The sequence below is a fragment of the Dipteris shenzhenensis genome, chromosome 19 (assembly GCF_047967505.1).
Source record: "Dipteris shenzhenensis isolate YYH24624 ecotype China chromosome 19, Dip_SZ_1.0, whole genome shotgun sequence".
Lineage (NCBI taxonomy): Eukaryota > Viridiplantae > Streptophyta > Polypodiopsida > Gleicheniales > Dipteridaceae > Dipteris > Dipteris shenzhenensis.
The window spans coordinates 30,312,813-30,452,636 of record NC_141614.1 but is presented as its reverse complement, the minus strand read 5'-3'; the positions used below and the strand labels follow the sequence as shown (position 1 = coordinate 30,452,636).

Here is a 139,824-nt window from a genome sequence, read left to right as displayed (position 1 = left end):
ACTGGAGATCAAAGGTAAGCCAGGCAAAGTGCCATCAATGCGATTAAATAAGAAATCATAGTAATTGATTTGCCAGTGACCAAAGGTAGAAATACTGATATGTGTAATTAGAGATCTAATCATAAGAGCCCCAGGTTGATCACTTGGAGGAAATGCAGCAACATTTTTTCCCTATAAGCAAGGATGTGCACCTAGATATTCATGATGTTCAAACCACCATGCATCTTAGGAGAACAAAGTTGATGCATTGAAAGCACTCTGATACTTTTTATGCCATGTTTGGAACGCCAAAATATTATGGCAGACATGAAAGAAGCAAGATCTGTTGTAGTGAACATGATCAAAGGCAAGTAAAATTGAATATATGCCACAAGAATGGACTGTACTATTCGAAGCCGAATATGCAAAGGCTAGGTTGCCAATTTTCAATATTCTAGCTTTTTTCGAAGCTTGACCATCACCCAATTAGTTCGTCGATGACGAGTGAGACCCCACCCCAAAGGGTAACCAAGATGACGAACAATCTGAGTGGGTGGAATGATTTTCCCGGGCTATGCCAGTCTTTATAATGCAATGGGAGCAGCTTGGACTTTTGAAAATTTACATGAAGACCAACTGCCAAACCATAAACAGATAGAGCCTGCATCAAAGCATAAAGATTATTCTTTGGGGTAAAGAAAGAATCATCAGCAAAGGCTTGAGCAACCATGCTACGATTTGCATCCAATTACAAACCATGAAAGGAGCCTGTAGCCATGAGATGATCAATATATTGTAGCACGGGAAGGTAGCAACGGCATATAATAAAGCACTAAGGGGACATCCTTGACGGACCGAACAACGAAGAGTCGACTCATCAGAGAGATCTCTAAAAAGAATGCAAGCTGCATTGTTGTCCCCGTAAAGCCAGTAAATAATCTGTTGCATTTTTGTTCCAAACCCCAAAGCTCGCATTGTTTGCGATATGAATTCCCTACACACACACACACTTTTTTTTTTGTGGAATCACACACACACACATTCATTTACTTTGGTTTAGCGAAGTGGACATCTGTGAATCACTTTTCTAGAGCAAAGAGAACATTTGAGAAGGATTAATATTTCTCAGTTGGAAGATCTTGTTTTAAAAGATAAATTTATTGCTTAAAAAATATACATCGGTGGACGACATTAATGCAAGCCTCTGGACTTCATACGTCCGACAATATCCAAGTTGGAAGCCCTCAAAATTAGAAAATGGAGCCCATACAGTCCAAGTTGAATCGTTGCAATACTACATCATAGAGGAGCAAAGCATATCAAAGGCATCTATAAGTCACATAGGGAGGCGCTATGATACCATGAGGACAAGCAAGAGCATTATCTAAAGATGGCAATGTCCCTTTGGATGAGTCAAGGAATTTAAGGTCATCAAAGAGTGGAGCAGTGGAGCAACAGCTCTGAAGATGACATGGAACAGCCAGCAATGGGAGTTGGGTGAGGATGCAGCCAATGAGAGAAGTCATGTGTCAATGTTAGTGGATGTGACCAGGAACGCGATGAAGAAGAGAGTCGGAGATGAGTGCACATTGACATTCGTATGGGAGAGAAAATAGGGAGACGGTGAGGCTAGAGCTACAAGCTCACCTGATGAGTAAACAATGGATTTGGGAAAGTAACATTTGTAACATGAGGGAAATTCTACATTGTTGTCCGTATTTTGCTTCCATTCGACAATCTATTGTGTGTGCATCGTCTTGTGTACATGTTGAGTTGTGCGATGCAACCGTGTGTTTTGTCCTCTTTTCATAGCTCACATCTGTTGATCTTTTATAGTCAGGAAGATTTTGATTATCTGTGGTCAGCTCCAATAAATGCAATGATTTTTTAGGACATTGAATAGTAGCATTCTTTGCCACCCTTATCTCCCTTCCTTTTAATGATTGCTTTTAAGGTGTCTCAACTTTTACTTGCCAAGTATATCTAGAACTAGCCAAGCGAAGATGCATCTTTTGTGGCTACAAACATGTTGATTTACTCAAATTTCTTAAACAATTTCCACACCTTGTTCCCCCTTCTTTCCTTCCTTCTTCCCCTTCCCCTACCTCCCCTCCGATGTTATTATGTACAAAAATAGCTAGGTATTGAGGGAGTCCCTAGCATTAAATGCTTTTTGGAAATAATTCCCTCCCTTGTTTAATCTATATAAAGAAAGGTAAGGAATTCGAGGGGGCTTTGTAGGCTCCAAAAGGGAATTTCTAATCAAGAGCTATTCCTCTTTTTCTTTACCTAGTATGTTCTACCTTCATCCTATCTTTGTTTCTAAAAAGTTGCTACTTTATATTGAGTTGTTTTTGTGCTTTGGTTTGAGTTTTGACAGGTTTTGTGAGCTTCTCTTGTTTTTTCCATGATGCGAGAATGTGGATTTTGTAAGGGATGTTACTTTCAATTTCTTCAATGGTGTAGCTCTCCAATCATTTCCCATTTTCTCCTTTCATAGGTTGTCATTCCCTAGTATATAGTGGAAAGATGGAATAGACGGAGATGGAGAAAGAGGGATGGAAGGAAAAGGAGGTGGAGAAAGAAGGTTTCTTGCCTCTTTGCTTGCTTGCTTTGCTCTCCATGTGCTTTCGGATTGCTTGCTTTGCTTCTCCTATGTTGTCAGCCAGGAGTAGTATAAGCTCTGCATGGGTCTGACTAGGGTTCCATTATGAGTCTCAATGTCTCACAAAACATATAAGAGATTTGCCACCAACATTCTCAGCTCCTCTCCATGGGATGTACTCACGGGCAACTTGAAGTAGCCTAGCATCAAGTTGTCGCAATATAGTCCCTCGGATGGGTTGGGTGCTTGCGAGAGCCACCAGCAATGATAACCTACGTTTGCCTATAGTACAAGAGCCATAATCCCTAACGCGGTAAAGGTACATGACAACTTGGAATGCTACGTTAAGATGTAGTGGGGATGCCCCGAACTTAGACAAGACTTGTTTGATGTGGGATTGAAGAATTATTGTGGATCATTTGTGAGAGCAAAGAACCCTAAGCCTCTCCACTTGAGTCCAATCTTCCTCTAGTAGGTATGGCCCCCAACAGGGGCTGTGATACATACCCACTAGGTGGACCAAAGAGTCAAAGAGAAGAGACTTGAGCCTCAGATCCTGGAGGTGAGAATGAAAGCATTTCTGCTCAAGTCTAGCAAGCGCGGCATATCCCTTACTCAGTCGGGTTTGCATCACTAGTCCCATCGTGAGAATCAGGCTAAAGAAAAGAACCCAATTGGGCCAAAGAAAAGAACCCCTAAGTATGTGTAGGACGCAACAACTCCACCAATAATCCATCTGTGAAGTGCTCTCTGCTCGGGATGTATTGAAGATGATGACCTTGGTTTTACCTCGTGTTTCACAAAAGGTATGAACTGCATCCAAGTGTCGTTGGAGGCCCTCTACTAAGGATGGGAGTAAGACCACATCATCCATGTATAGGAGGATCTGGATCAAGAATGTGGCAAGAGAGTAGCCACTCCCCCTAGAGTCTTAATGAAAGTCTTGAGCTCGTCTATATAGAGGCCAAACAAGGTTGGTGATAATGGATAATCTTGGTCATAATCTCCTCTATCCATCTTGCACCTAAGCGAACCGTACCGAAGACTCTCTCATAAAGTGCCATGATTACCTAGACGACCTCCTGATCCTACAAGGTCTAATAAGACAAGCTCTTGACATTGCATCAAAAGCTTTGCGGAAATCCACAAAGCAACAATAAACCCTTTATCTCCATGCTTTGGCCACACCTTTGAGTGTGAATATGTACGTGATCTAGAGTCTCATGATCTTGGTCTGGGAATTCCACTTGTCCCTGAACTATGAGTCGGAAAGCTCTACAAACCGACCAACCTTCATCTTGAAAGGGTAAGACTTAAAAACAGGCTCACCAGTTGCTTCACTCAAAAATCGTCTTTGCACACCACTTGCATCTGTGACACGGTTGGTCTAAAAGGGAGTAAATTTAACATCTCTTTAGGAAATAAAATTGCATGCATTATGCTCCATACTTCATTTCCTTTATCTTTATAACATCAATGGAGGTGTTGACTTCACAACAAATAGGGTGGATACAACAAATGTATAGAGCTATGGCATAACTTACTTTTTAGATACTCTAAAAAAGTCATAAACTCACTGCAAAAGAGCTCATCGTAAAGTAAACCCCAAAAAGCTTGACACTGTTTGGTATCTCAAAGAAGATCAAGTAAATATTAATTTCTTACAATTGCTCTTCCAATATACAAGAATCGACATAATTAAGGGAGCTACGTTCCTTGTTGATCTAGCTACAAAGGAAGTAGGTTGAACTCACTTGGACAATTAAGATACTAAGGGCTCTAGTACTAGGTATGATAGTGGATGATGGTGATGTAGATGGGACATGGCTAACCTACTTTATCACCTACACTCACAATGATGGAAGTGGACAAGCAAGGGAATAGAACCCTAAAACACAAGAGAAAGCCAAATAATACATGTAAAATCTTCTTTTTATATTTTTTCTATTCTCGCTATGAGAAAGGTACACATATAGGAATGTTGATGAGGTAGTCGGGCACTTGGCGACCCATTCACACACCTTCCCGCCATAATTAAATGTTATAAATCCCTTTAATCAAGTCCATAATAGGTACATGTTATGTTGATACCTAACAAATCACTTGATTCACTCACAATCACTCACTCTTTTATAAATCAATATCTCGCCCCTTTCTAATAAGGGTGGCTTGCATCATAACAACCATAGCCTTTGGATTGCATAGCCATATAAAAGGCCAATCCCATGTTGGTGTGCCATCAAACTTTATTCGATTCGCATCATTCCTCCCTCCTTAAGTTTAATGCTTCCCATAGCATCAATAAAGACAATTTGGAGATAATCATTGATAGTCAATGTTGCCTTGGGTTCTTCGTGATACACCTTCTTGTGATCATGTGTGCAGAAAGGCATGCTCAATTCTTGTTGTTAGCCATTGTGTGGTATCTTGAAGGTTGTCATCACCGTCAACCACTATTATGTGTATTATTTATGCATGCACAAATTCAGCTTCCTCTCACAACAATAACCATTGCCACTTCAAGCATTCCTCACTCTTTGGGAGAACTTTACTCTCACCTTGGTAGTTGGCACCAGGCTCGATTGTTGTATTGCTATTGGATGATCACACTTGCAAAGTTCTTGAGCATTGTTTGTTTTGGACGCTCTTAGTTATCACACATTGTGCTATTTGGTAGCCATTGCAAGGATTCAATTGTGAATTATGTTCTTCCTCCTTAGGTCTGGTAGTTGAGGTTGCCCTTGCCTAAATTATTTTAGCATTCCTTTTTCATTCAAGGGTAAAGCACATGTGGCAATTCATCTACATGACTCATAAGTAGCAAAAAGCAACAATCTACTTTTGGAAATATGGAACTCCTTCATGCCTTCACTTAAGGACACCTCCAACAAGTTCTATGTTTTAGGCATTCTATTATAGTGTGTGACATAGAGTGCATTTGTTCTTTTGGTTCCATAAGTGAGCATAGTATGCTCTACACCACTCAAGTTGGTACATGAATACCAACATTTGCACCTTGTTATCTCGACACCAACACTAGTGTTATTTTGTGCAAGATGTAAGCACATATATCATGCTACCAAGATCGTAGTAAGATTTAGTTATTAGAGCATGTGTCTTGGTGAGGGATCCACACTCATGTAAGACCTATTTGGCATTGAGAAAGCAGGTGTAATGGGACAAGATACATGCATTTGTAGAGGATACAAGCAAAACAACTTTGCAATTACTGATGTAAACTTATCACATATCCCAAAAATAGATGGGCCTCTTCCACTGAGATGAATAGATCTTTGTCTTCTTTTCTCATTGAGGCCAACATTCCTAGACTCCCCATTTCATTGTTGCCAACTACCAAATTTGAAGAGAATGTAGAGGTGTTAAAGTAGCAATTATTGATGTGCTCAACCACAGAGCTTGAATCTACTCAAGGTGCCACCAAAATAGAAATTCAAGAACAACCATCGATTAATAAGGGATGATGGTATCTTCACATAGTAGGAGCATGACAAGAGAATCGACTAATGGATACTCGAAACTCCATCTTACAGACCGACTGGGCAGGTTCTTTAAAAGGGAAGTGCCATGGTAGTGCCATAGATGATCAAATTGGAAACAAAAATGGATTGTTGCTCCCTGGCAAAACATTTGCCGATGTGTGCCATGAACATTGTAGATAAGAGAATATATTTTGGAGCATTTTCTTGGTCAAAACATGCAAAGATACAGAGCTTCAAATGGAGAGATGTCATGGCTTCCTTTGCCATCAAGCCACCAGACAGAAGAAGAAGATTGTGCCAAGGATGAAACAAGCCTCCACGTTTTTGAAATCAGTACAACGTTTCAAAAACCAATGTACCAACCACCTAGTGCTTTCATTATTAGAGTAGCAATAGGAGCATTCTGGAGCACAAAGGGGTGCACATGGAATTGAAGCTTTGGAACACTATTGAGAGCTTTAATTTCTCTTTCTAGCTTTTGAGCAATTTTCTAAGTCATTGTTTGACTATTATTTTTTTCTAATGGTAATATAGAATGAGGGTGTCACTACTATTAAGTAATATATAAGATATCAAGTGCAGCCAAGCTTTTTATATTTTTATGGAGTTCCATAAAATATGCATACATAAGGGGCTTTAAAATCCAAAAATTGAAAGTTATCATACATATGGGGTACTTTAATCAACTCAAATTCACAAAACTAGCGCATATAGGTTATAATTAAGGGATTTTTTAATAACCCTTGATCACACGTGCTAAAATAGCTACCTCGCCCGCAAAGATTCTTGTGTGTTAGCATCAAGTTGAAGAGGTTTCCCTCAAAGATGTTGTGGAAGATAATGAGACCGGTGTTCACTGGGAACTTGCAAACCATCTACAATGAACATCTAGCATTTTCATTTTCACTTGTAAAAAATGTTTTCTCAATTTTGTAAAATCTACAAAATTTTAAGTAATTTAGTTATATTTAAGCTTTAAAATCTACAAATTCTCAAGAAAAGCCTGTCAAATTTTTGAAACTCAATGTTTTCTGTGTGAAGACTATGTTTTGGAAGCAGAATTTGCTAAAAGTAATTTTCTCTTTTGAGATCAAAGAACTATAGAACAAGAATGCGAGGAAGTAGTGGCTAAGGAGCACAACTCTGATACCCCTCTGATGCAGACTGGAAGACCAACCTACAGATAGACATTGGAAAGGAGGTCACCAACTCAAGATATGCACGAAATTATTGTAAGATGACCAAGGTGATATGGTTTATGCCTACACTGGTAACATGGGATGAAGCTTATGGGATACCCTCTTTACACAAAGGCCATAGGGGGTGCTTGTCTAGAGGACTCATGTGGGCCAATTTGAGGTGTCGTGAGGAGTTTAAATGGTAGCCACTTGTATTCCATCCAAAGGTTTAAGACTCAAATCGACTCATGTTAGGAGAGAGGATGCACATCACATGGGCACAATGGGATAGAGTATGAAACATCAAATGGGAAGAATGGGGTAGAGGATGCAACATCAAATTAGCATAATTGGATAGTGGCTCTTTCAATTTTGTCAAGACTTGAAGCCACCTTCCATCGAAGGTAGAGGCATGAGGTCAAGCACCCTCTCATCTGAGGAGGGCATTCATCTAGATGGTGCAGATCAATGCTATGATCCTAGAGTTTTTGTGGGAGGTTATGTACAATGCCTCAGACCCCCTTACTCGAATAGACAATTTTCTAGGTCTCAGGTGCCCCTTTAGATGCAATTTTTCCAACATTCCCTTGGATCCTGTGAATGCAGAATGTACAAAGTGGGGCTTGGAGGCCCTTCTTTAGCTTGAGATATGGGAGACCTAGGATAATGAGGTGTTGGACTTCCTTGAGTGGTAGAGGATTAGGATAATGGGTTGGTTGGGGCAAGGAAGAGGCCATTGAACTAGTTTGAGTCTTGACAGTGTAGGAGGGGGCATGGTGGCACCTTTCATTAAGGGAGGGCTAGCCTCTTTGGGAGATTTAGTGGGACTCAAGCGAGGGGTTTTGGGCTGTATGAGTAGGGCACTTGGATAGAGTAGAGGAGGTTCCCTTTGTACATGACATATGTCAACATCTTCAATTGGGGGTGCTAGAGCTTGAACTCCCTCAAGAGAGAATCACTAAGTGGAGCCGTATAGGGGGTTCCCTAAGAGGTTATCTATTATGTCTTTGGAGCAAATACAATAAGCCATGAAATATGCCATACTTCTTCTAGATGATGGCACTTGGATTCTTGCCCTTTGCCCATGGCTAGAGCAAATGCATGTAGATGGTAGATGCCACCACTATACAGACATAGATATGGCACAACGATCTCGCATTGTCTATGGGTTTGCCTTGTAGCTTAGAGGATTTGGATGGGTGCCCTCTAGATTGTTATCTGTATGCAGAGGTTACAACAAGACTTCAATTAGTGGATAGCATGGTTGATGGAGGGGGGTCATGCCTTCTCCATTGATCACAGCCTCTCCAACCCGAGGCATAAGATGGAATGCCGCCATCTTGCCCAATCCCTTTGCATTCACCGAAGGATGTACATCTAGGTTGCTTGCTACAATTTTGGGATGGAAGAATGCAAATTTTTGTGACCATTAGACACATGGAGTTATGATATAAGTGCAGCAATGCACAAGGCCCTTGTAAGAAAATAGTACGCAGCAGAAGATAACAACAAAACGCAAGTGCACGATGGAAAGCTGGAGAGAATACAAAAAATTCTGATATACCAAACTGCTGATACAACTGATGGTTGGCTATCCACCAGTGCGCTCTACAGACAGAGCTTCGATGGTGATCTAGACAGATGCTGGACGGAGGAATATGAGCGTGAAGAACTGGTGATCTGATGATAGGGGGTGGCCACTATTATATAGTGTAAGTCGGTTGACGGTCGGCCTTGTAATAGGCAGTCGGCCTAATAGACACAGTCGGCCTGGAAGACTAGTGTACCCTTCAGAAAACATGCCGGCGGGCAGATGAAGGATCACGCATAGGTCATACCGTCGGGCTTGGAAGACCAGCCGACCCTTCAGAAAACATGCCGCTGGGGGCTTTGCCCCCAGACCCCCACCGGGGGCCCGCGCCCCCCGGACCCCCTACTATCGAGGGGGCTATCGCCCCCCCGAACCCCCCCTTTTTGCAGACGGGTATCTACTCTTGGCTCCTAAGCCGTCTCATAACCATCTAGTCTACTCTAAGACCCCTTCCAGTGTCTAAATTGGGGATCCCTCCCAATATCTGATACCCATCATGGCTTCTCCTCATATGGGGGCCTTACAACATTGGGTACACAGAATATTGGTGGGTTACATGAGAGGTGGACATTTGAGCTAACTCTAACACCCCCCCTCAATGTTCACCCGAAGATGAACTACGTGTTCGGCCCAATGCCGAGTCGATGTAGATGCCGCAACAATAAATCACTCCCAAGAGCCTTCGTGAAGATGTTTGCGCAATTGTCCTCTGTGGGACAATACTCCAGCTCTATGACTCCATCCTCGATGAGCTCTCGTACGTAGTGATACTGGATCTCTATGTGCTTTGTACGAGCATGGAACACAGGATTCTTTGCGATGGCCATGCAACTCTGATTGTCGCATTTTAGAACCGTCGCATCTTCGATTGGAACTCCTATGTCTTGCAGGATCCTCCTTAGCCAAACTGCTTCACAAGCAGCAATGCATGCTGCCTTGTACTCAGCTTCCGTCGAAGATAGTGCCACTGTTGGTTGCTTCTTGCTAATCCAAGAGAACACTCCTGAACCAAGTGAGAAACTATATCCAGAAATTGACTTTCTAGAATCACAATCTCCCGCCCAATCTGAGTCACAGTAACCCGCCAAGGTCTTCCCTGCTCTGTAGGTAATGCCATACTCTAGTGTACCTTTCACGTACTTTAGCACACGCATCCCTGCTTTCCAATGGTTCTCTCGAGGTTGATTTGAGAACCTACTAAGTACACCAACTGCAAAGCTGATATCAGGTCTAGTGTTGCACAGAAAAATGAGACTCCCCACAAGTTTCCTATACTCCTTGATGTTGACAAGTGGTGATGCATCCTCCACTGAGAGCTTACCATTCACCTCCATGGGAGAGACCACGTCCTTACACTCGGTCATATCGAATGCCTTCAAGATCTCGCGAGCATATCTCTGCTGAGAGATGAAAATCCTACCAGGTTTTTGCCAAACCTCAATGCCGAGGCAAAAGTGCATGAGCCCCAAATCTGTCATCTCAAACTCGGAACTCAACGACTCCCTCAACTGTTGCAGCATCTTCTCATGATCTCCTGTGATGATCAAGTCATCCACGTAAAGGACTATTACCACATACTTGCCATCCTGCTTACAAACATACAGGTTAGCATCAGAAGCACTTTTTGAGAAACCAATAGATATGAGAAAGCTATCAATCCGTTGGTACCATGCCCTTGGGGCTTGTTTCAGCCCGTACAATGCCTTCTTTAGTTTGCAAACCTTGTTCTCTGAATTGGGCACCTCAAATCCTGGTGGCTGGAACACATATACCTCCTCCTTGAGATGTCCATTCAAGAACGCGGATTTCACGTCCATTTGAAACACCGGCCACTGCTTATGAGCAACCAAGGCAAGTACCACCCGAATAGTTGTCATCCTTGCTGTAGGAGCAAAGGAATCCTCAAAATCAAAGCCTTCAACTTGAGAGTATCCTTGTGCAACAAGCCTAGCCTTGTACTTTTCCAAAGATCCATCAGATTTGTACTTGGCCTTCCATACCCATTTGGTACCAACGATCTTCCTTTTTACTGGACGATCAACCAAGTCCCAAGTCTGATTCTTCATGATGCTGTCATACTCCTCTTGCATGGCAGCTTTCCAATTTGGATCGGCCATTGCCTCATCCAAATTCGTAGGCTCTTGAACTTTCATAATCTCAGCCATCAAGGCCATATTGACTATGTGTTCAGAAGCCCTTTTCTACTCCTCTATCCTCTTTGATCGTCGAAGTCCATCTGTAGATGACTCCGCCAAGTCTGGAACTGGATTCTTCTCATCAAAGAGCTGCCTTGCCCACTTTGGAAGTGGCTTACCTTGTGGAGCCAAGGCATGTTGTGGTGTTGGTGGAGTCTATTCCTCGAAGTACTCCTCCTCATTCTGCAACTCTGCTTTAGATACGGGCACAAGGTGAGTTACTTTTACGGCTGATGATAAAGTGGAAGGGCATACCTCCTCCTCCACTGTATGTGGCTGTTCCCAAAACACCACATCACGACTGACCACGATCTTCTTTGCCTCTGGATCATATAGCCGGTATGCCTTTGACTCCTGGCTATAGCCCATGAAGATACACTTTCTGCTCTTTGGATCTAATTTCTTTCTGGTGCTATCTGGAACATGAACAAAGCACTCACATCCAAATGTTCTGAAATGAGAAGCGGAAGGCTTTTTACCTGAGTAAGCCTCCAAAGGTGTTTTGCCCGTCAAGGCCTTTGTGAAGCTTCGATTGAGGATGTAGACTGCTGTATTGACTGCCTTAGCCCAAAAAGACTTAGGCAGTCCTTTACCTAGTGCCATGCATCGTGCCATCTCCATGACAGTACGATTGCGACGCTCTACAACACCATTTTGTTGCAGAGTATGTGCAGTCGTGAGTTGGCGCTTAATGCCATTCTCGTGCAAGTATGTGTCGAACTCTTTTGACAGGAACTCTCCTCCTCGATCTGTGCGAAGCTTCTTTACCTTCAGCCCGCTTTCATTTTCCACCATCTTTTGCCACCGTTTGAATTTTCCAAGAGCTTCAGCCTTATCTTGTAAAAAATACACCCACATGTATCTACTGTAGTCTTCGACGATAAGCATATAGTAGTTACATCCCCCCAAAGCTTGAGTCAGAGCTTTCCCATTGAGATCAGCATGAACCAATTGTAGAGGAGCCTTTGCCCGATAGCCGCTCTCATGTGGAAAGGCCTTCCTTTGTTGCTTGCCCATCATACAAGCTTCACAAGGTTCCTGCACCTTTGATAGTGCAGGCAAGTGTGCAACCATCCCTGTTTTCTGCATTTCCAAAAGAATAGGATAACTAAGATGACCAAATCTTTCATGCCATACCTTACTGATGCCCACTCCTGAAGAGACTGTTAGTGCCATCAGCTCGTAGAGATTGTTCTTCCTTACTGCCTTGCCGACCACCTTGCCCGCTGCATTAAGGATTTTTGCTCCGGTCCTCTTGAAACGCACCTCCAAGTTGCGATCAGTTATCGCAGTAACCGAAAGCAAGTTCTTCTTTAGCTGAGGAACTAGTAATACATCAAAAAGCTCTTTAGTTTCACCTTCTTGAATGGAAAGAGCGATAGTACCTGTACCTTCCACAGGGCATTTTGCATTATTACCGACCGTCACGTTCATGGGCTCTTGTAGAGGCTTGAAAGAGCTATACCAGTCCTTCTTTCTGGTCATGTGACGGGACGCTCCACTATCAAGGAGCCACGAATCATTCGTTGTTGAAACTTCTGTTGAGGAGCATATTTCTTCAATTGCAACCCATAGCTCCAACTCAGTTTCAACTGTGTTGGCAGATTCCTTGCCTTTCGAAGAAGACTGTGTAGTGCCGTTCTTTTCGTCCTGCTGCTTCTTTCTGCAATCCTTGATCATGTGACCGCTTTTGTTGTAGTAGTGGCACTTACCTGAAAACTTCTTCTTCTTACCATTCTTCTTCTCTCCACCCTTCCCTTTAGATGTGGCTGAGAATGCTGCATCACTTCCGCCATCGTGGGTCTTCATTCGCATCTCCTCCTCTAGAAGCATCGCACTAAACTCTTCAAAAGTGAGGGGTGGATTTCTTACCTGCGTGTTGAGTGTCGTGACCAACGCATCGTACTTTTGTGGAAGGATCCGAATGCACCTTCTGGCCAACTCTTCGCTGGTCTTTGTAATCCCAACCGCCGCCATATGATCACATAGATTCTTGATCCGTGTGATGAATGTCTCAGCTGATTCTCCATCAGAGCACCTCTCTGCGCAGCAAGCATATTCTCCAGATTTTGAATTCTGGTCTGATTCCGCGTTTCATACTGACCTTTCAGTATGTTCCAAGCCTCACTTGCCTTGTCTGTATACTGAATCAGAGTCAAAACAGAATCACTTGACAAGAGCGTAGAGTGCATCTACGTTCCTTCGTTTCCATGCCCGAAGAAGATCTGCATTCGGTGGGGTTATGACGTTGGGGTTGTTTGGATTCGGTGATCCAACCGGCGGTTCTGGATCCAACCGGTTCTGGATCCAATCCCAGAACAGTATCCAAATTCTGGTTAAGGTCATCATGTCTACCTTATGTGGGATTTGCACACGTTGGCAAGAGTCACACTGCTTGATAAACTCAATTGCATCTCCAAAGAGAGTTAGCCACTAAAGGACAGCCTGGAGCACCTTACGTGCTCTAACATCAGTGGAAAAATGCCCTCCAGTAATTCTAGAGTGGGCTTCTTTGAGCACCTTGATGTATTCATGCTCACACATGCATCTACACATGATGTCATCCTTGCCCATCATGCAGTATAGTTGGCCTGCAATTAGCTGATATGGTGCTGCATCCTTAATGAGTTTGTAGGCTATGGGCTTGGTCCAGGGGTAAGCCATTGGCCAGGTAGTGATCGATCTCGACGGCCCATTTAGGGATGATGTCAATGAGGAAGAGGGAAGCATTGGGGAGTTAATCTTTAACTCCTATCAAAGCTTCACCATTTGGGATCCTCGAGAGGTGGTCTGTTAGGATATGGCTCTTTCCTTTACGCACGATTGTGAAGTCAAACTCCAAGAGGATTAGCATCCACCTGGTGATGCGTCCCGTCATGCATGGCTTGTTAACCAAGTACATCAGTGCTTGGTGGTCTACAAAGAAGACTAACTGATTCAGTTCTTGCTAACTCACAAAGTACACCAATTAGTCTAGATTATGCTCCCTTGGTTGGGCTAACACACACTCGATAGAAAAATTGGAGGCATCTATGTGAACGTGGAATATTAGATTCCAATTCAAGGCTCTTAATACCAGTGTGGTGGCTAAGGCTAGTTAGAGGGTTTCGAAGGATTTTTGGCATTCCTCAGTCCACCCAAAGACTACTAACAATTTGTATAGTGGTCAAGCTATGTTAGCATAAAACAAAATGATCCTTCGATAGTAGCCCTTGTTGTCAGTAAATCATTGCACTCCCTTGGCATTGGTGGGGGGTGGTAAGACCAAGATGAGTTTGATTTTGTTGTGGTCCATGGAGATGCCATTCCAAGACACTATGTGGTCGAGAATTATGCCGTGTTTAACCCAGAATTGGCACTTAAGGGGGTTCAGGGATACACGGTACAATCGGCACTTTTCCAAGACTAGTCTCAAGTATTTCAGGTGATCATCCCATGTTGAGCTCACGCATATCTCATCCAAGAAGACTTCCATGAAACCCCTCAAGTACTCCTTGAAGATGGTGATCATCAACGTTGGAAGGTGGTAGGTGCATTTGTCAGCCCAAATATCATCACTCTAGCTGCATACACACCCCACTTGATTGCAAAGGCCATTTTGTGTTGATCCTACGAAGTGATGGACACTTGGTTGTATCCAGAGAATCCATCTAGGAAGCTATAGGCTTCCTTTCCATAGCTACCCTTTCCAAGACGTGTTTCGTGAATGGCAAGGGGTAGTGTTCATGCCTGGTGGTAGTGTTTGAAGTCTACGTATACTCGAATCTTTCCATTCTTCTTCAGGACTATCACGATGGGTGACACCCAGTCAGTATGTTCGATTTCATAGATGAATCCCACATCTATGAGCTTTTGGATTTCCTCCCTCACTATGAGCACATATTTGGGATTCATAGGGTAGGGATGTACTGGCTTGGCATTGTCAAGCATGGGTATCGTGTCCTGCACAACTTCAACGGGCACACCTTTCATATTTGTGTATTTCCAGGCCATACAGTCCTTGTATTCTCATAGGAGAGCTATTAGAGCATTCTCCTCATTGGGGGAGAGATCATGGCGATGAATACCAGTTGGGGGTCTTGACCTTCTAGGGCTAGGTTACCTCCTTTACTAGGGCTAGGCCGTCATATCCTTCGGAGCACCCGTATTCCCAAGATCTCTTGGCATGTTGGTATAAGATCTTGCAAACCTTGATCGTGTCGTAGTGGGTTGGTAGTTATCATAGATCCTCCTTCTCCCCATTTTGCTCTTCAATCCCTTTATGGGGAGTGGTCCTCTTGGCCTTAGCCAAGCTTTTGGATAATGGGAGTTTCGAACTTAAAGCATGCTCTTTCATGGCACTTATAGAGCCAACTAGGGAGGTTACCTTGCTTACCGTGGCTCCCCAATTGGAAGAGATCTCATGATGGGCTGTAGTGGCACCAATGTAGGCTAGCTAGTGCAGGTCTGATTTGACCCTTATAGTCCCCTTGCTCACCTCATGGGGTTTGAGCATGTTAAACATCCCAAGGGTAACCATCAGGGTCAACCCCTTGAGTTCGAGTGTAATAACTTGGAACCCTATTCTCTTCGGAACATCAATGTTGGCTAGGATGTGCATCCAGTTTTGAAAGAATCCCAGCTCGGGGAGAGGTGCATACCAAAATTCATCAGACTCTTCCCTCACACAGGATTGGAACAGCTTCAAGGATGGTCTCTAGAAGGTTGTGTCAGATTCCACGAGCAAAGAGTTATCCTGACAATGGGTGGGCCTTGTAGGTGTGCAAGTCCACCCGCATAATTTGCTATCTTGGGGGTAGGAATTGTCCATTCATCTAGTTGGTTAAGTCTCACCAAAGGATGTGATTCCCTCTCAACAAGGAGGCGATTGGCATTTTTACCTTGGTTGAGAGGAAGGGTTGAGAGAAAGGCAGCCAACCCGATGCCATCGCAGGGTTCCAATGAGGTCTCCCTTCCGACTGATAGTAGATCCTGGAAACCATAAAGGTCTCCTTCTTCCTATAGGTTTTGCAATATTGGGTCCTCTTTGATGCATCAAATATGGAGCCTTTGACTTACCGAAGCTAGAACATTCCTCTTCTTCTACTCTTTCTGGCACCCTGAGCACCTTTTCCCCTCGGTGAGTAGTCAGGTGGGCTAGGTAGATGGTATCCGACCCTCTTCTTGCCTTAAGTCTATGCTCAAACTTTTCCTGGCAATCCTATACCAAGCTCTGAGCCTCTATTACATATTGTTTTTCCAGGGCTAGGTCCAAAGAGGTATCCTTATATGAAGGTGGGGGTGTGAGGCCTTGGGCTTGCACTGGCTTGTTTACATCTGAGTATGGAGGTACACTCGGGTCACCCTGGGTGGAAGTACATCCGGAGGTAGAGGAGGTGGCGAGGGTGGCCATCTCCTCATCGGAACCATCTTGAATGAGCACCTACTCGGCCGCCTCACCTACCCATATGGCCTTCTTGGACTGGGTTTGTGGGGTTTGAGACACCTCAAGGTTTTGTGGTAGGGACCCTTTATCCTTCCTTGCATGTTTCTTCATTGCCCTACCTATGGCTTTGGCCTGCATCCTTGTGATGACCTTCAAGGGTATTGTGGCCACCTGGCCCTATTCAATACTGGAGCAAGTTAAGGTTGGTGCTCTTAGGTGGGGTGAATGAGGTTGCTAGTCTTCTCAAGGGACAATCCTTGAATAAATGCTCTATTCTACACCCCCCACACAAGGGTGTAGGACCTATCGTGGGTGGAGCACTGGGGTAAGATCCCTATAAGGGCAATCTTTTAAGAAATGCGGCCCCTAGCACTTGAAGCATGACACCGGAGGGTCTGAGGTACCCTTGTAGGGGCACTCACTAGCCTTGTGCGGGCCCTGGCATAGGTATAACATTGGATTGGGGGCCTTCGAGCAACAGAGTTCATGTCTCTTGCCCTTGCAATCAAGGGGGCAGTTTGGAACACTGGGACTTGCTAATCCTCTTGCAGGAGATAGTGACTTAGGGTGCCACTTCCTTCCTCATAAGAGTAGTAATCGAGGTGTCTGTGGTCCGCCGGATCCATTTCCTCCCAATCATTCCTCTACCAAAACTTGATTGATGGGAGTTATATGGGGTGGGGGAGGTTGGACACCCAATATGGGCGGTGGTAGGGGAGCTTGTTGCGCTCTGTATTGCCCTAAACTAGCCTAAGCCTTATGCATTTGTAGGGTTAGGCAGGGCCATCAGGGCTAATGGGGGTCTCGCTTGATACATAGGTTGGGGCAGGGACCTCAAAAATTGGCATTGGGAGGTATCATGGTTCCCCCATCTATGAGAGGGTGCACAGTAGAGGGCTGGCTTTGCCCTAAGGCAAGGACGCTCATTGGAGGGATGGTTGCTATTACATATCCCACACCACATGTTGTCTCTCTGTGGAAACAAGGGGGGGTTGCTTGGCACCTCCTTGGAGGTCCCTAACCTCCACTGTTGGCCAAGTTGATTCAACAAATTTGAGGCCAGCTCACTCATATCCAAGCCCTTGGGCTCGTTGTTCTCCTTCTTGGTCGGCTCCACATTGGAAGACCTGATCGATGGTGATAATTCTGATGGGGCCAAAGTTTTGTCCGAGGTAACCTTGTCCTCATATTATCACTTATAAGGATAGCCACCTTGCTGCATAGTTTGAAGGAGGTTGGGTTCATAACCATCAGGTGGTCATGTAGCTTCAGGTCTGCCAATCTGATGAGGAAGAGGGGCAACAATCGTTCATCGCTCATCTGCTTGTATGGTTCGCAACAACGGGAATTGAGATGCTTGATTCTATCTATGTAATCCTGAAGGGATTCCTTGTCATTCTACTTCACCTCATATAACTGATTAATCGGGTTCCATTTATGTCCACTATGGGCGAACCCTACATTGAAGGCTTTTCTCAGCATCTCCCAATTCATTTTTTCTTTTGGGGTGAGAGCCCTGTACCATTGGCCTGCCTTGCCATCCAAACTGAGACCAAATGCATTAGCCATTTCTAGATCTCTGGGAGCTCCAAAGGCTTCACATATCTACTCAAATCGCTCCACATGGGAGACCGGATCTTCTTCCTCAAGGAATTTGTTCATCAACTTAGAGATGGCTATGGGTTTGACTCCTTAAAGGATTCGTGATCCCTGCTGGAAAAAGTGGCCCCCCTTCCTAGTGCATTCACCAAGATACACATCGCTTCATCTAATAGAGGGGTGGCCTCAAGCTTACCCCTGGTGGCAGAATCCATTGAGTTTCTGGTACCGGCATTGGGGCAAACGTGCCAAGCCCTCCATTCAATGGAGCAATAGATGCGGGTGGGAACGGTTGGACTCCCAGAGGGGGTGGGTCATGGGGCATTTGCATGGAGGTTCCTTGCATTGGGCGATAGGGTGGAACTTGTGGTGCCACATAGCTGACAAAGGTCGGGGGCACTTGGAAGGTTGGAAGTTCATAAGAAGCCCCCCCTTGAGATCGTCTCACATCTCCCCAGCTAGGGTCTCATTCCACCAAGTCCCTCATCCATGGGCCTTCACCCTCCATGAGTTCCCATCGGGGTGCCTCGTGAAAGTTATGGGCTTCGGGTCCACAAAGGTAGTTTCAGTCCCTGTCTATGGTTTAGGAGTTGGTTGTTGCTGACCTTCCCTTCCCATAGACATATTGGTGAAGGGAATCTCCATGTCTATTGAATCTGTTTGGCCTAAATGTCCAAACATGTTGGTGATTGTACCTCTTAACTTGGACACTACAGAAGGAGCAGGAGAGTTGGGGGGAGCCAAACTAGTGGAGGGGGCTTCGGAGGCCCTCGAACCCATGAGGTCTTGCATCTCCTCATTCAAGCTCTCCATCTCATCGGAGGTAGATGGATCCTCCTGTCAGGGTCCTATTACAGAGTGGGAGCCAGGAATCGAGATTCCGGTTTGGACCAATCCCCAACTAGGGCGAAAGGTGGGCTGAGTGTAGCTCAAAGCACTATCCTCAAGCGCAAGTTCCTTGGACAAAATTCTTCTAGATCTCAAGTGCATGTATAGGAACTCTAAAAGGGAACACTCTGGCTGAAACTTTAATTCTGTTTTTTTTTTTTGGACTACCCTAAAGATATCCCAACAAGCATGGGATAGGACTATGGCGATAGTTGTAGGGATGGGTAGTGACACATGTCGGCGAGATAGGATGCAGGTGGTATCCCCATGATCGTGGGGTTAGAGCAAGGCTATATGTGAAGGGATGATAATGGTATGGCAAATGGGCACGGGGTTGATAGTATGACCGATCATGGGGATGAGCTTTAGGCACCGGTCGGCAGAATATCTGGATCAGCGGGATACAATATGACAATGGTCGTGGGCATGAGCTTTAGGCATCAATGGCAGGTTACGAATATGGTGACGAGTGCAGGGTAGACAGTAAGGCAACAGTCGTGGGCATGAGCTCAAGGACACAAGTCAATGATTGTTAGACTAACGGGATCCCTAATTTTGACACGAATTAATTAGGGCGACGGGTTATATGACGATCAAAAGTTAGGTCGTGGGGATAAGGGCTAAGGCCATGGGTCAACACATGTTTGACTAGCGGGATAGTGCTATGGCGACGGTCGTGGGGAGAGTGCTAAGGCGATGACGCATGGGGATAGGAATGCATAGTGTCATTGATTGGTTTCTGATGATTCTTGACAATTTTGGAGTTTTTGTTCAAGGCTTTTTGTGATGGGGGGATGCCAAACTACTAGTCTACCTACTCAATGCAAAAAATAAGAGAGAAAAAGAACATTTGAATGCAAAATGAGAGATTTCTTAAAGAGGTGACCGTCAACACTCAAAACCACTTCAATTTTCAGCATGATTCATCATTCTTGGTTGTTTTTTGTAAGTTTTGACACCATACACTCCTTAGCAATCTTAGAAACTACCTTCCTATCATTTCAAAACACTAATAGACCTCAAAAACAAGCTTCCTATACTCAAAAACGCTTTTCAATAGAAAATGACAATTTTCCTTCTCTTTTCCGTCCAACTCACATTTCTTTCCTCATTCCTCTCCTAAAACTCCACTAACAAAGCTCCAAGTTAAGCTTTAATCCATGTGCAATGGGTAGATTATGAAAGAAAGCAAATGCAATGCAAAAGCATACCTTGAACTCCCTGACAGTGGTGCAAAAAATGTGTAGTCTCAACGGTCACTCACATGTCATGGTGGGGATATTGAAGGAATGTGGATGGAGCCTCCACTCCAAGCTACTCCTTGTGAGAGCAATGCAAAGCACGAGCCATCCGCATGTGTGCAATGTGTTTCCACAAGAGAAAGAGGGAAGGGGGAGAAGGGAGAAGAGAGGGGAGAAGGGAGGAAGAAGGAGAAGGGAAGAGGAGAGTGAAGGGGGATGGAGTGGCAAACACAAAGGCACTACAAAGGAAACAAGAGAACACCCAAAGACAATCTTGGAAGAGAAAAGAGAACTTCTATTTCAAACTTGTGCATACAACAATGAAGACCAAAGTCAACCATTTGGCCTTTTATACAAGTCACCTTTTGAAGGGAGGGCCAACCCTTTTCCTTTTTGTACTCTCCCTTGCTTTACATTTATAAGGCTCTTGGGCCCGTAGCGTGGCAAGGCATCTTTACTATCCTTTCCATCTCTCCTCTATTATTCCACTCTTGTGTGTCAGAAATAGCATTGTGTTAACCATATAAGAGCACCAAATAGTGCTTGTGTTAGCCTCGTGCCTTCGAGTCCTAAGCCATTTGAGGCTCAAAACCTGTATACGAGGCTCAAAACCTGGACTGCCGAGGTTGATCTTGAGCTATTTATGCCTCAAACCCCGCGAGGCCTGTAACAGATTGGGTTATTTGTGGCTCAAACCCTGTGAAGCCTGCACTATACTCCCCCATTGGCTGCAACCGCTGAAGTAAATCATAAAGCCTAATCACCTCTAATCACTCATTACCTTGCATTCTGTGACTGTAGCCTATGGATGTTGACTGAAGGCAATGTAGCAATTCCTTATATCATGTATTGTGTCTATTACGTGAATCTCATCCATTTCCATCCATAGGATTTCCTTTCATTTCCTTCGAGAGATATAGTGATCATGAGACAGTGTGAGAGATTGATTGAGAGTTCTCGAGTGATTGTGAGCACATTTCATTCTCTTCTGCATTGAGAGAAAAATTTCTGTTTATTGTGATTGGGAGAGTTTTAGCATTGAGAGAGAGTTCAATAATGAAGTTGGATCCAATCACACACAAGGAGAGTTAGTAGGAAGAGCAATTTTTAGTGGATTTTAACTTTCACAGTCATAGATGCTATGTAGTTCAAGAAAGAATTCAAAGGATGGTCATAACAAAAAAGATGGGCATGTCTATAGTTCATCCAAATGTGATGGAGAGGCATACAAGATGTGCAAGGCAATCATCCTAACCAAAGAGGAATATCTTTAAGGTTATGGAATGTAGTCTCTATCATCAAATCATGGACACTTGTTGTGGATGTTGCTTTATTATTCCAAGGTCGTGAAGAAGCCTAAAATGACTTGACTTGAATGGGATCATGCCATCAATATGCAAGATTACATAGCTTGAAAATGTGATTGTTATGGTCAAGAGAAACCAGTGGTGCACCTGATATAAGGGGATATTTCCTTTCAGATTTTCAAAGAGTATTACATTACTACCAATTTTAATCACACTATAAGTAGTGAAAAGCCTATAGGAGGCACACGAGCAATTAAGAAAAGGTAGGAACATACTTTTAGAGGCTGTTGAGGATTCAAGAGGATCTAATCTATCAATGAACATGGAATCATTAGGTGATGAAAACATTTAAAATGTTGAATTTTGTAATTAATATCAATGACAAGAGGTGGACAATACCACTTGCTCCAAATAGTCAATCACCTCAATCATTGAGGTTTTAATCCACATCAACATGTAGGTCATGATGTGTTGTAGAAGACCAATTAAAGTGAAATTTTTGAGCTATTTTGTAGATGGATTTTGAACATGTGACAAATTTCCTTGGTTCTAAAGCACTCATATTAAGTGATGTAATGCTACCTATAGGGGAGGGTGATATACAGTCATAGCTATTAATATTTGCATTAGCAACAAATGAAATGGAGCACACAGGCCATGTGATTAGAGATTACCTGGCTCTATTTCCACTAAAATCTATACTTTGTGTTGGGCTAAGTATCTTATTAGATCACAAAATATCAAAAAAAGGTAAACTAACAAATAAAAGATAAAAAGAATAAGTGCTATACCCAAGCCTATTAATTTGTTCAAGGTGTGATCGTACTTGGGACTCATAAGTTTTTATGCAATGTTCATCAAAGACTTTGTGGAAGTAGTTCAAGAGTAGCTATTAGTGCAATTTTGGCACAACCATAAGGATATCTAGATCACCCAATCAATTATGCTAGCAAGGTGCTCACTCCATCTTGGTATAATAAAGTGAGAAGCACTTGGCATGGCTAATAATGGTAACAAATTTATGCTCACTACCTCCTTCGAAGTTTATCTGTAATTTACATGATCATGAAGATTTGTTGTACTGGGTTTAAAAAACCACATTGTATGGAAGGATTTGTTGATAAATATCACTATTCCAAGAATTCAACTGTGAAATTACACAAATTGGTAAGATGCACCAAGGAGCACATGTTTTCTCTTGAAGTTAAATTAAGTAGCCCAATGTTAAAGCATTATATGAGTTATATATCATACATTTGTTCGTTGTGGATTTGATAAAATTATAGTAGGAGAATCTAATTTTCTATTAGCCACAAGGAAGTTTGCAATGATAATTAAAAAAGGCAAATGAAGGTATCAACCTTGTGAGCCAGGAAGCTCACCCTAGTTTTAAGGTGTAAGAAAGTGATGAGATCCTCATATCGGTCTTATCCCATATGATGAGATGTTTTTATGGGTCTCATGAGAGTGCTCTCAACGGAAGCAAGAACGGAAGAAGGAGAGAGAGAGAGAAAGAGACAGAGAGCCACACAAGTTTTGGTGGGTGCAGAACCACCCTAATCTTCTTTTTCATTCATTTATATATGTGTTTGAGTATTGTACATAACCGGGGTAAAGGCACAGTGACCTTTAACCCCCACAACCTCCCACTTAAAGGACAATGTGCCCTTAAGGGAGAACAACCAGTGAGCATACTATCCAATGCCCATCAATACACGACAATACTCAAACCGCTGATTAGGTAGACTCTTTGTCAGCATATCTGCAGGGTTATCATCTGTATGAACCTTGACAAGCTCTATGCGCTTGTCCTAAAGTACCTCCCTGATGAAATGGTACTTGACCTCAATGTGTTTGGTCTTTGCATGAAAGACCGGATTCTGTGCTAGCTGATAGCACTCATGGAATCACTATGCAATGTCGGTACACCTGTATGAATCCCCAAATCTCCGACTAGCCGATCAAGCCATATAGCCTCCTTGCAATCCTCTATGGCTGCAACATACTCAGTCTCTGTGGTAGACAAAGCAACGCACTTTTGTGCACGAGACATCCACGACACTGCACCACCTGCAAAGGTGAACACATAACCAGAAGTGGATCTCCTACTATCCACATGCCCTGCATAGTCTAAATCTATGTACCCAAGTACATGCATGTCTCCTCTACCAAACCAAATGCACATCTCCTTGGTACCCTTCACGTACCTCATGATGCACTTAACTGCCTCCCAATGCCTCTTTCCTAGATTAGCCATATATCGGCTAACAACTCCCACTGCAAATGCAATGTCTGGTCTAGTAGCTATCATAGCATACATAAGACTCCCAACTCCTGATGCATAAGGAACCTTGGCCATCATGGCCCTTTCCTCATCTGATTTGGGACTATCTGTATGACTCAGTTTCACATATGGAGGCAATGGAGTACTCATTGCCTTCCCCCCCTCCATATTGAAACGTTGCAATACTTTTGTAACATACTCTTTTTGTGAAAGCCAAAGGAGTTTCCTACTTCGATCACGCATGATGCGCATACTAAGAATATGACCTACAAGTCCCAAATCCTTCATATCAAAGGCCTCATGCAACTTGGCCTTTAATGCATCTAGCTCATAAGTATTCTTGCTAGCCAATAGCATATCATCCACATATAGTGCCAAGATTATCAGGCTATTATCCTTAGCCCTTTTAGTGTAGAGGCAGTGATCAATTTCACTCCTTCTAAAACCCTGGGACCGAATGAAAGCATCAAACTTTTGATACCATTCTCTAGGCGCTTGCTTAAGACCATAGAGACTCTTCTTCAGCTTGCAAACTAAATGCTCTTTGCCCTTTTCTTCAAAGCCTTCCGGCTGCACCATGTAAATTTCCTCATGCAAATCCCCATGCAAGAAAGCTATCTTGACATCCATCTGCATAAGCTCCATATCCTCTGCTGCCACTAGTCCAAGCATGCATCTAAGTGTGGTCATCTTCACAACCGGAGAGAATATCTCATCAAAGTCCACACCCTTCTCTTGCTTAAACCCTTTAGCAACCAAACGGGCCTTGTACCTAGGCACATCATCACCTGTGACCTTCATTTTGTAGACCCATTTACATGGCAATGCTTTCTTTCCATGTGGCAAAGAAACCAAGTCCCAAGTCTTATTCTTCATAAGTGAACTCATCTCTGATTGCATAGCATACTCCCACTTGTGTTGATCCTCGTGCATCATAGCCTCTTTGTAGCAAGAAGGCTCCTCGCAATCACTAAGCATCACATAGTCTACCCCTGGAATAAACTTATCAGGCGGTCTAGACACTCTAGAAGATCTTTTCAAGGGCATTTCAGCTTGCTGTCCCACCTGCATATCAGCCACATTTGGCTCATCATTTCCACCAATAGATGATCCATCATCTACCCTTGATTGTATACCTGTGGGAGTACTTGGTGGTACCATTTCTTGCACATTTGGTGCATGGACAGCTTGCTGTCTATCAACATATGCAGGTGGATTCACATCCTGGAAAGTGATTCTCCTCGTTTCCACATCCCTCATGGGTGCCTTATGCATCTTTTTCTCATTGAAGACTACATCATGGCTGCGTATGATCTTCTTTGCTTCTGGATCCCAGAGACAATAGCCCATCTCTCCACTTTCACCATAACCCAGAAAGAAGCATTTCCTAGACTTAGGATCTAGCTTCTTTTGAAGCTCTTTTGGCACATGTGCATATGCCTCACACCCAAATATACGCAAATGAGAGTAAGAGGGCTTCTTGCCACTTCATGCCTCTTCAGGAATACCACCATCCAAACTCTTACTAGGTGATCTATTGATCACATGCACTACAGTCTTCATTGCCTCAGCCCAAAAACCACCAGAAAGACTTGCATTGGAAAGCATGCATTGCAACCTTTCTTGAATGGTACGGTTCACTTTTCTGCAACTGGATTTTGCTCTGGAGTACGAGGGGATGTGAGCTTCCTCTTAATCCCACGTGTATCACAGAAATGTTGAAAGTCATGAGAGAGATACTCTCCACCATTGTCAGTCCGTAGGCATTTAAGCGTTCTACCTGACTGATTCTCAACCAAGGCCAGCCATTTCTGAAATATTTGGAACACATCACTCTTTCGAGCTATAGCATAAGCCCACACTTTCCTAGTTGCATCATCAATGAATGTCACATAGTATTCAGCCCCGCCTAATGACCATGTAGGCATGGGACCATATATGTCTGAATGCACCAAATCAAGCTTTTCAAACTCTTTCTTTCCCCTTCTTTTATGGGCTGATTTAGTCTACTTCCCATAGAGACAGCGCTCACAAAATTCAAAATCAGAGAAACTCAAATGCGGTACATAACCCAAATGGCATAAGAGTTTCATTCCATTTTGGCTCATGTGCCCCAACCTGCAATGCCACAAAGAAGTGCTTGGCTGTTCGGTTATTGCAACAACATGATCAAATACCCCTGATACATGTAAGGGATACAAAGTCCCACACTTGGCACCCCTGGCCAAAAGCATAGAGCCCTTCTGAATTTTCCAACTCTGAAAGCCAAAAGTGGTGTGAAAACCAGCATCATCTAGCTGACCCACGGAAATAAGACTCTTGGTCAGCTTAGGCACATGTCTCACATGTTTCAAAACAAATGCAGACCCATTTGCAAAAGAAAACTTTATGTCACCTGTTCCCACTATGTCACATGCATAGTCATTTCCAAGATGCACACAACCTGTCTTTCCACTGTCATAAGTGGAGAACCATTCCCTATGGGGAGTAACATGGAATGAAGCACCAGAATCCAAAATCCAATCCTAGGAATATGCATCATCTGAAGTGGTAAGCAACTCTGCAGATAAACTAGACATGAAGAGAATGCCATTATCACTATCATGTGTGACTGCATTGATCTCCTCGATCTTCACTTTTCCTTTGTCCTCCCTTGGACTCTCTTCCTTTTTATTTGCACCCCAATTTGCATTCTTTTTCTTATCCTTTTGCTCTCTTTTCAGCTTGTAGCAATCCTTTTTCATATGGCCCTTCTTGCCACAATGGTAACACTCAATGTTCCGTGCCCTAGATTTGCTACGAGACTTCCCTCTTTCTTGGGACTTCCCCCTGAACTATGATCCGCCCCTTTGCACATTTAAGGCTGCATCCTACTTGTTGCCATCCATAGACTTTCGTCTAATCTCCTCGGCCAACAAGCTACCCACAACATCATCAAATTTCAGTACTCCACTAGGTGCAGAGTTATTGACAGCTGTACGGAAGGTATCCCATGAGGATGGCAATGAACATAAGAGAAATATTGCCTTAGTCTCCACATCCAAATTCATCTTCTGAGCCTGAAGCTGGCTGAAAATAATATTAAATTCATTCAAGTGAGAAGCAATGGAGACCCCTTCCTTCATCTGTAGCTCAAACAACCTCTTCATGAGGTAAACTTTATTAGAGGCAGTTTCCTTCTCATAAGTGGCACACAGTTTCTTCCACAAATCTTCCGTAGTCTGCTCATTTACTACTATGAAATAAACTGACTCTGCAAGATGAAGTCTAATAGTAGACTTTGCTAATGCATCCAACTCATTCCAATGATCCTCAGACATATTTGCAAGCTTAGCTTCAATCCCTGCCAAGGGTTTAATCTGCTTCTTTTGAATAAGCACATCCCTTATTTGTTCTTTTCACAAAGAAAAGTTTGTCCCATCAAACTTTTTAATGCTGAAAAACTCCTTTTCAGACATGGAAGAGGATGCCATGATGCAAATAAAACAAAATCCCAAATGCTAGTGCCTACAAGAGAGAATCAGACCAAATACCAGGTGCACTCAAATGTGTATGCCACAATAGAGTGAAATATCACCAAAACTCAAAGCTCAAAGCATCAAAAGATGCATCTGACTCATGTGCATATACTATGCATCCATATGAGCAAATCTGGCCCAAAAGAAAATGCCATTAAGTGCCAAATGACTCAAGCATAAACACCGTCCACTGGCATATGCATCAATAATATCTCATCCAAGAGAGCATAGCACTATCAGTGCATCACCTGCAATGTGTCAAAGCTGTCCCTCAGCATAAAATAGCATCCATGTGCAAAGCATCCATAAAAAATAGCATCCCACATCCCACAAGGCAATTTGGGCCTATCAGCGCATCCAATAAGGACCGTAATGCATCCAAATGGCCTATAAATCATCCATTGCAACCCAATGCACACCACGAATGAGCGCACACTGCTCAAACTGCAAGCAGAGTGATCTGCATAAGGTATGCTCAAGAAACCATAGTCCCACGCTAATGACCGCTACTGAAAAGAGATTTTGAGATGCCTCAAAACATGGGCGCCATTGCATAATCGGACTCAACAAGAAAATTTGCAAATATCTCTCTTCTGCCAGAACTCCAAAATCCCAACCGATGAGTGAGAAATGGGAGTCAACACTTATCCACTGCCATGTGGCATAAATCTAAGGTTTCAAAACCTTAGAATGAAAAATGCATAACAGAGAGACGAAATCGAATACACAGAGATCTATAACTCTAAAAATCCTCCACCAAATCATGCAAGAACTGACAGGTAAGGGTTTTTGGGCGTCCGGAACGCAATGGGACAGACGGTTTTGGAAACCGTGGTCTCAATCACTGGGTCCAACACACGGACTGAAAAACGTTTTTGGAAATAGAGCTGTTTGTAAACTCCACCGGAGTGCGAATGATGAGCAACATAGAAGTTTTAGGACCTCCTGAGTCCACCGGAACTGACAGATCTGCAAATGATTGCTCCAAACTTGAGTTCCAACACTCGGGCAAAAAACGCAGAAACTGACACAGTGAGTCAGAAATCCAATGAAATGATCCCAGATTCAAGAATGAAGGTGTTTCCAAGCTCCTGAAGTGAAGTGGACACCAAAAGCAAGCAATAGTTGCCTCTACAAGTCAATACGGAGTCTCTGTCATCGAACGGAACAAGGAAAAGCTTAAAAAACGAACTTTTTCTTTGAAACCTCTTAATAGGCTCTCAAAACCACTTCACAAAACCAAAGTGACTTTTCCAAAGGTTCCTCCAAGGTCTCTGCACACTCGGATGCAAGTAAAGTCACCCACAAAGCTTCCCACAGAGCTTCTCCTTCCTCCCACAGAGCTGCTGAGCTTCAAGCATTCACGCACGCTCAGCTAGATCACCCGGACTCTGATACCAGTTGAGAGTGCTCTCAACGGAAGCAAGAATGGAAGAAGGAGAGAGAGACAGAGAGAGACAGAGAGCCACACAAGTTTTGGTGGGTGCAGAACCACCCTAATCTTCTTTTTCATTCATTTATATATGTGTTTGAGTATTGTACATAACCGGGGTAAAGGCACAGCGACCTTTACGTCCCACATCTCACCCCATCAACCAATATCATCTTGATAAAAACACATCAAGAACTAGGCTAGATGATATTTTTTAGCTGAGCTAATAGCTGGAGGAAATTTTATAGGTAATTGAGTTTTGAGTTAAAATATACTTTGTAGCTGTATATTTGAGCTAATAACTAGGAGGGTCATATAGGCTTGACTTTTGTGGGAAACCCTTTGAGATGCTACAAGATATTGTAGGATGTGCAATGCTTGCAAAAGAATGGCTTGACCTGAGGAGAGAGTTAGCAAATGCCTTGAGCCCAATCTTGGCTTGGGAGGTTTTTCAATGATGGGGGATTAGTCCAGCATGGGAGGAAGATGGTATGGGGAGAGGGAGGGTCAAAAGGGTTAATTATCTGAGTTGGATCAAGAGGAGGCCAAGGATACAAAGAGCATATGTCAATGGGGGGCTACTTAGGATTTGTAAGCCAATCCATACACCAAAGCTCGACGAGTGAGTTCTCATATGGGTTTGTGATGCAGAAGGCATCGTCAAAATGGGTCACATAGCATTTTGCAGGTGTAACTCTTCCTGCCACTTGATCTGCAGGTCCTTGCACAGGTCTTAGATATTGCTGCGTATGGTAGCTACCTCTATGATGTGGCTACTGCTAAGGAGTTTCTCAATCTCCTTAAGTAATGCTATGTAATATATAGGAGGGTTAACATAGTGGGGGGTGCGGCAGTGCACGGATCCAAGCTACAATAAGGTGCCTCTCAACCTTATGTATAATATGCTGGTGGGATGCTTTTAAACAAATAAATCAAGATGACATGTGCGGTCATATATAAAAACCTTTGGGGTGACCGTGGCCCGAGTGTCACACTGTGGAGATGCTAAGGCAGGGGCTAGAGGGGGGCTGCAGTCTACCGAGTTGAGGTGTCACACCAAGCCTTATAGCAAATGGGAAACTGATGTAGATGGGGTACTTGGTGCAAAACTTCAGCTACCGGGGGTGGCAATAGGAATCACATCCTACCCATCTATGAGTGGCTATGCCTCCAAAACTCGCTCGAGTGAAGTCTGAGTGGTTGTGTCAAAAATTAGTGGGGCAAACACCTGTACTAAACAAATATGAAGAGAGGACAAGAGAACAATGAGGATGAGGAGAGAGGGCATAGCTAGAGAGCACACCACAAATGACTAACTATGCACCGGTATTAGTTAAAAAATGAAGAATATATACAAACCCCTTTAGAATTAGGATTAGAGTTTGCAAACCTTTCCTTTTTAGCACTCTTTTGGGTTAGTGCTCTTCACATATTGAATGTGATGTTGAGATGAATCCTAAATAGCTTCCCTCAAGATCAACATCATGATATAGGCCTTCCCTCAAGATGATGATTCTAGGGAATCGAAGAAGGACTAAACATTACATTCCATCATGCCCCTTTAATGGGAATGTCCTTCCTCTGAGTCAAACCAAGAGCTTGTCGGTGCTTCTCAAAAAGCTCTTTGCCAAGTGGTTTCGTAAAGATATCTGCAAAATTCTCTTTGTTGTCATAATGTTGTAGTGTCATGTCACCAAGTAACACTCTTTCTCTGATGACATGCTCTCTGACATCAATGTGCTTTGTCCTGAGGTAAAATCTTGGATTCTTGGCTAATGCTTGAGCCCATTGATTATCATAGTATATTATTGTTGGCTTTGTCTCATGAAAGTAATCTATTTTTTACAATAGTCTTCTGAGACATATAGCCTCACATGCACTTTTGTGAATGCCCTATATTTTGCTTCTATTGAAGACAAAGAAATAGTTGGCTGTTTATTTGACAACTATGATATAGCTAGCACCTTGACCAAGGAAAAATGCATATCCTTGTATGGACCTTCTAGTCTCATGATCTCCTGCATAGTCACTATCACAGATCTTGGATGACTTCCTCTGTATTCTATTCCAAACTATTTTGTACCTTTGATATATCTCAAGACCCTCTTGGCTGCATTCTAGTGAGTCTGTTTTGGATTTGCCATAAATTGTGCAAGTGAATAAATATCCGGCCTTGTGATAGTCAGATATATAAGAGATTCGATGAGTTGCCGATAGTACTTATCATTGACTATAGGCTTTTCTGGATCTTTTGTAAGTTTCAAACTCTGTTCCATGGGAGTGGCTGCAATCTTGGAATCTGCCATATGAAACTTCTTTAGGAGTCTATCAAAAAACTAAGCTCTCTAAGAATGATGAAATGGGACAAGTCCCATATCACAATGTTGCCATCTGAAATGGATCCTACGAACGTACTTATTCATGCTAAGGCTAGAATTCAAACCATACATAGAAAAGACTTACTACTATACTACGGTCCATCGTTGTTGCTGCCAAGCCATATTTTCATAGACATTTAAAGAGACATGTCACAATTGGAGCCTCACTCCATCTATCCCCAGGTGCTACAATCGGTAGCTCCATTGATCAAGGATTTCATCAGCTTCACCGATCGATATAGCTGAGAAAACTAGTCGTTGCCATGAGATCTCAGCCATTATTGATCAATTATCCATAGGGAACCTTGTGTGGCAGCAGTAAGTGCACGCTACATAAAACTCACCTCAATCAATAGGATTCACTCTTTCATCCGTCAAGGGTGCCAGTTGTTGCGAGAAACTTTATCACGACCGTCTTGTTCTATAATCATAATAAAGCAATCATGAAATCGACATAAAAGTTGCAAATTGACATATTGAATTTTGCAATGGCACAACCAAACACTATGACGACCGCTGGTGCCCACACTACATCATTAGGGTCAGCGCAAGGATAGTCACACGTGTGCCAATGCCACATGTCCCAAACGCATGCCAAACACCACGAAATGCCAACCAAAAAACTCCACGTGTCACCCCTGGCCCGTGCACCTCGCCACATGGCTATGCTCACTCTTGGCATAGTTGACGACCGAGAATCTATGCCGGGTGGCCGATCGAAGATCGTTGAAATCAGCTCTCCCTGTAAAGATCACCGGGTGATTCCCTACTCCATCCAAGTCCTTGATGAGTTGTGATGAGACCTGTCAACATTCTGTGGGAGGATGGGGGTGGGAGTGGGAATGTTTTAAGGTCTTTGATAGAATTCAACATTCAAACTTGTCAAAGTAGTGAAGTAGGTGCCCCCGATGACTTTTAATCGGGGAATGAAGATGAATGTTTTAAGGTCTTTGATAGAATTCAACATTCAAACTTGTCAAAGTAGTGAAGTAGGTGCCCCCGATGACTTTTAATCGGGGAATTAAGATGAATGTTTTAAGGCAAAGACCTGGAGACAGGCTCACATCTTTTGCAACCAAAATGTGGTGAGATTTACTTCATGACAATCTATACAACAATCCAACTAGAACTTAGGACAAATTGGTCATCAAAGCAATTGCGAAATGCATTGAAATTCGAGGAATTGAAGAGCCAATGTGAACAGCCCTCGTGATGCACAACACGAAAAAACAAAAACAAGTATAATAGTTTGAAGAAGCAGTAGAGAAGGAAAATGAAGATGATAGGATAGAAACTAAAACACAATGAAAGACTAAATTGAACAGACTCGGTACTTTGGGCACTAAGGACACCTCACAAGGTAGTCACAGGATTGACATCCTTCAAGCTAGTGTATGGATGTGAGGTAGTAGTACCCATGGAATTTATTGTAGAAAGTCCCAGAGTGGCAATTGACAACAAACTTTCCCCATAAGACTCCATCAATGCAAGATTGGAGCAACTATTACAATTGGATGAGAATAGATTGACAAGCTCTCACACAGTTGACATTATTCAAAGAAGAGCAGCATGGGCTTATCCTTCTATCATAGCGTTCATTTAAGGCCCTTGCACAATTTCCCATAATAAGAGAACCCACAACAAACCTATGGCTTCGCCTTTGGCATGCCAAAAAACAACAAACCTATGGCTTCGCCTTTGGCATGCCAAAAAAGCAAACATAGTCCTACAGATTGGTTAATGCTATGGGTCAAAGCTCAAGCATCTTCTGGAGTACTCAAATGCAATTTGAATGTACTGAAAACTAAGAGCAAGCTTGTAATCTCGAGGAGGTGAAAGACCTTGACATCTAGTTGGGCGACTTCATAATGCGATCAGCAGATCATGGGCGAAAATGATTGACCAGTGACTAGTTTAATCTAAAAAATAAACGAGTATCAAGCTTAAGTCCTCCATACGTTGAAACAGTAGGTGAACGATCCTCTGTCATGGAATAGTTTGCTTCACAACATAATTGATCTTACTTGCGACATGGAAAACGTGAAGGAATACGTGGAGCAATTTTGCAGCAGCCGACAAGCTATAGCAATTGTGAAATCACAACAAGGCGACTGATTTGGACCCTATTTTCGGCAAGATATGGAACCACATATCAACATGAGGTGCATGAGGAGCAGCAGATGTAGAGTGATACATCAACGATTACTTCTGCTTATGATATGTGGTGTCTCATTTCTTTTCGCGAGTGTGTAATATTACTCTATGCAAGAACTATATCCCTCGGCTGCCCACAAGACTTTGCCCTCCAGAAATCACCTTTTCTTGCAAGCAACCAAAGTTGAATGGATAGATTGATTAGTAACTTCCAATCCCACATTTGAAATTGTCAAATGGAGCTCTGGATTAAGAGAACATGCTCAAATCATGAATATTACAAACTCAAAAAGATCTATGATCGCAGTCTTCCTTCCTGCGAAGGCGCCTTATAAATCTGGAAGATAACTTTTTAAGTGCCAAATTGAGGCAGAGATTCCAAAAGTCAGGCTTACATCTTAAAAAGCATAACAACAAAAGCCCACGAAAGCAGATAATAAAGTAAAAACTTAAGACTGTTCGATCATAATACAGACCAACAATATCAACGAGACCCCATAAGTGGTCAGCACAAGGTAAATTCGAACTACGCTACATGCCGTAATGATGTGCTTTTAATTCTTTCATTAAGTTGCAACATGAATTGGGGAATACCAAACCTTAGATCTAAAGGTGGGAATTGGGTAAACTTAGAATCAATTACACGAGGACTGGCAAGGGTTACCCTTTGATGGCTAAGAAGTAATAGAAGGGGCTCAAAATATGAGCAAAGAAGCTCACGTGCATTCAAGTTTGACCAGTGCAAGTCCTCAAACTCAGTGCAAACCACTCTCACCTGGAGGGTGGCATCCAGTAAGACACAATATTATTGTTTCTACTCATCTTTCTTGCTTCCCTTTATTCTTCCATTCGCAACATACAGCAATAAGAAAACTGGAGTGTGTATGATGCTTAGGCATTCTTAAACATATCCTCCTCAGAAAAATTACCACCACCGTCTTCTTTTTGCCTTTGTACTTCACCCATGCTTTCTTTGGCTTTTTAACCTGAGAGATCTCATCTTCTCTCTCCTTTTGAACATCTCTCTGTCTTGCTCCTTCCATACAGGGATGTCAATCTCCTTTTGGCTGCAATTCTTGGTCCCAAATACAAGAGTTCTGATAGTTTCATGCCATAGCAGCTTAGTTCTCATGCCAGTGGTGTGAAAGCAATGGATGTTTTTGCCCTCTTGCCACATGAGATGAGGCCTAGAGTGACAAACTAAAATTCTTTTGGATGTTTTTTAAGAAAACAGATTAGGGTCCATACCATTCACTTACTCAATATCAACGTTTTGTTTTTTAAACATAGATAGGGTTCATACCATTCACTAATACGAGGCCTCAAGAACAACACACTATTGCCTCTCACCTGGACCCTTTTTTTCCTTTGTTATCATTGGTTGTTGAATCAAAGTCCCCCACCCTCATCTTGTGCTTCACAAAAAATTATTACCTCTTCGTATATCCAAGGGTGTACTTCTGGGTTTAGACGGATTGTATAAAGACTTTTCCTAGGGAAATTTTTTACTCCATAAGACTTTTCAAGCTGAGATTGCCAAATGGAAAGACTTAGGATAAATCCAATTTTACAAATCCTACCTTTTGACATTAAAGGAAATAATCTAAATTAAATTGCTAATTAAGTTCTAACAGCACATCAATCGCTCAACTAAGAGCATAATCAATTGCATGACATATCCACCAAAATTGGGGTCATCATAAGCATCTCGAAAGGTAGCAAGGTAACCCATTTTAATTTGTTTTTTTTTTTTAACAGAAAAGGAACTTCTATTTATGCTTGAAATAAACCACCGCCCAAATCTGCAGAACCAACAGGTGCTAACCATGGGAAATAAGAAGCAAACCCATTTTAACTCAAAACAAACGTGCACCAATTTGCATCTTACAATAGCCAAAAGATATTTGTGAAGTAAATAATGATCCATTGAACTTTACCAGGGCAAACATCAACGTGCACAACAAAACCAAACTAAGAGGTCCATGGATTTCTCTTGTGCATGCATTTCTGCTGAGCCAACAGGTGGATTAAAGATCTGACTTGGGAGACAAAAACAAGGTAGGAAGTTGGGACAAATAAATTAGGCAAACCGAAGCCACAGTTTTTCACACTGCCTGTATTGCTGAATTTACTTCTCAAACAAGCACTTTCTTAAAAGTGTTTTTTTAAACATAGACAAAAAAGACAAACAACCATTGGCTGACATCACTCTGATTGTTACTCCACTTCTAAATTTATATCACAAAAACTCATTGCCTTTCTGCTTCAAAACGAGCCTGGGTTTCTTCAAAAAAGTAATCAATTACTTGTAATATAGAAATTAACAACTGCTCCTAGCAAGTACAGTATATGCCCATCGTGTGATGCATCATGAGAATAAGGCTTCAACTATGCTGGTTGATTTCCAGCCCCATCTTCAAGAATCCTCCGCCATCCAAACTCCCGTGCACCATCCTGGTCAACAATCTTTATCAAAAAGTTCGGGGGAGAAATAACAAATCTCGTTCTTATCTCCTTGATGCACATGTCCACGAGTTGGAGTGATTCATCCAATGACATACCCTTGCGATAGTTCTTATCCATTGTTGAGAGGATGAAGTTTGAGCCTGCCATGAAAAGCTTGTCATCTCTCTCTCTCTCTCTCTCTCTCTCTCTCTCTCTCTCTCTGGGTGCATGTGTGTGCATGGAAGTGCATTGTGCACAGGTGTCTATGTTTTTGTGCAAGTGCACATGGATGCACAATGCACAAAAATATCATTTCCATTGTTTACAAACATAGGAGAGAGAAGTGGCCCAGTTAATTGATAGCAAAGCAAGGAACTAATATTTATCTTCCCGTTATGGCACTCTCAAGCTTGTCCTTTGAAAGTATATGTAAAATACTCACAATATCCTAGCGCCACTTTGTCAACCTTGTGGAGAGTGGCAATGTAGTCAATATAATACAGAGAAGGTCCAACATCCTTATCATGGCCCGCCATTATCAGGTTCACGAAGTATGGACTCTGCACCATTATATTCATCAGTTAAAGTGAGCTTAAAATCAATGTCATAACTATTTAATGATGGTAGAAAGTACACAACTACAGATATGTACAACAATATTTGCACCTTCGTACATATTTTATCCAGCACACCAGAAATTGATATTCAAGGACGACTGAGAAGAACCACCCATATGCAAGGAAAACTGATTATACATCACAGCGAATAGTGACATACCAGTTGAAATTAGGAACATGGTATCTCCTCATAATTTCCACTCAGGGTTCACAAACTTCCTTAAACTTGCTCGACTTGCAATTTGCAAAAAACTAAAGGAATGCAGCAAATCATACATACCTATCATATTTTATGTACAGATTACATACATTCACTGCATATAATGGACATATATGTTTTTATACATAGACACTATTACTCTCCTAGCTTATGGCTCCAATTCAGCGCTTATAGACTATATATCAAGAAACCAAACGCCACAAAAGCTCTCAGATTGTGCTTATATGCAGCAATATGATTAGCTTCCTGTCCCTTGGTCTTCTAGACGTTTCTCCTTTGGCCATCCAAAAGAAGTGTATAAAGATGTGCTAGACATTGTACTTGACTCTGAGATGCTCATAGCTGCTGCAGTCAACTTCACATGAGCTTCTTTCTCTACTTTTAACTATATTTTAAGAGAACTGCCAACAAACCATCCCTCAGGTAGAGGATTTAATAAGCTGAGAGTAGACACCCTATCAAGATAACAGATAGAACTAACAAACGTTCTCCTGGTTGGAAAAGTGGAAACTTTGAAAGTTAAGGAGAAACCAACCCATCCTGGAACATTTGGAAATTGTTCGAAAAATCATTATGTGCCAAAACACCCAATAGCTTCATCTTCTGGTTAATCTGTGAGGACCAGTCCACTTTCCTATTCATACTATTCTGATGCACGCCAACCATCACGGCTGATGTCACCCAGCTATTGAGCAGTATACATGCACACTACTGAGACATGAGAGAGAGAGAGAGAGAGAGAGAGCCATGACCCAAAACATGCCCTGTACTACTATGGTGACCAAACCATGACCCAAAACATGCCCATACTATCATTAAACAATTTGATAAAGAGAAAGGAAAAAAAGGCCATGTGCTAGGGAGGGGGGGGGGGGGGGGGAGAGAGAGAGAGAGAGAGAGAGACCATTTATTACCTTTCTCAGAGCTTGAGCAAGCTCAGTCCGAGTGAAATTCGCAGCTGCCCGTGTAGAAAGAGGGATGCCATTTCGAAATTGATATAGATGAACATTCTTTTGTATAAATTCTGTAAACTGGACCCTGCCAAGTGACAACTTCTGTCAGATAACACAAACATACACCACCCTTGGGTTGGTTGAATCAAACTAAAAGTGTAATAGAAGAAGCCACATAAGAAAAGCCACTCTTTTACTTTTCTCAGCATTGCTTACATGGTAATACAGCGCAAAGTTGGTGCACACAAAATAAAGGAGCCCACTTATCCCACTGGAAGTTTCGTTTTATGTAAGTCATCGCAAACATATATCTAGACTATCCACGAACATGCCCAAACTCATCCTATAAAAACACGACACACAATGCAGTTTCAATCTCATGGTAGTCACTCACAAGATAAACTCCATCATGCATAGCAAGGTCTAAAGCCTATTGGAGTGAAGCTGTCAATACAGCAGTACACATTCTCAACAGGACCAAGACGAAGGCCGTCAAGGACAAGACTCCATATGAGGCATTTTATGATAAGAAGCCCTCTATCACTCATCTTCGCATTTTTGGTTCTAAGGCATGGGTGCATTTGCACAAGGAAGACAAGACCAAGCTTGATTCCCGAAGCAAAAAATGTATCTTTGTTGGGTATAGCAAAGAATCCAAGGCCTATCGACTCTTCGACCCAGTAAAGAAGCAGATCCTTATCAGTCGGGATAACATCTTCGAGGAAAAGGAACCTGAACCCCAAGAGGAGCCTCCGATTGAAGAGGAGGAGATTGTTCAACTCCCGAACCCACCCCGCCCCAAGTTGACCATCCAAGAGGTGGCGAAATCGGAAGCTGATCTTCCACAAGGTACTGAGGAACAAATGGACGTGAAGTCCGCATTCCTTAATGGAACCCTGGAGGAGGAGGTGTACATCGAGCAGCCACAGGGCTTTCAAGATCCAAGGTCCCCATTAAAGGTCTACAGGTTGAAGAAGGCCTTATACGGGCTGAAATGGGCCCCCATAGCTTGGTACCAAAGGATAGATGTATTCTTTCAAAAGATAGGGCTAAGTCAGAGTCCTTCTGAGGCAAACCTCTACTTGTTCGTTGAGAAGGGGTTGCGATTGGTACTCATCCTCTATGTTGATGATCTTATCTTGACATGTGACCATGTCAAGAAGATTTCCCAGGTCAGGGAAATACTCATGTCTGAGTTTGAGATGACTAACCTTGGGTTATTACACTACTTCCTTGGGATAGAAGTAAAGCAAGCCAAATACAGGATCTTCATTTCACAGGAGAAATATTGCAGAGAACTTTTGAAGAGATTCCAGATGGAGGATTGCAGGACAGTAGTAACTCCCATGGAGGTCGGGCTCAAGCTAAGTGTTCACGACACATCTCAACCGGTCGATACTCCTTTGTACCGACGATTGGTAGGAAGCTTGCTTTATCTTACCAATACTCGACCTGATATTTGTTATGCAGTAAGGCTCTTATGCCAGTTCTCTGCTTCTCCAAGGAAGAGTCATTGGGACGCAGGTTTACGGGTTCAGAGGTATCTAATGGGTACTTGCACCTACGGGATCACCTGCACCAAAGGCATCGAACTGGGCGGGTGATGCTGACACCAGAAGATCAACAACAAGGTATTGCTTCTTACTTGCATCTAGTGCCATCTCTTGGCTGAGTAAGAAGCAACCCACAGTGGCCCTTTCATCTACAGAGGCAGAGTACAGAGCCGCGTGTACAGCAGCTTGTGAGACGCTGTGGTGACATGGTCGTGTGTCAGGAGGACGCAACAGTGCTAACGTGCGACAATCAGAGTTGCATAGCCATTGCCAAGAATCCAATGTACCATGCGCGGACCAAGCACATCGAAGTTCATTACCACCTTAAACAGATGGAGCACCTCATCAGACGTATGAGGATTGGCCCGCAGTTGTGACATTGAGGGGGGGTGTTAGATTCTCACTGTGACCTGTGAGCCCCCGATTTGAGGGGACGAGGGGCAGTGAGAGGTAGGAAGTCTGGGAGAGAGACTCAGGTCAGAACCAGAGGGAGGAGAGCATGGCAGATATAGGCGACCAGCACACTGGCTGGTCGCAGCCTAGGTTAAAGGGGGCTTTAGGCCTCACATGGAGGCTCCTGCAGCAGCGCAGACTGGCTGCACAGGGCACCCTTATATAGGGGCCAATGGCAGGCCAAGTCAGCCCAACCAGGGCCAACCCTGGTCAGTTTTATGGGGCCCATGAAGTCGGCCACCAGACAGGGTACCGACCCTGCTGGTCGGTCTTCTGAAGGGGCCTGGGCAGTGCCTATAAAAGGCCCACTTCTCCATTGATCCCTGCATCCAGTGCACTACAAAATCCTTCTCCAAGGCAGCGTGCAGTACTCAGATCTGGGAGAGTTTGTGAGAGAGAGTTCATCAGTTTGCTCCAGGACCCTGCTGTGATTCGTACTGCTCCCTTGGAGCCATTTTCTGCCCACCATCCGGTGAATGAATATATTCTCTCTCTCCATCTATTCTTGCTGTTATCTCTGAGTGTGTTTCTGTTGCATCTGTGGTAATCTATCTAAGCTGAGTGTGTAAGAGTTAGAGAGATCTTGGGTGGAGGATTGAGTGATTCATTCCCTCTTCATTTTTTTTAACAATCAATGAACATCTATTAGGTGAACTGTTGACAATGTGTACTCCCCCCCTCCCGGGGTGTCACAGCCTAACAAGCTATTCCGTGCCGACTTTTGCTACTCAGCCTCCGAACGAGTTCTAAAGAACAACAGCAAGGCACTCCACAACAAAGTCCTAGCAGTTTTTCCAATTAAGTACACACAAACAGTATCATGTTTGCTTCTGCTTACATTGACCAGATAACCAAACAGATCATACGCACATAGTCGACATTACTACTGTGAGTTTCCCACACACCATCACATGCCGCTTCAATACTAGCGGTTAACAAGCTAGCTGTGTAATCTGTAAAAGGCATAATGCATGTGTTTGTGCATCTAGCAAGAGGCGGCTGCTAATCACAGCTGTTCCTTGTTGAGATTGATGGTGTTTGGGACAGAGTGTCACATGCACCCCTGCACTTGGGTGCATTGTGACACACTGGCTACATCGACAAGTACATAATAGTTCCCTAATTGGAGATTTTGTCGTATGCTGTGACCCCTTTGTGAGCCCTCCAGGGACAATCAGGCACAAGCTATGTAAGTCAGTCTCTCAACCTTAGGTCAAGTCTGAAGATCACTAGTACCCACTAGAGAACAGTAGGTTAGTATTTCCATCTTAGGATTAGTGATAGGTCTAGGTCCAGCCTAGGATAGGAGCCCTTCTGGCCCCCTCAAGGCTGGAGCATATGAAGGGGAATGGGCTGGGGGAGAGCTGCTTTTATAGGCTGCCATGCACCCCACCCTAGGTGGGCTTTTATGGGGCAAAGAGCCTGCACAGCCAGCCCAAACCAGCCGACTGAAGCTCTTGCCCTCATTTCTCATTCAGTCCTCCATCCCTTCAGCATCCTACAGCTCCACACACGCCACTCTGAACAGCCTGACACTCTCCAGCAGTGGCCCTCTGACCAGTCTCAGCTCTTGGCCTCAGCTCAGCCCTCCTGGAAGGTGTTCACGCAGCGCATCAGACGGGGAGTCGGGACAGCAAACAGAGTAAGGTTTGGGGTCTGTTTCAGCAGCTCTTTCAGTTATCTTTTACAGTTTGCACAGCTCACTTCTCAGCTCTATATTTCAGTCATCTCTCAGCTCTCTTTAGGATCTATCACCCCTAGCTTTCACTCTCTCACTCACGCAGTAACCCTGCATTCCGGTGGACAGCACAAGCCCCTTCCTTGCCTTGCAGAAGTGTCCTACATCGTCAGTGTGGAGCAGCAACAAGGTCTCGGTATTGGTCAGCGTTGCCTCTCAGTTCTTTGGGTTAGCTATACAGGTGCACAATGTATTTCTTAGGTCTCCAAGTATAAAGCAAATTCTCCCATGATTGGGGAAGGGGGCCCTCAATGGGTACAGGGACCCAATCGCTCGTTCAACTCCATTCTCTCTCTACCCTCATCTCATTTCTCTCTCTATGGTGCATAACGCAAATTCCTCGCTAAAAGTTTAAAGAAGGACTTCATGTGATTACACGATCAGATTACCGTTCCATGTTACATTGGTATCATCGCGAGTGTATGGTTGAGTTGAGATCCAGAAAGGACACACAATCAAGCGCCATAGAAGGGTCAAGAAAAGGAGTCATCATTGAAGACTGTGAAGAGGAGAAGACTACCAAAAACATCGCTTTCGCCAAGTGCTCAAGACGTGATGGCGAACCTTCTGGAGCAGAATCGGGCCCTCCTACAGCAACTCCAAGAACATTCATCCCAGTTAGAAGAAAGCAGAAGATAACTGGACCAGAGTCTGGAGGAAAAAGAAGCAGAAAAGCCGATGGAAGAAAGAGGAACCACATATTTTGAAAAATTGCTCTTAGTGATGCGTGAGAAACATAGGAATAAGGAGGCACTGCGACACGCAGAGCTCGCCCAGGCAAAGAGGCAACAAAAGCTAGACCGAGAAACAATGCTTCTCCAACACAAACAGACATAGTTTTTTCCATACGTTACCATACACATACATCATACGAGTATGGAAGTATGATTGGAGTATGGTTCAACCCCTAGGGTTGAAACATACGTGACCCTAATTTTACTCAAAAACATTTAGAAAGATATACATTGTACACATCACATTGACATAGAGCTACAAACTTTCTCCAGAGAGCAGAGTCATTTGGAATCTAGATTCTGATACATAGTGTCAATGATAGATCAATACTACACCAAACATCATGATCAAAGGTAGTAGGTAGTAGATACTCGAGAGTAGGTACTACACCAAAACATCAAAGGCAAAATATCATAGAAGAAAAGGCTGCCACAGCCCGGAAATAATATACCTTTGTAAGACTAGAATAAGTCCAATCATACAGCCCGGAAATAAAGCTGAAAATTGAAATGCATCACGATTCACAACCGATGAGGCTCAAGCCTCAAGTTGCAGCTTGCATCCTCATCCTCATCCTCATCCTCATCCTCATCCTCTTGCTCATCCTCATCCTTGCATCAATGCCATCCTCCTCCTCATCCTTCTCCTCCTTGAGACAATCCTTGAGGCCAACCACAGCCAAAGTTGGCCAATAGTGTACAGAATACGGATTAGCAACGTACAGATTAGAATAGTGCTAAAAATGTGTTTTCCAAGGTTTTGGCCAGGCACAAAATTGATCCCCCCTCCCAAATAAAACAACCCCCCCCCCTCCCCACACACCAAGAAAAAAAAAACCAAAACAAAACAAAATTCATACAGAAAGCCGTACAGACGTCCATCTGTACGGTCATACGAAACGCGTACGGAACATCCATACGCATACGGATGCAACTATGTAAACAGATGTTAGCACTATGCAGGCAAGTTGGGCGCCGCAGCTATCACCACCACAACTTTGTTATCGACAAAGGTAACACCACTCACTCGTTCCACTCCAAATTTTGTTAAGTATGATGGTAAGAGTGACCATTCAGCCATTCTTCAATTCATTCATCAGTTCGTAGCTCATTTTCCATTAGTGCGGATTCAAGATGAGCAAGACAAAGTCCACCTAGCAACCGCTCATCTTACCGGTGAGACAGTTACTTGGTGGCAACGTAGTATGCGAACCCAACCACGTCTAAGACGAATTTTGTTTGGGCAACATTTGTTATCGAACTCAAAGCCCGTTTTCTCTCGCCCCAGTATATGCTTAACCTAGAGGACTCGCCTCTCCCAAAATAGTTTGCTTGTGTTGACGTACAATAATAAGTTCATCACGATGGCGTAGCAGTTGAGCATGTCTGAGAGCGACAAGGAGAAGCCCCTTGATCTTTGAACTTCCTTTTGGGTTCGTGAGGACACGACTACTTAGACCCCAAGAGGGCGATTTTGGTCAAGCCCAAGTGCGCAAGGTGGTATCTAACAATTTTGATACCCTTTGCACTTGAGGCAATAGAGTTTCTTGAATGTGTGAGTTTTGGGGAGTTTCTTGATTTTGGATTAAGAAGTCATATAAGCACAATGAGCTGCAGCCTTGGCAGCTGCAGCAACCCATGGTGACCAAGGGCGACCCAGCTGCCCCTTCGTTGGGCTGCTGGAATTCCCTCAAACGGTACTGCAATCGCTTCTGGATGCTGCAATTTCCAATTTCCAAATGGAACCAAACAAGCGAGAACAAGTACTCATGAGCACTGCCTTTAATCATGAGAGTGCATATTGTGCTATGTGAGAATATGATCATACAGGCAACGAAGAATTATAAGAAGGGAGTGTGATTAACATTCTTTGATTCTTTGATTGCTTGCTTCTGTTGGTTTAGTCATCAATGTTTGTGCCTTCCTCATTTTGATTTTTTATGAAGCATTGATATTCTATTGAGGAGGATGCCATGAGTTGATTTGGGAGAGAGAGAGAGAGAGAGAGAGAGAGAGAGGGACGAGTTGATTTGGGAAGGGGGGAGGAAACACACACACACACACACACACACACACACACACACACACACACACAGATCACCCAGAATAGAAAGCAGTATGGGTATTCGATAGTGGGAAAACGTGGCGTAAAGTAACTCCAGGGACACTTTTGAAAAAAAGTGTAAGGAGAGCACTGCCTTGTAGGGTATTCGATAGTGGGAAAACGTGGCGTAAAGTAACTCCAGGCACACTTTTGAAAAAGAGTGTAAGGAGAGCACTGCCCTGATACCAATAAAACCAGACTGACCGGTGAAGAACAGCTATGGCTTCACTTCAACGACGGAATTTTACTCTCCAAAGCTCTCCCTCACTCCCTCTCTCTGAAGATACACTAGGGCCCAGGACAAATCGTCGGGCTGGACCCCCCCGAAGGTCTTTATTCATTCAAGAAAATCTGTTACAGAAGTTCAGCTTAGAGCTGTCTCGTAAATCTCTCCCACAAAACGTGAAAAATCCCTTCTTTTACAAGAGCTTCAAGCTCCATTCAAATTGGCAACATGCCACTTGTCTAAAATCTAGACTAAATCCTATTACAAGCCACTAAGGGCCATTCTGGAGTCTTCAAAGCTCTCGGTCACACGAACCGCTTCCTAGATGCTTGTCAGGCTCCCATTTCGCTTAGGAGAAATAATCCTTCCTAGTACCTGCAACAATTAATTAAAGCGCACCACCATGGTACCCATTAATTGTTAGCGCTTTGCATGCAAATAACACACTGTGGACTAATCCTAGTCACGGTGGGCGTCCCCACTGAACACATGTGCACATCTAAACAAATATATATATACAAATAAATATATATATTTTTTCTCTGGTTGACCAGGGTCAACACTCTTGATTATAATTAAAGAGCTTTGACCAAGGGTCAAGGCGCTTTAATTATAGCCAAGTCTCTCCAACCGGAGTTGGCACATCTTGGTTAACCGGGGTTAACCCTCTTGGCGCATGCCAAGTCTTGTTGACCGAAGTCAACACTCTCTGACCGCAGTTAGGTTTACTTGACTGGAGTCAAGTATCTTTGACCGTAGTCAATCCTTTGACCATTAAAATAACTCTTTGACCGTAATTAACACATATAAAACTCTTTAATTATGATCAAATAAATGGTCAACTGTACTTTGACTTAGGATGTTTACTGCAGGCAGTGCTCTCCTTACACTCTTTTTCAAAAGTGTCCCTGGAGTTACTTTACGCCACGTTTTCCCACTATCGAATACCCATACGTAAAGTAACTCCAGGGACACTTTTGAAAAAAAGTGTAAGGAGAGCACTGCCTGCAGGGCAGTGCTAATAAACTAGAAGCTCTGTCAGTAACAACAAATCCCATAATCCTGACAAAGAATATGAACTCCAGACTCATGTAGAAACAAGAGCCAAAAACCACGCGCTCCAAACAGTACATAACTGTCAGATGGCCAAAACTTATCACAATCTAGAAACAAGGGGTCTGGAGCAAACCGCAATTTGCTCTATGCCTTGTCTTGAGGAGAAGCATCAAATCTAGGTGGGACTGGTTCCCTTGATTCAAATCACTGAAAAAGTTTCCCCTTCTAGCTGCCAGATTGACAAACCTAGGACAGATGGTTAGGACTAGTTTCCACATGATCTAGGCCTAGCACAGGTTCAGCAAACGGGATGAAGTTAGGCTTCCTGATGCCTCAAACCTAAATCATTGATGGTGAAGAGAGTGAACAGCAACCACTTCCAAACTGGAGCAAGGAAAGGGCTATGGGTTCAGTAAAAACATCTCATTGAAGGACAATGTCTGGAAGAGTTGCCAGCATCATTGTTTGGAAGATCAGGTAGCACGATGCATTTTTGTGATGGGGTGGCAGCATGTCCGGCCTGTCCAGTAAAAGGGTGCAAGGATCAGCTAGAATCTAAATCGTTGATGGTGAAGAGAGTGCATAGCTTCAAGTTCCAAATGACTGGAGCAAGGAAAGGGCTGTGGATGTTGGATTATTGAGCTCGCCTCCCTATTTCTGAGCCCCCATATGAGTAGGACATGGGGGAGGTTGACATGCAGCATGAGAAGGGATGATCCGGCTGCCAAATCGGCACCAGATAGATCTCCATCTTGGTTGAGGTTTAGGGCAGCCATATGGGCCAACCATGTCAGCAGAAAAGGCTATGCCCTTGATTAGGGCTAGATATGGGGCTGTAGATTGCCAGTGCCCATGAAGATGGCAAATTGGCTGGGGCAGCACAGCACAAATAGAGCCAGGGCTGGGACCATTTATAAGCTGTCATCCTTGGAAAGTGTCCCTCTATGACTACGATCCACCAATTAACTTTTGCAACCACCGTATTGTTAGATAAGTTATAGCAACTTGCTTGCTAACACAAAACCCACCCGCAGATCACACTTGCTTGGATCCTACTCAAACATATGCACATAAGTATTACTGGAACTCAATAGAAGTCTGAAAATAGCCAAGTAACAGGCAAAAAGGATATATATACTACTTCGAAATGTACAGATCTGAAGTAAAAAATACGCCTAAGTGTACACCAGGTGGGCAGCCAAGATGCTGCTCCACCACCACTATTAACATTGGGTCTGGATGCTGCTGTCCTGCTGCTGTTCCTCGCCCTTCGGAAGAGCATCTTCAGTGGCTTGTGTGAGAGCTATAAGATGCTCAAGCTCTTCTCTTACGGCCTCCTTTTATGGGGGAGTAGGGGCTCAGTTGTTTGCTGGTCGAGTTGGTCTGACAACTACCTTCATTGTTAAGGAGGCCATTCGTTGTACATACATGTACTCCATGTATGAGATTGACTATTGCAAGGACAAGTCTATCGCTAGTGCCATCTCTTTACTCGAGGGCGATGCCTCCTGAGTCCTGTAAGCAGAAACCACCCAGCTACCAGGCTACTTAGTGACATAATGACTCCATCTCGACCCCTTCTCGCTAGCTTCAAAATTCCCAAATTCCATCCTCCTGATTGTTTAATACTAGTCTTCCTTTGCGCGGTCCACTGGTTTCCTCCCACGCACAAAGTCTGCTGGTCCTTCTGTTTAGGCCTCGCTTTTCCTCCGTAACTTTGTTTCAAATCTGCTTAATGCTTCAGTGCCCTATTTTCATTGAATAAAGTTGCTTATCTGTGTTGGTTCTCCAATTTCCAACCAAGAACCAAGAACAGAAAGGGAAATGGAAAAGTTGGAAAACGAGATCCCCCCTACGTGCTTCTCTTTATCTTTGAAATTCTTCCAAACCCATTTTCGCCATCTGCTAAGCACACCTTTCCTGTGTCCCCCTCGTCTCGAGACTGTGCCATGAGCACGTAATATTCTCATCCCCATTCGGAACCTAAAACCTGACGGTTGCTCTAAGAAAACAGCTAAATGTGCTTACAGATCCTGGTAGGGAAGGCTTCACGTGACACATGGATCAAGTAACAGCTAAAAGAAACAAAATGCCATGAAATAAAATCGTCGATCAATGAATCGCAAGCGTAAATGTTTCCTGCCGTCGAACCGTACCTATCTCCTCCTTCGCCGGTGGTACCGAGGAGTTTATGAGAATCCAGAACCATGATCTTGTCTTCGGTAGTCTTCTGCAGGATGATGCTTTGCACAGCCGAAGTATCCTCAACGATGATAGCAAAACCATCTCCAACGAGTCCGAAGACGCTCTCCATTACAGATTGCAGCGAAAAAGGGTAGCAAACAAAAAATGGCAGTGAAAAAAAATAGGCTTCACAAAAAGCTCATATGCTCAGCTTGCCTTGCACCCTACTCTTTTACTTATACAATACAATGACTTTTAAGTGCTTGCCTTAACGATCTCATTAAGCTTACCTCATCACAGCTCTAAGGTTTTAACATCCTCATTCCTTATTGTGAAAAGCCCAAAAGTTGGAACTCATAATGTCCCCACGCTCTTGCTTTGCGGCGGCACATTGCACGTCCTTGTGTTACCATGCTCCTCGAGAATTTTAAAATGTGCACGAGCGGTCAACGCATGTGGGAGCGCAAGGCACCATATGAATTCAATGCACCATGGGCGGGCATAGTCTATACACACCTACGGACTTAGCCCACTGTTGGCACGCCCTAGGATCATGGATGGGCAAGATAAAGGTTGAATGATGTTACGAATCGCAAATAAAGGTTGAATAATGTTATTTATTACTAATGTAACATAGTCACAAGCGAAGGTCCACACCCAAAGCCCTTAGCTAGGCTCAGTGCATGGAGCTAGAGCAACTCATGAAGTTGTGTAGCTGACCGAGCACACAATATCCCACTAGATTCCTCTAAGGGGGCATGCAGCATCTACATCATCCCTGCAAGCAAAGTGTACTCCACTAGGGTCGAAAGAATTGAAGCTCCTTCATAGTTGTAAGTAATCAAGGAATAAAGTAGTGTGATCTTTAGTTAATGAATTTGGTATAGTTTCTGAGTGTGCATCATTCTGATTGTTTTGGTATTGGGTCAAGTGTAGGGCCAAAAAGAGGCTTTTCAAGATTAGAGTCTCCTCATGAGGATTCTTCCACTTCACAGATAGGGGAATGATTGAACAAGTTACCAGAGCTACAACATGGTATTAGAGCTTGGTTGTTGAAAGTTCTTGTACTCTACATTAACATTGATTAAAGGAGTTACTCCCAAATTGAGGAAGCTCAATGCATAGTTAAGCACCAAAGTTTTGTTGACTCAAAGGTTTTATCTCAAGATGGATAGTTGGTTGCCAATACCAAACTTAGGGGAGATTGAAAAGCTCAAGGGATCCAACTATCCTAAAGCATGAAGGCTCAAGGTCATCTCATTGTTAGAGAATCTAACAAATCACTATTGGAACAGAGTTGAGACTTGAAGTTGCCAAGTACAATGAGATGACTGAAGCAACTCCAATTATTGTATTGTAAATGCTATCCTTTCATACATACAGCTAGCCGAAACATCAACAAAATCATGGGGGTTGGTTGAGCTACATTGAGTTTAGGCTGTGGCTTGCATGTGCTGGAGCTTGCAGGGTCAGCCGTCGAGAAGCTACAGATCTTAGTCACACTCCCTAGAATCGAAACTTTCTCTCAATATCTCTCACAGCAGAGTAGACACCTATCAATCACACTCTCACAAGGAAATCTCTCTCTCTTCTTTTGAAGAAGAAGAATAATTGGTCTCTCTCTCTTTCAATGAAAATTATCTCACTCTCAAATGAAGAATGAAAACAAAATCCATCTCTCAAAAGAAAGCACTCAAAGGAAACCTATGAACGGAAGTTCTCTCCAAAGAATGGACAGAAATTTCTCAAACCAATGGACGGAAATTCTCTTTCATCAAAGAAATGAAAGGATGCTCACCCAATCGCTCTCAATCTCTCTCACACTAGAATCTCAATGCCTCAGCAGAAGGCAAAGGAGCTCTAATACCTTGAACAAATATGGAGAGAGGAGAGGAGAAGAGTGGAGATGAGGAGAGAGGGCACAGCTAGAGAGCACACCATAAATGACATATTGTACACTAGTATTAGTTGAAAATGATGAATATATACAAACCTCTTTAGGGTTAGCATTTCCAACCCTTTCCTTTTTAGCATCTTTTGTCTTAGTGCTATGCACAATATCGAACATGATGTTGAGATGAATTTTCAGCAAAGCATAGCTGCAGTGGAGCAAGGATCTTCTAGTAGTGTAGTGGGTCTAGGCACTCTCCTCAATGCCACCTAAACATGACATCAATCCATAGAAAGGAACACTCCCATTGGTCCACAAAGAGGAGCACTCCCATTGGTGCACCTCAAATCTCTCCATAATCCTTAAAGATTAGGAAACACTAATTTGGGGACCTTTTAAGACCCCAAATCCCCCCTCATGAATCCTTGAAACTTAGATGTACAACTTTCATATTTACAGATGACATCCTCAATTATTTTATGAGCATGTATCTTGCCCAATATTCTTCTATACTGCCAACCTCAAGAGGATTTTCCTTTGTCAAACTTCTTTGACATTTACCGAGGAGTGATACTCTATAAGACTCTAAGGCAAATACATCTTGCAAAGCTATACCACAATCATCAAGAATGAGTGTTGAATGTGTGCAAGGAGTGGCTGAATCATAAGGTATAGAGCAAGAAAACACGCTGCACGGAAATGATTGGTTGGAATCCTTGCTCATGGATGTGCATTTTTTGGTAAAGCTATTTTGTAACCAATGAAATCTATTCAGGGGAGCAAATATAAGATCCTACATGGGTTGACTTTAGATCCAATGTAAAGGATTTCTCTCGTGGATGATCCCTACCTACATAGAGTCATAATTAGCCATGAAATTGAGCATGTAACTACATGAATTTGACTATGTGCATGTAGAGCATGTGAGTACACCTCTTTAAATGCACTCAATTAAAATAGTCTTGCCCCAACATGGTACAAGAGACCTCAATCCATGCAAATCTTAATTGTTAGTGGGATGCTTTAGTACAGAAGGGAGGAAGTTGCATGAGCACATCATGGATACTTCCTCCATTTAAGTAAATCCCATACCTCCTTGTCATGTGGTCCCTCTTGCTTGATATAAACCTCTATGCATCACAATCATTGCTAACTCAACATGTTTTGGTTTAGTGGTCAATGTTGTCCTCTATAGTCTCTCCACTTTTACTATGCTTCTCCATCTACTACAACCATGGATCATTTTCACCTCATTGAATAATCATACTTTGAAATCGAGGAATATGAAATTGTAATGATTTGAGAAAAAGAGAGAGATTACTCACTAACTTTACAATATATCTTCTTTGTTGTGCTCACAATTCAAAAGAGATGCTCATTTTTTATGATGTGTATTATTTTGTTCTTTATTATGCACACAATTCAAAAGTAGATTTGAGATTTCTATATTCCATGTTGTTTAGATATGAACCATAGCAATAAAAAAAAATGATAATACATCCTAAATCATTGCATTATTCAAGCATAAATAATATGCTTTAGTGTTTACATGTGGCAGTAGGAGTACAAATCACATTGTGGGTAGTATGAAACCAACACTAAACTACATTTATAGTGGCACACTAATTTTCTCATTGCCAATCAATCCTTGGCAAAATTCTCCACAACAAAAAGAAACTATAAAACATAGGGTTTGATCAAATGTAACTAGTGCAAATCTATCAAATAATGCAACTATGAGTCACAATATTGTGGTGTGCTACATGATGTAGATTCATGGTCAAGATTCACAAAAGAAAACAAATGAATATAACTGAATGCAAGTGAACTCAAAATTCAAAGACAAGCAATTTCAAACTACCAAACTATATCTAACAACCATTGTGGCATTCCATGTCCATTAGACCCTATTTAGTTGACTAAACAAGTCTAGTTGTTCTTGCATAACAAAATCACAACACAACAAAGCAAGTAGCTAAGAGAAAGATGTAGCAACAACAACATAGCAAATTGAGTAGCTAAGAGAAAGACATAGTAATAACAGCAAAAGGCTTTGGCTTGTGATGACATACTTTGATGTTGAATAAGCCAAGAAAATCCACCTCCATTTGCAAAAGCAATGTTCAAATAGTGAGCAGCTCTGCAAGAAAGCCTCAACAGATGCAATGCTTACAAAAAGCATTTAAAATTATCATAAAATTTTCAAGAGTTAGTGCCCTTGGGACACCCTAGACAAAGTGGATTACATGGCCATTTGTGTTTGTTTTCTAGGGAATTTGTCTTGGCAAGTATTCTCTAGATGGTTGAATAGATGAGTTATAGCCTAAATAAAGGATGCAGACCTTCATGGGACCTTCACAAAGATGTGATAAGTGCCACTCAAGACAAGTCACTGGCAGGTTTACAAACAAATCCAACACATTTGTTTCCCAAATCGGCTAGAAGTAAGCCAACACTTAGCACTAAAGACAGCTATATGTAAGGTATCAAAAGTTTCAGGCACACTAGACCGATGCTCAAGTGCTAACAATAGAATCTCCAAATCTAGTTGTGACGACAATCAATAGAGTGACAAATAGCCACAAATTAGTGCAATGCCCACCACAAGAAAGAACTAGCAAAGTAAGAGCTTGCCACATCAATGTCAGTGAGTAAGATACAAGGAGAACTCTATATTTTTATATTGTGTATGAACATTAACTTATACCATATTAACTGTAGCAATGAATCAAGGCTTCTATAGCCTTTATTTCATTTGGTGATATTCCTAAATTTGTATAGTGTAAATATAGATATAAATATAAATAGATTTATACATAAATTTTACGATTTATATTTATACTTATATTCATCGTTATTTATTTATAATTACAAAAACGTCAAAATTAGTAGATACACCAAAGAAGTTCTACACATCCTAAGAAAAGATACTCAAAGTTGCTAACTTTTTGAATTTATGAAAGGTTTAACATCTCAAATTAGCTTTTTCAACTAGGAGGATTTTTTAATTAGGAAGGATATTTAGGCTCCTTCTAATGAGAGCTAGAATTCCAAAATTAATAAAATGTATGTTAAGTGGGTGGTGTTATGGATAAATTCATCTAAGGAAAAAGGCATTAATATGTGTGTGTGTGTTTGTATATGTGGCAATAGTATAATAAAATATGGTGTGCATAGGGCCCAGGGTTGAGGTGACAGGGCATGACCATGTGCCACCCTTCCATGTAAGAGAACCCATAACATGTGATGTACATAATCCATGGTAGTAATATTATAAAATGTAAGGTGGCATGCCTCCTCCATGTGCCACCCCTCCACCTAGGCTGCATTTAGTGAGATATGGCTCAAAGTCCATGGGAGAAGTAATATAAAATAGATGGAGATAGATATTATATTGGGTTATTCCCTCCATATAGGATAGGCTCATGTGGGGGAGGTATAGAAGGTCCAAGAGAGCAAGTTAAATAATGGGGAAAGTAGGATGAGGTGGCAAGATTCCTTGTGCCAACCCTCCACTTGTCCTCCTAGAGGTTTGAACATATTATAAAATTAGGGAGAGACCAAGGGAGTATCATAGGCTTGAGATATGGGGCTTGATTTATGTGGAAAAATGAGACAAAGTGTTGTTGCACACAATTGAGAGTGCATAACTGCCTAGCCCACATGGGAGACTCTTCCACATACACCATGCATGTGGGAGGATGCATTTATTGGGAGAGACCCTCTCTCTTGGCTATAAAAGGAGGGGGCTATTCCTTGATGAGACACGCTCATTCTTGTAAAGCCACCTAGCTAGTACTTTGATTTCTCCCTTCTCTTCCTTTCAAAATAAAGCGTGGTCCTCTTCCCTTGATGTCTCCATCTTTACATTCCTCCTCCCATCATGTACATGCTTCTCTTCCCCCTTTCCCTTTCCCCTTGTGTCATAGTCTCCCTCTTCATTCCCTCCCCTTCTAATTCCTTTTCCCCTCCCATGATAACACTTCGCCCTCACGTTCTCCTTTCCTCTATGGCCCTCGAGCGTCGCCATGCTTAGCCTCTAGCCTCTAGTCCTGATTTCTTTTCTGGCTAATAGAAATGGTGTGGCTGCTGGGATCAAAATCTCCATGGCTAGTGGTATAAAATATGTTACTCCTATGATTGGGTGTGGCATTGTGGCCTCTTCCGTGCACAGTTCTCTTCTTTTGTGCCTCTAAACTGTGTGCCTTCCCTATCTCTACGGCTGTAAAACCTCCTTGCTTCTGCACTTTCAGTCTGCTTGCTTTCTGCTCACGGTTCCTACATGTATTCTGGTCAGCGAATCTTCTGCTCGTACCGGTCGCATTTGCAGAACTGTACCATCTGTGCTCCTTCTGAGTTCTCACTTTGTGTGTCTACTGTGTTCACCCGTGCGATAGTTTTCTAGGCTGCTACGTCTTCTGGTCGCGGACAGTTTTTCTGAGTTTCTGCAAAACTGTAACAGCAGATCCCACGCCCCCCCTCTTCTCTTCTTCTTCTCTTTCTCTTCTCCTTCTCCTCTCCTCTCCTCTCTTTTTATTAAAGAGTAGGATTTGAACCCAAGACCTCCCCCTTCACAAAAGGGAGACTTATCATTGGGCCAACAAGCTGGAACTAATGAAAATGTAATGATTTTTGTTTATATATTGAAATCTCGGGAACTGTAACTCTCTAACCGTGGGGAGTTTACTCTTGCCATAAAAAGCAAAAGTACTTCATTTCATGTGCTCTATTCACATCTTCTACTAGATCACCAATTCGGAACTTTTCCAAGTCTACTTCATAGATGCACGCCACACGAGGAGGGTGGATATTTATGTCACTTCTTGACGATATTAAGGATTTGGTGCCTGGTCCTCTGCTCATTACGGCTACCAATTAGCGAGATCTCTTTCTTGATCTTCATGTCGACCTTCAACGGCTGATTGTCCAGTGCATTGTTCAAGGAGATGACGGGTGGGATGATACACTGTGGATGGCTCAAGGTGAAGAACTATTGATACGCTGGGAGAACTTTGATTTTAATTCTACTCATTGTGCGGTGATCGAGCTACTTGCTGCTTCGGAGGTAATTAAAAGGGTGTCCTTCATCGAAGGGTGGGATGCTCCCCAAGCTTGGGGGGAGATTTGGCGCATCTACTTGTTAATTCCTGTGGATAAGCTCGTCTTGAATGGTTTATTCTCAATCTCACCACAAAGGTTTCTAAGCCTCGACTATGGTTGGTAATGTTTCGACCAAGGAATCCATTTGTACCTAATCAATCTTTTGTGCCTCATTTCGAGCTTTAAGTTGTAATTCTTTTACCCAAAGATAAACTATCAATAAAGGATTGCAAGTTTATTTGGTGCTGAACATTTGGCTCAAGTGTTGAATTCTCCCCACCCTCTCCTTCTACCTATCTTGGACTACCGAGAAACTTGGGATGTCCGAATTTTAGTCTTGGTGTGATGACATCTTGGATCCTTCAATTTGATGGAGCTTACAAACCTTCGACCAAGGCTGCTGGCATGGGTGTGAAGCTCACTTCACCAGGTGGTGAGGAGTATTGTTATAGCAAGTCTGCACCTGCAAGTACATGCAACCAAGCTAAGTACTCGGCACTCATTTTTGGGCTACAAAAGGCACAAGAGCATCACGTCAAGCAACTTGAAGTGCAAGGAGATTCTCAACTAGTGTGTGAACAAGTTAGTGGAAGGTGGAAGGTGTGGAGCAAAGGCTTGGTTCCACGACATCAACAAGCATTGGAACTTTGCAACTGATTCAACATATCCCTTGAGCTCGAAATCTAGTTGCTGATTTCTTGGCACGTGAAGCTTGTACTTCAATCACGCATGACGCGAGTGGAAGCACCACCCCAACAAAGCTACAAGCCATGAAGGAGGGTGATCATTTGTAAGGAATGCAAAGGCTGTGGTCATCATGAAACTACGTGTTGGGCATACTTGAAACGAGTTTACCGACTTCGAAAGATCATCAGAAAGGTCCTCAAGGACATTGCTCAAAAGAAGGATGCCAGACCGCACACCCCTTGAAGAAATAGCATGGCGATTACAAGAATTGGAAGAAGCTGAAGGTGATGTGCAAGCTCTCCAACTGTTGACATCTGTCATGGCATTCTTGTTTGCTTTGATGAACAACCTTATGCAACGCCATGTCTCTAGCCCTCGCTTATAAAGATGGATGTGATATCATGACAGTTGGTCCTTTTAAGATTGTCTATGTGCTATTCTATGCTGAAGTTTCTTCCCATGTAGTATTTCACAATATACCAGTCACACCCTACCCTGCCTATGTGTGCTTTATGGATGTATCTTCACCCGATTTTCAGTTCAAGCTTCCTCTTTCTATTGTTTGTCCATAGATAAGCCTCGTCTTGCCTCTCTCTTTTCCATCTTCCAAGCATGGCTGACATTCCCGTGTTTTGTGGACGGGTGGAAGAAAATCCAAATGAGTATCTTGTGGCCTTCAAGCGCCATTGTGTTTCTCTCAAATTTCTTATTGAAGACAGATGGCTATTGGTTCTTCCCACATTTTTAGAGGGTTTGGCTCAAATGTGGTATGAGAAGCAGGTCAAAGACGTTCGCCAAAGCTGGCCAAGGTTGACAGCAGCGATGATTGAGTATTTCGGTAAAGAAGAGGAGCCAGAGAATGTGTACCTGCAGGTGGCAAACTTGAAGTAGTCAGAAGGTGAGACGACGCATCGATATGTGGATCGAGCGGCCGTGCTCCTAGACCGTTTAATTGCCACGCAGGAGGACAATACCGGATTTCGAGCTAGAATGACTCAGCATGTGTTGGGCTACCTTGTAGCAGGAGCAAGTGATGAATTCCGCCTCAAGCTTAAATGGGAGAATCTAGAAACCATGGTGCTAGCACATGATATTGCTCAAAAGTTTGATAAAGTTCAGTCTGACCCCGCTTCAAAGAAGACGATTGTCCCTCCACAACCCCCTCAATTCTTGCAACAACAACCTGGGGGGTCTAACTCAGGGGCATACCCCCACCCCTCATCAGGGATGTATCCACCGCCTCCACCTTAAATGTATGGTCCTCCCTTAGATGGTTACCCTCAACAAGGTGTATATTCTCACCCTCTGCCTCGAAGATTTCCCCAGCCTCACCCACGAGCCCCCCTCCTTTCTACTCCCTCCGCCCCTCCAGCTAAAGAGGCCCCCCCTGCAATAGAACCTGGAGTCAATGACCTAGCCAAGGTCCTGAATGATCTTCGGCTTGAGATGGTGGGCATCACAAATCAAGCCAACTGCCCTCCAAGAGACCGTGCAAAAGTTGTACGCTACGAGTGCCACCAAAAGGGTCATTATCGCACGGAATGTCCCAATATTCCAAGGGTGAATCTTCTAAGTGAATCAGGCACTAAGGATTCTGACGTAGAGATCCTTGACCTTGGGAAAAGAAGTCGTACCACCTTGGACCCCTCTCCAAACCGTGGACTGGGCCGCCCCAGGAAGAAGATGTCCTTCTCAGAGCCCTCAAATGCTGAGATGGCTGACCCACCAATAGAGAAGACTAAAAGATCCTACGGGAGTAAGTGGTCACCCTGGGATTTTCCCATCGGCTCGGGGCAAGAAGACTATTCGGTCGTTCAAGACCTTGCTCATCGTTCTTTGAGTATCACGCTCCCTCAACTAATAGCATTAAGCCCTTAGGTGAGACGTGAGCTACAGCAAGGGATCTCAACAAGGAGGAACAAGAAAAGGGGAAAGGTAAGAGAGGTATCTTCTATCTCTGAAGAAATTAATCGGCACCCACATACAGTCGATGTCATCATAGATAATTGCCATGTCAAAATTATGTGTGTTGATGGGGGAGCTGCATGTAATATCATGGTGCCCCAAATCATGAAGAAATTGAATTTGAAATGTACAAGGCGTTCCTCCACTCGAATCAAGGTAGCAGATGGTCGACGACTCACCACCTTGGGAGTCATTGAGGATTTGCCCATCACTGTCAATGGGTTGACCACCACCGTCAATTTTTATGTAGTGGACATTGAAGATACAGGCATGAGTTACCCAGCTATACTCGGGAGACCATGGTTGAGAAAGAGTGGTGCAGTCAGCCATTGGAAGATAGGACACATGTCTTTTGGTGCTTCTAAGGAGAAGATTCCAGTGCAACCCGGTGCCACGGAACCAGAAGAAGAAGAGGAGCAAGATAGTGATACTCTCTCATCCTCGGTGTCTGAATCAATAGAAGAATCAGACGGGGGGGAGGAATTCTCAGAGGAGGAAGTTTACATGATGGGGGTGTCTCCGACCCCGCGACCTATAGAAAAGGTAACACCTAGTCCTCAACAGCTTGAATCTATGCTTTCCCCAGACCTCACTCCAAGTGAGAAAGATGAGTTCCTAGAAATGTTCATAGATTTCCTTGACCTTTTCGCAACTAGCTACCACCACCTTTGTCATGTGACTGCCATAGAACACAAGATAGAGCTGAAGCCTAATGCGAAGCCTATGGCTCAGAAGTATCGAAGATTAGGGCCCCTACAAACCGATGCTTTGCACTCAGAGTTGCAAAAACTTGTAGAAGCTAGGTTTATTGTTCCGGTTCACAATACTGAATGGGTTTCACCAGTGGTAGTCACCCCAAAGAAAAACAAGTAGTGGGTCTACATCGACTATAAGAAACTCAATGCGGCCACCAAGAGGGATCATCATCCTCTGCCCTTTCAAGACCTCATTCTTGAGAAGGTAGTGGTCATGAGATGTATACTTTCTGTGATGGTTACTCCGGGTTTTATCAAATCAGATTTACCGAAGAAGATGTGCTTAAAACCACATTTGTCACACCTTGGGGGACATTTGCATTCAAAGTAATGCCATTTGGCCTTACCAATGCTCTTGCTACAGTTTAAAGATTTATGCAAATGGTGTTTGCTCCTTATTTGGGGGATTTCTTGGAGGTGTTTTTAGATGATTTTTGTATATTCTCATCACGAAAGGAGCACGTCATGAAGGTTAGGTTGGCCTTCCAAAGGGTTAATGATGCAAATGGCAGTCTCAACCCTGAGAAATGCACCATTGGAGCCACTCAAGGGAGGTTACTGGGACATATTGTCTCATCTAAGGGCATCAAGCCTAACCCCGAGAAGGTAGAATCCATCCTCAAGCTCTCCCCACCAACAACCAAACGTCAGGTATGCTCATTTGTCAATCTAGCAGGATATTATCGCCGCTTCATTGATCAATATGCTGCTTTGACACAACTAAAAGATGGGATTGATTTCTCTTGGGATGAGGATTGTGATCATGGGTTTGCATAAATCAAGAATGCTCTGGCTTCAGAACCCATTCTACACAATCTATACTGGTCAAAGACTTTCTATATCAGTCCTGGGTTTGGTGAGCACACTTTGGCAGGTATTCTTCTCCAGCAAGGGGAGGATCGGTTCATGTATCCCATTCGATTTGCTTCTCGACAATTACTCGACACTGAGCAATGCTATTCAGAGGCTGACAAGCATGCCTTGTCTTTGGTGTTCTACATTGAGAAATTTAAGCATTATGTGGCTAGAAAGTCCTTCATTATACTCACTAGCACTGGTCTTGCAAAGCAAGTTCTTCAATCACCAAATCCCATGGGCCGGTTGGCCAAATGGTTGGCAGTTCTACAAGAATATGATTTTTCTTTCAAAATTGTAAAAGGGGGTTGTTCCAACTTGAAGAATGCTTTGATTGATTTAGAGGACTACCTCGATGTAACCCTTGTAGTGGCCATAGAAGTTGGGGATCCATGGTATGGTGGCATCTACAAGTTTCTGACTGCTTTCTCCTTTCCTTCAGAAAGTACTAGCTATGAGAGAAAGAAGATCCGCAGAGATAGTAGGCGCTACACCCTCTTTGATGGGGTGTTGTACCATCAAGGCATGGATGGGGTACTAAGACAGGCCATTGATGGAGATGAAGTGCCTAAGATATTGAAGCATTATCATGATGGATTTTGTGGAGGCCACTATGCCAGTGACTATACAGCTAAGAAGATTTTACATACTAGATACTATTGGCCGACCTTGTTCAAGGATGTCACTTTATATTGCAAAACCTATGAACCATGTCAATTCTTTGGTAGGAAGGATTTGCGTCCTGGGCAACATCACCTAGTGATGTCCATCCATCCATTTCAGAAGTGGGGAATAGATTTTGTCGGGCCCTTGCCCATGACCGCCTGTAAAAAGAAGTATATTTTGGTAGCCACTCAGTATGTCACCAAGTGGGCTAAAGCTATCGCCCTCCCCACTACAAATGTTAAGGCAGTTTCAAATTTCATATTCGAACATATCTACACAAGGTTTGGGACACCCATGGAAATTGTCTCTAACCATGGGAGTCCATTCTTAAATGAAGCAGTGGAGTTACTCATGGATTGCATGAGTATTGATCATCACACTTCTAGCATCTATTATCTAGCATCCATGGGTCAAATAGAGCGGACCAATGGCCTCCTTTGTAAAACTGTGGGAAAAATGGCCACAGGAAACAGGAGCCAGTGGGATCAGAAGGTCACTGAAGCCGTGTGGGCTTACATCACTCATAAAATGTCTATAGGTCACACTCCTTTTGAGTTGGTGTATGGAATTGAGGCAGTTTTACCACTAGAGATAGAGATTCCGGTTGGCACAAGAACAGAGGATGATAGAAGATGAACATGTAGAGGCTAGATTGGTGCAACTTGAGAAGCTAGATGAAACCCGATGCCTTGCACTACACCAAAGAGAGATCCAAAAGAATCGACAAAATGCCCGCTTGGATGCTAAGATTCACAAGGGATGGGAAAGATGCTTCGCTGAGGGGGATGTTGTGCTATGCTTTGATAACAGATTGGACCACCAAATGGATAAGAAGTTTCTGCCACTGTGGACCGGTCCATACAAAGTCAAGGAATGTAGAAATGGGTCTGTACAAGTTTAGGAGCTGCATGAGCCATATGGCACGAAGGTGATCAACAAGCATTATCTCAAGCCCTTCTTTGTGCATGATGGACCCAGGCATGGAAATGCTGTGCATTCCCTGCCTGGGGGAGGAACTGTTATGGATAAATTTGTCTAAGGAAAAAGGCATTAGTGTGTTTGTATATGTGGCAATAGTATAATAAAATATGGTGTGCATAGGGCCCAGGGTTGAGGTGACAGGGCATGACCATGTGCCACCCTTCCATGTAAGAGAACCCATAACATGTGATGTACATAATCCATGGTAGTAATATTATAAAATGTAAGGTGGCATGGCTCCTCCATGTGCCACCCCTCCACCTAGGCTGCATTTAGTGAGATATGGCTCAAAGTCCATGGGAGAAGTAATATAAAATAGATGGAGATAGATATTATATTGGGTTATTCCCTCCATATAGGATAGGCTCATGTGGGGGAGGTATAGAAGGTCCAAGAGAGCAAGTTAAATAATGGGGAAAGTAGGATGAGGTGGCAAGATTCCTTGTGCCAACCCTCCACTTGTCCTCCTAGAGGTTTGAACATATTATAAAATTAGGGAGAGACCAAGGGAGTATCATAGGCTTGAGATATGGGGCTTGATTTATGTGGAAAAATGAGGCAAAGTGTTGTTGCACACAATTGAGAGTGCATAACCGCCTAGCCCACATGGGAGACTCTTCCACACACACCATGCATGTGGGAGGATGCATTTATTGGGAGAGACCCTCTCTCTTGGCTATAAAAGGAGGGGGTTATTCCTTGATGAGACACGCTCATTCTTGTAAAGCCACCTAGCTAGTACTTTGATTTCTCCCTTCTCTTCCTTTCAAAATAAAGCATGGTCCTCTTCCCTTGATGTCTCCATCTTTACATTCCTCCTCCCATCATGTACATGCTTCTCTTCCCCCTCTCCCTTTCCCCTTGTGTCATAGTCTCCCTCTTCATTCCCTCCCCTTCTAATTCCTTTTCCCCTCCAATGATAACGCTTCGCCCTCATGTTCTCCTTTCCTCTATGGCCTTCGAGTATCGCCATGCTTAGCCTCTAGCCTCTAGTCCTGATTTCTTTTCCGGCTAATAGTGGCACCCTAGCTATATTATTTTCTCTTAGGAACTTATCTTGGTAGGACATAGGATACACTAGTTTCCACCTATGTGGTTTTTTAAACTTAAAAGGCCCCTTGGACTAATCCCCCATCGTTGAAAAGCCTCCCAAGCCAAGATTTGGGCTCAAGGCATTTGCTAACTCTCTCCTCAGGTCAAGCTATTCTTTTGATGCCCCTGCCCCCTTCCTCTGCTACTCCATGTCCAAGACATGACCGCATGTGATGACCTCACAGCTTCAACCCCCATGTGTATGCCTTTGAGCAATGCCTTCATCTAGCTAGTCCAAAATTTTGAGGGCCTGATTGCACAAATTCGAGGCAAAATGTTGGCCCTTGGATCATGCCAACACAGGCAAGAGAGCTGGTGGTGCTCGCAGGTGGTGAACAAGCAAGCACATTATTGGCTAACCTCCTAAGTAAGTGAGCAACAATGGCTAAGGTAATGAATTTGAGTCTAAGGAGGAGTCATCCTAAAGACAAGGGAAGCAAACAACGGTTCATGAATCGTGAGTGTTAGTAATAGAAGTAAGTTTTGTAGTTAGTCTACTTAGTAGAAAGGTATTGTACTAACAAAGAGAAAGTTTTGGTTGTTCTTAAGTGTGTGACCTCTGTCTGGCTCGCTAGGTTAGGAGCTTCCATAGATGATTGCTTAGTTCAAGCCAAGGTAGCTTCATTGTAAATAGATTCTTCTCTTAATACAAATGTGGTTTGCTTCCATCTTGTCTATATTTTTCTTTGTATCTGTTTATTTATTATGTGCTCAATCCCTCATCATCATACGATTTCCCTTTTAATAGCAACCCCACCTTTGAGTTATTTTGTTGACATCTATTGGCATCTCACCCGAGTATGCTTGCATGCACAGCTCACCTAGGACTGCAAGAGTGAGCATCTTCCTTTAAGCACTGCACGGGTTGGGTTAAGGGTTCATGAGCACAAAACATCGAGCATCCATAAGTTGACCAAAAGGGTAGCAAGCAAATTAGACCGTCAACCCTACCATGGAAAGAAACTCCTCACCAATGCAACCTTGACTACCTTATCAAGTTCTAGGGCCAATCAATTACATATCAACCCTCGATGTCCCAAGGCACTCCTCCACATATGATACAACAAGTGGTCCTACACCAACAGCTCCAAAGGATGAGTTTGATTGTGTAGGGTGAATCTGATGACATCAAAATGGGTCAAGAGGAGTTTCTGGTGATCCTCAAAGATTTTTTCCACCTTCATTTACTAACCCCATCATTCCTTAGTGAACTCCGAATCTCCCTCTTCTTTTTATTTTTTCAAGAATCAAGACAAAATGTCATGTACAACTCTAGACATCTAAACATGGCATTTCAAAGACATAGCCTGATGAGAATCCAATAAAAGTCCTAGTCAAATCAAACATGGGACTTAAGGAGGAGCATGATAATACACTAGAGTTCCTCTGCTAACACTAACAACACTAGGATCTTGCTATTGGCACCTTCTTCCTACTATCAAGCCATTGCAATCGCTCATGCCATGTCATGCCAATAATAGCAAAATCTGGTGCTACCATCCAGAATATCCATCCTCCCAGCAATAATTCCACAACAAAGGATCCACTGAACCCCTATGAAGCAATGCAACCCAAAAGATTCCACAAGGGCACAAAAGAATGATCTTTAACAACAACCCTCCAACAACCATGACCTTTGCACGATCCATGGGACTAGATTAAGAACAGGAAGGGGGTCATGTTAATTGATTTGGTTAACAATATGCCATCACCGGTTGGTAATGTCACATCATGGATAGTGGCAAGTCCGTAGAGCTAGGATTGTGCCTTAGAGACAAATGGGCCCAAGATGATTGTAAAGAATGAGGAAAGAGAGTGGTATGAAGAGAATAGAGTTGGCCCTCCCTTCAAAAGGTGATATTTATAAAAGGCCAAGTATTTGACTTTGGTCTTCACTTGTTGGATGCCTCTCTCTTTTTCCAAGAGTGGTGTCTTGTGTTCTTGCTTCTTGCCTTTTGTGAATGCCTCTCATCCCCCTCCCCCTTCTCCTGGCTCTTGCTTCCCATCCCATCCCCTCTCCCTCTTCCTCTCCCTTCTCCCCTCCCTTCTCCCCCTTCTTCTCACAAGGATTCACACTTGCAAAATAACTCCGAGAGCCATATGGGCCGTTCATGCTTGCATAGCTCCCACAAAGAGTATCTTGGAGTAGAAGGCTCCATCAACACACCTCCAAGATCCACATGATAGCTGAGTCACCCGCTAGAGATTTTGTGAAATGCTTGGATCTTGACAATCATATGGATCTAGCTCCTTGTGAGAACTAAATGGTTGTACCACTCTTTGAGTTGTGGTCTATTGGGTTGAGTCTTGTAATAACTAAAATGGATTCATTAAACACGCCATGATCCTTGTTATAAGATTTATCTTTGCCTCTTTTCTACTTTGTCTTAGCAATTCCTAGTTTTGGATATGTGACACATGTACACACATACTTGGAGATGCACACATGAACACACGTAGATGCACATGCACACATGCACACACAAGCACACATGTACATGCACACATGCGCACGTATGCACACAGAGGCACACGTGCACATACATGCATATGTACATGTACACACACAAACAATTTGAACAAGGCAACTGTTTTAATGTTGTAAGGTGCCACATAGGGTTAGTCACAAAGGCAATTTATCATATCATTGAAGCTTTTTTGTGAGCACTCCAAATATGGAGCAACGAATAGGGAGTTGGATATGTGAACATGCAAATCTTTTTCTTCACAAAGAAGCTAACAATTTTGCCCCAAATTGGTCGGCCAGCATAAGGCAAAAGTTCCATGTTTTGTAAAGTGAGATAGTTGTTGTGTCCTAGCATTTGTGCCTGTTCTCCAACCAACTACTAGGAATTGAGAAAATGGAGAGCATCCTAAGAATGAACTTTGAAAATTTTTGATGACTAATAGATGTACCATGATTTGGATTTTGCAAAACCTCTATTGAGAAGGGCCAAGTAAGGTCAATTTTGATTGTTGTCAAGGTTTAGTAAGAGCTTCATGGATCCTTATCATCACCATTTGGATGAAGAATTTATTGGAATATTTTTTTAAATTCTTTTTTGGTGATCAAATTTTGCAGGGGAAAGGCTATGTGGGATATTCAGAGTTCTTTTGAGTGTGCCCAAGGTTGTGAGCTATTGCATGATCGCCTCTCCCCCTACTGTTGTGGGAGTGGAAATGTTTGGACACAAGAATAGTGATTTGGGAAGAATGAGAGCTCAGACTACCCCAAGGGACAAGGCTTAGAGGGTGGGAAGTGGGCTCTTTCAGCTAGGGATGATGAAACTTTGTCAAGACGATTGCATGTACAGGCAGAAAGAAGAGCTCGAGAGGTTGCCAAGAAGCCCTGGTTTGAATCGAGAAAATGCATTTGATTTCTTGTAAGATTAAGTCGGGGGTGTCAAACCCAAGCTTACAAGGTTGGCAAAGGGCGGGATATACGTCTTCTTTATGAGTATGGATCCCTGTTAGGAAATGGAGTCATGTTGAGTGAATTTTATGTATGTTTTAGTGTAGTGTGTCCTATGGATGCCGCGTGTCATATTGGGAGATATCCCATATGCACTTTGGTATTCTAGTGTCTAGTGTCTAGATTATATAAGGGTGTACTTTTGTTGTGTGTCAAATCATTGGAGTCAACATCAACCTTTCACAATGTAAGTCTTTCAGTGGTTTAGTACTTTCATTTATCTTTCACTTCTTTCTAGTTCCATTTCCATTTCCATTTTTGCAATTTTTGCTTTCCTCTTCCTACCCTACCTCTTCTCCCTACTCCTCTTTGCTCCAACATGTGGTACAGAGCCAACTCTCCTCTCTTCCTTCCTCCTTGCTTCTCCAAGTGAATAAGGTTGAGGGAGCCCAAAAGAAGCTACTCTCCCTCTTTTTTCATGGAGAGCGTACCTTAGCCTCTTCATGTTGGCATTCCCTTACCCTCCTTCTCCTTCGTCATCTTCTCCTCCTCCACTCCACAAGCCTCTTCTTCACTTTGGTTGTAAATATTGCCTCAAAGGCTGTTCGTGCTGATTCATGGAGTTGCTATGTGGAAGACTTCGTGGAGGTCTCCATTCGAGGAAATTCTTTGCAGCTTATTGAGTCAATTGCTCATGGAGAAGGCACATTGGAATTGATTCGTGACTGCCACATTGAGCTGATTCACTAGATGGAGAAACCACGCTTGAAGCTGATTTGTGGAGACCAAGCTATGTTCATGGATCAAGCTACGTGTCATTTGGAGGCCATTTCTAGCTTGCTCGTGGCATTTGGAAGCTCAGATTACTGCAAGTCATAAGCTTGATTGTTGGTCAACATTTCTTATTACAGTTGGGGCCTGTTTTCAACATGCTTGTGGCAATCATGGCATGAGGAAGCTCGAGCTATTATACTTCATGGAGTTGGTCATGAAATTGTTGTGTTGTGATTGTTTGATTCAATCTACTTACTGAGTTGTCCTCACAAAAATTAAGAGCATACATTCAGTAGTAAGGTCTGCAATATCTCTCTTCTTTCCTGCTTCATCTTTACTGAAATGGAGTCTTTCGAGTCTGGTATTGAGAAAGTTTATGGCATGAACTTTCCCGCATGGCAAACCATGTTAAGGCTTATTCTTATGAAGGAAGATGTGTGGAATGTCGTTAGTGGAAAGGACAAAAAGCCTTTAACAGATGAGAAGAAAATTCTACAATGGGAAAATCTCAATGACAAAGCTCTTGCTCTTATTGCTTTGGGTTTCTCTTATGAAGTTATTCATCAGTTAGATTTTGATTACCGTGCACAAAATTTTGGGAAAAGCTAGAATGCCTATTTGGTAACAAAATTATCAACTCCAAAGTATTTCTTAGATAGGCATTCTTTAAGCTTCAAATGAAGCATGAAGGTTCTCTCAATGCACATTTGAATCATATGGAATCTCTCATCACTCAACTTGCTGTATTGAAGGCCCCTATTAGGAAAGAAGATCAGGTTGATATCCTCCTTTCCAACATTGAGGATATTCCTAAATATTGTGATATTATTCCAACACTTCATGTGGCATCAGATATGAAATTTGATGAGATGGTTGCAATGCTCATTGATCATGATAAAAGACATAAGGATGACCATGTCCACGAGGAAAAGGCATAATATTCTAAGGGTAAAAACAAATTCAAGCCCCTCAAGTGAACGTATTGTAAGAAGCTTGGCCATACAGAGGATTGTTATTTCTAGAAGCTTGCCAAGTAACAATCTAAGTACCATGCTAACTTGGTTGCAGTTGCCACTAGTGAAGAAGAAGAAGAAGAAGACATCTTGCCACCAACTCATGCTCTCACTGCTGTAATCTAGCATCTCTCTCTTCCTCAAGAGGTGGATGAGGATGATGAGTTTGTTTTCTAAATCTGTCCATGAGTCATGGGTCCTTTTCCCTAGGTAGTCTCCCAAAAATGATTGTAATAATCTCATGAGTGTTTGTCTTCTTGAGTCAATAAAGGTTCTCTAGTCCTCCTAAAATGATGTATTACTTTATTATGTGTGGCTCCATGTCACTCATTAGTCCCATTTTGGAGCCAGGAGGGGGATGTATTGTGGAAGCCTCTTTGTATTGGTCTCTAATGGGTCTTTTTATCAGGCCTAGCCGAGTTCCAAGATGTTGGTGTCGCCCCTAGACCTATGAGCTGGTCATGTAGCCATGCTAAGACATGAGCCTTTGTGTCATGTTGAGTCTCAAGCCAGCAGGCTCAAGCCATGAGAGTGCTTGGATCAACCTCTGAACATGCTCAGACTTTAGCCTCTGAGTTACATGGGGTGCACAAATTAGTAGATCCCATCATTACCATGTTTGTTCTTGGTTCCATTCTAGTAGTCCCTCACCTTTCCTCCATGGGGGGTGTTAGGAAATGGAGTCAAGTTGAGTGAGTTTTATGTATTTTTTAGTCTCTTGTGCCACGTGTCATATTGGGAGATATCCCATATGTACTTTGGTATTCTAGTGTCTAGTGTCTAGATTATATAAGGGTGTACTTGTGTTGTGTGTCAAACCATTGGAGTCAACATCAAGCTTTCACAATGTAAGTCTTTCATTGGTTTAGTACTTTCTTTCTCTTTTAGTTCTTTCGATTTCCATTACCATTAGTTGCAATCTTTGCTTTCCTCTTCCTACCCGACCTCCTCTCCTTACTCCTCTTTGCTCCAACATTACCCCCTTGGCTGAACTGGAGGAGTTCTTATCTTTTAAGTGCCGTGTATCTCAATCCTTAGAAAGTTTAAGGTTGATATTTTTTTTCCTTTAAGAACTAAAATGCAAGGAGGATAACACATTTTGGGTTGCTATTAGGAAATTGGGGTTTGATGTCCTTAGCAATTGTCCTATTAGAGAGCAAGGGGGTTGTGCAATTTTAACTAAGTTCTGCTTTGTTAAGGAATTGTTTAGGCATCCTCAAGGCTAGTTTCTGGCTATGGTGGTGTTTGTTGATAGGTTTTAGTTTAATGTTTTGAGCACGTATGCCCCTAATGCATTTGGGGATTAATCCCTTTGTTGGTTGGCTCTCAAGTCACATTTGATCAATGGTAATTGCCTTTTGGGTGAAGATTGGAATTTCATGGAGATAGATGAGGATCATTTGCACCCCTCTAGGATTTCCTCTAGCTTCAAACTTGAAGTGTGAGAGGATCTGAGGGGGAACTCTTGTTGGAGTTTGGCATGACAGATCGCTTGGAGTTGGATGGGTATTCTTGGAACAAGGGCAATGACCTTCGAGTGGGTAGGCTGGATAGAATCAATGCTTTGGAGGATGTTCGATGTGTGTGCCCACCGTGAAGGGGAGATATTTGGCCAATATTTCAGTTTCTGATCATATTTCATTGAATGGAGATTTAGTATCCCGCTTCTTCAGGTAGGTCATTTGATATAACTTTTAAGCTCAATAAAAAATATATAGCTTCCAAAGCGTTCTCCCGGGCAAATTAAAAAAGTGTGGCTTCAAGTAGAAACCTACATGAAGACCCGTGTGATTGGTGGGATGCGGCCATCAGGGTTGTTGTGGAGGAGGTCATAGCTTGGGCCAAGAAGGACCTTGCTCTAAATGGAAGATAGAGGACTTAATCTTAGTCAAGGGCTCTTTGAGATCGGCAGTGAATCTTATGCCTAATGACATGATTGTCACTACTTTGATGTGACTGAAATTGAACAGGAGGTGTAGGCTAAAGAGCTAGAGATGCCAACCTGGCTAGGATGTATAGCCAACATATGTGGTTGTAGCTTGGGGACCACCCCTCTAAGTTCTTTTTTCAGGCAATTAAAAGAAAACACTTGTGTGAGACCATAGATAAAGTCCTTGGCTCAGCGTATTCTTGAAGTGAGCATGCAAGTAGTGAGTAGCAAAGCAAGTTTGTAGAAGCCGGGATATCTTTAATAATATTCCAAATGTGAATGCAACTTTGGATTATACCCTTCTTTAGGTCAAAAAATGCATTTTGTTTGGTTTGGATTTGGATAAAGCATTTGATCGTGTCCATTGAGACTTCATTCTTGGAATCATGGATAGACTCAGGTTTGGTGATGCCTTTATTAAGATGGTAGCTTCTCTTTTTAGTGATGCCTCTGCTACTTTGTGTGTGAACAAGGGTATTGTGGGTTGTTTTATGCTTACTTGGTCCATTCGTCAAGGTTGCCCCATTATCCTTCTCTTATTTGCAATGTGTTTAGTACCCTTAATCCACTGTCTAAATCTCAAGTGATGGCCAGTGGGTCATGAGTGAGTGTTCTTCTTTCATCCAGGAAGCAACTCCTCTCTCATATGTTTATTGGTGACCTCTTGGTGTTTAGTAAAGAGGATCAAGGTATGTGGAAACTATTAAGAGTGTGATTTCTTACTTCTACCAAGCCTCAAGATGTGCATGCAGTTGGCACAAGTCATATGCACTAAGAACCTCTTTGGATCCCTTGCCGAGATGTGCTAATACTATGTTGGTGCAGTGGACACCTTGGGGTGAGGTTATTTGGTATCTGGGTGCACTAATGGGCCTTGGGTTAACTCTGCAACAAAGGTTTAATTGGTTTGAAGACCGTATCAAAAGTAAGTTGAAGGCACGACCTATGTATCAACTGGAATGCGATAGCATTGGTCATTAAGCATCTTTTCTCTACAATCACTACTTATGTTGCGTTAGTTTGGCATTTCCGCCATTCCCATTGCCTGGAAATTGAAAGATGCTTTAGGATGTTTCTCTAGATAGTGGAAGGTGGTAGGACACCGCACACATTACATTGCAAGTGGGCTTGGTATCCCGAATGTGGCTCGAAAGAATATTTCTATGTTAGGCAAGTGGATACCTAAGTTGTTCTTTGCTAATATGCCATGGGTTGAGCTTATGCACTGGTTTGTGGATAACAAATAAAAGCCCAAGAGCTAGGAGGCCTCTCTTGGTATGAGAGACTCTTCTCTGACTTTCGTGTATAGGCTAACGGTTTTGATTTGGTGGTGGAATTAGTAAGTGCTTGGAAGGTTGGTATAAATAGCTATGCTTGGAAAGGGTCAAGTGGCCTTAGGGGTGATGCCAATTTGGGTGAGTCTATCTAGTGGAGCAAACCTGTGATGGTTGATGGGTATTCTTTGACCTTGATAATTCATCATACGCCGACAATCAAGAAAGATCTAAGGCATTGGGAACTGATCTAGGATGTTCATAAAGGTTGATAGTGGACTTTAGGTGATATCAGTTGCAGGTACTCTCTGAATGCTAGAGAGACTGCCTTCTTGCATCAAGTAATCCACAGGATCCTGGGACCAATACATGTCTGTCGAAGGGCTTAAGGCCTAAGCAATCATACAGTGGCAAGACACAACTGACTAAGAGATCCCTCTCCCTCTCCCTCTCCCTCTCCCTCTCCCTCTCCCCTCCATGCCCCCCTCCCTCCCTCTCTCTCTTTCTCTCTCTCTCTCTCTCTCTCTCCCCCCAAAAAAAAATGTTAAGGATACATGCACGCACATTACATACATCCACTTTTAATTTGAAAAAATTGGAGTGATTGTCATGACGCTTCAACATCTTCACATAGAGCCCTGAAGAGTCATTTCCTTGGGGGAGAGAAGAAACTCCAGGGGCCGGGGGGGGGGGGGGAGGATTGTCAAGGATTGCAATTGTGAGTGGGAGGGTGATAGATATGTAGACAAATCTTCAATCTGAATCATAAGATTGTTGGCCTCTATATTCACAAAACTTAACAATTTGCTTGAAACAAGCTAGTCAACTCCTAGCATTCAAATGCATATACTTGAATGGAATTGACCCAAGTATATCTCACATTCACACATGGACAAAAGAAATTCCCCCTAATGCCAGCTTTTATTAAGAAAAAGGGCGAGGATCAGGCCCAAAACAAAGACCGAGTACAAAAGGCAGCCAAGAAGGGGGCTCACCCCCTATGTCAGAAAGCATGATAACAACACCTGCAAGCAAGTAAGAGTTTAAGCTAGATAAGATGCAACTTTAGAGAGATAATTGCTGACTAGCGTATCAAACTTGCCTACCACTTGGCAAGTTCTAGCAGGCACACCTTCAATGATCTGAGAATCATTGATTTAGGGTATGCCACCAATAGACCATCTCTAACACCATCTGATCATGGATGTTTTTATCGAAGCTATGCTTATATATAAATGTAAACTCTTGGCAAAAGTTTATCAAGATCATTTTTTTAGTTTCACAATATTGATAGGATGTAGTATACTTTTATATATATTCTTTTGAATTTTGATGTTAAAAAAGTAAAATTTTGCAAAAGTTTAAATCTTTTTTGCATAAAAGTTTCAAATCTTGGCAAATCTTTGAAGCATTTATTTTTATTAGGGCATATAGACTTTCTAGACCAATATAAAAGTTTAGCTTTTTAATGAAACTAACTTGAAAAAATCATCCATGCATCTAATTCCTAATCTTCCGGATAGAGGACCACACTGCCCCACGGATATAAGGCTTACATGCCTTCAGCATTGAAGCAAGTCTCGAGACATCGCCCAGAAGCACCAGTTTCCAGTTCATCCCAACGAAAAACTAAGACATTGATTAGAGAGCACGCACAACCTTCTCAGCTTGAGACCATACCCCTCTCATAGCAGGACAATGCCACATTAAATGTTGGATATGCTCGGTCAACTTGCCACAAAAGGGACACAATGGATTTCACTTGAAGTTGTTTCGCCAATTTGGCCCTAAGGGGTAGCCACTGATCAATGATCTTCCAGAGAATAAAACTGATCTTCCCCACCCTACAACTTTGCCAGATCTCTTTAAACCTCAAACCTCCACCATCCCGAGGCCCCCATCTTTTATCCAAATGCATAAACACAGGGAATCCAAGGACTCATAAATAGATAGAGGAAGAGGGAGACCTCAAATTTATAAGCCTCTAAAAGTGCATTGAAAACGACAAATTAAAAAGTACGAGAAACTTACTCATCCATTAGGATGTTCCTCCTCCTCCCCCCCCCTCTTGCCCCCTACGTAGTCACTCCCTTGCCGCCCCTACCCCCACATGCACCCCATCGAGGGGTAGAGGACCTATGCTCTTTTAGTCGGATTCGAACAAGGGGGGAGGCTTGAGGTGCTCTTGCTCCAATGCTTATGTGGGAGCTTTTTGGCTTAACATCGAGTGCAGGCAAGCATTGCCTAGTAGGAAGGATGATAGGCGAGGGAGCGAGCTAGAGTTGTTTCTCCATTTCAATATTCAATTCTTAAGAGCGGATCTCCATCTCCATCTCCATCTCCATCTCCATCGCCATGTGAATCTCCATATTCATTCGGAGAGCAATAGTGAGGGAGATAGTAGCAAGCAAGCAAGCAAGCAAAGAAAGCAAGCACAAGCGCACACAAACATTTTGGAGAGTTGCACACACACAAAACCCACCTCAATTTCCTTAGTCTCCCCCCCCTTCTCTAGACCCCTTATGGCTCCTTGGCCCTTGCTTTAACCCCTCCCGATTTGCTCTTCGCCCTTGTATGGGGAAGGGCAGCTCCTGCGGTACACGTCCGTCAGCGTCCCCCCCGCCTTGAATCGCGGTGTTTTCCGGCGAACGCAGATTTTTTTCGACGACCCAATTCCGGATTTCAATTCGCCATCTCCGTTTTGTGGATCGGACCCCTCTTCGACGTGTTTTTTTTTTTTGGGTGCGTCAATCCTTCATCGCCCGGACTGCGTTTGCATTCCGCCTTGCTGGAGCGTCCGCATCGCTTGGGATTTTTGGTGCCCCCGACCCACCAACATCACGTCACCTTCCCGCTCGGATTTGAGGTACTCATCCGCTTTGCCCAAATTTCTGTAGAAGATTTCAATACGGCCGTTCACGTAGATTTTAATCGTTCCCCCAAATCATTGGGTTCTGTTTGTTGTGAAGCTAAAACGCACGCCCTGCCGTCCTCTATTCTCGCCGAAATTGAGGTTCGGTGATGTGAAGCTTCAGCTTCGGGCTGGTCGACTTCTTTTAGCCAATTAGGTAGAGAAAGTTTAACGTAGTTGGCAAATGCCATTCCGTAATTTCTTATCTTTCACGCCCAAAGGATCTTTGAATTCAAATTCGGGTGATGTTGACATGCAAATTAGAGTCTCTACCTCTTTCCCTTTTTCTTACAACCGGAATGGTGCTCAAGTTCCCTAAGCTTGCCATGTAGGCATTTGTTGGCATGGTTGCATGGAACATGGCCCTTTGTGTCTTAGTGGAAAATTTTGATTGTTTAAAAGTATTTCAAATCTGAATTAAGTAGGCTTTTGTGTTACTGAAAATTATGTGGGAGAAATTGTTTTGAAGCCTGCTCTGACCGACTTCGATGTCCTCCTTCAGGTAGCTAACGTCATTTTGGGGTTGTCACTACACTATGGGTTGAAAACTCACATCAGCATCTGTATCAAGATTGCGATTTTTGGGAAAGGGAGATGTGCTGCCAGTGCATAGCAAAGTTTTGATTTAGAACAGCAGTTTATAAGGTGGTACTGGGAGTTCCAGATCTGAGCACTTCATTTTTATTTGTTGATGATCGGAGGCAGCGTTTGAGAAAGGGATTTAGAAAGAAGGGGTTGGGCTTTTGTTTTCTGCTCATTCAATTTTCATGAGAGCTAACTTGTGAATAGATGAGGCTACCTATTGGTACATAATCTTTTTGGAAAGTGATACGGAGGATGGTTGTGCTTTGCTTTTTGGCGACGGGTGACTAGATGGAATTATAAGCTACACTATCTTTCTGAAGGAGTTCACTGGTGATTTCAAGGCCATAAGAGATGCAGGCTCATGCACAGCTTTCCGGCCAGGTGCCAGGACAAGTAGCAGGCCAATTAGCGGGTATACCTCAGCAGAATATGAATGCATTGCCATCCCAGGGAGGATGGCGAACATGGCAAACAGACACAGATGTTACTGTCAGGCGGATGATTATGGAGAAAATGTGAGTTGCCTTGTAATTTTTGGATCATCGCATAAATTTTAGCTCTTTCTGTGCTGGTCTAACGTGAGTCTCATAAGCGCGCAACTGGCAAGGTAAGTTAGCTATTTCCAGTGTGCATGGAATGCATGTCAGGTATGCACGCAACTGGCAAGGTTGGTTAGCTATTTCCAGTGTGCATGTCACGGGATGCTTGTGCGAGATCCTATGGTTTGAAGGTGCAGAGGGGACTCAATATACTCAACTTGGGTCTGTTCTACAAACAATGATGAGGGTAGACAGGTTGCTAGATCGACTTCTACGCTTCTTGTTTATGGCATTTAAGATGTTCTGTTGTTTTATTACATAGAGGTGGTTCTAACTTATGTCCTGAAGGATGGGTTTACAAATGAGCATGATTTTAGACTTTTAATTACAGGTAACTCCTTTTTTGCTTGAACAGCTTAGAAATTGAAAGAGCTAAGATGTTATTGTACCCTGTAGGGTTGCCAGACTGTAGTAAATTGCTAGTTAAACCTTGGTTAGCTTTTATATAATAGGATTGGTGGCACCTTTTGGAGCAAGTAGATTAGCTGGAGCCTGAATGGATCAGGTGCAAGTATGATGCGCTGTATTCAAGGCATCTTCTCTGGATTGTGTGTCATGGTATGGACGACATAGGGACTAGCTCTGAGATAGATCCTTGTTGCCACTTGCGTCATGTGTGTGATGGGGTGCTATATGCCTATCTGACCTCTCTACAACTGCATCTAGGTCCCTAATTTTGGAATCATAGCATTGAAATTTACCAAAAGCATATTGGAATTTAAGAATCATTAGAAACTTAAAGATCTTGGAATGTCTTGGAATCTAGAAACTTAGAGGCAGTCACTTGGTGATTTCTAGTTGATTGGAATCTCAGAATCATTAGAAACTTAGAGATCTTGGAATGTCTTGGAATCTAGAAACTTAGAGGCAGTCACACGAGTGGGTATCGGGGATGTATAGTTGATTGGCATGGTGCGGTGAACTCTGCTACCACTATGCGAACAAGTTACATAATGAACATTTATTCTGAAGGAGGGATTACACCACTGATTGGACAATGCTGGTACACATTTTGAGAAATCTTTACTTCTGAATGTTGTTCTGCTACTGTGCCATATCTGTATCAGTTGTCCGAGCCTGTGGAACCTGATTAGGGAGAATTCTCCATGCCACTTCCATTCCGTTACCATTGGAAGTGTGGTTGTTGTAGATTGAATTGGGTGCAAGCTTTGCAGCTTTGAGGCACTATTGGACAATTGTGTGGAGATGGAGTTGTTTTATTTACATCGGCTTTGTCTCAATTATATTTACCTATCATGCTCTCTATTTTGCCCTTGCCCATGATATACATGATTCTATGCATTAAGAAAGGAGGGGGCCGAAGGTGCTCCCAAGTTGAGTATTCAGTCTTTAGATTCTGGAATTCAGTCTTTAGATTCTATGCATTAAGAGAGGAGGGGACCAAAGGTGCTCCCAAGTTGAGTATTCAGTCTTAATTTAAAGACTGAAACCCAGAGGACAGCTTATACTGAGGTAGTGATGAGAACATTCGCGTAGTGTTGCTTACTAAGTTATTTGAATTTTTATTTCTTAATTTTGTTCTTACAAACTCCCACCTTCCCTTGTTTCTTTTTCTCTCCTTTGTTCTTTGGCTAGTTTTATTAAAAAAATTAGATTTGTAAGATCGGTACATTCTAGTCTTATGAAGGTATGCATTGAGTCTTTCGATGACAACGCCTGCAATTGTTGAATTCTTTGCAAAGTATATTTACTCATGTAAGCTATCTCTACAGTCTTACTCAGCATGAATGTGGGCTTTCATATTTTTTGAGTATCTAAAGCATGCCTGCTGTGTAAATAGGGATGACCTGTCTTTTTGTTTTTATTCCCAGCTCTCTTTTGTTTCAAAAGCGTAAGCCTCAAGTTTCTCAAGACTGGCAACAAAGGCTTCCAGATTTTGTGAAGCGCTTGGAGGAATCTCTTTACCGGGATGCCTCATCCAAGGTATTCCATACTGCCAGCCTCCAGGAGTAAACAGGCTTTGAATTCAATGGATGCCTTGTACGTGTAATACTTAGTTTACTTGGGGCATTGCATTTGGTTAACCCAATTTCTCTCTTAGGAAGAGTATGCTGATTTGTCCACACTGGCGATCCGACTTCAAGCTGTGGCGAAGCGAATCGTTCCACCAAGAAACAACTCAACTTTTTCAGCACGCGGAATGAATACTTCGTCCTCTTCTATGATTCCAACCCCTGGAATGCCTTTGGCACTTAATGGGAGCACCATGATACCGACGCCAGGGAATGAGATCAACACAGTGCCTACTCCTGGGACTGGTGCCATAAATACAAACACCAGTGGAATGGTTAACATGTTGCCTTCAGAAAGTGGTCCTGCCCTGCTGCGCGGGCATGGAATGGCTTCAGGTGGCAACATAGGTAATTTGTTTCCCACCCTGGGTTTGGCATGTGCTTCTTTGAATATGCAGGGTCTGCAATTTTAATGCCAGGAAACCTTGGGACAAGCCCTGAATGGCTTATATTTGTCGGGGCCAAAATGCCTGCTGTTTGGGCAACCTATCATATAGAACTCATTTTCCCATGTATCTGCAGATCTCAAATTATCATTTGTGATGACTTATTCTTATGTTGACACTGCAGGAGGTGTTCAATTGCAGCAGCAGTACAGTTCTGGATCTGGTGGGCACGTGTACCGGAATATCAATGGCCAATTAGGTGGAAATATGGCCAGTAACATCCAGCGAAAGAATCCGCCTTTTGGGTTTGTGAATGGCGGTACTAGCAATGCGTTGCAATTAATGGGCAATGGGCAGCACCTGGTGAACAGGAATCCAGGCTTCTCCAATGCCACCATGTACATGAATTCCACACAGCTTGGGAACATGCCTGCTCAGGCTCATCAGCATATGAATCAGCAACAACAGCAGCATATGCCTATGCAGTGTAAGTCAGTTCTTCATTCTTTGCACAAAGCTTTGTAGATGCCTATGCAATGTGAGTCGGTTCTTCATACTTAGTGCAAAACTTGTAGTCTTAAGTGGGTGTGACATTCAGATGACAAATGTAGGCTTGTAAGATGCTGTTTTTGATGAGATTTGATATTGCTTGTTCACAGCTACACTGCCAAACCAGATGGCCACAATTTCAGGTGATCCGTATGCCATGAATGCAGCAGATCTTGTAGGGCCTGGCAGTTTTTACAATTCAGTCTCTAGTGGTCTCTCAACTAGCAGTCTGGGCGTACATTCTCAGGGATATCAGACATCTAAAATGATACCTGTCCCTGGTTTGCCTTCTCATCAGTTGAACATGCACTCACAGCAGCAGCCTCAGTCACAAGCACCAGACAATTTTCAGCAAAATACATCAGGGCTTGCAAGGAATCAGCAGCAGCAGCAACAGCAACAGCAACAGCAACAGCAACAGCAGCCACACATATCTAAAGCAAAAACTTTGTATCAGGCTGAGATTTCTTCGAATGGCTACGGTCAGAAACAAACAGGTATGGCTTTGCGACAGGAGGAAACCCGAACAGCAACTGGATCTGTATCCTCTTTGACTCCACTATATCAATTGCCACCTGATCCACAACATTCTCAGCATCATCAACAAGCCCAAACCTCTACACATCAACAACAGCAGCTTGTATCACGTGAGCCTGTACCTATCCTGTTGCAGCAGCATCAAACTCAGATGATGGTTCAAGCACAGGGTGCTGCTCAGCAACAACTTCGGCACAGCCAAGCCCAAATTGAGCAGCAGCGTCAGCAATTATATAGCCCCCAGCAGCATCATAATCAGGAACAGCAGCCACCACCAAAGCAGATTTCACTGACACAGGAGCAGCAACAATCACAGCTACAGCCGGCAGTGAAGCAGCAGCACGATTCACTGCAGCAGCTTCCACAGCATCATCTTTTGCAGAGTCAGCAGCAGTACAATCTCCTGCAGCAGCAGCAGCAGCAACAGCTTCAGAAGGGGCCAGACGTGCCTCTGCAACAGTCTCAGGAACTGCAGCAACAGAATTTACTGCAATCACAGAGTTCACAACAAACTGATCAAGCTTCTACACAACAAGTGAAACAGCAAGATCTTAGCCCTGAAAATGCAGAGGACCAGCATAAGTCAAACAAGAGAGCAGCCAATGGTGGCGTCTCATCGACACAAGCTGAAAATGGTATTGATACCATGGCATTAAATTCCCCTTCTACTTCAACTGCAGATGCTCAAAGAGCACAACAGTACGTAAAGCAGCAGCGATGGCTTTTGATCCTGCGGCATGCTAGCAAGTGTACTGCTCCTGACGGCCAATGCCAGATGACACCTCATTGCCATACTGTTAGACAACTGTGGGGGCACATTATGAAATGTACCAATCGTGAGTGCCAATATCCCCGTTGTCATGGATCAAGAACACTTCTCAGGCACCATCAGCAATGCCGTGCTATACAGTGTCCTGTATGTGTCCCAGTTCGGCAAAAATGTAGTCAGCAGCGAATGCAGGCTGCTCAAGGCCAGGCTGTCCAGGGACATAGTGTTACTCTTGGAATGGCAAGTGTGGCAAATAGTGCCTGCCGGACTGTAAGTCTTCCTGGAGCGTTGAATGAAGAAGCATCATCAAGCAAGTCTTCCTTGCCAATGAATGCTACGCACGTGCAGCCACCGCCAGCCAAGCGGCTAAAGGTGGAAGCATCAGAGCCATTGGATATGCAGCACAGTCTCCCTATTGGGATTGCAAAAAGTCATGTAAGTCTCAATGTATCCTCAGAGGTTCAAACAGTGGTACCGATGATATCAATGGTTAAAGCTGAACCTCTTGTGGTTTCAAGCAAGATTGAAGGAAGTGGACCGGCAAATGGAATCGTGAAATCAGAAGTGCACACTTCATCCGTTACAAATGCCCCTGCGCAAGGAGGAACTCAGGTGAAATCTGAGAGGAGTATTCAAATGCAAGCTGGGATGGAAGCAAAGCCTGAACCTACGGCTCATGTGAAATCCGAGCCTGCCAGTACAGTCCCGCACAAGGTTTCTGTGCAGTTCAAACAGGAGGTCAAGCAAGAGTTGAAGCAGGAGGTGGTTGCAAGTGCATCACCCTCTCCAGGGCCTGATCCTACAAACAATGCTAAATCCAGCAAGTCAAAGATTAAAGGTGTTTCGCTCACAGAGCTCTTTACTCCAGAGCAAATAAGAGAACACATTGTTGGCCTTCGACAATGGGTTGGTCAGGTGCTTATCCAAACTACTAGACAGTTTACTTTCTTAACTTGAACTTTGAAGCATGATTTTAATAATTGCAACTAATGTGCCATTCCTAAAAATTTTAACTCGTTTTTTGGCAGAGCAAGGCAAAGGCTGAAAAGAATCAAGCAATGGAACAGCGGATGAGCGAAAATTCCTGCCAACTATGTGCAGTTGAGACACTCACATTTGAACCACCTCCAATATATTGTACACCATGTGGTGCTCGCATCAAGCGCAATGCATTCTATTGGACTATGGGATCTGGAGAAACAAGGCATTACTTTTGCATACCGTGTTACAATGATGCTCGAAGTGATACAGTTGAGTTGGATGGGGTCAATTATCCCAAGTCAAAGCTAGAGAAAAGGAAAAATGACGAGGAAACAGAAGAGCCGGTATGAAGCTACCATTAAGATTAGACTTTCACCCTCAAGATATGGATATTTTTTACATCTTGAACCTAACTTTGTGCTGCTATATTTATGATGCTTCATTTGATGTTTTGCAGTGGGTACAATGTGACAAGTGTGAGAAGTGGCAACATCAGGTTTGTGCCCTTTTCAATATGCGCAGAAATGAGGGTGGTCAAGCTGAGTATACATGTCCACAGTGTTTAATAGGGGAAACTGAAAAGGGAGAAAGGAAACCTTTGCCACAAAGCGCTGTTCTTGGGGCCAAGGATCTCCCAAAGACTCTTCTGAGTGATCATATTGAACAGCGGTTGGCAAGGAGACTTAAGAATGAAAGACATGAACGGGCTCGAGCTCAGGGGAAGGGGTATGATGAAGTAAGTACATGAATTATGACATTATCCCTTTTGTGCACTGTGGAGCTCATAGTTTGTAGACTTGTGACCATCATAAGGTAGAAGCTGCACAGTTTGTTTTGCTTTATAATCCTGAGTTTGGGCATGGGGATTGTAGGTTCCTGGAGCAGATGCCTTAGTAATCAGAGTTGTTTCATCAGTTGATAAGAGGCTGGAAGTGAAACAACGCTTTTTAGAGATCTTTCAAGAGGATGATTATCCTAATGAGTTTCCCTACAAATCGAAGGTAAGTTACATTTCGGCCAGCATTTGCATAGGCATGTTGTAATTGTTATTTTTGAGCTTGAAGGTAAATTGCCTTATATGTGGCGTCAGTTGCAAATGTTAGATGGTAGTTCTATATAGTAATAGCAGCTTCTTTTTCAAAACGTTGAGCAGCAAGACATCAAGTATGTGCGATAGGTGTTCTTCATCACAATCTCTGTATCTGGCTACAGGTGCTTTTACTATTTCAGAAAATCGAAGGTGTAGAGGTCTGTCTTTTTGGAATGTATGTACAAGAGTTTGGTGCTGAGGCTGCTCAACCAAATCAACGGCGTGTCTATCTTTCGTATTTGGATTCTGTCAAGTATTTTAGGCCAGAAGTACGGACAATCAATGGGGAAGCTCTTCGCACGTTTGTATATCATGAAATTCTGGTACGCAGAAGGACGAACCCAATGATTCCTTTTTTGCTGCATAAGGAAGTATCATTTGTCAGCGTCCACATTGTTCCATATGTTTGTAATCTTATGCACACTATTGATGTCCTGAGCAGATAGGATACTTGGATTATTGTAAACAAAGGGGCTTTACCAGTTGCTATATCTGGGCCTGCCCTCCTTTGAAAGGGGAAGATTATATCCTGTATTGCCATCCTGAAATTCAGAAGACCCCTAAATCAGATAAGCTGCGGGAATGGTATGTCCTTTGTACCCCTTTCTAACTTGGGCATAATTTGATACGTGTTCAATGTCGTGTGCTATCTGCTTATTTTTGAAAACACCATTTCACCAAGAATGATACTTGATGATACTTAAGTAAACAAACAATAACACATCAAGAAGTTCGTGTAAAATAAGATCCAACTGCTCTTTGAAACTATTATACCATCAGGGGAGGTAAGGGTAAGTCATGGTCATGAAAAGGCTTGCATTGGATTACAAACCCTTCATGAGTTGTTTTTCAAGTCGGAGGTCTCTTTTATCAATGAAAGTCTCTATACATTTCAAAGAGCTACACTTTAGCTATCTCTAAAGAAGCAAGTACATGTCATGAGATGGGTCACCTCATAGAATCATCAAGTTGTCGTTGAATTTGGTGGCCAGGAGATAAACAAGTAGTGGTAACTTAATTCCATTCAACTGCCATTTGCCTTTATATGACCAACTTTTTGTATGCACTTTCGGAAAGAGTAGAGTTGGTCAATGGTAAGATATAATCTTTGAAGAGATTCGAGACAAACAATCAGTGGTATTGTAATTGCATATGGTATCGTATATCATCAAGTTTTGTATGCATTTTGATTATCCGTGTTTGGAAGCAGACATGGGCCAATGGAATGAACTTCTCTCAATTTAGAGCCAACTATGTAGGGACCGTCAACAAGCGGTACCTTGGGTGAGACATGAAGTGTCACCTTGTGACTTCTAGATAATTGAGCCTGTGTGTACCAAGGTAGTGGAGGTGGTACCCCCCTCTTGAGCATCAGGCAATGCTCTAGATCCTTGCTCTGCTAAGCTTGAAAGAGACACAACCAAAGTCGGCTCAAGAGAAGCCTCTAGGTGAGGCAGATCTGTTCCAGATTTGTGATAGCACCTTGTGCGGAGGATTGCGCCATCACCATGGCCCCATGTAGGCGCATTTGCAGCAGTACCAGGACCAGCCAGCAGCAGCCCAAAGGCCTATGGGCCCTTATATAGGCAAGGAGGCTGGCCTAGAAACCGACCTAGGCGTGGCCATTTTGGCCCCTTCAGGGGTTGGTGCAGTTGGCTACAGTCGCAAGCTCGCGGTATTCTCTTTTATTTGTGAATGATTTCAGTCGCATGACGTGGGTATTCTGCCTGACGAAGAAGTCTCAGGCTTATGAGAAATTCAAAGACTGCAAGACCTAGGTAGAGAAGGAGAGCGGAGAGGTAATCAAAGCCTTCCGCACAGACAGAGGGGGAGAGCTCACTTCTACCGAGTTCAATGGATTTTGCAATGAAGAGACAGCTCACTACAGCTCGCACATCTCAGCAAAACGAAGCTGCTGAGAGGAATCACATGACCGTCACAGAGAGAGGTTTGCGAGGGAGGAATCTCTCGAAAGCTTACTGGGGTGAACCCGTGAACATTGCCGTTCACATCCTCAACAGAACCAAGACCAAGGCTGTTGATGACAAGACTCCATATGAAGCTTATTATGGTAGGCCTATCATCTTTTTGACCCGGAAAAGAAGAAGATCCTTATCAGCAAGGACGTGATCTTTGAGACTCACGGGTCATGGACATTCCTGAGAGCAGTTCCGGAGTGCGGCAGTCTGAACGCAACATGAAGACTCCCTTCGTGAACTACGCTATGGTGGCTCAACTTGAGGAGCCCCGTTCCTTCAAGAAGCGAAGGATATTCCAGACTGGCAGGAAGCCATACAGGCAGAGATTGATGCCATTTTAAAAAATGACACCTGGGATTTAGTGCCCAAACCAACCAAGCGGAAGGTCATTGGGACTAAATGTACAAGCTTAAGTTCTACCTGGCCGTTTGGAGGCAGATCTCTTCCAGATCTGTGATAGCACCCTGCGTGGAGAATTGCGCCAGCACCATGGACCCATGCGGGGGCATTTGCATCAGTACCAGGACCAGCCAGCAGTAGCCCAAAGGCCCAGCATATGGGGTCTTATATAGGCCAGGAGGCTAGCTTAGAAACCGACCTAGGGGCAGCCATTTTGGCCCCTTCAAGGGTCAGTGCAGTTGGCTGCAGCCGACTGGCCTAGTCGGCCAGTTTGAGGGCACCAGGCCCTCCTATAAAAAGGCCTCCACTCCTCCCTCATTTCTCATCACCTGCATAGACCAGCCTTGCACATGCAAGTGCGTAGGGAGAGGAGTAGACTCAGGATTTGGTCGAGCATCTCTTGGCTGGTTGTATGCTCATCTTTGAGCTTTTGTCTGCCCACATCTGTGGATGAATGTATATCTGAGTTTTGCTATCTTTCTCTCCCCTTCTCTTTAAGTGTTGTTTGAGCTGCGATTGGGAGTGTGAGGAGTGAGTGAATCTTTCCTCTACTTTCCAACACAACCACTGAGGTGAATCTACCAGTTCATTTTTCTCCATCCACTTCGCATTCAATGGTGAATAATTACAAAACTCTACCACCTATCGACGAGAAACTCTACCTCGACTTTTCTTTCACTATGTGCCAATATTTGTTCTGGTTCATCCAGTTCCTTAGACCTCTACCTCTGGGTGTGCCTCATAAGGCATATCTTCTAGCACATCACCATGAAATGGCTTTAGGAGACTCACATGAAAGGCGTTGTGAATCCTCCAATGATCCAGGAGCTTCAGCATGTAAGCCACATCACTGATCTTGTGCAAGACTTAAAAGGGTCCATACTATCTCATACTTAGCTTGGCATACACCTTGGTTTGACCCTTTACGAGTTCTCAACCTTGCTTTCTGGAAACACAAAAGAACCCAATTATTTTCGGCAAATACCATTTCACGACAGTGCTTATCAATGGCCTCTTTTGCTTTTCTTGAGTTCTCTGGAGAGCTAACTTGATCTTCTTATATGTCTCATCAAGTTCTCCACATACCTATCGGCCTCAAAGATCTTATCCTTCATATGCAAAATGGGTGGGACTTTCTTCTTGCCTTCCACAATTTCAAATGGAGCCTTACTTGTGGAAGTATGCACTGTATTGTTATATTTACATCAAGAACTAGCCTTCACATCCCACTCTGCAAACTTGCTTCACACAACATAAATTGACCTTACATGTGATCCTTGAAGAAAGTTACCTTAAATTACAAACTCCATCTATCCACTGTGACGAAGACTTCTGTGGTTCTTTGTCAACACCTACATATGCCTTTTCACCATACTACTAGTAGACCTATGAAACTCATGCAATTCCCTTGGCCCAATCGTTTTGATACTAGTGTAACAACTCCTTTGTTCGTAGCAATGCCACTAGCAATAACGATGAGAGGCACTTGTGAGAACTAATAGCCTTCATCACCTTCCTCCTCCCCTTGTATAACGGGCAAGGGGTCTAGAACACTCTCACTAAAGATGCCCGTCCTAACTACTTTGTGCGGAAATGTGGATTGCTCTTGGTCCGCAACCCCTCGTGATCTTGGGCTCTCCTATTATGCAGCGCGCACATTCCATGTGGTAAACAAGGTGGATGAGGTGGGCCTGGGCATGGAGGACATGTCAAGTGGTGCATGTGTTGGGGATCATAGATTGATGTGGTGTATGTGTGCCAGATAGCTGGGTCTGTGGTGGGGATGGGTAGCTTCCTCTCTGACAGAAGCCCAATAGTATGGTCCCCTCGAGAGCAAACCACTTGCTGGCCAATGAGCAGCGGACTGTTTTTTTGAAGAGACTTGCTTGGCAAGGCGAACACAATGTATGCTTGTAGATATTGCTTGTACTTATGAGTAGCGGGGGTAGCTCAGTGATGCTTTCACCCATTGTTTGGGTATCCCAGGGCAATGAATACTAGTAACTGTTGAGAGAGTGCGTGGCCTTGCTTGGGCTGTAAATAATGGCTCCCATGTTAAAATGCAGGTGTTTGCACTGAGTATGGATGCCTATGGTTACATGGGTGTGATAGCAGAGCCCCGCAGGGCTAATGTGCTGAGATATTGATGTCTCTAAGCTAGAGAAGAGCATTGAATGCGTGTGAGTTGGTACTCACTGTGTAATCTCTTTGTGGCACTCTTCAATCAATAAAGAAATACTAAAAGGGGCGCCAAGGCTTTGGGGCGAGTCTTATGTCTTTGTATTTTGAGCTAGCTTACCCTATCTATCTATGGAGTGTTTGCTGAGTATTATATTGTGAAGGCTCTTGAGGCTGGAAGTATGTGGACTTCCCTCAAAAATAAAGGTTTTCGATTGAGTGAGAAATCAATTTGAAAGATCCCTCAGCTACCTGGTTTGAAAATGAAGCGAATCACACTTTTACCACCAAACCATACCCGCCACGATTGGATTGTATCATATATGAGCGCTTCTTGTCTAAGGATGGGTTGTAGCCGAAAGCGTTAGTAAAAAGGAGCTCCCCCCGTTTCAAATCTCCATCTCTAGAATTCATCATTGTCAAAATTCCCCAAACTTCTTGACTAGGGGGTGTGTTGTGGATCGAGTCTCTAGCAGCAACATCGTGGACTAGTGATACAAGAGTGCTTGAGGCATGGGTGATGCCTCTAGCTCATGAGACATGTAGCTTCATTGTCTGTGCACCAGTGACACCTCCCATCAACATGCATCTGCTCCAGCCACAGATCCAGAGTCCCACCAATGGTGTGGTCCTTTAATCTTACCACAAGGTACTTCTCCTATCTGCTGGCTATCTCTAGACTCGAGCCCGCGTGCTCCACCTCGAGTGTCTGTAGACTTTCCGTCCAGAACGATCCTCTCCACCTTGCTGTCTGGAAACCAGCCTAGGTGGGCTGCCACTCAAGCTCAGTCTGCAGCTCCTTCAGGGTCTCCTTCACCTCCTGTGGACAGGCCCAAGGCTTGCCTTCTTGCTGCTCCTGTCTGCTGTCAGAGGGCTGCTCCAGAGAATGATCAAATGAGGGCTGGAGGCCCTCCTTTTATAGGCCCCAAGGGGGCTGACAAAAAACCGACCAGCCTGCAGCAAACTGGCCGACCAGTCTGTGGCTGGTCCAGCCCTATAAGGGCTCACAACCCGGGGCCTTTTGGGCCCACACTTCCAGGGCCTTGGCCCTCTTATCAAGGGAAGGGCCCAGCCTATATAAAGGCAGGTCCCTGCCTCATGGCAGCCTCTTTTGCTGCTCCACTAGGCCTCATCCAGCCCTGTACTTCTCCGTACAGCTGCGTGCCACCTGTCCCGGGTTTGCACACCCTCCGTACTGCTCCATACAGTTGCGCGCCACCTGTCCCGGGTCTGCACACCCTCTGTACTGCTTCGTACAGTTGCGCCACCTGTCCCGGGTGTCCTCTAGGTGTGCTGCCCTCATGACAGCCATGATGCTGTCCATGTGGCAGCCCCTTCCTCTCTTTTTCTATGGGGTACTGCCCTAGGTCTCCCTCCCCCATGCTCTCCTCATATGGGGGCTTACAGATGGGGAGGTGACCATTCCAACACCCCCTCTCACCGACACATCCAGGCCCAATGCCAACACGTCGATGACGACTTTCTTTTCCTAGCTTTCCATCGAGTGGCTCCTGCTCCACCAGGTTTGGTTCCGCTTATGCACACCATCCTGGTACATAGGTCCATCTCTGGTAGCTCCTCCTGGCACCACCTCCTTCAGTCACGTTCCTGCCTTCGAACTCAAGCAATCCAGCTGTCACGATCTTCCAGTTGTCCTCCTCATAATGAGTGAACAACCTGGAGTCTTCCAGGCACCATGCTCTGAGGGTCTGTTTCAACCCGTCCTTCCTTTGGCAAGGTCTGCAACAAAAGTACATCTCCAGATAACCCGGACTGCGAACTTTAAACGCACCTGGCTGAACCTGAGTCACCCTCCTTCTGGCAAGGGCACAATCCTCCAGTCGTGGAAGCCAATTCCCAAGAGCTTTTGAATCAGGGTCGTCCTTCAGCAAGAGCTTTTTGAATCAGGGTCGTCCCTACCTTTAGGCTCCCACACCTGTGAGCCTCCTACTTGGGCTCTGATACCATGTTAGAAAATGACCCAACCCAGGGTACGCACAACGGAAGACTAATAGTAATGCCCAGGAGATCACACAATGTGGTGTGGGATGTGGAATTGCAAATTTCTTAACTTATGCGCATAAAATAGATGTGCAGACTCAGCAATAGACAATGAACCAGCCAGATAGAGAAACCACCAAAATAATATATTTCCGTCCAAAACTATGGACACAATACAAAAGAGAGAGATCCAGAGTCCCACCAATGGTGTGGTCCTCTAATCTTACCACAAGGTACTTCTCCTATCTGCTCGCTATCTCTAGACTCGAGCCCGCGTGCTCCACCTCGAGCGTTTGTAGACTTTCCGTCCAGAATGATCCTCTTCACCTTGCTGTCTGGAAACCAGCCTAGGTGGGCTGCCACTCAAGCTCAGTCTGCAGCCCCTTCAGGGTCTCCTTCACCTCCTGTGGATAGGCCCAAGGCTTGCCTTCTTGCTGCTCCTGTCTGCTGTCAGAGGGCTGCTCTAGAGAATGATCAAATCCTCCTTTTATAGGCCCCAAGGGGGCTGACAAAAAACCGACCAGCCTGCAGCAAACTGGCCGACCGGTCCAGCCCTATAAGGGCTCACAACCCGGGGCCTTTTGGGCCCACACTTCTAGGGCCTTGGCCCTCTTATCAAGGCAAGGGCCCAGCCTATATAAAGGCAGGTCCCTGCCTCATGGCAGCCTCTTTTGCTGCTCCACTAGGCCTCATCCAGCCCTGTACTTCTCCGTACAGCTGTGTGCCACCTGTCCCGGGTCTGCACACCCTCCGTACTGCTCCATACAGTTGCGTGCCACCTGTCCCGGGTCTGCACACCCTCCGTACTGCTTCGTACAGTTGTGCCACCTGTCCTGGGTCTCCTCTAGGTGTGCTGCCCTCATGACAGCCATGATGCTGTCCATGTGGCAGCCCCTTCCTCTCTTTTTCTGTGGGGTACTGCCCTAGGTCTCCCTCCTTCATGCTCTCCTCATATGGGGGCTTACAGATGGGGAGGTGACCATTCCAACACCTTGGGTCAGTCATTCCCATTGTACCTCAAAGTGATTGGTCTTGGGCCAGTCATTCCCATTGTACCTCTTGGAGGGGGCGGCCCTTCCATAGCCAGAGGCTCTACCTCGACTTGTCTTGCCCCAAAGTGGGTCGGTGGTCCAGCTTTGCCTAGACGGCCAACTACCGTGATCCGTTGCCATTCAAGCAATCCACGGCCCCATCCAGCTTTGGGTCTTCATTTGTCTCCGGCTAAGACCTGCACTTATTCTCACTCTTAACCCGGATCGAGATGCTAGTTTTGTGAATTGACTCAATATGGATTGGCCTTAGTATTGCAAATCATGATGTGTTTAATCAGAGGGTTTTATCGGACTTCCTACCTGATGAGAAGTGTGGAGTACTATTTATCATCCAAGCTGATGGGAATTCAGCCTGCAGGTTTTCCTCATCTTTTTGTCACGGGGACGTGAAAAGTGATGTAAAGTATTTTTGTAACTCAACCCAACACTTAACCATGGTTAAGTGTGGGTTGAGTTACAAAAACTTAATACTACACTTAACCTTGGTTAAGCGTGGGTTGAGTATTTTTGTAACTCAACCCTATACTTAACCCGGGGTTAAGTGTAGGGTTGAGTTACAAAAATACTTTACACTTTTCACGTCCCCGTGACATTGTGATTGGCTTGATGTTCTTGTTTGAGAGAGTTGGATGTTGAGATTCAGAAAAGGCTTGTGATGTGTCTAGCACTTTTGAAATTAATCATGAGCTCTTCAGAGTTTGTCTCGATATTTTTTTGATATCGTAAACAATTTGTAAGATGTTTGGTGAATCTGTTGCATTGGAGGACTTTCAAATGTGTGCTTACTATACATGTAAACTTCAAAGCCTAAGAAATGCGCCTTTTAAAGAATTTAGGTAAACTTCAAAGCCTAAGAAATGCGCCTTTTAAAGAATTTAGGTGCGGTCCTTGTTTTGTGTTGGCTCCATTTTTGTATCCGAGCTAGCTCTTGATAAACAATAAGTGTGGTTTGTATGTGTCAATGTCGTTCTTTTATCTAGGTTGACTGCAAGACATTTACATTAGTCGACTCTGCTGTGCCTATTGGAGTTTAAACTGTTCTCTATGTCTTGGGGGCTTCTCTTTTGGGGTGAGATGCTCAAGCAATTATTGTCTCTAAGCTTGCGTTTTTTTTTCCTTTGGTTCTTGTTTTTTTTGGAGGGTTTGGGGTGGCCTACTTCTCCTTTAGTGCTAGCCTTCGTCATGGCTGAGTCTGCCCTTCACCTCTGGAGTGCCGATAGAAACTCAGTATGAAGACTTTGTATAAATGGATGCTCAAGTATGTGTGGGTGTGTGGATTTGTATGTGTGAGAGCATATTTTCATACTATGGTCTACACCCACTGTTGGGCGCTGATGACGTCAGTGGGGATGTCATAGTAGCTAGTCCCTGCTATGTGTGATGGAGTTTATGGTTTTCAATCTTATTAGTGACTATCGTGAGATTGAAACTGCACTATGTTGTGTTTTTAGAGGATGAGTTTGGGAATGTTCCTGGTTTCATCTAGGTATATACTTCTTTGACCTATATAGCATGTATAATCACATGAAGGTGGTGTAAAGGCTTTTTGCTTTCTGAGGTCATATTGCGGTTGATAAAATCATCTTCTGCTTGCCAGGTATCTCACAATGCTGCGCAAGGCAGCTAGTGAAAGCATAGTCGAAGATGTTACAAATATGTATGATCATTTTTTCGTTTGCACTGGTGAGGCAAAGGCAAAGGTTACAGCAGCCCGTCTACCTTATTTTGATGGGGATTATTGGCCAGGTGCGGCTGAGGATATGATTATGCAGCTACAAGAGGAAGAAGATGGACGTAGACAACAGAAAAAAGGAAAGACAAAAAAAACGGCAACTAAGAGAGCTACTAAGGCTGCTGCACAGGCTGAATTGGCAAGTAATGCTTCCAAAGATCTGCAGCTCATGCATAAGGTAATCGTACTTTTATGCTTCATGCAGCTGATTAGTTATTATCCTCCTGGTTCAAGATTCTTCTTCGAGAACCATATTTGTTGTAGAATTGTGTTTGCTGGTCTATTACCACAACTCACGTTTGCAGCTAAGTTGCAATGACTTTGCAGCTAGGGGAGTCGATCCATCCAATGAAAGAGGATTTTATTATGGTTCATTTGCAGCATGCCTGCACACATTGCTGCAACTTTATCCTTTCTGGAAATCGTTGGGTCTGTGAGCAGTGCAAGAACTTCCAAATTTGTGACCGGTAGGTTTCTGTTATGTTGTAAGGGTGCATCAAAAGGTATCTTGCTCAAGGGCTGTTCTGATTGTGTATGTCCCTGCTGTATTTTCTTGTGATAGCCAAATAATTCAGATAAATTCAATGTTTTGAATGTATATGGTGAGTTTTTTGAGACATTAGAGTCAAAAGAGTTCCATACAAGCTGTATTCGTGTTTTCTTGTGATAGCCAAATAATTCAGATAAATTCAATGTTTTGAATGTATATGGTGAGTTTTTTGAGACATTAGAGTCAAAAGAGTTCCATACAAGCTGAATGAGGTTTGGAGAGTTATTTTGTCTGGTATTCGAGCTGTTTCCATTAGCATTCTCAACGTGAAGTCTATGCAAAATTGTACAGGTACAAGCTTAATGAAAGCAAGAGAGAGCCTACCCTCATAATATAAATGAAAGTCTAGGCGTAGCCAGATAAGCCTATTCGCACCAGTACTGAATGCATTTGAGGTTCACACAATGCATATAACAAATTTCACTGCCTCCCTTGTGCACCTGATGAACTCACAAATACAAACTAGAGCATACTCATGGAATAGCCAAACCATTTAAAATAGATTCCACAAAATATGCAAACTAGATACAAAACCTATCGCACAACATACAGGCCTCAAAGCTTGTCTGGACAAAAATTAGTGGTACATCTACCAGCAATACAGGGTGGGCTCAATCAACAGTGCAAAAATTGTTGCCCATAAACTTGGAGAAGAGTTTTGGAGCTGCTCCTTCCCTCCTCACCATCTTCTGCGCCTTCCACCATGTTCGCGTTGCCTTCTTTCCTCCATACCGCTCCTTCCCTTCTTCCCTCTCTTCTTGTTTTTCTTCTGCCTGAGATTGAGGCCTTTTAGCCTGTTTGTTGTGGGTGTTTTCCTTCCCAGCCCAATGCCCCTCTTCTTCTTTCTACTTGCCTTTTTCTTCACCAGCTGGTGGCCATAGCGGGCCTGTGGTCTCTTCTAGCCCACTTTGGTGGGTTTGCAAGCTGCTCCATCCGCTTGTGGGTGGGCTTTGCCGCTCCATTTTCAACCATAGCCACCTCGCCCCGGTCAGCTGCAAGTAGTTCTCCAGCTTCCCAAGAAGCCCATGGGGACCCTCCGCTCTTACATTGTCCCCACCAAACCCTTCCTAGTCATCCCTCTCCCCTTCTGCTCCCCCTATCCCTATGCCTATCAGACTGAGTTCCTTCCCCTCTTCCCCTCCACTCCATCGCCTCTAGACCCCCCCCCCCCCCTTTTTCAACCTTGGAGGATGGCTTACTAGGCCTGCATTCGGAGTCTCCCTCCCCCTCCACTCCTGTTTCTATGACCTCTTCGCTTATACTCTTCCAAGCAAGATGCGCAACAAGAACTTTTGGAGGGTTAAGGCCTAGAAGTTTCTCCCAAGTATCTGGTTTGAAGATCATAGTGATTTGCATTTGCCTTGGGAAGGGTAGCTTGTTGGGTGCTATAGGTCACAAGCTTGAACCGGCTTGGAGTCTTCTTTTTGCAGCAACTGGCGATGAAGGGTGGTCTCCAAATGGCTTCACTCGGATATTCAATTAGTAGATGATGTGCTTCATGGGACAATTGTTGGGATCCTTGAGTGTGCACTATGGACCATCTATGAGACACAACCAAGTGTGCAATATGGATTATCAGTGGGGACACTGCCAAGCATGCAGTATGGATCATCTGTGGGGACACGGCCAAGCGTGGGCTAAACTTTTCCTCAACCATGCCAAGCACAAGTAGAGGATAGTGACTTGGACTATACATGGCTTTCACAATTGTGCATGTCAACAACCACAACAATTGATCCTGAGTTGCAGTTGACTCTCAAGGCACGGTCCTAAGATTTGGTCCTGGTAGATAGGACGGTGGGAATATATGCATCTCCATTCGACATGCCCTAGTTCTTGAGCTTTGTGATCAAGGAGAGATCCGGAAAGGCCAGGTCATTTGGATTGGCCTCATCTTGGGGATCTCGTAGTGCTGGTCCTTAACTTCTATGCATCTACGTGCCATGCCGTCAACAACGAGGACTTTTAGTATCAGATTGCTAATAGTTTACCAAATGTGGACTCTTGGATTGTTTGGAGGTGACTTAAAAAACCTCTGTTTTAGGAAAATAAGTTGGGTGGGCCTCTTTCTCTGCTATGCCTCTTGCCAAACGAGGCATGTGGAAGCAATTCATCGTTTCCATTAGAGGACGGGATGTTCTCGAGTTCAGTGCCCTAGAGGAGGGTCCATTGGAATTTTGATAGTACGTGATGTTAGCTCACTCCCCGATTGTCTTACACCTAGAGCAGCCATGCTAAGGTTCCCTTAGAGGTGGAATACGGATAGGAGGAGGAAGTTCAGCAGGCCATATCATAGATATGGATATTTGAGGATGCCAAGTGCAAAAGTGTAGGCTCAAGCTCTGAGATGTAGACAGGCCTTTAATGAGAGGTAGCAGATGATTTTGCTTCCATCTAGCGCCCGAGGGAATAGGAGCCGAATTTCCAGTGTTTAGCAGACATATGTAAATATGCTTAATTGACTCTACAGGGGATGGACACTAGATGACCGTAGATGGGCTAAATACTCATATCATTCCTCATGAGCTCAATGGAAACAAGAGGATGTCAAGGTGACATGACCGTTTTTCCAAGCCATGGGATTTTGGGCTGGGACATAGCTCCATAGAGGATGGTTGCATTCTGACCTGCCTGAGATTTTGGAGACGACCACCTCCTGCTCCCAAGGTCTCCAGATAGAGGAGGAGACTCCTTATCTGAGGGCAACCAAGGAGAAGGTATGGACTTATGAGGGCAACCAAGGAGAAGGTATGGACTTACATTTCCATAATAGGTTCCTCATAAGTGATAAGATTGAAGCCTCCTTTCATAGATGAGGAGATGCTAGAGTCATTTTGGTGCAAAAATGCCCGCGGGAGGATGGCCTATACCGTTTGTTTTTCCACATCTTTTGGGAGCACATTTTTACCCTAGTGCTCTTGGCCTTCTTGGAGATCTTTGATTCAATGCAACTGCCTCAACCTCTTGCACTCGGATGGTATTTGGTATTTTTAATCGGGAGGGGGGGAGGCTGGACGGATATTCAAAAGTGACATATAAGATCTGAATCAAGGTTTTGAGCTTGTAGCTTTGACCTCTCCTCCCAAACATCATCCAGACTGGTTTTATTTAGAAATGAAGCATCCTGGACAATATCTGCACTTACTAGGAGGCCAAGGATTGAGCTTGCCACGAGCCTCAAACTCTCACGATCCTTCTCTTGGATTTTGAGAAGGCGTACCCTAGAGGGCACTATGCAGTGACTTGGCTCCTCAGGATCTCAGCCTTGTATGCTAGAAGCTCTAGCCAGATTTTGATCTCTAGTCACTCTTGGAGGCCTCTCTTTAGTGCTCATCACTGCTCAGTCAGCAGGGCTTCCCACTTGCCCCTTTCTTGTTTCTGTTTGTGGCATAAGCCCTGGGCTATTTTCTTCTATCACAAGCGGCTGACCTAGTTAGAAAACATCTCTCGATCTGGTAGTAGGAGGAGCTCTAGGACTCTGACTTCAAATAATATGGCCTTGAGTGTGCAAGGTTCAAGAGCCATCTTGGAGAGTGTGAGACAACTGCTAGAGGTTTACTGATTGGCTTCGAGAGCCAAGTTCAATTGGAACAAATCACTTGGCGTCCTCACAACTTTTGAGGAGATGCTTACGTATGCGGAGGGACTTGGATTCAAATGGATATGTAGAGATCAGACGTCGAGATATATGGGATGCCGTGTGGGATTGTATATTTTGGCCGATTAGCCCCGGTAGGAGAGAGTGTGCCACCGAGATGTCTCTAGCTTAGTGGTGAACCAAGTCCCTGTTGTCATCGTTTGGTACATAGTGTCTTGTTGGTGCTTCCATAGAGCTTGTATGGAACAGCTTCAGCACTTGGTGAGGAATTTCTGGTGTGCACAGAAGACGGTACCCATAACACTCAAGCGAGAGCAGCTTGGCACACGGTGATCATGCCACAGGCAGAGGGAGTCTCAGCATCATTGACCCATAGAGACAGAGTAGGCAAGCTCATCATTGGAGGGCTTACCCCATGCTCAAAGCCCTAGAAGGCTGGAAGGTCTTGCTCTAGTAAGGGCTTCCAAATCACACTCCTTGCACAAGGGAACAGTGGCAGCAATTGCACTGCTGGATCTTCACAGAGGCTCCTTTAATAGGGAAGGGAACACCACAAATGAGAAGCGTGATGCACTTGTGGCAGCATCTCTCAATTGACCCCATTCGGACCAGACCCTAAATGCAGAGAGACATAAAGCGACAGCCCTTCATTTGGCATCCAGAGGGCCGAGATCAAGAGGGGCACATGCTTGGTCACCGCAATCAGCTACGCACAATGGGATGGTGGACCCATCCATTCCATAGGGAACTGGAGCTGGCTCCACAGCAGCCTGAAGAGCGACCTTGCGCACTGCCACATTTGAGGGGAGCTGCTCACAGGATGGAGGAGATACAACTATCTTCATGGCTTAGAGTGGCCACAGATGCAAAAAAAAACCCTTCAATGGCATTGGCCAATTCTCCAAAACTAGTGTCCACTCAAAGTTTTCTTCATGGATTACTACATTTGTCAACCCTACTCAGTCTCTTACAGCCTAGGCCCGGAAGGGTCGTTGCAGCTAGAGTCAGAGCTGGGAGACAAATGGAGCCTTGAATGGCAAAGAAATAAAGTGGTTTGGCGGCTAGGGAGGATATAGGCCATCAACGCCAGACCATATAGAGAAAAGTGCACTCAATAACGCTTATGGATAGCTACTTCAGGTGCAGTGGGACTCAGGAGAGTAGGTTTTGGCCATCCCAAATTGGGCAATCAGAGAGGTTTCCAAATCCAAATCTGAAAGCTGCTGTATTTTCTTCATAACTGGGGCTATAGGCAGTGAGATGGCTGCAGGAAACTGATGATCGTATATCCGGAGTGGTATCGTTTTCCTTGTAGCTAGTTTGGAAGATACACCACGGCTCACAATGTGATCCATCCTCTTTACATGAAAAGCATGTGGTTCAATTCTGTGGGCTTATGTATAGATGAAGAGGGCAACATGCAATATATTCCCAGCAGATAATAGGGTTCATGAGGCAAGTGGATTGTATTTCTTTCGAAGGAGGCAGCTTGGGTGTTTTCCTTCAATAATGAATACCTGCTGTTACACAACGTTGGATACAACTACTTATCTTTCCTGTAGAAAGCTTGCCTTTGCTCTGCATATATATTGTTCTGGCCTGGGACATGGTTGCACTTCGTTTCTAAAGGTCAGAAAGGGAGTCCTGTGAATGTTCTGAAGTGAAGTGAAACACCTTGCTTCAAATAGATTGGTAAGCCTTTTCTGTTGTGGCAGGGCCTTGTTAATTTCAACTGTAAACAACAGTAAACATAAGCAAAAGACACACATGATAATTTGCCGGCCAGGTACATTCTGGACATTGGACAGAATTATTGTTTTCCTGGCAGAAGAAGTATTTGCATCAGTCCTATTTGTTTCCTCGCTCATAACGAACCCCCAATTGGTTGTGGCTGACCTACATGTAATGATGATGTCACTCAAATTATCATATGAGATCAAAATGATGGAGTCTGTATGACTGACATACAGACACATGGGCTTGTCTTTGTATCTCAGTGTCTCGTTTTCAGGCATTGATGCTCACTTTTATGAGACCAAAATGATGGAGTCTGTATGACTGACATACGGACACATGGCTTGTCTTTGTATCTGAGTGTCTTGTTTTCAGGCATTGATGCTCGCTTTTATGAACTGATGCAGGTTTACACTCACATGTCAGGCCCCTTTTTCAATGTTTTCCCTTGTTAATTGTAATATGTTTGTATTTTAAATGTTTCTGCTTAGTTATTTTAATAGCTTGCTATTGCATGCTAAGAAAAAATATATGAAAGGCATTCGGTCTGATGAACATATTATATGACAGGAAATTGTATGTCTAACTTCCAACATTATTTTTATATAATAGACTTTGGTTGGCTGATCGTATTTCTTGGTTCCCGTTCCCTACCGTCTTCATTTTTGAAACCTCACTCTCTTTCACTGGATTGTCAGTTAGATAATGTTACAATTTAAGTTTGTCCCTTTCACTTTCACTGTATTCTCTAAGCTGCCTCCGCATTCATTTTCCTCCTCCTTAATTCTCATCTCTTGTGAAACTTCACAGCATCATATAACTTGATAAATAGAATCAAATTTGGACTAGCTACTCGATGCATGGAGAAATGTACCGTGGATGCTGTCGTGGCATCCTTCTGAGTTGGGCATTTGCTTTTGCAGATGCTATGATGTAGAGCAGAAGCGTGATGAGCGGGATAGGCATCCTGTAAATAGCAAAGAGGCACATCAGCTATACCTGGTAAGTGTTTTGAAGGCCCTGTTGCAGCATTTCACAAAACGATTGTCAAGTCAGGTGTGGATTGAACTGTATCTTATTGTTTAGATTCTTTATTGTGACCTTTTTTATTTGACTGTCATAGGATTCTTGTTCGACCATCTGAATAACAATTATAAAACTGGGGTGGTCTTTGTTTGGGAGACATTTGAAGGTCTCTAATCCTGGGGTTTTCTGTTCCTATGGGTTTTGGTATGCATTTTTAATTTCTTCAGATGATGGAGACCATTGTCTTCCTTTTCAAAACTCAAATCCTATCATGTGGTAAAATATAACTTGAAATTTTGGTGGGAGAGTGTGGACTTTGTAAATGATCCATTTTCCTATGAAAGAGGTTGCAATTAAATCTGCATGTTCGTGGCCTCTGTATGAGAGTTATTGCTTAATAATCTTTAATTGATAAATCCGAGTCTGAATGCTGGCTGAGGACATGATTTGTTGCTCTTGGAGTTCAGGAGGGCATCAATCTCCTTGTGAAGCTCTGAGTTTAGAATGGAGATATTATTCCATGTGCTATCAATATTTATGACTTGCCATTGGAGACCGATAAGATGTTTATGAGTCCCCATTCATTGCAGTCCCATCATTTGAAAATGCAGACAAACCTGAAATAATTTACCTGCCATTGAAAGAAGCTTGGCTGTTTTGAAGTTGATAACGTAGGGATTCTGAATTGACATTTTTGTATATTTTATTACAGGTAGAAATAGCTGATACTTTGGGCGATATGAAAGATAGTGATGAGATCATGGAAAGCGAGTTTTTTGATACTCGACAAGCCTTTTTAAGTCTTTGTCAAGGGAACCATTATCAATATGACACACTGCGAAGAGCCAAGCACTCTTCTATGATGGTCCTTTACCATCTACACAATCCAACTGCTCCAGCTTTTGTAACTATCTGCAGTATTTGTCACCGTGATATTGAGACAGGCCAAGGGTGGCGGTGTGAGACATGTCCTGATTTTGACTTATGCAATTCTTGCTACTCTAAGGATGATTCAATCAAGCATCCACATAAGCTGTCACCTCACCCATCAGTGGCAGAGCGCGAGGCCCAAAGTAAGGAGGCAAGACAACAGCGAGTTTTACAGGTATGGATTGGCAAGACGTCTGTGAGATGACGGTACTGTGGTAGAATTCGTTCATGCGTCTGTGATAGGTATGTGTGCATGTACAGATGCATTTTGCCAGGTTTGGATCTATGCAGCCCCGTGCACATTCATGGTCATGTTTGGAGTTGTTGAGAGTGCATGCATGAGACTGCATACATGTAGATCACAACTGTGTTTGCGTGACGCGGGCACACTTTTGCATGAATGGCTGAGTGGGTTGGGTGGGGTTGTTGGTGAGTGTGCGTGTGTGGGGATGTGTGCGTGCGAGTGGCTAGGGTGGGGGATGGGATTTGGGGTAGTGGGTGTGCGTGCATGCATGCATGTGCGGGATGGAGGTCTGTGGGTGTCAGGCTTGGGGGTAAGGGTGGTGTGGGTGCAGGGTGCGAGGTAGGTGGGCACATGGGTGGAGGAGCAGGTGTGGGTGTGGGTGGGGGTGAAGGTGAAAGTGTGGGGTCATATGGTTATGTGGGGTGGGGGTGGGACATGGGTAAGTGGATAGTGTCTCACATTTTGCTCTGGAGTCCTGAACAGCTTCGCAAGATGTTGGATCTACTTGTTCATGCTTCGCAATGTGGCTCTGCACTATGCCACTATCCCAATTGCCGCAGAGTTAAAGGACTTTTTCGACATGGCATAAATTGTAAGACTCGGGCATCAGGAGGGTGCCATTTATGCAAGAGGATGTGGTATCTCCTGCAATTGCATGCTCGTGCATGCAAGGAGTCTGATTGTCGAGTTCCTCGTTGCAAGTAAGCTGTCATTGATTTGATTTTAAGGCCACATGCTGAGAAAAACCTGTGTCTTTACCACAGGTGGTGCTTTCAAGTTTGTTTTTGACGATCAAGAGGTGTATTGACTAATGTACTGTGATTTTTTTACAGGGATCTGAAGGAACATCTGAGACGACTCCAGCAGCAGATGGAATCCCGCCGCAGAGCTGCTGTAATGGAAATGATGAGGCAGCGTGCTGCAGAGGCTGCTGCAGTCACAAGCTGAACCTTATATGCATGCCATGACTCTGTCATATCCAGGATTCACAAATGCGAATTGCAGTTGTGTTGGGCACTTGACCCCTGAAAGTCTGGATGCAAGTCTGACACAAAAGATGAAGCATGGAATTATCCTCGGCTTTATCTCCGATGTTGCTGTGAACAATCTTATTGGCAAGTGCTTGTTTCCATGCAGTTAGCCCTGGCACATGAGCTTACTTTTTCTTCGACTAGATACATATGCTAGCTGGTGAATGTCTTCGGAAGAGGACATCAAACATCAGTGACATGAGGCTACTGATGAATCAGTGACACCCTGCCTTATAGTGTGGGCCTGTAAACTAAGATTCGAAAGGGAAAACAAGACGAACAGGGTTCTGATTCCCCCACAAACATGAGAGTTTGGGCAATCTCTCTTGTTGACTTGCTCTGCAATTTTATTCTTGTGTACCTGGAGGAAGTGGCCAGGTCACTTTCAGCTGATCGGTGCATAAATGTGGTCCTCAAGCTGAAGGGTGCTGTATAGAGTTGGCCCTTTCAAGGGATTTTCATTTCTGTTCTACAGCCATGGAGCTTTGGCTTGGAGAGCATCACAGATACATGCAGCAAGCGAGCAAGGTGAGCTGGGTCTGTTAGTGATGTCTTTCCCAATTTTCCACGTGCGACTTCCATGCAATATCTAGATAAGATAATCTTGCTTCATTATGATTTTACTTCGATAGATCTTTGAATACTGTTGCAAGTCTCTAAATAGGCTGCTCATATATCATTCTCCGTTTCAGCAAGAAGACAGGTTGTCAAGAGGATTGTGGAAGTACATCCATGCGACACGATGAAATCAGCTCCCAGCAGCCCATGGTGAGCCTGTTCAAAAGTGTACATATTGCTAGAATCTACTTTGCTAATGTTTTCAGTAGAATTTTGAGACTTAGGTCCCTTATGCATTTCCTAGTGCTTTTTGAAAAACTAAACCACAAATTTTTTGCTGTATCAATAGCATTTGGCGTGAGAATATGCCAACTCGTTTTATTGTGAAAAGTCTGTCACTTCACATTGAATTTGGAAGAGGGAATAAAGTTCCAATGCGTTTCGGCTTTTAGGTTGAAGTTAACTTTGAAGTCAGGTATGGTTTTCAAACTGCATAAAAGCCTCTGGGTTTACGAATTTGCTTCATAGTTTATCAACCCTTTCGGCAATCACAGAAGGGAGCATGTTTGTTTATCTATTGGGTATTTAGCAGATCATCCAGAGATTAAAAAGTAGTGCTTTTGAGACATTATTTTATATGGCATAGAGTTAGAATTGCATGTAATACCTTAAAAGCTCCTTGGCCGCCTGGCTGCCTTTAGGGGACCAATTTCTTGAAAAAGATCCTGTTCTTAATGGCTATGATCTTGACCCATTTGTAAAGAGTGTTTATTTTTGGACTTTGGTCTACAAATACTGCCAATAAATATGAAGCATGAAAGATGACGATGTCTGATAGGGTTGAGGTCAAAAGGGTGGTAGAAGGTGATGTTTCTACTGTGTGTGTGTTTGCACAAGCGAGCGAGAGCGAGAGAGAGAGAGAGAGAGAGAGAGAGAGAGAGAGAGGACGTCGATGATGACTGTCTTAACGTACACTGGAGGACTAAGGGACTAAAACATTACAAAATCTAGCAAATGAACAGCCACATTAGTGGGTACTGTTAGTGATGCGCATGATTCCATGGTGTTGCTCCAGACAACGTTAGTTTCCAATGCATGGGCGATGTATGTGCCTGTAGTATTGATATGACTTACTGCACGAGGAAGCAAACGATGTCCAGGATATAACAAAGACACTCTAGTCTTCCTTGTAGCTCCCTCAATATTGATTCTTATCCTTACATGTGCCAAGAGCTTGTCTCACATTTGAAGTGCTCAATTTCATGGGTGATGATCATCAACTGGGGAAAGTTTTACATTGGATGAAGAGTCGATCGATGCAGAATCTTATATATGCTCCCTCAAATAGATTTCCTTGGTTTACAAAAGAACTTTATCAAGCAAATGCACACCCACAAGCAAGGAGTCCATGATAATAGCAGACTCAGAATGTTACGCAATTGGCTGGTGTTTGGAGAAGTTTCTTGTTGATTGTGTTGCAGCTTTTCAAGATGTATCTACCACAAAGTCTTACAGAGTAGCACTCGATAATATGTCAAAAAAGTCTGACGAAGAAATACCTCTGGAGTGTGCCACTACAGGAGAAATTTGGACCAAGCTACATGCGCATAAAATCCTTGAGGATGAAGGAAAGGCAATTGCCTTTTATGTAGCTACGGCTTTATTGACGATTTTTATGCAAACGATTGTTTTTTACAAGTACTTAATGTATGTGTGGCTTATATTTTATTTACACGTATGATTTAGGTTCCTTTCCATTGTTTCTAGGAAAATCTTCATGGCTTGTTCTTCACGATTGTTTATACAAAATGATTAGTTTTTTCAATTACTTCATGCATGCGTATTTCCATGTTTGGCTTAGGTGACTTTCTATTGGTTTTGGCAAAATCACAGTGGTCTTTTTTCAATGGGGGCTTTACACCTTGTTTAGAGGATATTTGATGTGACAAATAATCTTAAAGATATCTTGTGGTGGTAATATGATTCGAAGGATTTCTCTAATGTTGGTTGGCTTGTGCATGTGAATGACACATGGCCGTGCACTATATTAGTCCATTGAAGAGTAGTGGATTGTTCAAGAATCGTACCCACAATACTTATGAAGCATTGCTGGCCGAACCAACTATGTTGTGCTCATGCATTTCTTGTGTAAAATTGGCTAAACACACTTCTAAGATTCTTGAGATAATAATATGTCGACCGCCTGTGCTTAGTTTGTCTCGTGTGTATCAAATTTTCTCCATTCATGGCTTTACACCTTGTTTAGAGGATATTTGATGTGACAAATAATCTTAAAGATATCTTGTGGTGGTAATATGATTCGAAGGATTTCTCTAATGTTGGTTGGCTTGTGCATGTGAATGACACATGGCCGTGCACTATATTAGTCCATTGAAGAGTAGTGGATTGTTCAAGAATCGTACCCACAATACTTATGAAGCATTGCTGGCCGAACCAACTATGTTGTGCTCATGCATTTCTTGTGTAAAATTGGCTAAACACACTTCTAAGATTCTTGAGATAATAATATGTCGACCACCTGTGCTTAGTTTGTCTCGTGTGTATCAAATTTTCTCCATTCATGGTCCTTCATACTTTTTTATTTGCTTAGCAAGCTCTCCTAAAAAATGTAAATGAATTCTTAATCAAGTTAATGGCTTATGGAAAGTTCCCTTTGTTTTAGCCAGTAATACTTGCAAAGAAGTCTACACATCTAAAAATTTATAAGTCTTTGTAATCATTTTTGTACCCTATATACAACCTTTCACATATCCTTTCATGAAATCGAGATCATGATGATTGTAGACATGCTAATCTACCTATGGAATAGGTGTGGGATTGTGTACTACAATTCCTCACATCCACTCTTTCTTCCCTCTAAGGGAAGCATTTATTTGTACTATGATAATCTAAGATAACATTATGTTGGTATTGTCACATGCTATCATTGCTTTGCATGAAGGAGTATGATGCATTGGGATTCATGAGTTGTATATTAGAACTTATTCTCATCTCTTATTTTTTCATGCCTAGAGAGCTCAGTGTGGATTATTTTATTTTGGCTTTTATATTAAAACCTAGGGGAATGTAAACTATCCATTAGGACACGCTACTTTCTCAACATGTGTAGATTGTAGAAATATACTAGCATAAGAGAGCCACTCTCAACTATAGCTACAGAAAGAGAAGTTTGATACGGGATAATATTAGCGAGGCTCCCACTTGTTGAAGTTAAAATATTTTAATATATATCACATTATAAAAATATATGTTATATTTATGTGTGGAGTCATACATCTCTCTCTCTCTCTCTCCTCCCAAGGGTACAAGGATTTGGATATCTAAGGAGCTCACTCCGCTCCAGCTCAAGTAAAGGAATAGTGAACTCACCAAAGTAAAGGAAGTGCGCAAGGCAAGCAAATGGTCGGTTTACAAAGATGGACAAGCATTGATTTGGGACTTTAAATCCAAACCCAAAGACTCTCAGTCTTAAAGTGATGTTACAAAGGCCACCTTATGATATTAACTTGGGAGGAGTTGGCCTTGTGCACTCCCCAGACTCTTAGGTTATTCAGATGGAGTAAGTCACTTTTTGGTGTTTGTACTTCTTATAGATGCGAGAGGTCTCTCTCTCTCTCTCTCTCTCTGTGTGTCTCTGTGGTTGCAGTGGGCATTTTTGAATGAAAATTTTGACCCAAGTCGTATCGGCTTGTGAGTTGGTAAAATTTGCATTCAACTTAGCAGCTTGGGGTATGGCAAATAAGTAGATAGAAGCTTTTGAAGTAGAGCGGGGTGAGCTCGCTCAGTATCTTATAAATATGTTGCCTTCGACAATGGAGCAACTATCCTCTTATATTGTGCAGTTACTCAGAATTACATTGACTAAGGTTGACATGTATTATGAGCATATAGTGACTTTATGTCGATGATCGTATAAAAAGTAGATAATGCCACTAAGTAATGTAATCTATAGGTATAGTACTTACTTCCACAATACAAAATGGCTTGTTTCTGATCTTGGTCGGGTGGTAAGGGAAGATTGATGCCTAGCAGAGGCATCCTTATGTTGCCCCTGGGCCAATGATATCAGACGCATTTGTTGGTGGCCTCTAGAGTCCCCAGGAATGGCACATTCTAGGGCTTTCCTAGTGGGGACCAAAGCAATGACCAGTTGTCGACACAGCCATTTAACTTGAATTTGCACAAACTCCTCCAAACAAGTGAGAGACAAGCCATGCTCGTTAGCACAATAGAGCTTGTGCGGGAAATCTTTTTGCACCCACCTTGAAGAGAATTCTACAACAGAGGAGCAATAGTAGCAGCAACAACAAGCTCCACCTTGTGAGTGATGCAAATGTGCTTCTAGTCAAAACCCTCTGAGGTTCAAACAGGGGCTAGAGCAAGTCTAAGAACAAGAGCTGTGAGGTCATAGCTTAGGCTAAGCTAAAGCGAATATTAAACCCTAGGTCAACAGTTGGCTCAGGTCAGTAGGCATTGGATCTTTAATCCACATTCTCTCTTGCTTCTCTTTGTTGCATACATACCATCGTAGATCTTGAAATCAGAGGCATAAATTTTCTCCAGAGTGCTATGCATCTCTTCCTTGTTTTCTTTATGAAAAAAAAATGACAATATTGCACATTCCAACTCTACTAATGGTGGTATATAGTCTTCTATCGATGAACTAGCGAATATCATTGGAAGAAACCTCATTGATGAAGAATACTTGGGGCTTATCCCAACTTGATTCATCAAGTAGAAAGTCCTCATTTGAAACTCCTCTTTACGCTACAACCTTTCCAGATTCTGAAGTGATGTTCACATTGAATTGAAAGCCATGGTTGACATCCCTTGATATTCTCATTTGGTGCTCAATTACCATGTTCTCAACATACGCAATCACCTGTTGTCGGATTTGGTCTCTCATGATTCCTTGGGGCTACGACAGCCGGATGATGCTATGAGGCTATGCTAGCCTTGAAAGATGGAGGCTTGTGGGAGGTGGAGATCTGCCCCTCTCCTCCAACTTGATAGAGATAAACTTCGCATGTTGGATCTAAAAACCATGCTCTCATAATGCAAACCATGAGGATTAGTCTACTCACGTGTTCAGACCATGAATTCAAATCCAAAAAAGTTGTGAGAGTTTGTGATCTAACAGGGAAGGAACAAGGAATGCCAAATTTTAAATGTCTAGATCAATGCATATAGCTGATTATTGGGACATGCAAAATATAACCAAAAGCTAGTAAGCACGTCTTGCTGTAGAGAAAAGATGGCTTGGATCCCAGTTGATATTTTGGAAAAGAGCTATAGAAATGCCAAAATCCTTTTGGAGGTTCCAAAGGGAAGGGGGAAGTATCAAATAGTTGAATGTGGATATAAGACTATATCCATCCTTATTGAGCATTAGAGATGAAGAGGCAAAATACACGAGGAATATGTGCATACTTTTACTAAGTAAAGAGTTGGTCACCCATAAATATTGCATGGGTGTGACATAGAAGCTTCTCTTAGGAAATGTTCATCATTCATAGGTTTATACTTGAAAACCACCAAGACCCAAATGGGATGAAGCACCATAAAAGCACCTTTACCTATAAAAAAAATAAAGCTCTTGATTTGCTCAAAAGCAGACCAAAGAGACCTCCATAATGGGCTTCCTTTTGTGGTGCAAGTTCTGGGGAGGAAAGAGCAACATCCTCAGCAACATCGAAATCAGCAAAGAGGAAATCATTCCAACCGAGGCAGATTTCAAGGACGAGGAGGAACTTTTTTCCACTTAGGGGCTCTAAGAGGACAGTTATGGATTGTGTTTTTGAGCAAGAGCAAGGCCCAATCTTCAAGGGGATTAAGAATAGCTTTGACAATCCAGTATGTAGCGAGCTTATGAGCAGCTTGCTCATTATCCACTATCCCTAGACCTCCATCCCCCTTGGGCTTAGTGAAAAAAGACCACCTTACTTTAGATAATCTAGAAGGACCTCCCCAGAGAAAGGCTCTACACAGCTTAAAAAAACTCTTAATCCTAGCCCTTGACGGTGCCCTGCAAGATAAGTAGAAGATGGCCACAAGGTAGAGGCAATGGTTAAGAACTAACCTAGTTGCATACCCATTTTTTAAGTGATTGATGTCGGATCTTGAGGCTTCACAAAAAACATCAAGACACTTCAACACATTTTGGATGTCTTGTCTTGTGTTCTTCTGTGTGAAGTTAGTGTCATTTTATAAACTGCACCTCTTATTATGGCTCACCCTCTCTCTTCTCCAGTCCTCTCTTGCACTCCAAGATTTAATTTTTTGGATCTTACACTTAATGCACATAGAAATCCTTAACTCTAACACATATGAGCTTATATAAAGTTTTCCGTATTTGTAATCAAACAAGGGAATCAAAGACGCACAAAGAGTCTTTACACTATAACATAGAGCCTCTAGATACTTATAAAGTGTTTTTATACACATAGAGAGCCTCTATACTATAACAGATGTATGTTGTTGAACTCCTGTCCACAAACAACTTTCTAAGAACAACTTCTTTGGACACATTGTAGCTCTTGCAATTTGCAAGCCTACAATATTTGTCATTAGTCTCAAATTCTCTCAAAAGATCGGTTAGTCATGTCACGCTTATAGGAACACTCCTACAACTCAACTTCTTATCTCTAGCCCACAATCAACTCAATCGACATATACCACAAATCACAGAAAGTATAGTTTCTCTAAAGCTTCAAGGTAATCTCATTGAGGGCACTATTCCTGCATCTATAAGTATCCTTAACCTATTGCGAGGAGTCATCCAATGTGTCATCCCGACATGGTGACTCATGTATCGTGGGGATCTTGAAGGAATGTCGATAGAGCCTCCAATCCAAGCTACTCTGCAATGCAAGGCATGAGCCATCCGCATGTGTCACTCAAGCGGCTCTCGGATTGTTGTAGTGTGTTTTCACAAGAGAAAGAGGGAAGGGGGAGAAGGGAGAAGAGAGGAGAGAAGGGAGGGAGAAATAGAAGGGAAGGAGACTGAAGGGGGATGGAGTGGCAAACACAAGGCACTACAAGGGAAACAAGAGAACACCCAAAGACACTCATGGAAGAGAAGAGGGAACTTGTATTCCAAACTTGATGCATACAACAATGAAGACCAACGTCAACCATTTGGCCATTTATACATGTCACTTTTTGAAGGGAGGGCCAACCCTAATCTCTTTATACCACTCTCTCTTCTCATTCTTTTACCATCCTCTTGGGCCCAAGACACAATCTTGGCTCTATGGACTTGCCACTATCCATTAAATCACATCACTAACGTGGTGGCATATCGTTAACCAATCTGTTAACATGCCCCCCTTTTTGATCAATCCAGTCCTCTAGATCGTGCAACGTTTATGGTTGTTGGAGTGTTGTCAATGAAGATAATGCAAAGTAGTCTTTCGTGTGCATGTGAAGATAGTGGGAGAGAGGGAAGGAGTCTCACTTGCGGCTTTCTCACATGCACAATGGGGGAATACACACAAAGGTGGAGGCTGAAAACAGTTTTCCTCTTCTTAGTTGTGAAAGCCAAAAGCTAACAAGTCGGTGACATAAATGCACAACGGTCACCCTGGCATATCGCGAGTGGAGCTCGATATCTCAACACTCCCCCTCGAGCTCAATCCCAATTCCTGCACACCAAGCAGGTCTCTGAACTTGTGCAGCTTCTTTGCACCCAATGCTTTTGTGAATATGTCAGCTACCTGATCCTCTGTGCTGACATGAAATAGATCAATAAGACCTAGTAAAACCTTCTCCCGCACATAGTGATAATGCACCTCAATGTGCTTTGTTCTAGCATGATAGACTGGGTTATTTGCCAAGTGTATGCTGCTCATGTTGTCACAATAAATGACAACTGGCCCATCTGTAGACTGATGCATATCATAGAGTAGCTTATGCAACCAAGCTACCTCGCATGCAGCCATTGCTGCACCCCTGTACTCAACCTCTGTGCTCGACAAGGCAACTGTAGGCTGTTTCTTGCTGCTCCAAGTGACTGCAGCACTCCCAAAAGAGATCATATCCACTGGTAGATCATCTATCAGAGATACTACCAGCCCAATCAGCATCAGTGTATCCATGCAACTATATCTCAACCCCAGCCTCATAAAATAGTCCATACTGCAATGTGGACTTCACATACCTGAGTATGCGTCTAGCCGCATCCAAATGCGGTTTCCTTGAAGCCTACATAAACTGACTTACCAATCCAACAACATAGCTTAAATCTAGCCTGGTATTAGTCATATAAATCAAACTTCCTACTATGTGTCTGTACATAGTAGGGTCTTCCAGAAGCTCACCTGCATCTGTGCTCAGCTTCACATTCTGCTCCAAAGGAACTGAAATAGGCTTACAGCCTGTCATCCCATATTTGGACAGCATGTCCAATCCATACTGCCTCTGCAAGAGCTGTATCCCACTTGGTGATCTAATCACCTCAATGCCCAAGAAATAACGCAGCTCTCCCAAATCCTTCATCTCAAACTTCTGCTTCAATAGCATTTTCAAATGAAGGATATCTTCATCACTATCACCTGTGATGATCAAATCATCAACATAAATGACAAGCAGCATAATACCTTTCTCTGTTTTTCTCACATAGAGTGAGAAATCTGCCTTGGAAATCTGAAAGCCAATAGTGACAAGATACTATCCTATCTTGTCAGACCATGCTCTAGGTGCTTGCTTCAAGCCATACAAGGCTTTCTTCAACCTGCAAACAAACTCAGGATGAATAGCATGAACATAACCTGGTGGTTGAAGCATTCTTTACATCCATCTGGTGTAAAGACCATCCCTTTGATGCAGCCATAGCAATGAATGCTCTTATAGTTGCCATCCTTGCAACCGGACTGAATGTTTCTTCATAATCAATGCCGTATGTATGTGCATACCCCTTGATAACTAATCTTGCCTTGTGTCTGTTCACAGAACCATCTGCATTGTGCTTGATCTTATAAACCCACTTACAGCCAATTGCATTCTTGTCTTTAGGCAAAGGCACCAATTCCCATGTAGCATTTGCTTCCAAGGCATCCATTTCTTCATCCATGGCTTTCTCCCATTTTTCTTTTCCCATGGCTTGTTCAAAAGAAGTGGGTTCTGGTTCCTGTATCACTTTGACCATATAGGCATAGTGAATGGCTATAAATCCATCATATTTCAGCCTATCCACAGGATACCTAGCTCTGGTAGACCTGCGCAAAATAGGCTCACTTCTAGGTGCTCTCAAAACATCCCTGGTCTTCCTTACTCCAGGTGTAATAACAGAAGGAATACCCAACTCATCATCAATGCTCTGTTCTGAGCCACTGGATTCACCATCCACATAAGAGTGACCTGCATTCACATCAAACATGGGCTGATCTACCTTCTCTTTTCCTTTTTGTGATACCTGCGTACCATTATCTGCATTGCTTTGAGGAGATTCTCCTGATCTTAATCTGCCTGTCCATGGCGAAGTATGTGAACCACTGCTAGAGGACAGTGCAGGTCGACTGATATTTTGTGACTGCTGCATTGAATTCTGTGCAGCATTACCGTTTTGTGCATCTACATCAATCATCACATTTATTGGTTTATACCAGCTGCTCATCTCATAAAAAACATCTCTACTCACTGTAAACTTATGAGGCTGCAGAGAATAACCAATAAAGACGCACTTCTCAGCTTTTGGATCCAACTTGGACCTCAAGTCATCTGGCACATGAACATAGGCAATGCACCCAAAAATTTTCAAATGAGAAATGTCTGGTTTCCTACCAGTGTACATCTCCTCTGGCGTCATGCTATGTATTGCTGCAGTGGGAGTCCTGTTCATTATGTAAACTGCTGTAGCAACTGCTTCAGCCCAATAATAATCTGGTAGATCTTTTTCATTTAGCATGGCCCGAGATACCTCTCCAATATGCCTGTTTTTCCTTTCTGCAAGTCCATTTTGCTGTGGGGTACGACTGCATGAATATTGCTGCTTTATGCCATGCTCCTGCAGGAACCTTGCAAACTCATTTGAGAGGTACTCTCCCCCTCCATCTGACCTTAGGCATTTTATTTGCAGGCCTGTTTCTTTTTCAACCATAGCTTTAAAAGCTTTGAAGTGCCCAAACACTTCACTTTTCTTTTTCATAAAATACACCTAAACTTTTCTGCTGAAGTCATCAATAAAAGTGACAAAATAGTGACAGCCTCCAATAGATGCAGCTTTAGTAGTCCACACATCAGACTGGATTAATTCCAATGGCTTTTTACTCTCTTGAACATGCCTAGGAAATGGTTTCCTTGCCTGTTTTCCAAATTGACAGGCTTCACAAACCTTATGCATTTCTGCAACCTTGAATTTAGGCAATCCTGCAACAATATTTTGGGCTTGCATTGATTTAAGTCACTGTATATTAACATGACCAATGCGTTTATGCTAGATATCAATATCCACAACTACACCAGTCCCATGTGCAAACATTGTTGCACTCAATTCAGGCATGTCTGCATCCAATGTAAACATCCTGCCCTTCTTCTTTCCTTTTGCTATCGAGCGACAGTTATTTTTCATATCCTCAACAAAGCATCGATGAGGATTAAATCTGACGTGCAAGCCCTGCTCAACCATTTAACCAACAGAAACCAGGTTCTTGGTGATGTTCCTCTGCCTCTACCTCTCTCAGCATTTGAGTAGACGACAGTTTCTTTTGAAGTTCCTCCTGAAGAAGATGCACCCCCATTTCTCTGCTCTTCAGAAATTAGAAGAGCAAACAACTCTTCAAAATCAGGAAATTTTTCACGGACGGCAATGGATGTCCGGAACTGTGCATAATCCTTTCCTAGACCATTCAAGGTCACAGAAACTAGATCGTCATCTTCCACTGGCGACCCAATGGAAGCAAGTGCATCTGCAATTTTCTTCACCTTCATGTGGTAGTCGTTTATGCTCAAATTTTCTCTCTGCACATTGTGCAACTCCTGTTTGAGCTACATTTTCTTGGCTTGCGTATTTGTGTTGTACATTTTTGCCAAAGTATCCCATGCCTCCTTTGGCGTACTTGCATCCTGAATGTGCACAATCATAGAATCAGAAATACTAATAGACAGCCAGTACATAACTTTCCTGGCTCTCTCATGCCATCCTTTAAATGCCTGCATTTCCTGTTGATTGGGAACATTAGGAAGAACTGGTTCTTCTTCATTTCTTGTAATGAACTCCCAATAGCCTTTTCCCATGAGGAAATTCGTCATTCTAAACTTCCATGCCTGGAAGTTGTTCTTGTCAAGCTTTTCTGTGACAATCTGTGAAAGAGAATCAGACGCCATTACAGAACACTGCAAAATATTCTGTCACTGCAAAAAACACAGCTTTTGCCTCACACGGGCAGATCTGCAAAATTGACGAAAGTGGTATTTGACCACACAGTCACTTCCTAGACGATTTTGCATTAACAGGCAACAAGCATGATTCTGCAACTCCCAATATCTCTGCACATAGGCATACGATGCAATTTCTGTGGCAACTTTTCACCGACCAGCAGAGCAGTGGTCGCACAGCAAAAACAGGGCCTTTTTCTTAGTGCCTGCGAAGAACTTCCGCCTTCAAAACGGGCCCCGAAATGGCCTTGAATCAGAAAAATAAAGTCACTAAGGGCATCGCCCACCCTCGCAGCATATACTGCCCTCTCGCCACACCGCAAAGGGTGTCTCAATTTGAGACAGTGCACTCTTGCACTTCTGGCTGTACTACCTGTAGAGATTTGCTCCCAAACTCGAAATAGGAAAGCAACACTGGTCCTCTTACCAAGACACCACGAACTTGGTTTGCTTTCTTGAGCTCCTTACCAACGAACAAGGCTCTGATACCATGTGAAGATAGTGGGAGAGAGGGAAGGAGTCTCACTTGCGGCTTTCTCACATGCACAATGGGGGAATACACACAAAGGTGGAGGCTGAAAATAGTTTTCCTCTTCTTAGTTGTGAAAGCCAAAAGAACTCAAGTACAAAGAAATAGAAGAACCCTATATGTGGGTCTCAAACCAAACTCAACTAACTAAGGTGGCATACTAACTGAACCACAAACTAGAGTAGATAAGGATAGCTGTCATCCAGCTATTATTCGTGGGCGGTGTACCAACTGCATCTGTAGCTAACAAGTCGGTGACATAAATGCACAACGGTCACCCTGGCATATCGCGAGTGGAGCTCGATATCTCAACAGTGCACTGGGCTGAATCTTCTTTTGGTCCATTACAGCAGAGGGATGTAGTGGGTCCTTGTTATGGAATGTTTGCTGGAAGTATGGATGAGGGATTCTTCTGGAACTAGCCCCTCAAGGTTTGAGTGATCCGAGTTGAGTACTTGTGACCATTCAAAGAAGGAATAAGAAAAAGAAAAAGAAAAATCTAAGGGGTAAGTAGGGATTGATGTAAGATCCTAGTGGTGTTAGTGTTAATAGAGTAAGTAAATTGCATTCTCATGCTCCTCTGAAGTCCCATATTTGATTTGAGTGGAACTTCTAATGGATTCTCATCAGACTATGTCTTTGTCATGCCATGTTTAAACGTCTGGAGTTGTGCATGACATTTTGTTTTGCTTCTCTACATTGAAGTTTCTTTAAAATCCATCTCATTGAGGGCTTTGTTTGGAAGTATTTGAGCCCAATATGGTTGTGGTACCATTTGGAGCTTTATTTGTATGAGTCATCAAATTGAGAGGAGTTTGACAATACACCATACAAACCCCTGAAAGAAGGATGATGGTTGAAGAGGTTTATAGAAGGGTAGGAAATGCTTCTAAGCTAGAACTGAAAGAAAAGAAAAATAAAGAAAAGAGGATGAGTAGAAGTTAGATGTTAATGGTGATGTTAGTAAGGGAATGTGAAGAAAAGCTTTGAGGGTTACAAGAAATTCATCCAAATCCATATTGGTGTAATCACTTTCACCCTGGAGTTGAATGCATCCTCGAGGTGCTTGTGGAAAACCACTTTTCGTTCCATGTGTGAACTCATATTCAAGACACCCTAATGACTTAGGTATAAGTCAGTGCCCTATTCTGTTTTGGCTTTGATGATGGGACTTATTGTGATGTTGATTGGTGTATTGACTTTCCATAGTGTTTGTAGCTTATCTTCCCAACCAAGGAGCCTGTGGGCTGATGTACTTGTGATTTGCTGAGTGTGCCGTGCTGAGAACTTGAAGAGCATTGACCGCCTATTTTCACCTAGGACTTCCACATGTGACATATTAACCAATTGTGACCCAAACCTAGCAAGAACATCATTTTTTAGACTACCATAGGAATATGAATTGTATAGCTATTCGGGACCTCATGTAAGTCTGATAATCACTTTGAAGGAGAGTCACTAAGAAATTACTGGAGACCTTTGTTGGCAAGCAATTTTCATCCCATTGGCAGCAACGTTGCTTGAAGTTCTTTGAGATCCTTGATTGCAGCAACAGGTTCTTGTGGAGCTACTCTATTTTTAGGATGAGGTTCTTGTGGATCTATTGTTGGCATGTTTCTTGTTGTTGGTGTTGCACCATTGAATAGTGCTATCTCCCACATGTACCGCTTCTATGCTACTCATTGTAATAAAGTGATATATGTTCTATGTATCAAATGTGACTAGGATTGCAATGTCTCAAAGATCTTTTGATTTTGTTGAACCCAAGTTTCAACGACGAAAGTTGTCAGGGATGAAGATAATTTGTTGTTCACATTGGAAGCTTCTTATGGGACTTCCATTATGATGGGCATTACTTGTGTGGCCGATTCTTGCATAGCTATGCTGATGATAGATGCCAAATTTCTCAGTAAGGAAGGTTCTTGTGTGGCTCCCAATGTGGATTCAACCTTTGTCTTGGCAGGTTCTTATGTTACTATCTCTTTTTTCAAGACAAGTACTTGTGTTACTACCAGTTGCCTTGAAGATGATGAAATGAATTGACATGCCTTTTGATAGACTTGCAATTGAGTAGGTTCTTGTGTTACTGTCTCCCTTTTTGAGACAGGTTCTTGTGTAACTACTTGAGAGGAAGAAGATGAAAATTCAGTCCATAGAGGGTACCTTTATTAAGGTTATTGGTTCTTTAATGTTGAATGTTTCCTTGGACAATACATAACAAGTTTTTTGTAGCTCCACAGGTACCTTAACAGAAGCTGCCATTCTTGGTAAAAGCTGGATCCAAGACACTTACAAAGGATTATTTGGTGATGAGCCAACCCATCTAGATCTACTAAGAACTACCAATCATCCCAACATTCAAGCACCAACATCAACATCCACTTCTGCTTCTCAACATCGGCAAGCACCTCACCCACAAATAAAACAAAGAAGAAGAGCAACCAAGCAAATATGGGTCCGAAAGGATTTATTAAAGGCTCAAGGATACTTTGAGGGTGAATCATATTTTTGGATACCAAAGAAACCTCAACATATAAATCCACCCCCTCCTCTAAACATCAAGCCTCACCATCGCCAGCCACCCTGTCATGTAAATAACAAACCTCAACATCAAAGAAGAAGAAGATGCCATCCAACAAGGAAGCTACATTACCAATGGGTTCCCACGAGACTACTCGAGGCCCAAGGATATTACCTTGACAACTCTTATATATGGGTATCCAAGCCTCACCAAAGTAATCATCAACCCATCCATGCTTGCCCTAAGCCTAAATGTACACCATCTCCATCACAAAAGCAAGAGCGGAGCCCCAAATCTATTAATACAAAAGCAGCAACGAGTGCAGATGCGCCAGTAGTAGTCACACAAGAACCTACTCTACAAAATTGCCACAAACACCGAGAGCCTACTTACAAGGATAAAGGAAAAGCATCAATGCACAAGGGTCATACGCAAAGGCATTCCCAAGGTGTATTGTCTGAGTGCCCTTAGCAGTTGGTAGATCTATTGCTGCCAGTGTATGCATCCAATTGTATGCATCCAATTGAGTCTTCTAGTTTTGGTAAAGGAGCGCACCAAGGTTCATCAAGACTCTTCTCATTGTCCTCTTTCTCATATTTTTAAACCAGCTTTACCATGGCACAGACTTATCAGTGGTATCCGATTCAGTTGCAAATAGATTTCTAGACCTAGTATGAGCCTTCCATGTTTGGAGATCAACCCTGACGATGCTCATCTTTCCTTAGATAAATGTTATTGGAGCATCAATCATGTATCAATTGTGCCATACGCAAGAAAGGTCTCCCTAGTGTAGCCTCATACCCAGGGTTGTTTTGGAAATCCATTACGACAAGGCATGTGAGACCAAAGGTTTTGATTTTAATGTCCTTGAGTACTCCTATGGGATAAGCTATGCCTCCATCATCTAATTTAACTACCAAGGAAGTACTCTCTTAGTCAGGACTTCCCCACTTTTCCTAGCATTATTTCATAATGATGCTAATACCTGCTCCTCCGTCTAAGATTGCCATAGCTTTCTGATCATGGAAGGAGATGGGTAACACTGCATTCGTGTCATCACTCTCAAAGTATTGGCCTAGTTTGTTGACTGAACCTTTGGAAGGTCTTGAGCTTGATTGGGAGATTCAACATTCTCAGGATTTGTGGATTGGGCTGTCACTATTTTTCCCATTCATCCAATCTGAGAGGTCTCTCCATAGAGTAGGATTACCCCATAATAGTGTCGCAATGGGCATCTTTATCTCAGTGGATAACTAACAAAGCTCCAAGTTAAACTTGAAGCCTAATGCAATGGGTAGATAACGAAGGAAGACACATGCAATGCAAAAGCATACCTCTTATCCCCGGCAGCAGTGCTAAAAATGTGTGGGTCTCGGTGGTGACTCATGTGTCATGGGGATGTTGAAGAGATGCCAATGGAGACTACACTTCAAGCTACTCCTTATGAGAGCAATGTCCAAGGCACAATCCTAGCTTTACGGACTTGCCACTATCCATTAGAGGACATTACCAACTGACGGTGGCATATTGTTAACCAAATTGGTTAACACAAAGAAAATAAATACTTGACTTAAGAATCAAATAAGAAAGATATGATCTCAATCTTTTCCTCAAATGAAGTGTGACATCATAGTAACAATAGCATTATTAGATAGTGATGATCAAAGTATATAGATTCCTAGAGTATGTGCCAAACAAGCTTCAAAATTTAAAAAGTTGGGGATACTCACATATATCCATCCAATCACTAATGTGTACCAAACGTTATTTAGCATTCGTAAAAGTTGGAATATTCACTTGCATCCATCGACAAGGAGCCACTAATTAGTTAAACTAGCTAGAATTGTTATCCATGTCATAAGTAAACCAAAGCCTATAGCATTAAAAAATTCAAGGTACAATAGGTGAGATAGTGCATAACTTGGACATTCACCTCCTCCTAAAATGTCTACCAAACAAGCTTCAACATGCCTAAAAGTGGGGATACTCTCACCTACATCCATCCATTGTGAACCACCAATAACTAAACTATCTAGGGTTGTTATCGATGTCATCAACAAATGAAAGCCTACATCATTAAAATATACAAGGTACAATAGTTGAGACAATGCATAACTTGACATTTAAATTCTCATAATTGAGGCTTAACACCAAAACACATTAACAACACACAAGTCATATCAATATGTGGGACATGCAACTTGTTTGCCTAAACTTGTATGCAAGTCAAGCAAAGCGTTTGGTCACCACACATCTTACTAGCCTCTATATTCTTGTGGTGTCTTCTTAGGCCTTAGTAGGTGTTGGATCAATATAGAGAAAAGTGCATGAACAAACTAATCATTGTCAAATAGCAAAAAGCATATTCAAGCAAAACATATTGATGATATATGTTGGTTGCCAAACAACTAATCGAGGAGCTCATTTCAAAAAAGATAACAAAGAGACTATTTCAAATGAGCATTTGAATCCATATAGAAAGCAATGAGGCACAAAAGTAAAGCTTTATTCAAAGAATGGTTACATATATAGCCAACTGCCTCCATGTTGGTAGATCCAAGATCCACAATCATCTCCATGATTATCTCAATCAATCACCTCCTATGATCATTCACACATCACACCAACCTGACACACCTAGCTGATGAGTCACTAGAACCTTCTAGCAGGGACTACACTCACACACTCCTCGCATAGGACTCCAAGTCCATAGGCATACACACACACACACACATCAATTTGCCTCTTCATTCCCCCCCACAAATTGATGACCTCATCCCTCAGCAGTAGTACATGGGATGCTCCATGGCTTGCCCACCATCATGTGGCAACACACATGGCCCCAACCTGTGACTCACTCTTAGGATTCTTGGTTTACAACTGGGAGATAGACAATGACTATGTACATAAAAGCCCAATGTTCATCTTCTTCAGTCTTTGCTTCCTCAACAAGATTGGATGAACATCTCTTTTTGGCATAACATTTCTTTTCAAAGTGTCCAGGTTTGCCACAAAAGTTACACTTCATTTTGCTCTTTCCCTTTTTTGGCCAAATATGCCCCTTCTTTGTAATCACTTCTTTGTTTGATCTTTCTTTCCTCTTCCAGGAGGGATGCTTCAATTTCTACCAGACTTATTTGTGGTATATTGGTGAGTGTGGTTACAATAGTGCCATATTTTTCAGTGAGACTTCTAAGTAAGATGACAATTACAATATCTTCATCAAGATTAAACTTGATGCCAGATAATTGTGTCAAAATGCTCTTCATTGAATTTAGATGTGAAGAGATGGATTTTCCTCTATCCAATTTTAAATCAAAGAGCTTGATAAGCAAGCTAAACTTAGAGCATCTTCCCTGTGCTCCAAAAACATGGTCAAGATGAGTCCATGCAGTATGAGCAGTTTCACATCCATCAATGTGATGAATAAAGGAATCACTCAAACCAAGAGCAATTATAGCGAGTGCTTTTTCATCTTTGGGAAGCCATGAAGCTTCTCCTTCTCTAGTTGCAGGTTTAGTTTCTTTTCCATTTGCTACCTTCCATATTCCCTTTTTCATGAGAATAAACTTTAGTTTTGTTTGCCAAGTGTGGAACCCCTCTCCTTCAAACTTATATATTTTTAGTTTGGAAGCCATTTTGGGAAGGTCTTACCAATTTAATGGCAGTGTCTAATCGTTTTACAAAAGATCAATCTTTCTGAACAAAGAAATCACCTTCACCATATAGATGAAAATTGCAAGATAAGAATTCAGAAAATCCTAATTGTTTGGCAAGCATCAACTTAGCATTTAGTGTAGCATCTATTAAAAAAAAAAAGTCTAGAAATTCTTGCAGAAATAGAGTAACCTTGGAGGATTGCTACCTCACACCACAAGGAATCAACTAGAGGGCATTTGCTATGATTAATGGTCCTTAGGAGTAGAAGACTTAGTGGAAGTCCCAGAGCAAAAGAAGCTTCACACCTCTAGGGGCAACAACATCTTCTTTGCCTCCAAAAACTATGTCTTCTTGAAAAACCCGACTAGTTTTTCTGTAGTTTCTCCTCATTCCTTAGATTATTTGCTCTCAAAATTCACCAACAGGTAGCCCATAGGGTTGCCTAAGTGCACTTCAAACCCTTTTTAAAATGGTGGCTCTAGCAAGCTGTATCAACAGAAATGGCGCGAGATAGGGTGAGTGTAAGCACAAGCTATAGAAGCCATAATCCTTCAATTCCTCTCAGGTAGAAGAGCGCCCTAACTAGGGGAATCTACACCTAAAAGGGCTGGAGTAATGGTGGCTTATAGGAGGAGAGTGAGCTTAAGAAAATTCATGGAAGGAAGGAAGAAGAAAACTCCATTTGGGAAAGAAGAGAGAATCTAGAGGGAATATTCAAAGAGTCTCTTTCTAGGCACTAGGATCTTCAGCAAGCTCTGATACCACATGTGAATCCATAGAGAAAGCAATGAGACACATATGTACAGCTTTATTCAAGGAGTGGTTACATATATAGGCAATTGCCTCCATGTTGGTAGATCCCAGATCCACAATCATCTCCATGATTATCTCAATCATTCACCTCCTATGATCACTCACACATCACACCAACCTGACACACCTAATTGATGAGTCACTAGAACCTTCTAGCACACCTACACTCACACATGCCTTCCATAGGACTCCATGCCCATAGGCATACACACACACACACACACACATCAATTTGTCCCTTTAGAGCACACTAAAGGAGCAAATGAAAGACCAAACGTGTCTTGGAAGCAAACACCTTAATTTCTATTTAACAAGCCAATAGTGTTCATAGTGATAAATATAAGAGATTAGGTAGACCTTATCCATAATCAAAATTCCCTAAGAGTGGCTTGTAGCAAACAATCAAACCGGGGATAGATGATTCACTAGAGAGTAATGTGACAAGATTATGTCCATCCACAACTTCTTATGTAGGGGTTTCACAACAACTCACTTATTATCAATAGGTGGGGAGTAAGTTCCACATGGTGGGCTTGCTCCCCACCATGTGGTCTTACCCTCTGGGTTGGGGGTGGGACACACACACACACACACACACACACACAATGTCGAGCTAATGTAGGATGACACGGTGAACCCACACAGGACAGTAGAGTCTGTAGGGCCAAATAGGCCTAGTAGGTCTAGCTAGGTAGGCACACACAATAGGATTACATATGTAGGCACATTTGAACTCCCCAAACATGGCCGAGATGATGTAGCAAGATCTAACTAATATATGATGACATGGAGAACCTGGGATGGTAGGGTCTATAAGTTCAAACAACTTGATACGCCTAGACATGTAGGCACAATTAGATAGGGTAGATAAGCATAGTGGGAGAATCCTAGATAAGGTTTGATGACATGGCCCGATCTAGTACATGTAAGATGGCATGGAGAACTTAGGATTGGTAGGTGTCTACAGGGCCAAACAAAACCAATAGGCCCAAAAATGTTGGCACGATAGGATAAGATAACTAGACACAATAGAATCTTCGAATAAGGTCAAACGACATGGTAAGATCTAGCTAACATAGCAAGACTTGGAGAACATAGGATGGTACAATCTATAGGGTTGGATAGGCCTAGTAGGAACAAATAGGTATGCACAATGGATAATCCCAAACACATAGGACCAAAAGGCAAGTAGGGTCTATAGGGTATAGGTCTAGACAAGCCCAAATGAGTAGGATTGGATAGGCAAGGTAAGTTTGAATCTGCCCAGTAGGCATGAGCAAAATAGGACACACTTGATAGGTCTACATAGGTGTGGATTTTAGGCCTAGTCTACTAAGCCTATAAAACTTGGAGGCTGGATGACGTGTCAAATTGAGGTAGTTCTGGATTTGTGACAGTGGGCCAAAGGGAAGCATTAGCATGAATATAGTTTTTATGTATTAAGAATTTTGATAAGATGACCAAGGAAAGGGAGCATCTATTTTCTGTTCTTTGGGTCGAGAAAGAAAAAATCCAATGCTTTCATTTTCTTTTCAAATTCAAGACAAGCAAGGTCCTAGAAGTAAAGGAAAGAGAAAGAACAAGGGCGAGAGTACATCTATGAGTCTAAGAACACTTCCAAGATTCTCACACTGAGAAACTAGATCAACCAGATCAACCAGAGTTTCCACAATAGCAATGAAATTGGTCATGCTTACATACTTAGGATCAAGGATTACAACAATCAACTCACAGTAGCAGGAGAGACCATGAATCCCACAGAAATGGTTCAAGTAATCTTGAATGGACTAGGACAAAGATACGAGAATCTAGTGCAGAGTATTGCCATTCAACGGCAAATTCCAACACTTGAAGAGCTACAGTCAGTTTTACTTGGTGAAGAACTCAGGAATCAAGCCATTCACACACGCAAAGGTCATTCCAATGATCAAGCATTCACAGCTTCAGATAGAAGTAGAGGCAGAGGTAGATCATTTTAGCGCAGTGCTGATCATCAACAACAAAGTCATTAGTAAAGTCAGCATCAGCATCGTCCTCAGTAGCATCATCATCAGCACAAGCAAGAGGAAATCATTCCAACCAAGGAAGATTCCAAAAGGACAGGAGAATGCATACACCAATGTGTCAAACATTCAATGAAATTCATAGAGATGAAACCATTAGAAGGATAGAGCAATGTTATCTACACTGCAGATAATACACCGAATCTAGTTCAAGGGAAAGGCATTGTCCCTACGAACAATTTTACTGGTACGAAAGGATTGGTGAAAGATGTACTCTATGTTTTGAAGCGTAGCGAGAACCTCTTATCCATGGAACACAACTATTGAGTCATCTTTGATGGAGATGACTACACTATTAGAGACAAATCCAGAGGATATCAGCTCTAGTAGGAGAAGCATTCAAGGAAGGATGGTTGTTCATAATGCTAGCTTTAGTACCAGATTTGGATGTCATGTTAGCTCAAAAAATGCCACTTTTTGCAATATGGCACAAGACATATGGACATGTCAATTTCAAAAGCTTGATAAAGCTCATAAATCAGAATATGGCAATTGGAATTCCGAAACTTTAGTTTCTTGGAAAATTTTGCAAAGCATGCTACTTTGGTAAACAAAAGTGAACCAATTTTGGTAGAAGCACCTCTCAAGCAAGAGGCGTTCTTGATTTGATACACACATATGTATGGGGTTATGCCCAAAACCATAGCATCAATGGTTCACTTTACTACTTGACTTTCATTAATGACTACAACAGATATTGTTGGGTCTACTTTTTGAAAAAGAAATCTAAAGTATTTTCTAGATTTCAAGAATTCAAATCCATGGTAGATAGCCACACATGTAGAAAAATCAAAGTCATGAGATCAGACACAGGAGACGAAGACATGTCTTCAACATTCATGAACTCAAGTAATGGCATTCAAAGAAAATCGACTTGTGTAGATACTCCTCAGCAGAATGCAAGAGATGAAAAGAAGAATGGTACTTTAGCAGATAGTGCTAGAGCAATGCTCAATGAGAAGCATCTTTTGAATCAGTATTGGGTAGACGCAATTGTAACTACAAACTACTTACTTAATCGACTTCCAACCAAACCGATTTAGGGTATGACTATTGTCTCTATGCCAACATGGACTTAAATAGAGCAGAATGTGTGTGTAGAGTAGCAGCAAAGCTTTGCTTGTACTTGCATAAGGCTAGACATAATACAAGTTCTACATATGATTCCTACATGCAACTCCTACATGCGAGTTCTACATGCAAGTCCTACATGCGAGTTCTATATGTAACTCCTACATGTGAGTTTTACATGCAACTCCTACATGCGAGTTCTACATGCAACTCCTACATGCGAGTTCTACATGCAACTCCTACATGTGAGTTCTACTTGCAACTCCTACATGCAAGTTCTACATGCAAGTCCTACATGCGATTCCTACATGCATGTTCTACATGCGAGTTCTACATGCAACATGCAACTCCTACATGCAACTTGCAACTCCTACATGCAACTTCTATATGCAAGTTCTACATGTAGAGAGATAATGTCTTACAATTCCTACATCTAGAGAGAGAAGCTCTCCAACTTGTATAAATACCCCATAATGGAATGAAGCCCATACTCTTTGGGGCATTGTGTTGAGTTCTACTTTGGTATTCCAAGCAATTGTCTCAAGTGTCCATTCTTCCTTGCACTCCACATCCAAAAGCATGTCCTAACCTTGCAACTCCTCCTCCCCTCTCCTCCAACCTTGCAACCCATCCTCTCCCTCTCCTCCCTTCTCCTCCTCCTCCTCCCTCCTCCTCCCTCCTCCTCCTCCTCCTCCCTCCTCCTCCCTCCTCCTCCTCCTCCCTCGTCCTCTCCCTCCTCTCTCTTCCTTCCTCCATGCTCTTACACCTTCTTCCTCTCCCACTCTGATGCTCCCCCTAAACCCTTAGTTCCTCAACCCTTAACCTACATGATCCACGAGGGAGATGAGTACTCTACCATGTACTCTACCCTGAACCTTGGATCCTCCTAATAACCCTGGAATCTCCTTCTAAACTCTGGAACCTCTTCTAAACTCTGGAACCTCCTTCTAAACTCTAGAACCTCCTTCTAAACCCCAGAACCTCCTTCTAAACCTTGAACCTCCCTCTAACCCTTGAACTCCTACTAAACCCTGCAACCTTCAATGAAGCGAAAGCCTTCATTACCTCAACCATGATGATACACGTTCCTTTTACACATGCATGCACTAAGTTTGCTTACCACACTTAAGCCTACGTCTCTCACCGGAATATGACTCGAGGTCCTAAGCTACACATATACTACAAATGAATACCCATACAAATGACAACCCCGATATATCTATAGGTGGCAGAAAGACTTGAAACCTTGCATACTAAGAAAACCCTGCTCTTCCTGCAAAAGCCGTGGGAAAGAGCCAACAATGACACCTTATGAAGCATTCACTGGACACAAGCCATGCATTGGGCATCTTTGCATATTTGGTTGCATATCATATCCCCACATACATGAAGATCATCTAGAAAATTGGATGCAAAGTCACGCAAATGCATCATGGTTGGCTACAGTGAAGAAAGCAAAGCATACAAGTTGTATGATCCCATCAACCAAAAGTCCATCATCTCTAGAGATGTAATCTTCAATAAGGAATCAGAATGGAAAACCTCAAATACACAAGAGATTGCCACACCAATTACACAGTCATCTATAGAAAAGGTTGATGAAGAAGAGCAAGAATTGTCAGAGACACCTCGAGAAGATTAACAACAACTCAAATAGTCTACTAGGGAAAGAAGACCACCAGCCAGATTTACATATGCTCAGAAAGACAAGGCAATTCAGGTTGAAACTACCAATTATGCTCTTATGACTACCATCATGGCTATAGAAGAGCCAGTGTACTTTGAAGATGCAGTTTTGACAAGCCGAAATGGAAAACTACTATGAATGAAGAAATGGAAGCTTTGTACAAGAATAATACTTTGGAATTATGCAACCTTCCACTAGGAAAGAAGGCCATCCTAAATAAAGTGGTTTGTAAAGTGAAATACAATCCATATGGAAGCATTAAAAGATATAAAACCAGACTAGTTGCAAAAGGATTTGCATAGCAATATGGTCAAGTCTATGATGAGACTTATGCTCTAGTAGCAAAGATGGATTCCATACAATTCTTGATATCACTAGTGACACTCAACAAATGGAATGTGTACCAGCAAAGGAACTCACAAAGACTCAGCTGAAGAGCAAAGCTCAGAGCTTGCAAAGGTAAAGGTGTTGTCTACCAAGACGTCAAGGCATTGATCAAAGACTTCAAAGAAAAACCAATAGACCCTCAGTCTATAACTGATGTATGATCTTCATTTGCTCTCCCTTTCTCTGTTTTGGTATCTTAGATGTACTGGTGGAACTAATCGTAATTGGAACTTTATCTAATTATTAGTCTCTTGAGACATAATATAAAAAACAACTACTTTTTTGTCCAAAAAAAAAAGAAGAAGAATGTGTACCAGCTAGATGTCAAGAATGCTTTTCTCAATGGTTACCTAGACGGGAAAGTCTGCATGCAACAACCATCAAGTTATGTTGAACCAGGAAAAGAGAATCAGGTTTGCCATCTCAAGAAAAGTCTCTACGGCTTAAAGCAAGCACCCAAAAGTTGGTACAACTGAATTGACAAGTATTTTTCTAATTTACGATACATGGAGTCTAATGCAGGTCATATTCTCTACTACAAAGCTCAAGGGGGAGACATTACTATTACACTTTTGTATGTAGATGATCTTATCATGATAGGAAGCAATGATGTAGCTTTATAAAAAATTTGAAACAAGACTTATCTGCATTGTTTTGACATGAAAGATCTTGGACTTATGCACTATTGTCTTGGAATTGAGTTCTAGAAGATTCAGATAGCACCTTCATGAGTTAGCTAAAATATATTGACAGTCTCTTGAAGAAGTTTCATATGGCAGATTGCAAGATTGTAGCCACTCCCATGGAAAAGAGTTTGAAACTTTAAAAGATTCAGGAAAGCCTATAGTCAATGATAGGTACTATCATTAACTCATCAGATATTTTATATATTTTATGGGGGTTAAAGGTCACTGTGCCTTTACCCCGGTTATGTACAATACTCAAACACATATATAAATGAATGAAAAAGAAGATTAGGGTGGTTCTACACCCACCAAAACTTGTGTGTCTCTCTGTCTCTCTCTCTCTCTCCCTCTTCCGTTCTTGCTTCCATTAAGAACACTCTCAACTGGTATCAGAGCCTGGGTGATCTAGCTGAGCGTGCATGAATGGTTGAAGCTCAACAGCTCTATGGGAGGAAGGAGAAGCTCTGTGGGAAGCTTTGTGGGTAACTTTACTTACATCCGAGTGTGTAGAGACCTTGGAGGAACCTTTGGAAAAGTCACTTTGGTTTTGCGAAGTGGTTTTGAGAGCCTATTAAGTGTTTTCAAAGAAAAAGTCATTTTTTGAGCTTTTCCCTGTTCCGTTCGATGACAGAGACTCTGTATTGATTTGTAGAGGCAACTATTGCTTGCTTTTGGTGTCCACTTCACTTCAAGAGCTTGGAAACACCTTCATTCTTGAATGTGGGATCATTTCATTGGATTTTTGACTCACTGTGTCAGTTTCTGTGTTTTTCTACCCGGGTGTTGGAACTCAAGTTTGGAGCAACCATTTGCAGATTTGTCAGTTCGAGTGGACTCAGGAGGTCCTAAAACTTATATGTTACTTATCATTCACACTCTGGTGGAGTTTACAAATAGCTCTATTTCCAAAAACGTTTTTCAGTCCGTGTGTTGGACCCAGTGATTGAGACCACGGTTTCCAAAACCGTCTGTCCCATTGCATTTCTGATGCCCAAAAACCCCTACCTGTTAGTTCTTGCGCAATTCGGTGGAGGATTTTTAGAGTTATAGATCTCTGTGTGTTCGATTTTGTCTCTCTGTTATGCATTTTTCATTCTAAGGTTTTGAAACCTTAGATTTATGCCACATGGCAGTGGATAAGTGTTGACTCCCATTTCTCACTCATTGGTTGGGATTTTGGAGTTTCGGCAGAAGAGAGATATTTGCAGATTTTCTTGTTGACTCTGATTATGCAATGGTGCCCATGTTTTGAGGCATCTCAGGTTCTATTTTCAGTAGCGGTCATTACCGTGGGACTCTGATTTCTTGAGTATACCTTATGCAGATCACTCTGGTTGCAGTTCGACCAGTGTGCACTCATTCGTGGTGTGCATTGGGTTGTAGTGGATGATTTATAGGCCATTTGGATGCATTGCGGTCCTTATTGGATGCGCTGATAGGCCCAAATTGCCTTGTGGGATGCTATTTTTATGGACGCTTTGCACATGGATGCTATTTTATGCTAAGGAACAGCTTTGACACATTGCAGGTGATGCACTGATAGTGCTACGCTCTCTTGGATGAGATATTATTAATGCATATGCCAGTGAACGGTGTTTATGCTTGAGTCATTTGGCACTTATTGGCATTTTGGATTGCCATTGCAGTTGGCATTTTCTTTTGGGCCAGATTTGCTCATATGGATGCATAGTATATGCACATGAGTTAGATGCTTTAAAACATGAGTTTTGGAGATATTTCACTCTATTGTGGCATACACATTTGGGTGCACCTAGTATTTGGTGTGATTCTCTCTTGTAGGCACTAGCATTTGGGATTTTTGCTTCATTTGCATCATGGAATCCTCTTCCATGTCTGAAAAGGAGTTTTTAAGCATTAAAAAGTTTGATGGGACAAACTTTTCTTTGTGGAAAGAACAAATCAGGGATGTGCTTATTCAAAAGAAGCAGATTAAACCCTTGGAAGGGATTGAAGCTAAGCCTGCAAATATGTCTGAGGATGATTGGAATGAGTTGGATGCATTAGCAAAATCTACTATTAGAATTTATCTTGTAGAGTTAGCTTATTTCACAGTAGTAAATGAGCAGACTACAGAAGATTTGTGGAAGAAACTGTGTGCCACTTATGAAAAGGAAACTGCCTCTAATAAAGTTTACCTCATGAAGAGATTGTTTGAGCTGCAAATGAAGGAAGGGGTCTCCATTTCTTCTCACTTGAATGAATTCAATATTATTTTCAGCCAGCTTCAGGCTCAGAAGATGAATTTTGATGCGGAGACTAAGGCAATATTTCTCTTATTTCATTGCCATCCTCATGGGATACCTTCCGTATAGTTGTCTGTAACTCTGCACCTGGTGGAGTACTAAAATTTGATGATGTTGTGGGTAGCTTGTTGGCCGAGGAGATTAGACGGAAGTCTATGGACGGCAACAAGCAGGATGCAGCCTTAAATGTGCAAAGGGGCAGATCACAGTTCAGGGGGAGTCCCAAGAAAGAGGGAAGTCTCGCAGCAAATCCAGGGCACGAAACATTGAGTGTTACCACTGTGGCAAGAAGGGCCATATGAAAAAGGATTACTTCAAGCTAAAAAGAGAGCAAAAGGATAAGAAAAAGAATGCAAATTGGGGTGCAAATCAAAAGGAAGAGAGTCCAAGGGAGGACAAAGGAAAAGTGAAGATCGAGGAGATCAATGTAGTCACACATGATAGTGACAATGACGTTCTCTTCATGTCTAGTTTATCTACAGAGTTTCTTACCACTTCAGATGATGCATATTTCCAAAATTGGATTTTGGATTTTGGTGCTTCATTCCATGTTACTCCCCATAGGGAATGGTTCTCCACTTATGACAGTGGAAAGACAGGTTGTGTGCATCTTGGAAATGACTATGCATGTGACATAATGGGAGTAGGTGACATAAAGTTTTCTTTTGCAAATGGGTCTGCATTTATTTTGAAACATGTGAGACATGTGCCTAAGTTGACCAAGAGTCTTATTTTAGTGGGTCAACTAGATGATGCTCGTTTTCACACCACTTTTGGCTTTCAGAGTTGGAAAATTCAGAAGGGCTCTATGCTTTTGGCCAGGGGTGCGAAGTGTGGGACTTTGTATCCCTTACATGTATCAGGGGTATTTGATCATGTTGTTGCAATAACCGAGCAGCCAAGCACTTCTTTGTGGCATTGCAGGTTGGGGCACATGAGCCAGAATGGAATGAAACTCTTATGCCATTTGGGTTATGTACCACATTTGAGTTTCTCTGATTTTGAATTTTGTGAGCACTGTCTCTATGGGAAGCAGACTAAATCAGCCCATAAAAGAAGGGGAAGAAAGAGTTTGAATAGATTGATTTGGTGCATTCAGACGTATGTGGTCCCATGCCTACATAGTCATTAGGCGAGGCTGAATACTATGTGACATTCATTGATGATGCAACTAGGAAAGTGTGGGCTTATGCTATAGCTCGGAAGAGTGATGTGTTCCAGGTATTTTAGAAATGGCTGGCCTTGGTTGAGAATCAGTCAGGTAGAATGCTTAAATGCCTACGGACTGACAATGGTGGAGAGTATCTCTCTCATGACTTTCAGCATTTCTGTGATACACATGGGATTAAGAGGGAGCTCACATCCCCTCGTACTCCAGAGCAAAATCCAGTTGCAAAAAAGATGAACCGTACCATTCAAGAAAGGTTGCAATGCATGCTTTCCAATGCAAGTCTTTCTGGTGGTTTTTGTAGATCACATAGTAAGAGTTTGGATGGTGGTATTCCTGAAGAGGCATGGAGTGGTAAGAAGCCCTCTTACTCTCATTTGCGTATATTTTGGTGTGAGACATATGCACATGTGCCAAAAGAGCTTCGAAAGAAGCTAGATCCTAAGTCTAGGAAATGCTTCTTTTTGGGTTATGGTGAAAGTGGAGAGATGGGCTATTATCTCTGGGATCCATATGCTAAGAAGATCATACGCAGCCATGATGTAGTCTTCAATGAGAAGAAGATGCATAAGGCACCCATGAGGGATGTGGAAATGAGGAGAATCACTTTCTAGGATGTGAATCCACCTGCATATGTTGATAGACAGCAAGCTGTCCATGCACCAAATGTGCAAGAAATGGTACCACCTGTGAAGATAGTGGGAGAGAGGGAAGGAGTCTCACTTGAGGCTTTCTCACAATCACAATGGGGGAATACACACAAAGGTGGAGGCTGAAAACAGTTTTCCTCTTCTTAGTTGTGAAAGCCAAAAGAACTCTAGTACAAAGAAATAGAAGAACCCTATATGTGGGTCTCAAACCAAACTCAACTAACTAAGGTGGCATACTAACTGAGCCACAAACTAGAGTAGATAAGGATAGCTGTCATCCAGCTATTATTCGTGGGCGGTGTACCAACCGCATCTCCAGCTAACAAGTCGGTGACATAAATGCACAACAGTCACCCTGACATATCGCGAGTGGAGCTCGATATCTCAACACTCCCCCTCGAGCTCAATCCCAATTCCTGCACACCAAGCAGGTCTCTGAACCTGCGCAGCTTCTCTGCGCCCAATGCTTTTGTGAATATGTCAGCTACCTGATCCTCTGTGCTGACATAAACTAGATCAATAAGACCTAGTAAAACCTTCTCCCGCACATAGTGATAATGCACCTCAATGTGCTTTGTTCTGGCATGAAAGACTGGGTTCTTTGCCAAGTGTATGCTGCTCATGTTGTCACAATAAATGACAACTGGCCCATTTGTAGACTGATGCATATCATAGAGTAGCTTATGCAACCAAGCTACCTCACATGCAGCCATTGCTGCACCCCTGTACTCAGCCTCTGTGCTCGACAAGGCAACTGTAGGCTGTTTCTTGCTGCTCCAAGTGACTGCAGCACTCCCAAAAGAGAACACATATCCACTGGTAGATCGTCTATCAGAAATACTACCAGCCCGATCAGCATCAGTGTATCCATGCAACTGTATCTGAATCCCAGCCTCATAAAAAAGTCCATACTGCAATGTGGACTTCACATACCTGAGTATGCGTCTAGCAGCATCCAAATGCGGTTTCCTTGGAGCCTGCATGAATTGACTTACCAACCCAACAGCATAGCTCAAATCTAGCCTGGTAATAGTCATGTAAATCAAACTTCCTACTATGCGTCTATACATAGTAGGGTCCTCCAGAAGCTCACCTACATCTGCGCTCAGCTTCACATTCTGCTCCAAAGGAACTGAAATAGGCTTACAGCCTGTCATCCCATATTTGGACACCATGTCCAATCCTTACTGCCTCTGCAAGAGCTGTATCCCACTTGGTGATCTAATCACCTCAATGCCCAAGAAATAACACAGCTCTCCCAAATCCTTCATCTCAAACTTCTGCCTCAATAGCATTTTCACATGAAGGATATCTTCATCACTATCACCTGTGATGATCAAATCATCAACATAAATGACCAGCAGCATAATCCCTTTCTCTGTTTTTCTCACATAGAGTGAGAAATCTGCCTTGGAAATCTGAAAGCCAATAGTGACAAGATGCTATCCTATCTTGTCAGACCATGCTCTAGGTGCTTGCTTCAAGCCATACAAGGCTTTCTTCAACCTGCAAACAAACTCAGGATGAATAGCATGAAATAACCTGCTGGTTGCTCCATAAAGACCTCTTCTTGCAAATCACCATGCAAGAAGGCATTCTTTACATCCATCTGATGTAAAGACCATCCCTTTGATGCAGCCATAGCAATGGCTGCTCTTACGGTTGCCATCCTTGCAACTGGGCTGAAAGTTTCTTCATAATCAATGCCATATGTCTGTGCATACCCCTTGACAACTAATCTTGCCTTGTATCTATTCACAGAACCATCTGCATTGTGCTTGATCTTATAAACCCACTTACAGCCAATTGCATTCTTGCCTTTAGGTAAAGGCACCAATTCCCATGTAGCATTAGCATCCAAGGCATCCATTTCTTCATCCATGGCTTTCTCCCATTTTTCATTTCCCATGGCTTGCTCAAAAGAAGTGGGTTCTGGTTCCTGTATCACTTTGACCATATAGGCATAGTGAATGGCTATAAATCCATCATATTTCAGCCTATCCACAGGATACCTGACCCTGGTAGACCTGCGCAAAATAGGCTCACTTCCAGGTGCTCTCAAAACATCCCTGGTCTTCCTTACTCCAGGTGTAACAACAGAAGGAATACCCAACTCATCATCAATGCTCTGTTCTGAGCCACTGGATTCACCATCCACACAAGAGTGACCTGCATTCACATCAAACATGGGCTGATCTACCTTCTCTTTTCCTTTTCGTGATACCTGCGTACCACTCTCTGCATTGCTTTGAGGGGATTCTCCTAATCTCAATCTGCCTGTCCATGGTGAAGCATGTGAACCACTGGTAGAGGACACTCTAGGTCCACTAATATTTTGTGATTGCTGCTGTGCATTCTGTGCAGCATTACCATTTTGTGCATCTACATCAATCATCACATTTATTGGTTTATACCAGCTGCTCATCTCATCAAAAACAACATCTCTGCTCCTGTGAACTTACGTGTAGAAGGGTTATAGCATCTATACCCTTTCTGCTGCAGAGAATAACCAATAAAGACGCACTTCTCAGCTTTTGGATCCAACTTGGACCTCAACTCATCTGGCACATGGACATAGGCAATGCAACCAAAAATCTTCAAATGAGAAATATCTGGTTTCCTACCAGTATACATCTCCTCTGGGGTCATGCCATGTATTGCTGCTGTGGGAGTCCTGTTCATTATATAGACTGCTGTAGCAACTGCTTCAGCCCAATAATAATCTGGTAGATCTTTTTCATTTAGCATAGCCCGAGATACCTCTCCAATATGCCTGTTTTTTCTTTCTGCAATTCCATTTTGCTGTGGGGTATGACTGCATGAATATTGCTGCTTTATACCATGCTCCTGCAAGAACCTTCCAAACTCATTTGAGAGGTACTCTCCCCCTCCATCTGACCTTAGGCATTTTATTTACAGGTCTGTTTCTTTTTCAACCATAGCTTTGAAAGCTTTGAAGTGCCCAAACACTTCACTTTTCTTTTTCATAAAATACACCCACAGTTTTCTGCTGAAGTCATCAATAAATGTGACAAAATAGTGACAGCCTCCAATAGATGCAGCTTTTGTAGTCCACACATCAGAGTGGATTAATTCCAATGGCTTTTTACTCTCTTGAACATGCCTAGGAAAAGGTTTCCTTGCCTGTTTCCCAAATTGACAGGCTTCACAAACCTTGTGCATTTCTGCAACCTTGAATTTAGGCAATCCTGCAACAATATTTTGGGCTTGCATTGATTTAAGTCGCTATATATTAACATGACCAATGCGTTTGTGCCAGATATCAATATCTGCAACTACACCGGTCCCATGTGCAAACATTGCTGCACTCAATTCAGGCATGTCTGCATCCAACGTAAACATCTTGCCCTTCTTCTTTCCTTTTGCTATCAAGCGACCATTATTTTTCATATCCTCAACAAAGCATCCATGAGGATTAAATCTGACCTGCAAGCCCTGCTCAACCATCTGACCAACAGAAACCAGGTTCTTGGTGATGTTCGGGACATGAAATACATCAGACAAGTATTTCTTTTTCCCATCCTGCATAGACAAAGGAATTTTGCCAATCTGCATAATAGGATGTGCAGTATCATCACCAGTCTCCACAAATCCTGGCTTTTCCATTTTCCTTGCATCTTGCATCCATTCTGCATGACCTGTCATGTGGTTTGATGCACCTGAGTCAACATACCACACATCATTTCGTTCTTCTGCACTTGTCACAGAATTGGTCATATGCTGCACCATAAATAGATGCTCATTTCTGTCATCACCCTGCCTACTAGAAGATGCATAATTGCCTTGCTGCAATTTTCCAGTCATAATGTCATTCTGCTTTTTATAGCAGTCCTTAGCCATATGACCCATTTTGCCACAATAGTAGCATTCAACATTGCTGTTTGCATTTTGGCCTCTCTGCCATCCACCACGGCCTCTTTGGCTCCCCCTGCCTCTAGAGTTACCACGTCCTCCTGCATAGGACTAGTTTTCTTGCGTTTGCTGCATATTCTGATTTCTACCACGGCCTGTAGATCGGCCTCCTCTACCTCTGCCTCTACCTCTGCCAGCATTTGAGTAGAAGACAGTTTCTTTTGAAGTTCCTGCTGAAGAAGATGCACCCCCATTTCTTTGCTCTTCGGAAATTAGAAGAGCAATCAACTCCTCAAAATCAAGAAATTTTTCACGGACGGCAATGGATGTCCAGAACTGTGCATAATCCTTTCCTAGACCATTCAAGGTCACAGAGACCAAATCGTCATCATCCACTGGTGACCCAATGGAAGCAAGTGCATCTGCAATTTTCTTCACTTTCATGTGGTAGTCATTTATGCTCAAATTTTCTCTCTGCACATTGTGCAACTCCTGTTTGAGTTGCATTTTCCTGGCTTGCGTATTTGTGCTGTACATTTTTGCCAAAGTATCCCATGCCTCCTTTGGCATATTTGCATCTTGAATATGCACAATCATGGAGTTCGAAATACTGATAGACAGCCAGTACATAACTTTCCTGGCTCTCTCATGCCATCCTTTAAATGCCTGCATTTCCTGTTGACTGGGAACATTAGGAAGAACAGGTTCTTCTTCATTTCCTGTAATGAATTCCCAATAGCCTTTTCCCATCAAGAAATTCGTCATTCTAAACTTCCATGCCTGGAAGTTGTTCTTGTCAAGCTTTTCAGTGACAATCTGTGAAAGAGAATCAGATGCCATTACAGAACACTGCAAAATATTCTATCACTGTAAAGAACACAGCTTTTGCCTCACACGGGCAGATCTGCAAAATTGACGAAAGTGGTATTTCACCACACAGTCACTTCCTAGTGACGATTTTGCATCAGTAGGCAACAGGCATGAATCTGCAACCCCCAATATCTCTGCACACAGGCATACGATGCAATTTCTGTGGCAACTTTCCACTGACTAGCCGCGCAGTGGTCGCACAGCAAAAACAGGGCCTTTTTCTGAGTGCCTGCGAAGAACTTCTGCCTTCAAAACGGGCCCCGAAACGGCCTCAATTCAGAAAAATAAAGTCACTGAGGGCTTCGCCTTTTCCCGTAGCATATACTACGCTCTCGCCACACCGCGAAGGGTGTCTCAATCTGAGACAGTGCACTCTTGCACTTTTGGCTGTGCTACCTGCAGAGATTTGCTCCCAAACTCGAAATAGGAAAGCAACACTGGTCCTCTTACTAGGACACCACGAACTTGGCTTGCTTTCTTGAGCTCCTTACCACAAACAAGGCTCTGATACCATGTGAAGATAGTGGGAGAGAGGGAAGGAGTCTCACTTGAGGCTTTCTCACAATCACAATGGGGGAATACACACAAAGGTGGAGGCTGAAAACAGTTTTCCTCTTCTTAGTTGTGAAAGCCAAAAGAACTCTAGTATAAAGAAATAGAAGAACCCTATATGTGGGTCTCAAACCAAACTCAACTAACTAAGGTGGCATACTAACTGAGCCACAAACTAGAGTAGATAAGGATAGCTGTCATCCAGCTATTATTCATGGGTGGTGTACCAACCGCATCTCCAGCTAATAAGTCGGTGACATAAATGCACAACAGTCACCCTGACATATCGCGAGTGGAGCTCGATATCTCAACACCACCAAGTACTCCCACAGGTATACAATTAAGGGTAGATGATGGATCATCTATTGGTGGAAATGATGAGCCAAATGTGGCTGATATGCATGTGGGACAGCAAGCTGAAATGCCCTTGAGAAGATCATCTAGAGTGTTTAGACCGCCTGATAGGTATATATAAATGAATGAAAAAGAAGATTAGAGTGGTTTTGCATCCACCAAAACTTGTATGGCTCTCTATCTCTCTCTCTCTCCCTCTTCCATTCTTGCTTCCGTTGAGAGCACTCTCATATTTTACTATCACATGGCTAGATATTTGTTATGCAGTAAGTTCACTAGCACAGTTTATGGCAAATCCAAAATAGTCTCATTGGAATGCAGCCAAAAGAGTGTTGAGATACATCAGAGGTTGCATGGATACTATGACAGTGACTATGCCAGAGATCATGAGACCAAGAGATCCACACAAGGATATGCATTTTTCCTTGTTCAAGGTGCTATATCATAGTTGTCAAATAAACAACAAACTATTTCTTTATCTTCAACACAGAAGACTATTGTCAAAAATAGATTACTTTGATGAATCAAAGTCAACAACAACATACTATGATAATAAATCAGCTCAAGTGTTGGCCAAGAATCTAGTATATCACTCCAAGATAAAGTACATTGATGTTAGAGAGCACTTCATTAGAGAAAGAGTGTTACTTGGTGACACCACATTGCAACATTGTGATAGCAAAGAGAATGTTGCAGGCATCTTTACCAAACCACTTGGCAAAGATATTTTTGAAAAGCACTGACAAGCTCTTGGTTTAACTCGAAGAAAGGACATTCCCATCAAAGGGGTATTCCCCATAATCATCATATTGAGGGAAAGACATTCCCATTAAAGGGGTATCCCCAGAATCATCATCTTGAGGAAAGGCCTACTTCATGATGTTGATCTTGAGGGAAGGTGTTGAGAAGCCATCTCAACATCATGTGTTAGATATGTGCATAGCACTACCCCAATAGAGTGCTATAAGGAAAGGGTTAGATACCCTAATGCTAACCCTAACCCTAATCCTTAATCCTAAAAGGGTTTGTATATATTCTACATTTTCAACTAGATCTAGTGCACAGTTAGTCATTTTGTGGTGTGCTCTCTAGCTATGTCCTCTCTCCTCATGTCCACTCATCTCCTCTTCTCCCTTCACATTTGGTCACAGTTCACATCATTTGTATCGTGATGATTGTTTGTGCATGGGTGGCAGGAGGAAAGATAGCGTATACTACAATCTACTATGCAGAGATAGGAATATAGAATAGAATGATAAGAACTAGATTGAGAGAAAGTAGCCAAGACCAAGTCCCTGTTTATGTCATATTCAACCCATATTTATCTGTAGACTACAATGGTAAGAACCATTTGATGAGGCCAAGAAAGGAGGCCTAACATGTGATAAGCCATGCATGCCAAACATGTGATGAGCCATGCATGCCAAACACGATGCATGATCTACATGGATTGGAGGGTTGTCACATCATCCCCCCCTTGAGAGAAGATTGAATGAGAGTAGAATGGTTTTCTCTTTGAGATATGAGCTATTGTCCGCGTTCGATGATGATCTTGTGAGAACATCAAACTATTTCATAGGTTGTACTACGAGCTTTGTGGATGACTTGGTAGGGTGCTATCCACTTAGCCAACAATATTTTCAGACAATCCCTTCTTTTTTGTTGGGTAATTTTCCATTACCAAATCTCTGACAAAAAAATAGTTGGGCGATGTTGACGTTCATACAATCTCTTTTGCTTCCCCTGTTCTCTTCGAAGATACTCTCTGGCATATTGACGAAGAAAAGATAGTGAGTTCTGAATGTAATTGGTCCATCGGTGTCATTCCCTATGTTTGATTCTATTTGTTTTGATGAAATCAATTTTGATGAGGCCTCAAACAGACTGATACATGTGGAATCCTAGATCACTGTGTTGTAGTCTGCCACAATGTATGGAAGAGAGACATCCCAATTAGTGTGACTAGGATCAACATAGAGACCTTAGTTTTGGAAGAAGAAGTTCCACATCCCTTAGTCTTCCCATTTCTTCTAGAGTTCATTCTTTCTAACTCCTTCTCTTTGAAGTTCTCTCTCTATTTCCATCTCCCTTTTGAAGGTTATATGTCTCCCAATAAGTCTAAAGTTGTAGCTCATCAAGAGCTCAATGAGTTGAGGAAGGGCATGATATGCCCCAACAAAAACTTCAAAACAAACACATAGCCCTCCAAAAGCAAATGCCCAAACTTTAGCAGTAAATGGCTTCAAAGATGAGTGAGTTTGAGTAGTACATGTCTCAAAAATTCACACATCATAACTCAATATACTCAAGGTTTATAATGGTTAGGAAATATAAATCCCAATGGAGGAATCCACTTTGAGGATCCACATCCTCATATCTCAGGTAGTTCTTATGCAGGCAGGTATTAGTTGTCTCAAGGAAGCTTAAGCTCCCACCTATCCAAATGTTTCAAGGTAGACAAATTCCTAGACTTGCAAGCATTTTATGGAACTCTTAACCCTAAGAAGCTAGAAAAATTGTAGTATTTAGTTTCAATCCCAATCATTCAAATTAGGTGGACTCTATCTAGAGAGGTTCCCACTACCATTACCACATGGGATGAATTGGTCAAAGAAATGGAGAAGAAATTCATATCCCTTGGCTACAAAGAAACAATGCTACATACAAAGAATTCTTTAGGAAACATCAAGGATAGTCAATCTCACACTAGAATTTCCATCAATCCATGTATCAAGGTAGAATATGTGGAGAACATGGTCAATATCAAGTACATGGGGGGGATTATTTCCCATATCAAAAGTACATAGTCAATATCAAGTACATTGGGGGATTGTTTCCCATATCTACAAGAGGTGGATGTATTTAAACCACAAAATGTGAATCAAAGTTTTCAAGTTGCAAAAGATGATAAATTGTAAGATCGATGGATATAGATCGTCATTGTAAACTGTCTCTTATGAGACCGATCTTTCTTTTTCCTTATATTAATATATAGAAAAAAACCTCATTGATTTGTGAAGGAGGGGAGGGATCAAATTGATTGAATTTCCATTGTTATTTTGTCGATACAAGAAAGTTGAGCTTAATATGTCCCCCTAGAGAACGTAAAATCATTATTCCTATTATAAAGAAAGCTTAGCTTATATGTTCCCCTGGAAAACTCAAAATCAAAATTCCTAGTATAAATAAAGCTTAGCTTATATACAAAAGTTGTTACAAAAATCTCAACTTATGCATACAAAATGCTCAGCTTAGCTGTGGTGAGCTAGGTGTTTTGTCAACTTTGTGGGCTAGGCACCCAAAAATGCTTACTTGACACTCTAGTCATTTGGTGAGCTACCCAAATTTTCTAAAAACAACCATCTCCTTTTGGTTGTACCTAACATTGCAAAACTCCAATGAAATCATTTCAATGGCATAGACAACTTGTCTATGCGGCCCATAAAGAATCCACAAATAAACATACTTGGTGTGGAATTTAACATCCACCTTCAAGAACTAGCGTAGTGGTCGCACCAAGCTAACATCAGCATGATGGTCATGTATCTAGATTAGCACAAAAAAAGCTGCATGTTAAATGATAGGAGGCGCACTATCGGTAGATGATAGGATAGACTATGGACAGTCTAATGCATAAAGATGTAGCACGGAGACTGCACAAAGGAGGCCAAAACTGCTCATGTAGTGACATGTGTCAAGCTTAAACAACAAGATTTGATAGATTGTGTCTCATTATTATGCTAGTAAGGCAATCATTATGCCAAGAAAATTTTTGACTAGAGCACAAATCCGCTCGCAATTCAAAATAATGTCCACTAGCACATTGCATCATGGCCCCAAAACTGCCCCTACAATAGTTTCATGATTGGCTAGACCCAATCGTGACCCAATATGCAATCTATGAAAACTTGGAGCGGAATGCATGAGACTAGCCATTAGTGCACGAGATATTCACTCAGAATTACAAGAAGGAACTAGGGGATCCCTTTTCTATTTAGAAAATGGGAAGTGATGCGAGGCACAAGCCATTTTCTAAATCAAAAAGCCCGAGACTGAATCACTTTCTCCAACATTGTAATTGCCCCAAAATTGACAAGTGACGTAGGTTGGGATTCCATGTTGGATTTGTGGAAGTGATGCATACATTGGAATATGTGAGAGCTGTTGAGATATCGAGCTCCACTCGTGATATGCCAGGGTGACCGTTGTGCATTTATGTCACCGACTTGTTAGCTACAGATGCGATTGGTACACCACCCATGAATAATACCTAGATGATAGCTATCCTTATGTACTCTAGTTCATGGCTCAGTTAGTATGCCGCCTTAGTTAGCTGAGTTTGGTTTGAGACCCAAATATAGGGTTCTTCTATTTCTTTGTACTAGAGTTCTTTTGGCTTTCACAACTAAGAAGAGGAAAACCGTTTTTAGCCTCCACCTTTGTGTGTATTCCCCCATTGTGTAAGTGAGAAAGCCGCAAGTGAGACTCCTTCCTTCTCTCCCACTATATTCACATGGTATCAGAGCCTGGTTCGAGGTAAGGAGCTCAAGAAATCAAACCAAGTTTGCGGTGTCCTAGTAAGAGGACCAGTGTTGCTTTCCTTTTTCAAGTTTGGGAGCAAATCTCTACAGGTAGCACATCCAGAAAGTGCAAGAGTGCATTGTCTCAGATTAAGACACCCTTCGTGGTGTGGCGAGAGGGCAATATATGCTGCGGGATAGGGCAAAGCCCTGGGTGACTTTATTTTTCTGATTCGAGGCCATTTCAGGGCCCATTTTGGAGGCTTCCAAGTTCTTTGCAAGCACTGAGAAAAAGGCCTTGTTTTTGCTGTGCGACCACTGCTCTGTAGGTTGGTGAAAAGTTCCACACAAATTGCATCGTATGCCTATGCGCAGAGATACTGGGAGTTGCAGAATCATCCTTATTGCCTGTTGATGCAAAATCATCACTAGGAAGTGACTGTGTGGTCAAGTACCACTTTCGTCAGTTTTCCAGATTTGCCCGTGTGAGGCAGAAGCTGTGTTTTTTGCAGTGATAGAATATTTTGCAGTGTTCTGTAATGGTGTCTGATTCTCTTTCACAGATTGTCACTGAAAAGCTTGACAAGAACAACTTCCAAGCATGGAAGTTTAGAATGACAAATTTCCTTATGGGAAAAGGCTATTGGGAGTTCATTACAGGAAATGAAGAAGAACCAATTCTTCCTAATGTTCCCAATCAACAGGAAATGCAGGCATTTAAAGGATGGCATGAGAGAGCTAGAAAAGTTATGTACTGGCTGTCTATCAGTATTTCAGATTCTATGATTGTGCATATTCAGGATGCAAGTATGCCAAAGGAGGCATGGGATACTTTGGCAAAATGTATAGCACAAATACGCAAGCCAGGAAAATGCAGCTCAAGCAGGAGTTGCACAATGTGCAGAGAGAAAATATGAGCATCAATGACTACCACATGAAGGTGAAGAAAATTGCAGATGCACTTGCTTCCATTGGGTCGCCAATGGAAGATGATGATTTAGTTTCTGTGACCTTGAATGGTCTAGGAAAGGACTATGCATAGTTCTGGACATCCATTGCCGTCTGTGAAAAATTTCCTGATTTTGAGGAGTTGTTTGCTCTTCTAATTTCTGAAGAGCAGAGAAATGGTGGTGCATCTTCTTCAGGAGGAACTTCAAAAGAAACTATCTTCTACTCAAATGCTAGAAGAGGTAGAGGCAGAGGTAGAGCAGGTCGATCTGGAGGCCATGCTAGAAATCATAATATGCAGCAAACTCAAGAAAACCAGTCCTATGGAGGAGGACGTGGTAACTCTAGAGGTAGGGGGAGCCAAAGAGGTCATGGTGGATGGCAGAGAGGCCAAAATGCAAATAGCAATG

The 139,824-nt window shown here is 42.8% G+C and overlaps 2 protein-coding genes across 3 annotated transcripts; one reads left to right on the top strand and one right to left on the bottom strand.

Annotated features, from left to right (window-relative positions):
* Positions 1-35,297: 35,297 nt before the first annotated feature.
* On the bottom strand, positions 35,298-47,809 carry LOC147890333 (proteasome subunit beta type-2-B-like). Its single transcript, XM_087390621.1, has 4 exons — positions 47,530-47,809; positions 37,471-37,594; positions 36,162-36,279; positions 35,298-35,880 (listed from the first exon to the last, which is right to left on the bottom strand). The coding sequence occupies exons 1-4, from the start codon at positions 47,685-47,687 to the stop codon at positions 35,663-35,665; spliced, it is 618 nt and encodes a 205-aa protein (XP_087246747.1). The 5' UTR covers positions 47,688-47,809; the 3' UTR covers positions 35,298-35,662.
* A 24,489-nt stretch (positions 47,810-72,298) lies between these two features.
* LOC147890332 (histone acetyltransferase HAC1-like) lies at positions 72,299-99,853 on the top strand. Of its 2 annotated transcripts, XM_087390459.1 has the most exons (19): positions 72,299-72,818; positions 73,366-73,963; positions 75,880-75,991; positions 76,110-76,428; positions 76,651-76,953; positions 77,126-79,236; positions 79,350-79,646; positions 79,760-80,038; positions 80,175-80,303; positions 80,515-80,715; positions 80,835-80,977; positions 89,599-89,911; positions 90,061-90,200; positions 96,539-96,617; positions 97,354-97,746; positions 98,299-98,516; positions 98,649-99,374; positions 99,539-99,614; positions 99,754-99,853. In XM_087390459.1, exons 2-17 carry the CDS (start codon positions 73,800-73,802, stop codon positions 98,761-98,763), a joined length of 5,316 nt encoding a protein of 1,771 aa, XP_087246585.1. In that variant the 5' UTR covers positions 72,299-72,818; positions 73,366-73,799; the 3' UTR covers positions 98,764-99,374; positions 99,539-99,614; positions 99,754-99,853. The 2 variants fall into 2 exon arrangements, with proteins under 2 accessions (XP_087246585.1, XP_087246584.1); XM_087390458.1 differs by having other exon boundaries at positions 99,539-99,853.
* The last annotated feature ends 39,971 nt before the right edge of the window (positions 99,854-139,824 follow it).

Coding starts and splice junctions, on each gene's coding strand:
- LOC147890333 (XM_087390621.1), bottom strand. CDS start 47,687: ATGGAGAGCGTCTTCGGACTCGTTGGAGATGGTTTTGCTATCATCGTT. Junction 37,595..47,529: donor ACCGGCGAAGGAGGAGATAG/GTACGGTTCGAC, acceptor GTCACTTGGCAG/GGTCCAGTTTACAGAATTTA. Junction 36,280..37,470: donor TTGCTCAAGCTCTGAGAAAG/GTAATAAATGGT, acceptor ATAATGGTGCAG/AGTCCATACTTCGTGAACCT.
- LOC147890332 (XM_087390459.1), top strand. CDS start 73,800: ATGCAGGCTCATGCACAGCTTTCCGGCCAGGTGCCAGGACAAGTAGCA. Junction 79,237..79,349: donor TTCGACAATGGGTTGGTCAG/GTGCTTATCCAA, acceptor GTTTTTTGGCAG/AGCAAGGCAAAGGCTGAAAA. Junction 90,201..96,538: donor AACTTCCAAATTTGTGACCG/GTAGGTTTCTGT, acceptor TTGCTTTTGCAG/ATGCTATGATGTAGAGCAGA.